Source organism: Meriones unguiculatus, chromosome 1 (assembly GCF_030254825.1).
Source record: "Meriones unguiculatus strain TT.TT164.6M chromosome 1, Bangor_MerUng_6.1, whole genome shotgun sequence".
NCBI classification, from domain to species: domain Eukaryota; kingdom Metazoa; phylum Chordata; class Mammalia; order Rodentia; family Muridae; genus Meriones; species Meriones unguiculatus.
Window position 1 is genome coordinate 90636930 of NC_083349.1, and position 121896 is coordinate 90758825.

The window sequence follows — 121896 nt, forward strand, 5'->3', positions numbered from 1 at the left end:
GGGATATGGAGCCTGAAGAGGCCTCCTGTATCCAGGCAGGACTTCAGAGGGGGGAGGGACAAGGACATCAACCCATCCACAAAACATCCAACCCCAAATTTGTTCCTCCTACAGGATGTGCAAGGACAAAGATAGAGCAAAGATTGAGGAAATGTCCAACCAAAGACTGGCCCTACTTGAGACCCATTCCATGGAAGAGAACTGATTCCTGACACTATTAACATTACTTTGTCATGCTTATAAACAGGAGCCCAACATAAGGGGGAGAAGGGTATGTGGGGAGTACTGGAGGAGAGGAAGGGGGCTGTGATCAGGATGTATAGTGAAGAAATAATTTTTTTAAAAAAAAAGTTCTAATGTGGCTAGCCTCCCTTCTCTGCACCTTTGCCTCCCACCAACTAAAACCCTTCTTTAGAAAGGCGTTACTGTTGACATGAAGTATAAAGGTCACAAAACTTAGAGACACTTAGCAAAGGGGACTTTAAAACACACAGAAATGATGTCACATGGCCCAGCCCCTTCCCAGACCTGAGAAATCTAAATTAGTCCTCAATGAAGGCTGACCACCCAGGAGCAAATTCCCAAGAGGCTTTAACCACAACATTCTGATTGGAACCTTAGTTATCAGAATTTTATGACCATCTGTGTGTGTAAGACAGAGACAGAGAGAGAGAGAGAGAATGTATGTGTTTGTGCGTGTGCTTACAAGGCAATAATATTTTAATGACCAAGACTTGCATTTTTGAAGTGTCTTTCTCCTTTAGATCTCAAGAAATGTTTCATATGGGCCTTTAAATTTTGTAATTATATATTTTAACAACTTTATAGTGAACAATAAACAGAATCATCAAAGAGGGGGAAAATGTCCCATGCCATAAAACCTGAACTGGTGTCAGGACACCACAGCCTCTCCTGTCTTTTATGTTGTACAGATATAAATTTTTCATAACTGCTATTAATATCCCCATATTACCTTAAAGTTTTATTTTACTTGACATTATGTAATCTACATGTGCTTGATAGCCTAGCTCATTTACATATTTTAAAGTGAGCAGATATTCAAATTGTTAACATAGCCAATTATGCAACAAAGTTGTCTCGGGATTTGGATATTCGCATTGCCTGTCACAGGAGAATCACAGCTACCTTCTAACGTTGTGTTGGTTGGCTTGCTTGCTTTTGAGACAGAGTGTCACTGTTTAATTCTGGCTGGCCTATAGTTCACTCTACAAAGCAGGGGGACTTGAAGTCAGAGCACCCTCCCTCTCTGTCTCCAAAGTGCTGGAATTAAAGGTATGCACCACCATACAAGGCACCTGGTTGATTTATTTATTCACTCATTCTCTCAAGATGGGTCAGAAGGATGGCAGCATTCTGAGTACTTGGCAGAACACCACTGTTATCACATTGACTGACCTTAAACTGCCTGCCTCCTGGACGCTGTTTACGCAAGCCACAACAGTCAAAGTCCTGCTTCTTACAGCCAAAGACCACCTTGGCCACCACACCCTTGAACCCTCTTGAATCCTTGAGTGAGTAGCATCCCTGTTGACTGCACCAGGCCCCCTAACGCAGGCTGGATTCCGCTCCCTCTCCTGGCTCCTTTTAGGCCAGATTAGTAAATTGTGTCTCTCTTATCTGCATCCTCACTCTCTCCCTCTGTGACTTTTCCCCTGTCTATGACATTCTTAAATGTGCTTCCTCAGGGAAGCAGACAGGCTAGTTTCTCAGGGGGCACTGAATTCTGCCAGGACTTCATTTGCCTTGAGGGCTCATGCCAGCCTCTTGAGCTCTTTTTAGACTGTGCTGTGGGCTAGGAAGTTTTCCACCCACCGTTCCTTCTCTCTGTCCTTATTCTCTGCTCAGTCTGAAGCCACCATTTCTGGCTCCCTTTCCATTTTTCCCTAATGGAAGCCTATATATTCGATGTCATCTTGGCACATGTTCCTTGAAGGACCTGGAGTAATACACAGCTGTAAGTGAAACCGTTTTAAGAATGTTTGTAAAATCATAAGTAGCAGTTACTACAACAGAAATACAACCTGCAAGGCCAGCACAAAGGAATGCTAACAGGCATGGAGCTAATTTGACTAGAAGGTCCAAAAAGTCTTGGGACTTTGCAGACAGTGGGGAAGTGTGGGGATGAATACATCTCTATTAGTTGAAAGCCTGTTTAGATCAAATATTTTCTCTAGAAAGTTCTCTGTTCTGGAATTCCTTGCCTGAAGAACGTATGCCCACTGCTTTTGAAAAGACTTTGATCATTTTACATGCACAAGTGAATTGACTTTGCAATTGTTTCTCGATTCTTGGGTTTCCTTCCCATGGCTTCTTTCCTGGCTAGTTTAGGAATAAAGTCATATAAAAGATTTTCTTTGATTCTCTCCTTTTTTATTCTGAGCGAAGTGAGCTTACCCTTAGGTGTTGCTTACTGCTTCTTGCTGTTCCATAAGGGGGTACTCTATGTCCGTGACCATGTCTCACTCTCCTTGCAGCTCTCTGGCTTCTGTCCTCAGTCTTGTTCCCTCTCCCTGGTTTCTTCCTGCCATGCTGTTGACGTACTTTATAAGGGCAACCTCTTCCCATCCCCAAAAAGTAACCCAAGACATTTCCTAAATGGATGTCAAGTGTACAGGTATAGATCCTCCTCCCACACTGGGGACCCCCATCTCAAGAACTCGTGGAACTTCTCCACAGTGATTGTTAAAGGACTGATGAAGACCATGCATGGAGCCTTAAGTTTGTTGCTTATGAGGACCACAAGGATTCTCAAGTTTCTTTCCCTCGTTACAGTATTTCTTCTGCTCTGACCAGTGTACTTCACATGCCTCCTGGCTCTCTCCCCAGGCAGATGTCATCTTAGCTCTGTATAGCCACAGAGCATCCCTCACCACTTCTGTCCCTCATGGCCACTCAGTACTTCTGCCAAGAAGCTTCCTCTAAATTCAAGCATTCCTCTTGGAGTCAGTCAGCCTTGAGTCTGAAGCACAGTACCATGTGCTCTACCGAACTCATTGAAGCCTCCCCCTTTTGATTAAAGAAGAAGAAGAGGCCTTGCAAACCCCAGGAAACAGGGGCCCTCTTTGTCTACATTGTACAAGATGTCCAGAAAGCAGAACTCAAAGAGATCAATTTTAGCAACACCAGGAAGAGAGATGCTACATCTCTGATAGTGCTGGCATAAAGCAAGCAGCTGCTAAGAAGATGAGAAAAAGAGGGTGAGAGAAAAGGGCTGCCACATCCTGCTCAGTGGCAGGGAGCAACAGCGTTATTTTTTCACTTCCTCTAGATTTTGTTCTGAATACATCTGAGCATGCCTGGTAGGGCATTGATGCCTCCGTGATGAGAAGAAGCTTGTAGTGGAGATGGCTCCCTTTCCCTGGAATTGACTCGGGTCCTCAGAAGGTAAGTCATTCACATGAAAATGTCATTGGCTCTGATTGCTCTCATTCTCAAAAATATATAAAAATGAGCCTGGGAAGGGCAAGCTAAAACATTACATGATTAAATATATATATATATATATATATATATATATATATATATATATATATATATATATATATATATGTGCTGACCTTACCGAGAGTAAGGAAAAGGAAGGGCCCAGAGGAACTTCCTCTCAGCATCACCTGCATGCTATACATACTGAGGCAGCCATCTTCCAGACCAGGATAATGGTTCCTTGACGTAAAATCAAGGTGTTAAGAAGATCTGAATAAATCCTTTTATTTAAAAAAAAAAATTCCCACAGTAAAGAAACTTATTTAACTTGTTAAACTAAAATTTCCCAAATTTCTTGAGTTTTGATATTCAAAAAAAAAAAAATCCCACAGTAAAGAAACTTAAATAACTTGCTAAACTAAAATTTCCCAAATTTCTTGAGTTTTGATACCTTTTTCCCCTAAATACTATAAACTATCAAGAAGAAAAATGTATCCTGGGCTCCACACTTTAATTCTACATAATTTTTTTTAATCAAATTCTCCTTCCCTGTTGAATTTTATCGACATTTAAGAGTTTTTTTCTTTTCTTGTTGAGTTTATCTAATATTTTGGCTTTAAACCTAACTTCTAAATCAAGGTTGCAGTTCTGTTAGAAACCCTTATCTGAAATCAAAAGAATGTTTGGTGAGTTGTTTTAAAAACGTAGCTTCCCTAGCACAGGGTAACATCGTCCTTGGCACTACATTTCTGTTCAGTTATTCATTCACCCATCCATGTGCTCACCCGCTCCACTTCCCAGAGCACAAGGAGAAGCACTTCTAACACAATGTGGGAAAGTTCACTGGGGATGGAGAACTGCGAAATGCCATTTCCCTTCCATCTTGTGGAAGGCAGGCTAAGCCCACAGCAAGGCTCACAGGGAAGGTACGGATCTGGAGTTACAGGTGACAAGAATTCAACTCCAGCTACCTTAAGCAAAACAGTAAATGCTATAGTTTATTACCTGGGAAGTCCAAGGATGAAGATGGTGTGGTATGACCAGATTCATGGAATCTGCCCACCCCATCTGTTTCTTCTTGCTGTTGTTCTCTATAGAATTTAACCATTTCTATGGCAGACACGAAGCAAGGCAGGAACAGCACCCAACCCATTCACATCCCTGCAACATGACCAAAAGCAAGGTTCCATTTCCATCCTTCTCTCCATCAATTTCAGAGAAGTCTCCTCATGTCCCAGATCAGCCTTTACAGCCTAGCCTTCAACCCATCCAAAGAGCAGGGCCCAGGTTCCTGTGGCCTGCAGCTACAGGCTTCTCTCCTGCTCACAAGGACCTCAGACTGGTTGTGCATGTGACACAACTGGTCACATCTGGTGTCGCAGAGTGACATCAGGTGAAATTTACATCTTTAGGAGTCATCTTTCCACACTGCCTGGTTTGGTTGGCTTTTGCTCCAGGTGCAAGGTGAGCGGCTCGGGGGTGAAACTTCGGTTTCCTCCTCATGCTTACCCTTTCTCCCCCTCTGCGCTATACTTTCTTTTTCTTCTGAGGGAAGAGAAAAGCTACTGTTTGGAAGAAACACCAGTCTCCGTGTTAACAGAATGTGTACTCAAGAATCAGAACATCTTGCCTGTGCTCAGTTCTGTTTCTTTAAATTACTGTCACTTTGCAACTGCCTCTAGCCCCAAAGTCGATCAACAAATGCTATTGTTTTGATTGAGGTATATATAAAAAGAAATAAAGATTCTGTGATAAGAAGCAACCCCATCAATGCAACATACTACATAATTTTAAACATTTAAACACACATACATACATTGCTGTCTGACTGTGTTCATTATACTTACTGGTTTTCTTTGACAACGTATCCAAGTCCTTAAGCTTCGTTCACAGTTCTTTTTTTTTTCTTTGTTTTTTTCTTTTTTTATTATTAATTACACTTTATTCATTTTGTATCCCCCCATAAGCCCCTCCCTCTTCCCCTCCCGATCTCACCCTTCCTCCCCTTTCTGCATGCATGCTCCTCCCCAAGTCCACTGATAGGGGAGGTCCTCCTCTCCTTCCTTCTGATCTTAGTCTATCAGATCACACCAGGAATGGCTGCATTGTCTTCTTCTGTGGCCTGATAAGGCTGCTCCCCCCTCAGGGGGAGGTGATCAAAGAGCAGACCAATCAGTTTATGTCAGAGGCAGTCCCTCTTCCCATCACTATGTAACCCACTTGGATGCTAAACTGCCATGGGCTACATCTGTGCAGGGGAGAATTATTTGGTTGGGTTTGCTTTGTTTTATTATATACCAGGCTAACCTGAAACTCTCGGCAATCCTCCTGCCTTAGCTTCCCAGGTACTGAATTACAGACAGACAACAACCGTCGTAGCCAGCTGTTAATAAGGATCCTTGAGCTGCCCTTGGCAAATTCGGTTCTGGATCTTTGGTTTTGGTGTTTCTCAAATTTTGTTCTGGGAAGCCCCAACGTATGCATCAAGTTGCGTGAGGCTCGTGTGAAAATGCAGGCTTCTAGACCTTGTTTGGAGTCTACTGAGTTGGAGTCTCTTGGGGGGAAGTCTTGGGAATCTTTGGTTTTTAATCTTTGTAAATGAGAGTTCTGCAACCTAAAATATGAGAAATTTCTGCTCAGAAATTTTGAAGAGTTTTGCTGTGATTTTTTTTTCTTCCATATTATTTTTGTCAGTAAAATTAACTAGCCATCCTATGGGTCATGCTATTTTGAAGTTTTATGACAAAAGTATCTACACGCCTAGTTATGGAAGGCAGAGCCCCTCAGCACTAAGATTAGCCACTTGAAGGAGGTCACGTATTAATAAAGAGGAAAGGTAAATTTCACTGTAGCAAATGTTTGTGATTGGAACAAACAATTCAATGGGATTGGATTATCGTGGATTCATAGCAAGAATTGACTGTAATAAGATCTAACTAAAATTAATCATAGACAATGATTAATTTTTGTGAAACTCTCTTCCATGTAAATAACTTCACCTTTTTGTAAACAGGGTTTAATTCCCCAGATAAACTACTCGGTTGTATATACTGCAGCACCATGGGAGCCCCCAGCAAAGTTCATGCATTTTAGAAAAAGACCTTTATGGACTATGAATACCAACCCTTTCTCCTACAGAGGACAAGACTGAAGACCAAGTCACAATGCTGACAACAGAACAGAAGAACTCGCAACTGTTTCCCTTCCCTAGGACTGCAGCTACTGGAGTGCACAGTGACATGGCTCTTCCTGAAAAGCCCACTGTCCTCAAAGATTCAGTGGTGATTGCAAACAACATACATGGGGAGCAGGGAGTTGATATGTGCTCTGGGAACACTTACACACACACACACACACACACACACACACACATGCCTAGATATGTACAAGAGATAGATAATAGGTTGGTATGGTGTGGGATGGGATGGGATGGTGTGGTGTGGTGTGGCGTGGCATGGCATGGTATGAAAATTAAGGCCACACATAAAACATGAGTCTTGAAACAAACATCATTCAGTCACTTTTAGTTCCTCACTTATTCTCTCCTGCCATCAAGGCGACATGGTAGAGATGTTTTGAAAACCCAGTGCTACTTCACCAGCACTACCAAAATCTGACAAAACTAAAAGTGGAGATGCAGCACAATCCCAAAGTACAGATGTGTAATTACTAAGCACTTATGGAGCTAGATCTAGTGTGGCTGAGAATAAATCAAACAATTCTGAGAAGCTCTTCTCTGGTGTCTACTACAGCCCAGAGTCTGGGTGTCACTATTCATTTTAGCGCTCAGCAGAGCTCTGTGGAGCACCAACTGCAGACCAGGAGCTACGACTTGGCTCTCAGTACTGAGATCAATTGACAGGGGAAAACAAAATCAAATCTTTCATTGTAGTTTTAAGGTACAAGCTTTAGAATTGGTGATAACAAGCTATGCTTGGTCATAGAAGGCTCACATGAAAGGGGCAGCAGTCTGCATTGGAATAAACCACGAGTTTACCTACCAGAAAAGGAGGAAGGGATCCTTTAAGCCTTGGGAAGCGTGCACAAAGACATAAAAATCTAAGTCAGAGAAGAACACACCCAGTACAGTGTGGGCAAAGCTGGGTAATTCAAAAACAAGAGCGATAAAAACAGTAATCATCTACCATCCGTGGTTGGGCAGAAGGCTATAAACCGGTGACTGAGGAAGCTGTCCCTGTGAGGGACTTCAAAAAGAGAGCTCTGTGTCCTATCTTGAAAGCTTTAGATGCCTTCTCATCTAAGCTCTCAAAGTCTACCCCATTCTTGAAAACTCCAATATTTCTAGAGTCCAAAATCAATCCTTGAAAGAATTAGGGTCTAATATCACAGGAGAGGGGAAAAAAAGAAAAGATTCATTTTCAGGGTTGCCAAAAGATCGGGTTTTCTCTCCAAGGGGTTTAGAATCACAGATTGTATAGCAGGGTTTTACATTGGTATGAGACAGTTGGGTGATAGACAGGAGTTCCTGCTTTAAGTGCCCTTCGAGTCTTGGATATGATGTGAGGCAAGACATCTATCACAAAGTCTTAGAGTATATTGGACACCCATTGTGGTCAGATGCTTACATAATATAGTCATTTCACCCATTCACATCACAAACCTTTATTAACTAAAGAAAGAATAGGAAGTAAACCCAGACTGGATGTTGCTCTCAAGAGCCTCGCAGTACATTGGGGAGATAAGAGACAGACCCAAAAGCTGAGGAGAACCAAGAAAAGCAGAGAGATATCACTGCGGAAGCGGAGAGGGGGAGATTACTTGGACTGAAAGTGTGAAGGAGCACAGCCTGGGGCTGAGACACAGCAGGTCTGGCACCTTCGCACTTCTGTTATTGAGAGCGACCTTTCATAGAACCAAGACAGGTCTCCTTGAGGCTCAAGGCAGGGCAGAGTTCCCAACTCCTGCTCCTCACTGGAAGCGCTTGCCACACATCAGCCTGCGTTCTAACCCTCAGTTCATGTGCAGGCTTAGGGTAGAGGACCGGTCCAGTCATAGGGAAACAGCAGTGGGGTAGCTGGCCACCGTCCTAGGTCAAGGAGAGCAGGGACTGGCCAGGGGCGCGCGGTGAGAGGGGAGGGCTGGAGCAGGCGGGGACGCAGGGTGGGAAGGCAGGACGAGGGGCGGGCTAGGGGGCGGGCGGCCCCCGGGCGTTTCAGCATACTGGCCCGGCCACGCGAGCTCACACTCAGGCTGGCAGGCCATGGGGCGGAGGACCCCAGCACTCAGACTGCTGCTGGCGCTGGCTATGCTGGTGCTGAAGCCATCACCGCTGCAGTCCGGACAGCTGTCAGGGTCGCGCTGCCCCGAGCCCTGTGACTGCACGCCTGATGGGGCCCTGCGCTGCCCTGGCCCTCGAGCTGGCCTTGCCCGACTGTGAGTACACCGCCCCTGGTCCCTGCCTTTTGCTACTCAATGTTGGGCTCCTTTGCTGGACAGCAGGACATAACTTTTCCCCCTAGCAAACTCCTCACGCTTCCCAGTGATGAAGACCCAGAGCTTGAGACTGTCTTTACTCCTCCTTCACAGTCCAGACCTGCACTTTCCCCATGGGGGAGACTGAGGCAGGTGACTTAAAACTGCCCCAAAGTCACAGGAGGCTTCTCTCTGCCGCTGCCTGAAGCTCTGGTGGACCGGGAACCCCTTCACCAGCATTCTCTGCCTGAGCAGTCTGAATGGGTCTGAGCCTTGGCCAGCGGGGTCTAGGAAGGTTGCTGTGGGCTCCTTGCCTGTAGTATCTATCAGGGCTTTTCGCTAGGGCCAGGGGTGACCTGATTTGTCAGCAGGGATGGCAGCAGTCTGGCTTCCGGCCACCAGGTGAGCTCTTCAGTGCCCGCAGCAGTGTGTTTGCACAGTGTGGCTAGCTAAGCAGTGAAAGAAGCACACTGGCTTCTGCTGTGCCACTCGTGGACATGGAAAAGGCGCTGCAGCATCAGCAAGCAGAGAAAGGCGACTGCTTCCTGAAGTTATGGGATGAAGACGGGAGGGGGCTACCAGTGCCAAGATACCAAATGCCCTCCGGTTAGGAAAAGCGTTCCTCATGTTGCATGATCCTGTTTATATGGAAATGGCTAGATGGATGGAAGGCAGGAAGGGAAGGCCATCTCCCAGGGCTGAGGATGGGTGGGCAACGGTGGGTGTCTGGTAACATGGGGAAGGCTGGGGTGATGAGTTTTTTCTAAAACTGGATTGTGGTAATGGTTTCATGTATGCACTCTAAAACCATGGCCCTGTACACTTGAAATGGTTGAATTTTACGTTATACGACTTAAATTTCAGTAAAACCACCAAAGGAAGCAGGGGGCAGCCCATACGCACCAGGTCTGCGGAGGTCTTCCCTGGGCTCTGCGAGAACCAATGACAGTCCCCCTGAGCACTTGGTCTGCCCCCTGTGGACAACTTAATGGCCTTCTAGGAATACTGTGGTTGAGAAAGACAGTTAAGGGTTGAGGGGTTTCTGTTAATTAGCTTCCATTAATTATCTTGTCAGCTCTAATCCCTGAAGGGGATGGCCACGCTGATAGAATTTGTTTCAATCAATCAACAAATGTGTGGAACCATCTCCCAAGTTCTGGCTTGCCCTTCTGTGGCACGCTTCCCGCACTGCGCCTAGGAGGGGCTGTATGACTAACAGCCCTTCACGCACGGAGCTCACCCTTTAGAAGACTCTTGAGATCTAACTAGGTGGAACATCCCTTGCTCCATGTCCCTCAGCTACCATGCTGCAAAGAAAAACTTTATTAATTACCTTTATTAATTGTCTTTCAAAGAAAATTATTTTTTCCTTTAATTAAAAAACTGCTCCCAACTTATTCAACATTGGTACTGGGTGGTAACTGCCTCTCCAGAGGAAGATGGAGAAGGAATAGATGAGCCACATCCTAGCCGCTTTGATGTTGAGCTGCTCACGTGTTGCCTCGGTGAGGACCCTGGCAGGCCCCTTCCCTGAGGAAAGCGGAAATGAAAATGCAACACACTATTTGACTGTCCCGCAGCATGGTTTAACAAGCCTTCAAAACAGATGCTGTGTTCACTCTGGCCAGGTGGGAGGCAGGAACACCAAAATTACAATGAGCAATTCTGGTTCTTAGGAGTTGGCTCTGGGGCTTGGAAGCCCTTTACTATCCACGAGGGATCCTAGAGAATCCTCAGCATTCTCCATGGGGCCTACCTTAGCATCCACTGTGAGATCCTCTCCTAGACATCTGAAGAGCCCCACCCAAGCACGGCAAGGTCACACTTCCTGACCACCAGGTGACTGAGAGGTGACCTTGTTCTTCAGCTGTGAGCTCTGTGGAGGTAGAGCCACTGTAGGAACAGCACTGAGAACCCAACCTCCCAATTAAAATACCGAGGCACGTGGAAAGACAGGAAGGCTGCCAGTTCCGAACAATGTTTCTCCAAGTGTGAACGTGGGCCCGCAACACTCGCTCCTCCAGGCTAGGCTGGGATCCCAGGCTCTGCCCACCATACTGAATCAGAAACTCTGTGAAATCACCAGAGAACACTGAAGTTAAGAACCAAAGTGTTGCTCTTGATAATGGCATAAACTTCCTCCTGCTATATGTGTCCCTTCTCTATCACCTCCTCCATGCATATGCCTATTTATTGGAAGAAGAAGAATGCATAAAATTAAAAAGCCCAAACTCAGAGACAGATGGGAGCCAATCAGGACAATGGAAGGTTTTGTTTTGTTTTTCCTCATAGAGAATGACAGGCAGAGAACACTAGGGCTGAGGGAGGACATATTTGTTAGTGTGAACTCTCAAGTAGAGTAGATAGAGAAGCCCCAGTCTAAAACCTCAAGGAAACTAACTCAAGGAAAGAGTTAGTCTTAGGAAACCGGCAGGCTGTGTCCTAGAAAGAAAGTGAGTGATCAAGGTGTAAGGCAATATTGAAACAAAAGATAGGAAATAAAAGTGGAGGGCCACAGGCTGTCACCCCTCATGAATTTATCATTTGTGATGCGAAGTGAATAAAGGAAAAAAATCACAATACAGAAAGTGCTCTGGATAATAAATTATTGGAAGTTAATAAATAGAAGAGAGCTGAGGTTTTGAAGTCAGGCTGCCAGAAGGGAGCTGCGGTCTGGCATGAACAAGTATTCTGGGTTAGGCTTTGCAGAAGGGAGGGGCACCCAGGCTGTGGAGGTTCAAGAAAGGGAGTACTGCAAAGAGCCTCAGAATTCATCAGTCTCCTTCAGTAGATACAATTCTGCTTCAGTCATTTCAGTCATGCTGAAAACTCAACCTTCTAAGCCCTTTGTCTGAAGTTCACTATTTTGTTTAAAAAGAACAAAAAGTGCATGAGTGATAATTGCTTATCACTGACAACCCGCTGCTGGCAATTTTTCAAAATGACATTGTTCAAATTATTCATATTTTTTCCTCCCTTCCATTTCTCATTAAAGACATAAGTGTTTAAAACCTAAACTATGACACAAGAAACAGCCTCCTACATTTTCATTTGTCTTAATGGGGGGTGCTAAATGGAAAAAAATAATTTAAAATTTTCCCTTTCCTTTTTTCATATTAGCTCTATGCAACTGGTTGGGGGAGGGGAGAAATCACCTTGCACATAATTATATAAAGATCTTTGTCTCTATGACAACAGGAAGGTTGATCTGCTTGATATGGAAACAGTTTCTGAAAACCTGTAAGTAACTAGATGCTAATAATAATCATAGCAATTTATTTTTTGCATGTTGAGCCTACTGAACAGAGATTAAGCTTCTAGATGCTCGCTTATGGCACAATCCAGACTCTGCAAGGAGAACACCTGAGAACCCACTGGTTCAACATGCCTGGAAGATGAGCATCCGGCACTTTCCCGATTCTCTCTCTCTCTCTCTCTCTCTCTCTCTCTCTCAGCCCCCCTCCAGGGGGGCCAGCGCTAGTACAGCACTCAGTGCGGTGATGGTTGGCACACGTGGGGACAGTGGCTCTGTTCTGAGAAGCTGATCAAGGGAGAAACTCACAGGAGACGAGTGTGGGAGGAGAGAGAGGGAATAAGGCTCTAAGAATCCTAAGGGACCGAGTTCTCCAGAGAAAGGCTTTGTGGGTCAAGGGTGAGGAAGCTGAACCTTGACATAAAAAAAGAAGAAAACATACAAGAACTACATGTCCCACTAGAGGGGCCTGGCCAGAAAGAAAAGAACAAAACTGTGTGAGTCCTTCCTTCTCTCAGACCTGCTGGAGAAAAAAAAAAAAGAATTTTAAAGGAAGATGAAAAGTCATCAGAAATCTTTGACTAATTACCCAGAGATCTGTACAAAATGTTGTACAGTTGACTAATTCAAGTCACTGTTTGGTGCTTGCATGCAAAGAGAAAAGAACAAACCATGGCTAGGAATCCCTTTCCCTTAAAGCCTTCACCATGCTTGCTATACACAGTACACACATGAGTGCACACACACACTCTCACACACACATATACACACACTGCCCCAGGCTCTCTGCATACTTGCCTTGACAGCCTGCAGTCACGTCTTCCATATTTTATCCTTTGTTCAAGTGGGCCTCCTCTGGTAAGCTAGGCATTTGAACCTCAGTACCTTGGCATTTGGGGACAGTGATGGTTTGCTGTGGAGGACTGTTGGCCATCATCCCTGACCCCTGACTAGATGCCAGTAGTCACTGTTCTAGCAAAATATGACAAGCCAAAATAGAAAGGCTTTCTGAAAGCAAAACTTCCCTTGGCTTTTGATTTCCAACCAAAATGCTGGAGTGAGAACCATTTGAAGAAGTCTGACTCAGCTCAAGAGTCCCAGCATTTCATAGGCATTATGGTAATTAAAGTGTTTATCAAGCTGTTCCATGATTGAATTGAGTAGACAGGCTGGGTGGGGCAATGCAAGTCTATAATCCCAGCACTCAGGAATCTAAGGCAGAAGGATTGTCCTATGTCTAGCAATTCAGGGTCAGCCTTGTTTTCACAGTGCGTGCAAAGCCAACCCTGGGAACTTGATGAGGTAGATTAAGAGAACAATAAACCTATGCAAAAGGGAGAATATATGCTAACTCATGCCACAGCCAAACATCACTTTCTAAATCTCCATCTACTCAAGGTCAGTACCAGTGACGGGTCTATGGATAGTCAGGGGAGTTCTTTGTACCTTTGTGTTGTGTTAGCATCCAGACCCTACAGTCTGCTGGCTCTCTGCCTGTCTTTTAACCATAAACAGCACCTGTATCTCCAGAAAAGCAAGGCCTGGCTGGGAGTGTAAGTCAGTGACAGAGCTTGCGTGGCAGGCGTGAGAACCTGAGCTGCAATCTGCAGTCTGTCAATCAACCAATCAATAGAACAAGAGGTATTTTAGCTACAACTTATTCATATGACTATACTCATCAAAATTGCTTTAATCATTGGTCACTATCCCAGGAGCCATTAAAAAGAAAATTAATAACATCAAGGCAAGTGCATTGGGACATATAGGGTCCCAGAGCAGGGAACACCAGCTATCAGATCACAGGAAAGTGTCTGGAGAACAGAAGAGTGAGTCTTCCAAGCCCCTGCAAGAACTTAGACTCCTGCAAAAGTTTGATCTTTTGACAGCCAGTCCTGCCATGCTTTGAAGGCAATCCTTACATTTGGATGAGCTGATAAATAGTCTCCTTGTACCAAGCTCTTCAAGGACCAGGCTTTGTTTTTAAAATCATCCTTTTAAAGACAGTAAATGATGCCCCCTAGCAGAATACTCCAACACAAACAGCTACTGAAACCTCAAGGAAAAGCTGAGTCAATAAGAAGCTGTTTGGCTTTGGGGGTAGATCCTTGCTTAGAAAACAGTAATTCCTTGGGCTATCTGGGGTTTTGGTTGTTTAACTCCAAAATCTGTGAATCCAGAGCTCATTTCTGCTTGCTAACCTACTACTATCTGCCTCTCAAGCCCATTAGTTGGCTTTCAATTACTTTTTTATTTTTATATTATTTATTTGGGGCTGAAGAGATGACCCCACAGATAGCAGCACATACTGCTCTTGGGGAGAACCCAAATTTGGTTCCCAGCACCCATATCAGGTAGCTTACAACTGTCTGTAACTCCAGTTCCAGAGGTTCTGTCACCCTCTGGCTTCTTTGAGCACTTGCATGTACACAGTGCACATAAACTCATGCACACACACAGAGAGAGAGAGGGAGGGAGGGAGAGAGAGAGAGAGAAATTATATATATATATATAATTTTAAAAATATTTATTTATATATATGAGTGTTTGCCTACATGTATGTATATACACCACATAGGTGTCTGGTGCCCAGTGAAGCCAGAAGAAAGTATTAGATTCCTGGAATTGGAATAACAGGTTATGATCCATCACAGGGGTGTAGGAATCAAACTCAAGGTCCTCTGCAAGCGCAGCATGTGGTCTTAACCACTGTTCCATCTCTCCAGCCCCAGACTTCATTTCTTAAAGTAAGGCAACAAAACCTTCTTTCCAAAATGCCATCTCCCAAGTACAGGCTCGAGGTCCCTTAACCATGAGTAACTCTGGTTGTTCATGAGGTTTTTAATCAGGAACAAAAACAGAAGCCTTGTTCACTTAAAATGGAAGTGCCCTGGCTCTTTGGAACCAATGTTCTCTGTACCTGAATTTTCTCTCGCTTTCAGAAAAAAAAAATGCAGATTTTAATGAAGATTAGCTAATTTCCCACCAGATCTATTCATGATTTTAGAAGAGAATTAAGAGAACACCTCTCACCAGGCTCTGGCTTGTAGGCAGTTCTTAGTGGCTTCTCCCCTGGGTCTCCATCTTTTCAGTGTCCACACTGTTGGGAGATGACACCCCTCCTACGCAGCCAGCTGCTCACAGCTCCTTGAACATGGCCTTGAATGATAGCCCTTTAAGGCCACCTGAGCCAAATACAAAGACGCCTATTTCACAAAAACAACTTAGAGAAGGAAGGCCCCTTGCTGTCCTTGACTCTGATGCTGTGAGGTTACTCCTGGGCCCCTGACTTCTCATGACCATCAGCAGTAGCATCTTGAACACTGGGGAAGGGATGCTCTGGTGTGAAAAGGCAGAGTCTGACACAACCCCAAGATGGTCTGCTTGATCAGGATGACAATCCTGGGCAGTCTTGATTCTAGTACAGGCCCTCTTCCCTAATTTTCATTGCATATTTGGCCTAGCAGTAAAACCCCATGCCTTGTATGCAGAGAATGTAATGGACCCTGCCTCTGTGTGGGACTCTGTGTGAAGAGGATAAGCATGGCAACAGAGCCAAGAGTACTAAAAAAATCAAGGTTTCACACAATGACAAAGTATTGTTATAACAAACTGATGACACAGGAAGACTGAAAAACCCACAGCTCAGATATAACTGCACAGCAAATACCTACCACCCAAGGGCCACACCCAACAGAAGAGTGTGCCTGAAAGGTGTTCATTAGAAAAATATCACCCAGTGGTTCCACTCAATCTGGGAGGGAAATGCATTAAAAAATCTCAAAATAACACAGCTCATTATTGCCTGGAGTTTAATGATCTGACGACACAGTCCAAGCTGCCTCTGAAATATCCCTCCCCTGGTCTAAGCTGATTTCAGATTCAGCTTCCCCATAGGATAGCCACGCCCCTTTTACATACTTTTCTTTCCTCATTTCCCATCCCAGAGCCTCAGGCTAAACACACACACACACACACACACACACACACACACACACACACACACACACAATGTTCAGCTCAGACTTACTGATCCTCAGGATCTATACACTGAACTATGGCATCCAAAGACTCCCACACCCTGCCGTCCGGGAACTCACAGTCTTCCTGTCAGTCGTATGAGAGAGAAGAACAATGCTCAGATGCCTGATGGGAATGCAGGTGCTTACAACCTGAGAATCATAAACATGGTAGAGTTCAGAGGTAGGAACCGTCTTTTTTCTAGCTAAAGAAGCCTGGGCGAAGGGCATTGACCAAGTTGAGTTTTCTAATTTGAGGAACTTAACTCCATCCTCATATTAATTAATAGTATTGGGTATAACAGCTGCAGCTGGTTTGTACACATTCAGTTCCAAAGGAAAATCGAGGGAAAGATGTTTTAAGTATCAGGAAGGAGAAGCTTGTAATGAATGACCGAGCTTCCTGAAGCATTTCCACCGGGTCGCTGCCCTGACAACATAATATTCTCTACCTCTGAGAAATATTTTTGAGAAATCATTACAGATGACACAGACATTCCCTGGGGAGAATTCAACATGTAGTTTCATTTGCCAGAGTTATTCTTGCCATGTTATATTATTGCTGGAAGAATTCTAGTTTAGAGGGCACATTGAGTTATTTTCCTATGTGTCTTTAGGAAACTTTAAATGGATTTTGAGCAAGGGTTTAGATGTGTTTACCATTTTTCTCTGAGGCTTTATATTTTTAATTTAGTCGGTGCACAAATGACTTGGAAAAGCCATTATCCACAGAGTCTTCTTAACATCTTCATTCACAGGGTCTTTCATAAACTCCTTGTGGAAGCTTCCTGGGTGCTCTAGAAACGGCCATCTTAGATGCAAGGCACTCAGACCACACTTCCTACTGGGGAAGCGCCAACTGGCTGGAAGTTTAAATCAGTGAGCAAATGCAAACTCTCAAAGTGGCTCCCTAGCGTCAAAACATTTCACGGAAAGTTGTTCTCTGTCATCTCCCTAAAAGGCTGTCAAGCGAGCCTTATATGAGCAGAAAATATAAGAGAAAATTACCAAGCAGGGATGCTCACATCTCCTCTCAGTTCCCCTATCCCTAAACAGTGGAGAGACAAAGTGAAAAACAAGTCACATGCCCTTTAGAGATTTAAGAGTGACCCGGGACAAATAGAAGACTCACCTCCAAATCAGTGCACTCATCCATTCTAGGCCCTGCCAAGGAAGGAAAGTTGCCTTGAAGTATAGTCCAGATAGCTTCAGTCTGTCACAGTGAGAAGCTATGAATAAAAGCACATGGTGAGTTCCTGTCTTGTGTTGGATTAGTATTATATAAGGTTTTAAAATATAATATTTTGTTAAGCCTTTGAGAATTGCAGTGTGTTTTGATAATACTCACTCCTAGCCCTCCCCCTAATGCCTCTCAGATCCACCTCCCCATACTTCTTGCCAGTTTCACAACCTTATTTTAAAAAATAGCCTACCAAGTTTAATTTGAACTGCCCACATACTCATCCACTGGAGACCTACCAGGGACCCACTCTTAAAGGGAGCCAACTCTCTCTCCTTCGGAAGCCATTAATTGACAATAGCACCTTAGGAGGAGTTGGGGCTAATGACCCTCTGTCCTCCGTTTTAGAATGTTGACTGGCTAGACCTTGTGCAGACCACCCAGCTGGTATGAGCTCATGACTATAGCAAGCTTTCCATGTCCAGAAAGCACTGTTTCACTCTGGTCCATTCCAGCTTCTGGTACTTACAGTCTTTCTGCCCCGTCCTATGCAGTGGTTCCTTAACCCTAATAGTAGGAGGAAAGGCACATACAGATGTCCCATTTCTTTTTTAGCACACCGTGACACTTACTCCCTGACCTTTGGTCAGTCATGAGTTTCTGAACTAACTACCATCCATTAGACAAAAAAAAAAAAAAAAAAACTTCACTGGTAAGGTCTGAGAGCAGCACCAATCTAAGGGCATAGAGATAGGAATCCAGAGGGCATTTTGATGCTATGTCCATTTAGAAAAATAATAGTACTTTACAGGCCTAAGGGGTCTGTAAGCGCCCCAACCATGCATTCTCAAAAAGTCATAGCACTAGACATGTATTTCTTCCTGTGTAATGGGCCTTAAATACAACCAGAACGCAGTTGGTTACCCTAACATTCATGCCACTATTGCATCCATGTAGGATCTTGCCACACTGGTCATTTCTGTAATTGATAAAGTTTACAGCTAAATAAAACTGTTGATGACTTTTTTACCATCAGCCGCACATAGCACCTTCCAGTAGTATGAAAGCTAGCTAGCAGGGAAGAAACCAACTTGGTTAGTACTAACCTGATTTCTCCATGTTCTGCAACCAAAGCAATATGGTTTTATCCTTGAGTTCTTGTGGGCAACTAAGAGCAGTAACAATAGCCTGTATTATTTTGGGGTCTTCATGTTACCCTGACCAACAACTTGAGAGGAGTATCCCACACACAGCATTGGACTTTTTCCTTAACAAACTATAGCTTTTGGGAAAGAAGGACCTAGAAGTAAGGGCAGAATTTGGCCCACAGCTCAGGGTGAAGATTGCCAGGTGTAGAAACGGTGTGAATGAGTCAGGGACATGTGAGGCAAGTCCAAGAAGCACAAGCAATCAGATTTGCCTAGGGAGACACTATCCAGAGGGACAATATGAGCCATGGGCACAATTTAAAAGTTTCTGGTAGCCATATGTAAGAAGCTTTTTAAAGCTGAAATGAATTTTAGCAAACTATTTAACACAGTGTATGTAAAATATGATCACCTCAATTAGCAAGCAATTCAAAACTTATTGAGATATTTCACTTTTTTCTTATCAAGTCTTCAACAATTAGTGTTTTTGAAACTTGCAAGTCACCACAATTCCGACACATTCTCAGCGGATTGTGGCCTGACCACATGTGGGCTAGTGGCTGTCATACTGGACAATACATGTCTAGTGTATGAAAAAGGCAGAAAGTACAAAGGTTAAGACATGGGTACACTCAGTCTAAGACTTTTGTTGATGGTTTACTAGGCCAAGAGACATCACAGAAGATACTTAAGCACTAGAATGGCTGCTGTGGTAAATAAAAGAATGAGTACTGGGCTATATGATGTTTTTTATTGGCCCAAAGGTTATCACGGAGGTATTATTTAACCTGCTATCACAAATAATAAGACATAGATACCTGTTACATTTTATAATTACCTTATTTACCTTGGGCCAGGCCTATACTTCACCTATGCTGGCTCAATAACTTCACCACCCATCTCCCAGCCCCCATCCAATGCCATCTGCCTTGATCCTCCTCATCTGGTCGACCTTTCATCCATAATCCCAAAGTATTTGCTTGTATTCTTCATCTTGGCCTTTTCAGGACATTATTGAAGTCCGTCCTCCCAGCACACGTGCTTTGGTTTTCTTGTTTGGTTTTATTTTGTTTTTGTTTTTCACACAAACCCATCATAGCATCCTCCTTCCTCTTATTCTCTCCTGTCCCGGAAGTCCAGGGACCTTAGCCGGGCCTACCCCACTCTGCCCTGTCCAGGTATAGGCCGTTTAACCAATAATCAGGTATAGTAACTTATGCAGGTTTACAGAACAAGGATAGGTTTGCATGTGAATGTGCTCTTCTGAACAGGGACAAGATCCTGGGGACCAGTAATTAGCATTAAAATACATAGCACCAGGCCAACCCCCAACAAGTGGCAGAATGAGAGTTGTCAGGAAGAGGAATAGAAAAGGAATGAAGAAATCCAAAGGAAATTGAAAAAGAGCCATTTAGGAGACCCAGAATGGTGTGGAGTGGAGATTGGTGGAGAACAAAGAGGCTGGAAGAACAGGCTGGGTAGAAGCAGAAGCCAGCAGAAACCACGTGCTCAACGTCAGAAGAGTTTGTATAAACACCTGGAAAATTCCCAAACAACATGCAGTGTTAAAAGCAGTGACGGTACTTGGCCAAGAATTGGACAAAGAGAGAAAACCCACTCCGGAGGGCTTCAAGGCTGCATCTTCAAGCTCAAGTCTGATGGTGCACCCTCAAAAACATCAAGGGCTATTTAGAAAGTAAGATTTTTCACAGGAAAAGCAAAAGACTGTATGGTTGGCTGACTTGATTCTTGGCAAATACTACACTAGACCAAAGATATGGAGGCCAGTATCAAGACCCGTCCTTGAATTATCATACGCCTCCATACACTGCCCTTTTCCTAGCTGAGTCTGCCTCTGTGTAGTGGGGAACTGAGACAAACAGCCTGTGAGGAGCCCCTTGCCCTGGTTCACAGATCTAGTGCAGTGTTTCTAGCAGTCATCCGATCACGTGGTGATCACGTTGTTTGAATCGTGTGAAAGAGAGTTACACGGAGGGTTCAAAAATCACGCCATGCGACCCGTTACACGTGGGTGGTTTATTAGGGGAAGGGCTCACAGAGATCTTCTCTGGACAAGGCAGGAGAGAAAGAGAGAGAGGAGGAGCTCCGAGTTCTCTTATACGGCGACCAGAGCATGCGCAGGTAGTTTCCGGTTGTCAGCGGGTGGTCTGGTGGCCTCACAGATGCCAGATAACCAGTTGTCAGGTCCCTTGGGGTTGGAGATGCCTGCTTACAGATCCCAACATTCCTCCCTTTTTGTTTTATTAAAAAGTGAGGAACTAGGAAGGGGGTCATGGTGGAGAGGGCACGGGGTGACCTTTGCTTTTCAAACTACTTCCTGCTGATTAGGGGTGTTGTCATTCTCAGGGTAGAGCTGGTCCCCACCATCGGGGTCATTGTCATCTGGTTCTGTGGGCAGAGGTTGATAATCCTGTAGGAGTAACTGATTAATGGTTTAGTTGGAGAATTTTTGATTTGTTGTTGGAGGAATGTAAACAGGGTGCAAAAAGCAAAAGCAGAAAGACAAGCAGGAAAGGTGTGAGGAAGGGCAGAATCCATTTCCATATGGGGCTCTCAAAGGCCCAGGAGCTAAAGGTCTCAAGCTGTTCCCTTCGTTTTTGTAAATTTGTCTGTAGTTTTTGGATTTTGTCTTTTACTATACCCGACTGGTTGATGTAAAAACAGCATTCCTCCTGGAAGAAGATGCAAAGGCCACCTTCGTTAGCTGTGAGGAGATCCAATCAGTGTCGGTTTTGAAGTACTACTGCTGCCAGCGAGTTAATCTGTCCTTGGAGGGTTAGTATTGTCTGAGCCACTTGCTGAAGGTCCTGGATGAACTGGGAAGAAAGCTGATAGCACAAAGTTAGGGGGAAATGGCAAGTCCTGCTGTCCCAGTCCCGACAGCTGCCATGATTCCTGCAATAGCCAAGAGGGGCAGGATTTGAATTGCCCTTTTATCCTTCTGGGCAAATATTGAGTCCACGACTGGCATTGGTAGGGGCTCCTTTTCCTTTATCACCCCCAGCTCAGGGAAGAGGAGTACCAGCGTGCAAATTCCTGACCAACCGGCAGGCACATAATGATAGACCTGAGTGTCACAAAGAATCGAGGTATTATTAGCAGTAGGGCATTGGGGTTGAGATGAGGTATCAAGGATTATAGTTTTATTACATTCTAAGAACTTAGCATTCCTACAGAGTGTGTCCTGGATGCCTTGAAACAGCTTGCCACGCCAAAGAGGGTGATATGAAAAAGGTAGGGGGTTGTGGCAACATCAGAGTCAGGGCAGTTAGTAAATGGTGAAGTGAGGTTACTTGACAGAGCCACCGCAGAAACTGTTAGGGGTACTTCTGAGTTGGTCCCAGGTGGTACACACAGCCAGAAAGCTTTAAAATGGCCAGGATGGGTCACACTAAGGAGCTTGTAGGCCAAGGTCAGGGTCTGAAGTAGGAGATGAAATGACAGGTTTGTATTATTTAGGAGAGGGGATGTCAGAGAGTAAATGACCTTAGAAGAGTGTTTAATTACCTTCTCTACTTTTCCCATCCCCAGATTTGGGTAATTGGGACATATTTTCTCTGGATATGGATCGTACTTATCAGTAAATAGGGTGTGTATCAGTGGTAGAGTTTTCCAGCAACGCCTGCTTCCTATCTGGGATCCCATGGGTCTTGGATGTATAAGTAGAGAGTCTTTTTGTACAGGTGAAGGAGCTTCTTCTGTGCTGGTGCATGGATTTAGCAAGACCAGTATAGGCAGCCTCCATACCTGTCCAGCCATTTTTTGCAATGATCCTTTGTTTGATCAAAGAGGAAGCAAACAAAAATTCTATCAAATAAGAGAGGAGAAATAGATGTGGGGGTGATGGCTATTCCAATCGGCTCCTGGCAGCCTTCCATAGAGCAATTTCCCGACCCTATTTGGAGAGACTGCTTATTATCAATGATGGTTTCTTGAACCTCTAATCTCCATATGCAGGGATTACCTTGGACAGAAATAGGCAAGAGGGAGAGGAGGAAAGATACATATCCAATCCAGTAGGGTTGAACAGAGCTCCTGTAGTGAGGTCTCATTTCTCTGGAACTGGAGACAAGGTGGTTGATCCTGGTGTTTTCTGGAGCTTGAGGAAACAGGGTTCTGTTGGAGTTGATATGTAGGAGGGGGCATTATCTTGAGGAAAGGGGGTGAAAGGCTTGAGGTGGTATATATGAATTCACTGAGGGAAGCCCTCAAGTTTAGCAGCTGTGGAGGTTACAAGAATCACTTTAAAGGGACCCTGCCTTTGGGGGCCTTTGGTTTGGAGGAGAGAGAAGGACCTGGTCCCCAATGTTAACAGGAGATGGACAGGGGTTAGTGTATGGCCGTGGTAAACAGTGGTCAGTAAAGACCCATAGAAGAAAACAGTGATGACAGAGTCTGGGAGTAAGCAGGTGGTCAGAGAGAGGCAAGGATTTACTTGAAAGACCAGGAGTTAGGACTGGTCTCCCATACATGAGCTCAAAAGGTGAGATAGATAGAGGTTTTTGGGGGAAAGCTCGTAGCCTGAAAAGGGCCAGGGGGAGGAGTTTTACCCAACTGAGGTGAAGCTCTTGTGATAGTTTAACAAGAGTGTTTTTTAAGGATCAGTTAGTTCGTTTTATCTTTCCTGAAGACTGGGAATAGTATGGGATATGAAAATACCAAGGAATGTCAAGAGCTTTAGTTAAGGTCTGGGAAACCTGAAAAGTGAACTCAGGACCATTGTGTGACTGGAGGAAGGTAGGAATTCCAATATGTGTGATAATCTCATAGAGGAGATCAGAAACTGTCTGAGCTCTTTTGTTAGTAGTGGGGAAAGCCTCCACCCATCCCGAGAATGGCCTCCACCAAGACCAGGAGGTACCAGACACGTTTGACTGCTGGCATGTGGGTAAAATCAAGTTGCCAATCAGTCCCAGGGAGAGAGCCTCTAGCCAGGTGGGTAGGGAAAGGCAGGCTACAATATCCTGAGTTAAGAGCTGAGGTCTGGCAAATCTTACAAGAGGCAGTAATGGATTTTAGGAAACACAAGTCCTCAGGGGTAGGCTGCAGGTGAGCCCTGACAAAGTTAGGCAAGGCTTGACTGTTAGGATGAAAGAGCTGGTGTAGATAGGACAGAATCTGACAAGTGTGAGGAGAGGGCAGGGGAGATGTGGGGTGTGGTGTAGGGATGTTTTGTGGTGAGTGGGATGAGCCTAGGCCTTTAAGGGCCGCAGTCTTAGCTGCCTCGTCAGCCCAGTTATTTCCTTTGGAAACTATGGAATTGTCTGTCCAGTGGGACCGGCAGTGTACTATTCCAATGGCTGTGGGAAGGTGGGAGGCTTCTAGCATGGCCATAATTTGGCCTGCATTGGTTACAGAGCCTCCCTTTTCTGTAAGTAACCCACTCTCTCTCCAGATGCCAACATGAGAGAGAAGAATATGAAAGGCATATGCAGAGTCTGTGTAGATATTAAGGGATTGTCCCTGGGCCAATTGGAAGGCACGGATAAGAGCTATTAGTTCAGCCTGTTGATTAGTGATGTGGGCAGGGAGGGCTTGTGCCTCAACCACCTCAGTATCCGACACTATAGCATAGCCCACTTTTTGAACTCCATCATGTACAAAGGAGCTGTCATCTGTATACCAGGTATAGGTAGCCTGAGGTAATGTGCCCTACTGTATGTGTGAGAGGTGGGGCAATAGTTCCTCTAAAGTTTCAGTGCAAGAGTGAAATGGGGAATAGTCAGAATTAGGTCAAGGAAGAAGGCTTGAAATATTAAGAGGTGGGCATGGTTGGAAAGTAAGGATTGAATCTTCTATTAGCGCCACCTGGAGGGAAAGGACCCTGGAAGGAGGTTAAGTTTATAAGCCTTTATATGTTAAAAGGTGAGACAGATTGTGAGAAGAGAAGACAGTAATAGGTGACCCAAAAGTTAGTTTTTTTGACTCTCAAATAAGGAGCTCCGCAGCCACTAGGGCATGAATACAGGGGGCCCATCCTTGGATTGTCAGGTCTAATTTTTTTGATAGGTATGCTACAGGTGCAAAGGAGGGTCCCAGTTGGTGACCAAGGGCTCCAAGGGCATATCCCTCTTTTTCTGTTACATAGAGGGAGAAGGGACGGGTTAGGTCTGGAAGATGTAGGGCTGGGGCCTCAAGAAGAGCCTGGTGGAACCTCCAAAAGGGCTTAGTAACGGGCTTAAGAAGGAGTTCATGCAGAGGGCCTAAGGCTGCCTCATATAAGGGATGGCTGAGAAGGGAAAAGGAGGGGACCCAGGACCATAAGAAACCAGCCATTCCCAGAAACGATAAAATTTCTTCTTTATTAGAGGGAACTGCCTGAACCGTATTAGGTCTTTTCTATTTAGGGTGATGTCCTTGTGGGTTGGGGTTATTGTTAGTTCCAGGTAAGTGACCTCAGAGGTAGATAATCAGACCTTGGAGGGTGAGACCTGATAGCCCCTGCTGGATAGGAAATTTAGAAGAGAAGAAGTGTTAGTTTGGCTAACTTGTAGGGATGGCTTGCAGAGAAGAAGGTCATCTACATACTGTATAAGTTTAGATTTAAGGAGAGATAAGGAGAGTAGATCAGAAGCTAGGGCTTGGACAAAAAGGTGTGGGCTGTCCCGAAATTCCTGGGGTAGAGCAGTCCAGGTAAGCTGAGTAGAAACAAGAGTGTCAGGGTCAGTCCAGGTAAAGGCAAAAATATTTTGTGAGTGGTCAGGTCAAGGGAACATGTCATCCATGTTCAGGCCTCCATAACCAGTCATCCATAACCAGGCCTAGGATATCGGCCGGAGGGCGATCTGGGAGTGATGCCCCCATATCATGGGAGAAACGGTGGCAGTCAACACCCCAATGTTCCTCTTAGTGGCATTTTGGACATGGCCCCAGTGGCTTGCGGGGGGTAGGACAAGCCTGGACCCACTGATTCTTTTGACCACATTTGAGACAAGGACCGGTGGTCCTCATGCCTTAGAAGGCAAGGGACCCTGGGTAGTGGCTGAGGCCAGTCAAATGGCCTCCGGCCAGCATTTGGTATTTTTGCTTGTGGGTTTTTTCATCTCTCCCATGGTACACCTTAAAGGCCAGCACTAAGACTTCTGCCTGTGGAGTCAGAGGTCCCCTCTCCAAGGATTTAAGCTTAGCCCTGATGTCAGGGTAACTTTGGGAGAAAAAAATAGGTCATTAAGAGTTGTCTGCCCTCTGTACTTTCAGGGTCTAGATTAGTGTGTTGTAAAAGGGCCTTTATAAGGTACTCTAGGAATTGAGACAGGTTTTCCTTTCTGTCCTGAATGACCTCCTGGAGCTCTTCATAATTAACTGGTTTAAGGGCCACCTTTCGGAGACCAGCCAAGAGGTAGGTCGTGAACTGATCTCTGGCTAAAATGCCTTCCAGAGTATTATAATCCCACTGTGGATCCTGCTCGGGTACCGCTTCAACCCCAACCAGATGTGAAGCATTTGTTTGGTGAACCTCATCTGCATGCATTCTAGCCTGTTTCCAAACTCACCTGTGTTCCTCAGGTAATAGGTTATTGGTAAGAATCACATATATGTCATGGAAGGTGAGACTATAAGATTGAGTGAGATATTGAAATTTTTTAATGAAAGTAGAAGGATAAGAGGTCTAGGATCCTAATCTCTTTTCTACTTGAGAAAGTTCAGTTAATGAGAAGGGAACATGCACCCTAATTAAGCCGTCTACACTAGCTACCTCCCGAAAGGGAAGAATTGAGGCTGGCTTCTGCTGAGTAGAGAAAGCAGGCTTTGTGATAGAGCAAGAACGGGTAGCAGGGGTGCTAATAGTTGTCAGTGGTGAAAGTGGGTGCCAGAGTAAGACGATTGGGATAGCCTATTGCTGGGGTGGTAGGGGTGAGGATTTTGGAGAAGCCTAAGGGGAAGAGGAGGAAGTAGAAGAGGTTGTGAGGATTTTGGAGAAGCTGAAGAGGAAGAAGCTGGGGTTGAAATCGGTGAGGTGAGGTTCATCTGCAGGGTCAAAGGTAGAGAACTCTTGAGATTGAGACTTTATAGCTAGAAGAAGTTGAGTAGGAGGACAGGAAGACCAGCGAAAAGGTTTAGAGTGGAGAAGAAAGGTTGAACATAGGGTATATCCTTCCAGATCACTGAGAGTAATTAAGAAGATCAGTAAAATATACTGGGATTTAATGTGGCCGTTAATTGGCCAATTTGAACCCTTATCTAAAGAATATGTAGACCAAGTTTTATTACAGATGTGTATGAGCTTAGAGGCCTTTAACTCAGGCTCCATGTGTGATGTTTTAAAATTCTCCAGAAGACATCCCAGTGGGGACGCTGTGGGAACGGATGTCTGGGCGTTCCCCATTGGGAGACAGAGAAGTCAGTGACCTTCCAGAGGCATCCCAAAGACAAGGTGTGACTCAGTCTAGATGGTCCTACCAGATCCAACAGCTAATCAGCTTTTGGCCAGAAATCAGGGGCACAGTTACCCAAGAGAGCACAGTCCACATAGCACTAGGATTTTCCTGTGCGAGTGAGAGGGGAGGGAGAAGAGAATGTGTGTGGGAGGCTCTCCCAAGGGAAAAGGGGCCCTAAGTTGAGGTCCAGCAAAAAGGGTCAACTGTAGCCAGTGAAGATGGTGGTTGGGGGTTCCCCCAACTCAAAGGGTACTGGGAAGTTGTCGGACTCTCAACAGTCAATCTTCCCTTACCCAGAGAAACATTTATGCCAACCAATGGGGGGAACTCATCAATTTAGCCAGTGTTGGATGTTGTGGTAGCGATCTGGTTGCCGGAAAGTGGGGGTCACGGGCAGATTTGGAACAAGATAGGTCTCCAGCCCCGGTGGGGTGCCGGCACCCACCCCACACACATGGTGTGCCCACTGGAGGAACCTATTCCCGGCCAACACACCAATGCTAGATTCGTGCGGAAGAGAATTACACATGGTGTTCACAAATCACGCCACACAACCGGTTCCATGTGGGAGGTTTATTAGGGGAAGGGATCGCAGAGACCATCTCTGGATGAGGCAAGAGAGAAGGGGGGAGCTCCGAGTTCTCTTACATGGAAACGGCGACCCAGAGCATGTGCAAGTAGTTTCTGGTGGTCAGCGGTGGTCTGGTGGCCTCACAGTTGACAGATAACCAGTTTTTCAGGTCCCTTGGGGCTGGCTGTAGAGATGCCTGCTTACGGATTCCAACACACATGGCCACTCCAAGATTTCCGGATGTAAAGCTTCACTAACAGGTGCCCACTTATTCCAACCTCATGTTGAGTTAGCATGGAAGCCTCAGCAACCTCCAGGTCAAATCTACCACCTAGAGGCCAGAGAGAAGCTACCCCTAGTGATAAAGTCACCTTAGTAGCGCCATCCATTGGAACACTCGACATGTAAGTCACTTAAACAGAGGAAAACCATTTCTATTCCATTTTAAATGAAAGCAAGCTTTGTTGTAATTGCTGAAAGGGTCTGAAAAGAGAAGGAAAATCTTGTTAAATGTAAAACAAACCTTATTTACTAAACATAAAAGTATTAGCATTCTTTGAATTTAAATACACATGCCCACTTTGCAACAAGTTTATGCACAAAGAGTTTTTTTTAAAAAAAAAAAAAAAGCTTTGACCTCTGAGTTTTCTCGTTTTCTCCATTCTAAAATTCAGGGTGTAGCTTTAGCACTAAGGTAATGGTCTGTAGAAAATACATATGTGTTTACAGCATTCTCGAATGGATAATGTGAGTGGTGTTATTAAAGAGTTAAGAGGTGGTTAATAAAACTATTTCACTTCTGCCCCACACTGGGCCGAAGGAATGAATGGTAAGAGCTCCCACAAGGTGATCAAAGAATCTACCCAGGCTTTGCAGACTTCAGTTGAATGCTGGATTTCTCCTCATGCCTTCCTCTCCTTCTCAGCCTTGTCTAGGAGTCCCAGAAGGTGGGGCTGCCCAGGGAAGCAGGCTGCACCTCAGGGAGGTGAGAACACTGAGTTATCATTTGCTTTCTACAACCAGAACCTGCCTTTTTTTTTTTAAGTGTCAATTGAAGTCTATTTTTTTTTTCATTCACCTAGAGAGTTTGCTATTTAAAGGAACCCTGCAGTGAATCCTTCTGTAGAACAAAGACCTTTTGATAATTCAAATGTATCTCAATTGATAGGTTTTCTTGACTAAGGATTTCTAAATCTATCTGCTTCCTTAAACACAGGGCACTGGAGCCCTCCTGAACAGTAAACTAACCTGACTTTGAGAGCTGGTTAACAAGCCAGTGAACTGGACAAACTGGCTCCTCCCAAGGCTGTCTCTGCTATTAAACTCAAAAGAAAAAAAGCAGAACTAATCCCCATCTCTGAGGACCCAAGAGACACTAAAAATGACTACAGAAGGTATAGTAAACTGACCTTGTTTTCTTCAAGGAAATTGGATTTATCTGAATAACATGAATTGTCAGTTGCTTAATTCTGTCACAAGGTTCACTAGGGGGTCGGCAATTGGGGCTAGGTAAAAACAGGGTACAGTTACAGCCTGAGTGTTTTTTAAAGTGCTTAGCATGAGCTCCCGAGATAGGATGGTCCTTCTGGGATGCCCCCCATGAGAAAGGTGGTGCTTGCCTCTGGGGCTCATGAAAGAAGAATGACGTAGCAATCTTAGGATGAGGGTATATGCCCTAGAGCACCATTCCATGGAGGTGGCAGATAAAGAATGAGCCTATGTCTCAAAGGATAATTTTGGTAGCCCAACAGAGCACCTACTGAAAGAAATAACTGGGCAGAATGCAGCCCAGTACGGGGGCCTCATCTGTGCCCAGAGGCCCAGTTTGACAACCAGTCCTCAGCAGCATGAGCTACTGAGTTAATCCTATGCAGATAGGTAAGAACTGGGCTGGGGCAGCAGTGTTCCCTCGGGAATGGGGATCTGGTGTTTGGGATAACAGCAAGGAAGGAGTAGATGGGGTCTGAGGTTTACAAGCAGACTACAGGATAAGGCAGTTGGGTAAAACAAGCATAAAAATGGCATGGAAGGGGCATAGGGGGCATCCATGCTCTCCAGAGATGGTTGTGTCCCCCTTAAACATGCCCATGGCTTAAAAGAGTAGCAGTGTTCTACCTTCATTCTGACAGAAAGCAACTTGAGGGGGAAAAGTATTATTTCAGCTTATGCTTTCAGGTAACAGTCCCTCACTGAAGGAAGTAAGAGCGGGAACTTGGAGCAGAAAGCATGAAAGGACACTACTTACTGGCTCCCCCTCTGGCTCCCTCACACAGCACAGGGCTGCCTTCCTAGAGTTGTGCAGCGCACAGCAGGCTAGGCCCTCCCACAGCAGGCATTCATCAAGACAGCCTCTCACAGACAAGGTCATTATTTGCCTGAGGCTCCCGGATGACTCAAACTGGCAGTAAAACTAGCCAGGACATGCAGCCATTTACAGGACCCTTGGATTACGAGTAGCTTCATTCCAACCCTGCAGATTTGAGACTGCTTCTTCTGTTTGAGCTGCATGTGGTTTGGGACCCACAAACTGGATTACTAAATAGAAAAGCTCCCAGAGCTGACAAAGCTGAGGCAGCCCTTGCCATCCCAGCTAAATTACCTGTCGTAATCTGTACTGCACAGCAAGTGGGGTTCCATCATGATCCAGGTGTCATCATAGCAACAGCGCATGGTGCCTAGGCTGTTCTCACTCAGAGAACACCCATGCTGCAAGTTGGACTCTGTGGGCCCAATATTCCTGTGTCGCAAGTAAGAAGATAGATACGTGTAGTTAGAATACTTTATTATGCTGAGCGTCGTTACACAAGGCTCACACTCTGTATAAGGAATTAACTATTCTGTATAGATTAGTTAAATGCAAAACATTAACACAGCAGCAGTCTTCTTTAACCAGCTAGTTTTATGATTGACACAGAGAGACTATGACTTATTATTAAGCTGTAGGCACTACACTGAACAGATTTTGAGCTATTACTATTAAAACCTACATCACTTGCCAATCTGATGAATCCTGGGTGGTTTCTGCTCCATCAGAAGTATGTCCTCATGGCATACTTCCCTTGACCTTGTGCTCTAATTCCATCCTGTCCAGCCATGGAGCTCCTTCCTCCTTCTCTTCTCTCTCCTGCTACTTCCTCTGCTCCACATGGTCTCCTGACCCCAAGCCAGGGAACCTAAGCCGCATCTACCTCTTTTCTGCCCAGTCATAGGCTTCAGCATCTTTATTAACTAATTGGTGATAACTGGGGAACATTCCTTACATCACATGGACAGAAGAGATAGTTTAACATTCATAGCAACGCCCATGACAGGGTGGTAACCAGGTCTCTGAGCACTGAAATCAGCATCTGAAAACAGTGCACAAGACCCTCCTCCACAACACTCTAAATCCCTAACTGTGGTCCTAAGCCCACCTCCCCAAGCTCACCTGTAAGACATTTCCTTGCTGAAAGTCAGGTCCAGTCAATAGCAGAACTCTCTTATTTCAGGATCAGGATCCTGGGGAAAATTCCCCAGCTGCAGGACAAATCAAGGTGCCATCTCTCCAGATGTGCTAAGCAGAGCATTGCTCTTGATCTCTGCTTATATACTGTGCAGTGCTCATCATGGGGCTTTAGGGATATGTCTGGTTATCTTGAGTGAGTGATGTCATTGGGTTCTGGTTATCAGGTGCATCCTTGGGTGTAATAGGGATCCTGACTAAAGTATTTTTACCTATCTAAAAGACCTTTTTTTTTACTATGCTTATTACTCTCTGGGTTCTTCCCACTCATCCTAGACACTTTGCTTCTTAATCATGGCAGCTAATGATAAATGAGGAATAAAGCCCCTTCTGTTGCTGCTTTTCCTTATTCTCAATCACCAGGTCCCCACCCCTGCATCCCTCTTCCTTAGGAATAGATGTATAGTTAGGAGTGCCATCCATTTTCTTTAGACAGAACAGGAAAGGGTCTTCTTTTGTCTTCTCTGCTATATGCCTGGCATCCATTCTTTTCTAGATGCTGGCCTTGAGAGCTGCTGTCCTATCCTGACTCTAGACTCATTTCCCCCTTTCTTCTTGACTTCTGCTCTATTTTAACTTTCTACAGGGATTTCTGACAGTCACAAATTTTGGAGAATGAATGTATGTCTAACTTTAAAAAAAAAAAAACATGTGAATGGAAAGAAAAAGAAGCAGTCAATCAAAATACAAATTTTTCTTCTTTTACTTCTCAGGTACACGGATTTAATTAAGCATATTTCTTCATTGAGTTAACATGATCATTGACCACTGGAGTCTCTGATTTTAGTTAATTCTTGAGTTCCCTTCTCTGGTTTCTGCGCTCTCTTTTTTTTTCCAACATCAGTAACAATCTTAAGGTGTGTTCATGTGTTTTATTTTTAAGTGTTTAGCATTCATGGAAATAGGATTGTAGGCTTATTTAGATAATTGTTCCTATTGCTAAAAGTTCCTGGCACCATGGAAAGAATAATTTAGGCATCCATCAGGAAAAGGGATAGTCAAATGGCTTTTAACAAATCACAGCCAGGTGGAAGGAATAACTCCAACAGGGGTATCCATCAAGAAGGCAGCACCCTCAAAGGGAGGACATCCAAATGGGTACTAACAAATCACAGCAAGGAAGGAAGAAGAGCTCTGCTCTCCTCCAGCACAGTAGGTTAACTATGGCAACAATTAATTGACTGCTTCAAAATGGCAAGCAGAGATGATTTTGAATGTTTCCCAATTTCCACCACACACACACACAGAAACACAAATGATGCGTGTCTGAGGTGGTGGATGTACCAATTACTCTATCTAACCCATTATGCACTGTATACCTATGTGAAAATGTCATGATGCCCCTCATAACTATGGGTCAATATTTGAAAAGAAATGTGGGTCACGTCATGAATGGGTGCTTTCAGAGATGAAAAGCAGACACTTGACTGCACAGAAAATGCTGTCAATTGAAGACCAGTCAGAAATGAAAACATGACATCTTGGAATAAAAATATGTGCCAGTGGGAAACCATTTTGAATATGGATCCATGGGACCATGTTGCCTGAGCTGCTTCACGGGAATGCTTCTGCTGTGAAGGTGCTAGGCAGCTCTTCATTCCCTTCTTTCCTCCTCCTCTGGCCCCACCTCTTTTGGCCCCAGGCCTCTCTCTTCACCTAGCCACATCCACAAAGCCACCTGCTGTCCACTCGTGTCCTTTTGATGGTGGGTACTCTTTATTCTCATCTCAGCTGCCTCTCTTCTGCAAAATCGACATCAACTGGAAATTTTCATCTTGCACTGGGGACAGCCAGTGCATGATCTACAGCTACTCTCACTTCGGTCCAACCTTTGCTCCTCATCCCTCAGGCCTACATCAATCAAGAGCTCAGGCAACCTCCCTGGTCAAATCTAAACCAAACTGCTCCTGCGGGAACCACAGCATACTCCCATTTGGAAGAGGAGGCTGTGTGCCCAGAGGCTTCAGCTGTGAGCTCCATTTGCATGAATAAACAGCTCTGAAGGGTTCAGCTGAAGCTTTTGTGTAAACACTCTCCAAAATATGTTCTGTGCTGCATTATCTGCCGCAATAAAGACTCTGGAATCGGAATTTGGCTGTCAGTTTTATTGATGCTGCATGGGGTACAGTAGAATACAGCTTTCTTTTTTGGAAATTTATTGGCATGGCAGTGCAGAGAGCAATAAAACTGTGTTTTTAATCAGTAAGCCAAGCGGACATGATTCCAGGAGAAATATAGGAAGCAAACATGCCATAGCAAGGAGGCTTCTCCCTCCACTGCCCCTGCTCTCCTGAGAGCTCTGGTTAAATAATGATGGGAGAGCTGCTTGGTGGGACTGCCCTCAAGAACAGAACTAGAGAAGCTTGTTTGCATGACTTTTCTCTGTGGCCTCTAAGAAATGGCTGAGAGCATTTTTTCAGAAATAAGTTTTCTGAAATTCCTCTGCATTATCTCCAAGGAAGGAACTACTGGGAGGTGGCTTTGTGAGAGGAATAGAGAGGGCAGAACATTCTGCCAAGAGAAGAAAGCTATGCTGCCTCTTTCCCAGGAGAGAAGGGGTTAGGGTTCAAAAGGGGTTAGGGTCCCTTCAGTGCACTATTGCCAGAAGAAAGGGCATTCTGAGGCAGCCTGCTTGGTTGATGGCCTGGTGGATTTACTCAGTCAACCTCTTTGCAACTCAACGTCTTCTGTTGCCAAAAGGAAGTTCTCATTTCCCTCCACTGTCCCACTGTCATGTGGAATAAATAAAGCCATAAGTGGTGTGCATAACTCACACACCCACTTACAAAGGCAGCAGGTCCCCTCTGTCACCTGCTGATTGAAGCCTGCTATCAGAGGTGTGCTTTCCTGATGGCTAAGGCAATCACTGTACAGCTGTGTGAGCAGCCAGGCTAGTCTCATGTGCGCTTTTGCTGGAAATGTCCTGATCCACTTCCTTCATAGCCTTGAGCCATTGCAAGTACTCAACGAATGGCTGACTATTCATCCTTGCCTTAAAGAAGTACTCAACAAATGGCTGACTATTCATCCTTGCCTGATGTAAGTTATCTCACATCAGGTTTTTTGGGGGCTTGTGTGCCACTAGGCACTGGCTTTGCTATGACTGACTATCACTTGTTTATCAATACTTAAGTCCTGTACACCTTCCCAAACAACTGTGAGAATGCTTAGGTAGTCGCTGTGGCTGTGAGTGCCTGAAGAAAAACCTCTCATAGATACTCCCTCAAATGACATGAAATGCCCATGAATTAAGCATAGGAGGAAAGGGACCAGGTTCAGAAACTGGCATCAGCTGCCTGGGGAAGGTAATGGCAGTAGAGACAGGAAGATATGGCCAATGAGATAGAATCATATTTTCAGCAGAGCTTTCTTCTTCTGACTGTCATTCCCCCACTTGTTTACTCACAGCTCCAAATAGCTTCTTGTCCATCTTCAAAGCCAAGCAGAGAACATTTCAGAACTGTTGATAGTTGTCTACTTGATGCCATGCCTTGTCTAGAACTCTCCCAACAGTTCTATAAGATGGGAATTGTTACTCCTATTGTATTGATGAAGAAACTAAAGCAGAGTGCTTGCATGAATGCTTGGGTTATGTAACCAGGACATGGGACTGTGGAGATTATATACTAACAGTTGTCATTTTAAGCACCAAATCACACATTTTGATAAGGACCAAGAATGACCCCTGGCATAATCTTCTACTGACATAGCTTAGACCTACTACACAGGAAGTGCAAGTACATGTGTGCATGTGTGCGCACACACATGCACACGCACACACACAGACACTACACACACACTATATACACATACTATACACATATAGACACTACACACACACACCATACACATATTGCATACACACTACACATATACCCGTCACACACACATACACACTTCACACACACACACATTACACACACATACTACATACTACACATACTCACATGCGTGCACACACACACACACACACACACACATCACATACTATTCATGGACTTGAAAAACAGCTATTCCTAACCCTTAAGCTTTGACCTTTTTTCTTTTCTTTCCCAGATCACTCACCTATCTCCCTGTCAAAGTAATCCCATCACAAGCTTTCAGGGGACTTAATGAGGTCGTGAAAATGTAAGTAAGATACTGCATATCAAAGACATTTATAATTGAAATAATGAATTTTTTTTTCTAAGAGAAAACACAGTTGCAAGGGGATAATTTTTTTAGGAAAGAAACTGTGTTTAGGAGACCCAACTATTTTTATCTTTATAATACAAATAATATCTATGAGCCTTTGAAGAAATGGTATGATTTTCAAGAGTCATTAAAATCCAGATAATTAACCTTGCTTCAAAGAATTGAATGCATTTTGATAAGTGATGATATTCTTTTTAAGTAGAAAAGAGATAGATTCCAATCATAAAAGTTCCCTTTCTGCTACAGCAGCTATTCCCCGATGTCACTTTTTTTATAACTCCCACATTGATGAAAATGTTAGAAATTTATTGTGTATCATAAGAAAATCATTGTGTCTAAAATAAAGTAAGTGCTTAACAAAAGCACAGTATTTATAGCTGTGCTAATGAAAGGCATGAACTATGTGTGAAGCAGTCCGGTGATGCTGTATGATCTCCTGTTCCTCAGGGGGAACTTCAGTCTCTTGTTCTGGGGTTTCCACTTCTCGAGAGGCGTAGACCTCAAACACAGAAAACTCCCTAGGAAAAAGAATATTGCATCATCCTCATTAACATAGCCTGAGCCAAGGTAGCCTAGCAGCCTTTTCATCCCCATAGGTCACCACTAAATAATCCCAGTCACTGCCAAGTAGATTTGCATACCCAAAGAAGACTAAACTGACTGTCTTAGCTCCTTAGGAAACCTCTGCTGTTCCTTAAGGTATCAGTAATGATAACATTTAAAGGTATTATCATTATCAAGAGTACTTCCTGCTCTTGGAAAGGACTGGAGTTCAGTTCTCAGAATCCATGTTGTGTGAATGGTAACTGCCTGTAATTCCAGCTCCAGGGCCATCCAGTGCCATCTTCTGGCCTCTGAGGGTACCACTACACCCATTTATATACACAGAAGGAAATACACACAACACCTAAAACAAATCTTAAAAACTGTAAGTCCTCAATAACAGTGTGTGTTACAGGAAACTCACTTCCATCTGCCAGTGTGGGCTTCTGTGCCTGACCTGCTCTTCTGCTCTGAAGTTTATGTGTTGAGTTTTCACAACTTTTGGTGCATTGAGACCTCCTACTAAAAGCAGGCACAGTGGAGGAAGCAAACCATCAGACAGAGAAAAGAAGAAACAGCCCAGGAGCCATCCATTACAGAGTCATTGCCTTAGGCTCTGCCTTTCTGTGAGTTGAGGGTCTTGTGGCATCTGAAGTCTTCAGTGAGCACTAACCTTAGAAATGCACAAACCCACACTTGAGGACTGGAAACTTTGTTCTCAGCTGGCAGCAAATGACAGCTTCTGTGAGGATTGTGACATTACCACCATGCTTGCATTTGGTCTATGACAAAACTGATTCATTTACATTTGTACCTTTCTAAAGAAATAAATTTAATCAGTAGTCTACTTGCACCCTTATTCATTCAATCTGTAGCTATGTACCAGGCAATTTGAAGCCACAAGGGACTCAGGATAGAATAGAAAGTATTCCTTGTCTTCAGTTTGCTCACAGAATGAAACATTTGAGGAAAAGGATGATTAGAATCCAGGATGTGATCTGATAGAAGCTAACTATATTGAAAGAGCATCAGAAAAGAATTTTGAGAAAACAAGAGTTAACAGTTACAAAACAACTACTTCAATCCAAATTAAAACCTTGCTGAAGTGATGAAACCAGTACCTCAGAGATCTCAACCATAGCCTTGAAACCTCATGTAAATTCCATTAGAGTGTTGCTTTCCAGAGCTGTCAAGCAAGGAAACCTGACCACAGATTTTTTTTTAAGGGCCTATGAGCTTCCAACAATGTATGATTCAGAGTATGGTATGATAACAGACTTTTGTATAAATGGGGGAACTGAACTTATAATTCATTTGCACTGGAGTTATAGACACCCATTGGTGCTTCTAAGGGAAATGTTAGCCCTTAATGGTGTAGGGACAACTTCTACATTCCCGTCCCTTTTCAGAGGACACAGAGGTGTATCTAGGGACTGGGTCACTCGTGCACGAGCACACACACACCCACACACACACACACACACACACACACACACACAGAGATTATTATCACAAGAATATGTTCATTTCTGTCATATTTATTTTTATTTTTCCTCTCTCCTAGTGAAATCTCTCAGAGTGATTCCCTGGAAAGGATAGAAGCTAATGCCTTTGACAACCTCCTCAATTTGTCTGAAATGTAAGCATAAGCTAACAGTTTATGGCTGTGCGTGACGGCCCTGGCTGGTAGGAACCCGCTTGGTACTTGTGCTCAAGCATCCAACGCTAGGGAACCAAGAGGGAAAGACTGCAACAATTGCTAGGTCTGGGCGGGCACTAATCTCGCACTGCAGTGGCCTGGGGGTTGCCATGGTGACAACTGCTTCTCCCTAGGAACTGCATAAACTCTGAAACATCACAACACAGTGCTGGAAATTAAGACTGACATTGTGAAGTCCTGCCAAGTCGCTCTTGCCTCATGGGGGTTTGCTGGTGTGGGTAGATATTGAACACTTGGAGTAGGTGAGAAGTTGGGAAGGAGCTCAGAGATCATGAGTTGGTTCATCAGGGGCTGCTGAGGCATAGCCATTCCCTCAAGTAAGTGTGTCTGTGGCAAGCCTAGTGTTAAGCCTGTCAATGTTGTCTCATTAGGCTTTATTGGTGGTTGTATTGTCAGATTTATTCTTGAAAGTACGTGTTTCCAAACGACCATATATAGACATGCCCAACTCAAAAGGAGATGGGAGAAGAAAGGCTGGATTTACTTCCAAGTGATGGAAGTATGGCCCCAAAACTTTAATGCACTTGGTTGATATCATGCAGCAGGTTAGCACCAGAGCTGGACTGGACACTAGGTCACATGACTTAGAAACCAGACTTCTTATACCACCTTAGGGGGCTCCCACCGGAACTTCTTGCAGCACCATTGAATTTCCCATGGGCAAGTCAAAAGGAAGCGACTGGTGTAAGCAAGCACCCGTGAGCTCTTGTACTTGGCATTCCCTCTAGGTTGTATCACTACCCTCATGGCTACCCAGCATGGTTAGATGATTATCCTTTGTCCAGAGAAAGGAATGGAAGCTAGGAGAGTGTGTGCATCCTTTAGACTCTGGCTGGGCTAGGACTGAACTCTAACCCCACCTTTCTCCAAAGCTTTTGTATTTTTCATTATACCAAAAGGCCTCCATCAGTGGTCCAGGGAATAGCTATCTAAGTGATGACTAACTGATGACTACATGCGTGCCTGCTGTCTGTTTGTCTTGAACTAGGAGCTGCTGAAACACAGAGGAGCTGAATACAAATCTTCACAGAACATGACAGGATAGCCAGAAAATTGAGAGTAATTCACCAAATGATTACATAAAAAGCCAAACAATAGCTATTTAAATTCCAAAGAAACAGTGCATTGTGCATAGGGCTCATTATTTTGTAGGTGACTATGTAATCCCAGACCTGAAATTCTGCAGCATTGACCAGCTTCCTAGCTAATGCTGAAGCACCATCAGGACGGCAAGTGATAAAGCAAGGAAGCCATCAACTGAAAGGAAAAGAAAACACTCTACAGGGGATGTCTGTGCATTCTTCCTGAGGCTTGCACGCAACTTCATGCCGTCTCTGTGCTTTGTCCACAGTGGCATCTTGCAAAGCTAGGGCAGTGCTAGACATGCACAGACACTCAGTACATGCTGACAGAATGCAGCCTGTGTGAGTAAATGCTCTATGGTTAGACCTTAGAGGATCTTAATGAGGTGACAGTTCCTGCCTTTCACATGTCTGGCTGATGATCGCTTGATTCAGTTATTAAAAGAATAGCTACCACAGAATAACTCACATCCAAAGAATCCACACCTTATGCCCATGTTCCAAGAGTCAACAGTCACTATAGTATGGCAGAGTGACCATTACATTTGGAATCAGAAAAGCTAGATCCCATTCAGGTCCTGTTACTCTTCAACTAAATGAAGAGATAAATCTTTCAAATTTCACCATCAACACTGGCAGAGAATTTAGTGTAAACCAGTCACATTTACTTTACAGAACCCACCCTAAGGATGGATTACATGTAAAAGGAAAGCAGAAGGGGCACTAGCTGGGGAGAGAAAATAAACCAGTGGGGGTAAGAGTAATGGGGGAGGATATCATTATTATTATTATTATTATTATTATTATTTATAAATGGACACACTAGCTTGGGGAAGCTAGGAAGACAGGAATCCTACATAGCAAATTATCTGTAGGATGGGCACCACATAGATTCCAGAAATCTGAATCCCAAGGCTTCTGTCCTGTGCAATTCTGTATGCATGCCCATCTGGATAACTTCTTAGTGTGCTTACTAACTCAATATGAACACAACTGGTTTGCCTGCAAGGCACCATGTTTGTTTGTTTGTTCTCCCGAAGGTAGAGCCCCCTATCATTCCCAGTGTGCAGGCTCTATAGCAGGCAAGGTCTACTTGGCCAGGAGCCCTGGACCTTGGTGTTATCTAGTAAAGAGGGGCAAATGTGGCGATAGCACAGATAAACTCTCAGCCAAGACGCTACACCTGCCACTTTGGGGAGGATGGGCAAAGCTTCTCGGAATTAGTTGGCAGGACTCTAAGACACTCCAGAGTTCCAGAGCTTGTGTTAGGGTTAACAGTAGTTGATTCCATTGGAGGGATTTTAGTCAAAAATGCCTGGTGACCAGTAAGATGCAGTCCAACAGCTATTAAACCAATTTCCCCTTTTCTCTTTACAGACTGATCCAGAACACTAAAAACCTGGTATACATTGAACCTGGTGCTTTCACAAACCTCCCTCGGTTAAAATACCTGTGAGAAAATTTTCCTTTGTAAACATTTGTGGAGGGGAAGATGGGCATCTGATGAAACTGGAAGTAATCAAAATGTTGGAGAAAGATTTTGTTTTGTTTTTAAAAGTTTGGTTCAATATTTTAATTATGTGTATTTATGTGGGTCTGAGTGCGGGTTTGCACATGAGTGGGGTGCCTACAGAGACCAGAAAAGGGCATCAGATCTCCTGGAGCTTGAGTTCTGTGTCTGTGAGTTGCCTGACATGGCTGCTGGGAACTGAACTCTGGTCCTTTAAAAGAGCAACAAGCAACCTTCACAACATAACCACTGAGCCTTCTCTGTGGCCTCCTGAAGAAGGATATTTTGGTTTTGGTTTTGGTTTTTTTAGCCTATAGTCAACATTGTGTTTGCATGTCCCTCATTGCTAACCTTCTGGTTTAAATTTAGTCAGTATTTCTTGTTACTATGCGGGGAGTTTTCACACATGCATAGGTAGCTCCCAACATTCCCTCTGCCCCACACACCTGACGGGAGCATTGCCCTTTGGCAGTAGTTTTCAAAGCTGGAAATGGGAATGGGGGCTCACAACACTTTGTAAGAGACAAATGAGACCTTGTAAGGTGAGTGATAGGAAACAAAATGGGGAGGATTTGACTTCTTCCATTGCACATGAGAATTTCCTCTTTGATCTCATTTGCTCATCTATTCATCAAGGGAGAACTTTCTAAGTATTGCCAGAGGTAGGCACTGTACCACATAGACTTAGTCATTGTTTTCCATGTCCCATTAAATCCTCCCTGCTGATGAGCCTGACAAATTGAGTCCAACCATAGCCCAACAGTAATGGGCCCTACCAGCAATGCAAAATCCCGAAAATGTCCTACAGACTGTAGCTGTGTAGCTTCCTTGATCTACAACCTCCTAACAGAGACACCCTTCTCTCTACTTTTTGACAAACTAAATTTCATGATTTCCCAGGGAACTACCAGTCCCATCACCACTGCCACCCAAATGAAAAGAAAACAGAGATTGAGGGAAGGGACCTCTCTGTGATGACCTACACAGTCAGTCTTGTTTCCAGGTGCCATGCTTGAATGTAATTTCTTTATCCTCTGTGGATAAATGTAAGCCCACGTGCTGTGTGCTTCCCAGTCTCCTAGCTTGGCCACATAAGCATCCACCTCTTTAGAAGGCATTAAGGATAACCAAGACACAAATTTAACCAGCACAGCCTATTAGCCCAACACGTGGAATTCTCCAACCCAAGTCCACATTCTAGTCGGAGCCTCCTGCCAACCTCAGTGCAGACAAGGCACAAACTCCCTGCGAGCACTTTTATCCCTTTAACACATTCATTCAAACAAATTCTCAGGAATATGGAGCTAAAAGAGCATGGAGAGAAATCCATGTGTGTCATTGTCATCAGAGAGCCAGGCAGCTCCTGCCAGTCATCCAGAGCCCGTGTGTATTGAGTTTAACACTCCACTGGGGGAAGTCCAGGTGACAGCCTGCCTCTGAAGGGATCCCATTCTTATAATAAAGTATTCTTCAACTTCATCTGTCTCATAAACCCCTCTCTTCTTCAGAGGTTAAATAAAAGGCTAGAGCTTTGAGTGCCTCCAAATACAAAAAGAACATTCAGTGGTTTCAATGAGGTACGGGGAGGAACTTACTGAACCACAAAGTAACTAAAGTTTCTAATAATTGAGGGGGTAGGTTTCTCAAAAGAATAATCTTCCTGCCATGTTGGAGTTAAAATCTACTCCAAGAGAAAAAGGTTCCTTTCTAGATCTACCAATAGTATGGACTAAAGTAGTTATCAGAAGGAAATGGAATGCAATCCAACATGAAAATGCAAAGGCTTAGAAGGAAAGATGGGCTGAAAATAAAAAGCAAAAGACCCAGAAGCTTGGTCTCAGGCCTTAAACCTCAAAACAGGAGCCATGATGGGAACTTCTAGCAACGGAGCCTTTCAATTCTGACAGCCTCCATCAGCTAAAAGTGTAATTCATCAAGCCAAACTCAAAATTTTAAAATTTAATGTGAAAATGGTGTCTTCAGATTGTTTTCCTCCTTGCTTTTTTATGTATGACTTAATGACAATCACTTGTATTCTCTGCCCACATCACCACCCTGCCCCAAATCGCAGGAGCATCTGCAACACAGGCATCCGAACCCTTCCAGATGTTACAAAGATCTCCTCCTCCGAATTTAATTTTATTCTGTAAGTATCAGGATGATTGCTATGCATAACTGCTTCCTATTTGCAGCTAAAATTTGGAAAGTAAATATTTCTCATTTCTTTTCCCAAGGGAAATCTGTGATAACTTACACATAACCACCATACCAGGGAATGCTTTCCAAGGGATGACTAATGAATCCATCATGCTGTGAGTAGACCCCCGGATTCTTGCTCTGCCACACAGCCTGCTGCAACTCTCACTTTTAGTTTGAGGATAACATTCTGCTGTGTTTCGCCACATTCCTCACTCTCTGGTGACAAGGTTCTTCTTAATTAGACTGCCAACAGTGGGAGGCATTGTATAGGGTCATATGCTACAATGTCATATGTTCACATGACAACTACACCAAGACTTCTATTTAGCTTTGATCAGCTGGGTCGTAGGATTGGCAGTATTGACTTCCAGTTGGTGAAGTTCTTTCTTCCCGCACAAGGGCAATTCTTTGAGGCTGGGCCTTTATTCAAAGATCAAAATATAAAACTTCCAGCAATTTAAACCTAAACTTAGTCAGGAACCAAGAGTTACTCCTCATGGGAATATTTATATGATGAGAACAGAGCCAAACAAGAGTGAAAGGGTGGTGGCCTTCAGGATGTGTTGGGACAATCCATGGGGAACCGTGAGCTCCCAGAGAGCCTTTTCCCTAGAGCATACGTCTGCATATATGCAAAGGAGCTGCATAGTATTGGTTTCGCAGAGCTATTAACTTATGCTGGTTGTGATTTTAAGAGCAACAGTGCACACCAGTAGCGTGTAATTGCCCGTTTTCTGAGGTTAATGGGGACTTCGGGATCCACTCCTCCCAGTGCGCGTGTGGGCCATTGTGCTCCATCTTCCTCCCTGTTCTTGGTCCTTCATCTCAGGGGTGTGATTAGCCATTTGCTTGGCACTTGTTCTCAGCTGAATGGGCCCTTGTATAACTGAAGGGTCCTGTGGAGCACCCTGCTGGATAAAGGGTATTACACTTGCTGAGGAAAGCCTTATTTTTCCCAGCTATAAAGTTCAACTCCTTAATTAGAAAATAATGAAAGCAAGCCTTCTCTTTTCATCATTAGCTGGATTTGTGATTTTGCTCTTGGTGGAACCAGGCTGGCCCTCCCCCACCCAAATCTTTACCAACTGTGAGCTCATTTAATGAAAACAAAACACTTCACATGGCGCAGGCAAAGCTCCGAGGGGCTAAGGCTAAAACTGTGCATTATGCGTGTGTGCCCTTCACAGCCACTGTGGCTTTTCATTAAGAGGCCACCCTGATGCCTCCCACTCACCCCCCACCCCGGGAGCAGCACTTAGCTTTGCAAATTTTAAAATAGTCTGAATGACGACGGGTTCAGCCAATCTCACAAAACAGCCTTGGTTTTTCATTTGAACCCCACAAGTTACAGAAAGGTCATGGCAATTACTTTCCCTAAGATCCTTCACAGTAGATGCATCCTGTAAAATGTGACAGAATTTTTGACTGCACCTGCGACAAGCCAATGACAAAGGCACTGGGTGTGGTGCCTCAGTGTTTGTCCCAGCTCCATGTATAGCCAACCAAGAAATTTCTATCAGGTGGGGCCTGCCTTTGCAGGCCCTTTACTCAGTGGGACTATTAATGTCTCCTTGTGCAGATCCAATCACTCTGTGTCAACTACACAGTTACCACAGTCACCACAATTAACCACAGTGAGCAGCTAAAACTAACAACCCAGAGCGAGTCAGTTGTTAGAGACCATCTCCAATAGCTCACCGTGTTTTAAGTGTTAGGGTTTTGTTAATGCTGTTCTAGCTTGATTTTCTATTGCTGTGAAAAAACACTCTGGCCAAAAGCAATTTGGGAGAGGAAGGGAGCATTCTTTTTTTTTTTTTACACTTCCAGGTCTCAGTCTATTATTAAGGGAAGTCAGAGCAGGAACTCAAAGCAGGAACCTGGACTAGAAACCATGGAGGAATGTTGCTTGATGGCTTCTTCTCAGGCTCTTTCCAGGCCTCTGCTCCATTAGCTTTCTTGCACAGTCCAGGCCTAGCAATGGAGCTGCCAAAGGGATCTTTGCCCCCCTGCGTCAATCATCCATCAAGACAATGCCCCATAAGCATGCCCATAGACCAACCTGACCTAGAATTCCTCAGCTGGGCTTTCCCTTCCTGGGTACTCTGCTTCACTTACCTTGCTGCAAAACACCGTGACTAAAGGTAACTTGAGAAAGAGGACGTTAGTTGACTTACACATCCCAATGACAGTCAGTCTGTAAGGGAAGTTGGAGCAGGAACCATAAAGGAACAGATTTTTTCTTTAATGCGTAGGATCTAGTTTGTGCACTCACCTTGCATGCCTCCCTGCGAGGTCCCTGTGCTTCCTTCTGTTCTGTTAGGATCTGCATCCTTCGCAGAGCCCAGAGCAGGTGTATAAATTTTTCTGACTGCATTGCTGTGACGAGATTCAGCCCAAACACTGCCACAGGAGCACTGCAAAGGCCGTGCGTGTTGTACCTCTCTTGCTGAATCAAACCAAGAAGTACATCTTGTCACACGGTCTTACACTTGGCCACTTGTGTGATCTATAACAAATATGTTCCCTTTGTTCTTTCCAAATCAACTGTGTTGCCACTGGCCAAACCTTTTATCACCTGATGTTTCTTTAGAATTACAAAGAGAATTACACAATTATTATTTGTAATTCCATTATTTTTCTATATTTATTACCCAACATTTTTATTTATAAAGGCTTCTTTTGCTATTACTGTTTCTCCTGCATGTTCTTTCTTATTTTATTCATTTTTAAGTGTTACTTGGAATGTGAATTTCTCAAAACTGTACCCGCCACATTAGAATCCATTACTGCCATCCTTCTTTATGAAATATGCCACCTTCTTTGATTCGGCATATGGCGAAGTCATGTAAGTTGACATGCACTTGACTGAGATAGCGGGGAACATGAAAACAGCTCAGTGCTGCCGAAAGACAGGCAGCTCAGCCAGCTCAGACTGGGAGGCCCGCAGAAATGGAGAACCCTGCATATTCAAACTAGGTTCACAGCAGCACACATGAGTCAGAAAGCAGCAGCTATCCACACAGCCCCTGCCAGGACATCACTGGGAAAGGGCTTTGTCCACAGTGACTCATTCAGACAAAAATAACTCCAGTCACATTGGAGACAGGAGGCGAGTTTGAGGTCTCTCTTCTTTAGGATACTTTTCCTATGGCCATTCGGTTTACTAGAAAGAAAGACAGCAGGAAGGGAGACAGAAGAAAATGAAAAGGTTGCTCACACACATCACCAGCAGGCAAAGTGCTAAATTGCCATGCATTGTCTTTCCACAATAGGGACACTTTCTGAGGTCCTAGAGATTTGCAAACATAATCTTTCTTCTGTGAAATCAACCAAAAGCTAGGTGGTCATGTGATCCAAGAGAATGTCTAAAACGGTTAATATCGCCCCAGAAGAAAGACAGTGCCGCACCCCAGGATTATTCAAAGGAGGAGGCAGCATTCAGAAGTGTGGTATCGTCTGGGATTAATTTCTAACTCCCAAATCTTATTTGGAATTAAAAGACACCCTTCTCTCTGTTTGATTCACAATTACTGAACAAAGAATCTAGACAATGCCTGCCAGTGTGCAGCAGCTCCTGTGACAGAGCAGCAGAGGGACCTTCTTCTCATCTCTGTGCCAAGGAAGCCCTGCTCCTTTCATTCTGACACCATGAGGTTTGGGGGAAACAGTATCTGAAGAGACTTTCCAAATGTTTTCAAAGGCGTTGACAGCGTTGTGCAGGCCTGACAATGTGAGGCCTCCCACTCATGTCCACAAATTCTCCAAGCCAAGGAAGCTGTTCTTTTAATCAAGGCAAGACAGCATCCTCTATCCTGTACTGCTGCTGAGAACAGAGAGGACTTGCCGCTGCAAGGGAAGCGGAAAGCCACAGTCCAGAAAATTCCAACAAGTGTGACCCAGACTATTCAAAAATAAAAACAAGACATGAAAAAAATAATCCATGACAGTAGCCCAGAGGGGAGATTGAGGCCAACAGCCCAGCCACTGACCTAGGCCTCTCTACAGAAGCAGAAAGGCTCTCCTCCAGTGAATGGAAGTAACAATTCATTTAAACATGGGCCTATAGCTCAAAAAAATCCTGTCCAAATCTTGTAAAGGAAGCCCTTTCTCTCAGCTCCAGTCAGCAGGCTAGAGACAACTGCATTGGTTGAGTCCCAGAACCTACTTCTAAGTGATTAACATGTGTTTACTCACAGCAGTTTCATAAGGTTAATACTGTTATTATCATCCCAGTTTCTGGATGAAGAAATTGAGTCAGGAGACATTAAGTGACTTACCCAAAATAACTCAGCCTGTAAGAAGCAGAGTGGGACTGAAGCCCAGAGAGTTGGGTGCGGTGCCTACAGGCTTAGCCACAAAGTTGGGTGTCCATGCTGCCTTCATAAGGCCAGCAAGAACTGACAGGATCCTGACATTTATCAGCATTGGAATCGTAGGCTGCAGAGCTGCTCAGCAGTTAAGGCTGCTCTTCCAGAAGACACAGGTTCAGTTCCCAGCATTCACATGACAGTCCAGTCCCAGGGAATCTGGTTCCCTCTTCTGAACTCTGTGGGCACACAACGTGGTGCACAGACATACATGCAGGCAAAACCACCATATATATAAAATAATAGGCGTGGTGCAGGCAAAACTACCATAAACATAAAATAAAATAATAGTAAAATACACACACACACACACACACACACACATACACACACACACATATATATATATATAATTTTTTTAAAGCAGTCAGGATAGCAAACCAGAGCAAAGGGGAAGGGGTTTCCAGGCAACTAAAAGCAACACTTATTTGCTAAAGGAATGCTTTGTCTTCACCCTCCAGAGAGGTAACTCTATCACTTTGAGTGGAGGAAATCACAGAAGGACTAGACTGGGGACTCAGTTCTGAGCAAAAGCCCACCATGTGACTGGCACCTTGGAAAAGACCCATCACACCGTGATATAGCCTTGAGAAGGGGTTTCCAGCCTGGTGCAATGGGGCTGGGCTGCACATGCGGAGGGACTGAGTCTCCACCTCTGAGAATCAAGCTCATGTGATTCTGCCTAGAGGCATGGTGGTGCACGCTTCAGCAAATACTGGCCTAGACTCTGAAGACTTAGATTTCAGCACTACTAGAGGAAACAGAGTTGTGACTCTTTCGTTGAACAGAGATATCTAAAGAAAAACCCCTGCCATGACAGTAGCTTGACAAAGGATAATATTCTAACTCTTAACACTTTTTAAAAGCTCCCATGGGATTCAGCTGCCAACAAGGTGAGAAAGCTGTCTATGATGACCCAAAATAACAAGTCTGGAAAGGACCTATCCCCTTCTATTTTATACTAGAAAAATGGTAGAGAATACTATTGGAAAATAGCATCTAACAATCTAATATGGGTCACAGGCGCTCCTGCATGCATCTGTATAAAGAGAAAGAATGCCTAAGCTTACAGCACCTGCTAGACCCCCAGAGTATTCAAGGCTCCATGTTTGGCAGGGGTTAAGAAGGGAGTAACTACTGTAGTTTTAAAGGTTATGGAACGTAAAGCAATATTTCAATAATATATACAATATATATCAATGAGACCAGAGCAATTAGCGTTTCCATTTCTTCGTTGTTTCTGTGTCTGGAGCCTTTGTGTTCCTTCTTCCCAGCTCTTCATAAAATGTGTGACAGGGTTGACTTCAGTGCTCCTCTGGTCTCTCTGAACTCCATCTAATGAGAAGGCCATGGGACTGTGTGTCATTTCTTAGATTTCCTGAGCTTCATAGTTGGAGCATTATACTTCACATGAGTGCTGCCTCCGTTTATTTGATGCTCTGTCGAAGGTTTGCTGTGTGTGGTTGGTGGGAAGAAATGACGCAGCTACATGCTACGCTCATGCCCACCCAGCAGGAGGTGGACATCTGCATTGGCCTGAACTAATAGAAACTAGAGAAACTTAGGGACATTGGTGTCTCAGGGCAGGTGTCTGAGCGATTTTTCAAGTCATCACTCATACATCCACCAATGCTACAAAAGAAGCCACAGCCTGGCAGACAGGGTCACTCCACCATGTCACACCATGGCCCTTCTTATGCAAGGTCTTATTTCGTAGCTCACAAAGAGCTTACCCAGATATCAACAAGGACGATGGTGGCTCTCAAATATGTTTGGTTATGACTCATAGCAAGACAGCATCCATAGACACATTTGAATGTTCGTGAAATTCATTTGACACATTTATTGTAATGCTCTGAATGCCAAGCATTGCTCAGGGTACAAGAGAGTCTACAATGAATGTCATGGTTTGAAATCCTTGTTGTCATGACATTATGCTCTGCTGAGAGAGACAGGCAAGGCATGAGTAAAGGTTTTCATGTTACATGGTGACAAAAGTGAGAAATATATATATATATGATCAATAGGGAGGGTTGGGGATGAGAGATTGAAGTCTTAAACAGGAAGGCCATATTAAGGCATATGTGGCACTGACCCCAGCCCATTAGAGGACGGTGAGTACATCTTGAGGTCATGGGACCTGGAGAAAAAAACAGTCAGCAAATCTGATGTACTGGAAGTAGCCTCCAACAGAGTGTGCCATGGTGCCATCTCCACTCACCAGTCTGAACCCATCTCCTTTGTAAGATGAAGAGGTTCACTTTGGAAATCAATCTTGTGCTTTCTCAGAAAATTAGGACTAGTACTACCTCAAGATCAAGCTATACCACTCCTAGGCATATATCCAAAATATGCTCAAGTATACAACAAGGACATTTGCTCACCCATGTTCGTAGCAGCTTTATTTGCAATAGCCAGAATCTGGAAACAACCTAGATGTCCCTCAACTGAGGACTGGATACAGAAATTGTGGTACATTTACACAATGGACTACTCAGCAATTAAAAACAAGGAAATCATGAAATTTGCAGGCTAAATGGTGGGAACTAGAAAAGATCATCCTGAGTGAGATAACCCAGAAGCAGAAAGACACACATGGTATATACTCACTTATAAGTGGATATTAGACATGTAATATAGGATAAACATACTAAAATCTGTACACCTAAAGAAGCTAAGCAAGAAGGAGGACCCTGGGTAAGATGATCAATCCTCGCTCAGAAAAGCAAATTGGACCAGAGAGGAAGACAATGCAGACAGTCCTGATGAGACCTGATATGCTAGGGTCAGAGGGAAGGGAAGGAGAACCTCCCTTATCAGTGGACTTGGGGAGGGATATGGGAAGAGAAAAGGGAGGGAAGGCATGCTTGGGAGGGGAAAAGAGAGGGGGCTACAGTTGGGATACAAAGTGAATAAACTGTAATAATTTTTTAAAGCCAAAAAAAAAAAAAAAAAAAGGAAAGAAAAGAAAGGGTATCGGGGAAAATGTAAATGCTGAGCTGTGGTCTAATAAGAAACTATTTGCACAGAAGGTTGTTGGATTCCAGCTATATGAGAGTTCTCAAACAGTTGCATTAAAACTGCATTTTTATTTAAAAAGAAAAAAAAAGATGAGGAGGTTCTTTCTGGCTCTGGCACTTCTCAGCATGGCTGGAGGCTGGAGCTTCGTGTGTGTGTGTGTGTGTGTGTGTGTGTGTGTGTGTGTGTGGCCATGTATGGCTGGCCATGTGTGGCTGGCCATGTGTGTGTGCTATGTATGTGTCTGTGTGTGTGTGTGTGGCCATGTGTGGGTGGCCATGTGTGTGTGCTATGTATGTGTCTGTGTGTGTGTGTATATGAGTGTGTGTGTCTGGGTGTGTGTGTATATGAGTGTGTGTGTCTGGGTGTGTATTTCCGTGTGTGTATGTGTATGTATGTGTGTCGGAATCTGTGTCTGTGTGTGTCTGTCCACATGTGTGTGTCTGTTTATGCATCTGTGTGTGTACATGTCTGTGTGTATGGAGGGTTGTTTTATAGACACCGTATAAAATTGTGGAACAAATCAAATAACACCCATACCCTGACTGCTGGTAATTCACTCCAACACTCTCTCCCTGCTCTGCTTCACTTCCCTTTTTAAAATGCTGGCTGCACTCAGCTAGATTGATTTCAGTACCTGCTAATGGGGATTCAAGAACTGTTTGCAGACATTTAGATCTTTTGGGCTATGGAGCCAGTTTGGCATCAACAAAACCATGAGCACACATACAGAAATAGTGGGTGGCTCAGAACTGAAGCTTTTCTAGGCAGCCCACCAAGCCCGCAGCACCCAGGGATCCACAGACGGACTGTGAGCCAGCCTGGCAGCTTAGCCTTGAACCCCACTCTGCCCCTGTTCCCAGTAATCATAACTCCAACAGCAGCAGAGCTTGCCTTTCTTATCTTCCAGCAGAAGCAACAGCCATGAGAAGTAAATCAGAAGATGGGCATGCCAGGGCCAGGCAATTACTCAGCACTATTAAATGCTTTAGAAAGTGGTGGTGGTGGTGGAGGAGGTAGAAGAAACCAGAGCAGAAGGAGCAACTTCAGTCCAGAATGCTGGAGAGACAGCTAGCTGTTGGGAATGTCAGTGGTTATCTTAGCAGTAAATGTCATAGAAGGGGGAGCAGCTGCTTCCAAAGTGTGCTCTGTCAGCTCCTTCCCATCCCTAAACCCTCTCTCCTCCCTCCCCCAGCAAACTGTATGGAAATGGATTTGAGGAAGTACAAAGCCATGCATTCAATGGGACTACGCTAATCTCGCTGTAAGTATATGCTTATTTCTCTGGCTCATGAATAAAGATGAAGTATTACTCTGGCTACCAGATCACATTCAATCTTCAGCAACTAACTCAGGGCAAAAATAAACTTTCAAGTGGCTAGTCCTCAGAGTTGCATGTGTGTTACCAAGCAACCGGCTGGCTGGAAACCCCAGAGCACCCTGATTTCAAAGAAGGAAAGCAGCCTCCATGCATTGAAGTTGACAGTTTGCTGAAATATTCAACATCCTACTTTGTGCCTCCGCCATCTCGCAGCTCCCCTTGCTAGCCACCTCGCACTGGTTGATGGTATGTTAGAGGCAGAATATTTCAGAGAGACTCTTCCCCAGACCCCACTGCAGGGAACGGGGTGACACTAGCCTAATGAGCCAGACAGCTTCATTTGTTCGCCTGCCCCCTGCTGGCGGGGAAGCAGCAGCTCTCCACAGAACAGGGAGGGCCGGCTCTTCCCTACTGCAGTCCAGACTCAGAGTAACAGCCATTACCTCAGGGAACTGATCCTAAAGATGGCTCCCTTCATTGCTTTCAACCTCCCCCTCCCCAAGGGCATCCTCAGGAATAGTGGTAGGTTCACATGTTTATGGGGACATGTGGCTTGTCAGAGACTAGAATGAGGTTCTGACCGCTCATGTCATGAATAGCAATACGTAAGAGCACCTGAAAAGCCAAACTAAAGATAGAGTTAGTGAAAACAAACAAAGGGGGCTTTTAAAATAAGTTAGTAGCCAGTGGGGTGGCTCAGAATTTAAAGAAGCTTGCCTGACAACCTGATGGAAGGAGAGAACTGATTTCCAACGATTGTCCTCTGATTTACACACACACACACAATGGCATGGGTAGACAGACATAGATAGATAATAGATAGATAGATAGATAGATAGATAGATAGATAGATAGATAGATAGATAGATAGATAGATAATGTAACAAAAACTTTTAATAGAACTGTGTAGAGCATGATCCGCACCTATGGTTCTCAAGTGTCACACATGTGAGCATTACTTCTGTTTGCTAATACAGATTCCTAAGGAGCCAACTATACTGGCTTTGCCTTGTTGGATCCCAAAGGGGATGAGAATTTGCACTTTTAACAAGTTCCCAGAAGCCCTTGCTATGTCAAGCTCTAAAGCTAAGGAGCTCGGGGCTGTATGACATACTAGGATTTTAACTATGGATCTTACGTAGGAGCCTACTATGCTGACCCCATGTGGTAGGACGTAGTAGCTGAGAGGCAAGGCCTAAGGGTCACTAGCTGGGTCTGAACTCCAGCCTACTCTTTATCAACTTGTATCACCCTGAACAAGTTAACCTGCCCTAGCCACAGTGTCCTGATCCAGAAAGCAAGGCTACCAATAGAAGATTATTTGTTTTGAGCACTGGACCAACAAAAATGAAAGGTCCTCTTTTCATAAGGTCCCTTGGTACTTTGTGTGGTGCCTCAGTAAGTGCCCACTGATTGAGTTTATTCTGTGACTCTTGTGAATGAGCGGATAAAGCTCTGTATGCACTCAGCTCCAGGTCTAGATCCTACCAAGTACTGAAGAAATGGGAACTATCTAAACAATATCCCCATGGAGGGGCTTTGTACATTGTCTTGTTGACTTGACAGTCATGTAAAGAGTTCATTAATTCATTAACAAGAACTCCAAGATTAGATCTGAAGCATCACAGCCTCCCAGGTGTCTCATTCCATTCACTCAACAATCCATGGTTCTACTGAAGGGGACATGCTATATTCCATAGGAGATGAAAATGAATAAGCTGTAAGCCATAGGGTTTACCCACAGGGATTCGCAGCATAAGAAAAGGCAGCTCCAAATGGTGCGTGACATGTACCTGAAGGGTAATTCAAATAGAAGGTGGTGTGGTGTGCTTGCCCTGAGTGGAAGGAAATCCTCCAGGATTTCAGAGGCAGGGGAAGGGGTTACAGAACATGGAGAGTGAGGGTGCAGGCTTTGATCCAGGCTAATGTGGGTGGAAAAGCAGAAGGCAAACGTCTCCCAGACAGAAGCCAGAAAGATGAGTGGTCCACAGAGGAGATGTGTTCAGACTGGCAAACAGAGCTTTTCGGAACTTCGAGGGTCAAAGCAAGAAGGCTTAGATAACACAGGAAGAAACGTGGGGAGTGTCCCTCTGTTGGCAGAAAGGACAGAGGCTGCAGCAGGAGAAGGATCCTGAGGTCTTCCCAACAGAGGGGGCCTGGGGTCCTCTGTAACTTCAGCCCTACACACAGGCTGTGTCCACTCCCTGCACACACCCACTGAGAACTCGCATCTCAAAGGAATCACATTATATTATGAGAAGAACCGCTTGGAACAAGCTTTACTCTTCGGTTTGTGGCTTCTGACAAATTCTGAGCCTTCCAAGGTCTCAGCAACTCAGAGAATGATAAGGAGCACGCTGCACTTTAACCCAGTAGCCTTGGACATCAAGAAGCATTTTAATCCTCCCCCAGCTGCCTGGTAGCGAGGTATTACAAATCCAACAGGAGAGGCTGAATCCATTAAACCACTGACTAAACAAAGGGTTCCACCGAGTGAGGGGGAAGGGCAGACAACAGGTGAAAGCAAATACACACCAGCAACTTCCCAGCTTCACCCAGGACTTCCATCCTTCCAGTATGTCCAGACCTCCCCTTTTCCCTCTGCCCCACCGTGCACACAGGTTGATGTGAGCTGCAGACATGACTAAAGAAACTGTCTTTCCACACAGGGAGTTAAAGGAAAACAGCCGCCTGGAGAAGATGCACAGTGGAGCCTTCCAGGGTGCCACGGGGCCCAGCATCCTGTGAGTACAGTGGTCAGCCTCCCTCCCTGCACCGTGCACCCCGAAAGCCCTGCTGAGGAGCCAGGCCTTCAGGCTGCGCAGGCTGTCAGCATCTACGGCTGAACAGGACCTCGTGTGTCAGGGCTGCCACACTGAAAGGAAGCAGTGCCTTTGACAAAGCCCCACATTGCCAGGGGCTGCAGGTCCCCAATGGAGGGGGCAGCAGGCTTGGTGCCTCTAAAGAAAGATGGTGCTCAGCCTTTCTCTTACGGGCTAAGGGTCCCTCTCTCAGTGTGCAGTTAACTCCAGTCTCCATGTGTTGCTGCTATTGTTGGGTGTGTGTCTATCTTCTCCATTAATTCACCTTCCCCTAGTTTTATTAGGACACAGGCAGAGTGGATTACAGCCTACCATGATGGCCTCATTTGATCTCAGTAAAGAGCCAGTGTCCAAATAAGATATGCTGAGCTTCTGCAAATAAGACTTCAACATGTGAATTCAACCAGTAATACCAAACAGGGGGTGTGGCCTCAGGGGCTAGTGGAAGGTAGCTCCCCACTTGGAACCCACTCAGAGGATCCACTCTGACCGGATCCAGCCCTAGAACTTGGCCAGCCATGGCTGAGATGAGATGAGGTGGGTTCTTCCTACATCAGTGTGAGGAGCGAGCCTTGGACCCCCATGAACTGGGCTTCACCACAGGGCTTGTACAGAGAAAAGCTTCTCTGACCAAGGCTGGGAGAATACCACAACTATGGGTAAAAGCAGAAACATTTGAAAGGCAGTTTAAAAAAAGTGACCATTTAGCAGAATCATAACATCAGGTTCTAATATAGGGCTGATGGCTTCCCCCTCCATATGAGGCACTAATTTTAAATACACCCACTCGAAACAAAGCAAAACAAAACAAAAGGTAAAAAACAAAAACAAAAAACAAACAACAACAACAAAAAAACCCTTAACCCCCACATCTGGGAAAAGTCTGGAGCCTGGTCACTAGCAATCCATGTGAGGACTCTACAGCAGGACGGAGCATGGTTTCCTAAATCAGCAAGTGCATAGAAACAGGAGGGAAGCCAGGAGCCCTCGGGCACAGTCTCCTGCCTGCCCTGTTCCTCCAGAGACCTGTACCCTGCACCCTTCGCACTCAAGTCATTTCCCCACCATCACTATGATCCCGCTTGCGCTGGGCTCTGAGCTCCGCGGTGGGAGACTGTCCAGGATGTGCTGCTGGGAAAGGCTTAGGCATTAACTATTTAGAAACAGGAAGGATTTTAAAACCAAAACCACAACCAACGCCCTCTTCCTGAAATTTTGCACATTTGCCTTTCCTTAGACTTCGCCTTTAGTCTAGGAAAACCACGGAGATTTTTTTAAAGGCCAGAGCCATCTGCACAGTTGTGAGCCCTCGGCATGGTGCTTACTTGCTGTGGATGGACACATCCGACTGGTTACGAGAGCACACATGCTCTGCTTCCTAGGTGTATGATGGCGAATGCCCCATGAAGTTGTTAACAGGGTGGTCTGTGTGCACGTTATGAAAACCTCCCCTGCAGAGATTGATCAATCAGAAACTGAAGCGTCAAAGCCCTGAATATTTGCCCCTGGAGCAGAACACAAAAGCTGATGTCACCTATGTGCCCACCATGTTATAAAGCAAGAAGCTGGTTTCTGTAGACTAGGGAGAAGGCAGGAGAGAGGTGGGGGTGTAAGGTGGACATAGAGAGGAAGAGGTGGAGGGAGTCAGAGTCAAGAGGAATCAGTATCAGAGAGATTCTAGTAGCCACATGGAAGGTATAAGGACACACAGACAACCTTGAAAAAAAATAGTGGATACTCACAAGATGAAAATCCCAGAACACTTCTTTGGAATTCAGATCATCATGAGAGTAACTGAAATGAAGAATTAAAGGAAAAACAAAACAAAGGAAAGGTTTCTCAGTCCCTAGGGGAGGAGTGTTGAGTAAAATGTGTAAAATCAGTAAATAAAATGCCTTTCTCCCCTTTTCGGTTCAGAGATATTTCTTCCACAAAACTGCGGGCCCTGCCGAGCCACGGGCTGGAGTCCATTCAAACCCTCATCGCCACATCCTCCTACTCACTGAAAACACTGCCCTCCAGAGAAAAATTCACCAGCCTCCTGGTTGCCACGCTGACTTACCCCAGCCACTGCTGCGCTTTTAGGAATTTGCCAAAGAAAGAGTAAGTAAAAAGCAAAGGGGACCGTGGCCGCTTGGATCTAGATCTGGTTCTGTGGTCCAGTGCTGGTTCCTTTACCGGAAGGTTTCCAAGCAAACTCTGCAGCAGAGCTGCTTTCAGATAGGCAAAAAGGAAATGAGCTGTGCCTCATTCCAATCTCTCCCTGAGCTTCACAAACCTTCCAAACGGTTGAAGTACCTCTGCAGAAACCGGTGTCAAAAAGAACCAACTGGTTCTAACTCTTAGCAGAAAACATCATTTTAGCCAATTAATCTTGAATTTAAAATGTCAGAGTACTACATGGTTTGTTGTTTTGTTTTAAAGCACGAATACACCTAGAGGAAATTCAGTTCTATTTTTTTAAGACTTATCTATACATTTTTCTGCCTGCCAGAAAATTTATAATTTATACATTTTCTCCTGCCTACGTGCCAGGAGAGGCATCAGATCTCATTACCAATGGTTGTGAGCCACCACGTGGTTGTTGGGAATTGAACTCTGGACCTTTGGAAGAGCAGCCAGTGCTCTTAACCTCTGAGCCATCTCTCCAGCCCCTTGGTTTTGGTTTTTAACTATTGTCTCCCACGGAAAGCAAGCTCATTGAGGAACAGAAACCTGGCTCCTACAGATTGGTTAGTGTGCAGTCCAGAAGGGCGGGAGTGCCTAGCTTCTACGTGTCTATCAGAGGATATCCGAGCGCTCCACTGGCATGCTAGGCTGCCAGTGGGGTGGAGGTGAGAGTGGGACGAGTTGAGGGGCAGTATTTCATTTCATACAGCATTGTTTTTCAGAGGTTTCTGCTGAGCGGCACCATTCTGCATGTGACCCCCATCCATGTCACAGTCACAAATAAATGAAAGGGAAAAGGACTAGCTGACTTTTCAAATTTGCAGTGTCGTCACGTGACACTTCCTGCTCTCTCAGTCTTCTGTCTCGTGCTTGTTTGTTTTCACCTCAAGCCTTGACGTGCTCTATTGTTTTCATAACCCGTTACTGGGTCACAACTCCCAGTGGGAAAAAGCAGTTCTCTGCAGAGTCATTACTGAAGCCTGCAGAGATGTGCTCAATCAATTAATTAGATAAAGCACTGTGCATCACAGCAGGCTGCTACTGCCTTGGTTTGGAACTGACCTATTTATAGCCGATCAGCCAGCCTGTATTTTTTTGCACCATGAGTAAGTAGACTCAGTTCTACCTAAAGATTTGGGGCAGCTGAGCATAAAATAACCCTTGCTGTGTTTACAGCCCTGTACCATTTTGTTGAGGAGGGTGAGACAGGATCTCACTATGTAGTGCAGGCTGTCCTGAAACTATGTAGACCAGGTTGGGCTCAAACTCACAGATATCCACTTGCCTCTTCCTCCACATCCTGGGATTAAAGGCCAGGACACCATCACACCCAGCTCAAGTTCTACATCACTAAAAGAGCTTCGAAGGACTTGAATTGAGCACGGGCCATGTCCCCAATGCACCAGGTTTAAAGACAGAAAAGAAGGGAAGTCATGCCAGCCTTCAAAGAATGGACAAGTGGTGGTGTCAGTGAATGTTGTAACAACAGAGAACATGGTCAATGCTCTAGGGCTGAAGAGAAGTGTTTAGGGTTCATGGAAGTCACCTTCCTGGCAAAGGTGACTTTTGCTGAGCCTTGAAGAGAAGGCTGGGGAAAAGCACGCCAGGATGGAATGGCTCACGTGAAGGCACAGAGGAAGAGACACTAGATGAATGTTATTTCAAAAGCAAGCATGGGAAGACTGTAAGCACAGGAGGGAAGATGAGTCAGGAAAAGCAGCCCAAGGAACTGATGGGAACTGATGGGCCCAGGTAGGCTCTGAGCTAGGAGAGAGGAGCTGCAAAGGTTACAAAGTGAGATTATGCAAATTTGCTTTTACAAAATCTCAGTAGGGCAGCAGAATGAAGGGTGGGCCAAAGGTCACAAAGCTGGTAAGAGACAGATAGACAGACTGACTGACTGACTGACTGAAAGATATGCTGGTTTAGGGGAAGGCTGGTTCTGGTCACCTTACACATCTGTGGTGAAGAGTTCATATTCCTGAAATTACTGACATGCCAATGTTTAGCTCAAGACCTTTTCTTCCAGAAAACAAAAGAGACAGCTCTAGGTAGAAAGGGTTATATGATTACTACATCTGAGCTTGGAAACCTCCAATGATTCACAGGTGCTTCTGTGACTATAAAGCCCCACAAAGCTTTAGCGGCCAGTGAAGCTAAAGTCGGGTCTGTGGGATCTGGTGAAAACTGAAGCACCCTGTGGATAATGCACAAGGCTGCCTGGGCAAAGCTTTCTAAGACATTCTTGGTAACTGTGAGGATAGAATGGGTATCATCAGTGTTATCATTTGAAGACCAAGTTTTTGTTAACTGTGGACTTGTCTCCAAACAGCATCTCTGTCAAATACTGAGCCAGAACCACACCCCACCATTACACATTCACACAGGGTTGGGTGAAGACTGAGGGGGGACAAGAACTTGGTTCACGTTTATAAACATAACAGTACCCCTACAGTACCAAAATGATTAGTCTTTGAAAGGCCATTTGGCCAAATCATTCTGATATCACTCCCCATCTTTCCACATTTGCACAAAATCATTACTGCAAGGACTTGTTTCACTGATGCTGGATAATAACAGCACAGTGAAATGCCCACTCTAGACTGCCTCGTCCCTCCATCCTCTCAGTGAAGGGTGGGGCACTGGCAGCGGCTCCCATGCCCTCATCCTTATTTCTGAGCCTCCCTTAGGTTTTGTTCCTATACATCAGACTTCTCCTACCTCCTTGCCACGTCTCCTTTTTCTTAAGGCAAACTTCCCAGAGGGAAAGAGAGAAGAGAAGGAAACATCAACATAAGGTTTTGCACAAAAGCTGAAGGCCTAAAACGCAGCACACCCAGCCCCACGGAATCCTGACAGGACGGCTTCCAGTTACAACTCAAAGCCACGAATGCCAAGCAGTTCATCAAGGCCAATGGGAGGGAGAAGAGTTGGTGAGGAGCAAACCTGAATACACCACAAAAGGGAGCTTTTAATAAGAATTGAAAAAAAAAACAAACCAATAATTCAATACAACAAATTTATGTGGGTTCCCCCCCCCTCTCTGGAACCCACACAAAACACTTAGCATTCAGAGGCATTTTCTCTAGGCTGGAAACACTGAGGACAATGCAGGAGGGCGCACACTCTCCTTGGGAAGCATTTCAGTCAGGACAATGCAGACTGCACCGAGGATAGGAGACACAGAGAGTGTGGATGAGCAAGGCATAAATAGACATGATCAGGTTAAAGGATCCAAAGCTCAATGGCTTGTTTTTCTTTTTCTACCTCTTCTCTTTCAGACAGAATTTTTCATTTTCCATTTTTGAAAACTTTTCCAAACAGTGTGAAAGCACAGTAAGAAAACCAAATAATGAAACGCTGTAAGTATTCACATGCCGACGTGCAGGGAGCCACATCTTGTCCTGTGGGCACCTTATTGTTATTTGCTGTGATGATTTTCTTTTGATAAAAGTCTTGGTGAGAGGATGTTTGCAAGGTGTTTTTCTATAGTTTAAAATGGGAATGTTTTTTCTTTGCAAGTAGCAGCTAGTTGTACATGTTATCTTAGCTGTTTTAAAAAAAGAAAAAGGAAATGAAAAAAAGTCTCTTTTAAGAATATAAGGAAGTCTTACTGTATACATTACTGTGTATAAGAGTGCACTTTTATTTTCAGGCATTTGGGTGTCACTATGGGCCACTCTAAATGATGGCTTCATCTGAAGTAACTGTCATTAGTCATATGCCAGAAAGACAAACTGATTGCGGACATAACTTCTAAAGGACAAATTGACCACTATGCTCAAGAGTGTGATCTTATTCTCATGTTCCTAAATGTGCAGACCGAGGCCAGAGGTCACCTTGGGTGTCATTTATCAGGAGCCGTCCACTTTTGTGTTTTTGAGACAGGGTCCCCCCCTGAGACCTGAAGCTCACTAATTAGGTTAAGCTGACTGGCCAGGGGGCTTCTGCTTCTTCTCCTCTCCCCTTTCCCAGTTTTTAGCTAGGGTCTAGGGATCAAATCCAGGCACCAATAGCACCATCTCCCCAGCCCCTTAATATTAATCTTAATGTCATCATTACCATACACTAGATGGCAGCTATATGTCTACTCTACTGACGGGCTTCTAACACTTTTCCTGTTTTAAATGCTGACTGCCCTGGCATTTCACTTACCTTCAACTGTAAAAGAGCATGCCTCAGAAGACAACTCCTGTGTCCCTAAGCCGCGCTTGTTATTATTCCTCCCATGTGCCCTGAATGACTACAAAACCAGATGGCCTTCTCAGATACTCTGCAAACCTCTTCTGCTCTCTCTCCTATCAATCTCAGAGTGCTATGGAGGCGATGTGGGTGTGAAGGGACTGTGGACCTGGGGGCATCTCAACGTTAGACGTTACCCCTGGCAGTCATGTTCTTGCAGCACAGAACTTGATGTGGACCTTTTGAGAATAGTTCTGGACAGTTCCTGTGCTTTCTCGGACATCGTCCTTCTCAATGGGGAGCAGTGGAAATGAGCCTTGATTTTCAGAAACAGAATGAAGGGCTTCACCACAGCAACACTCAGGATGGGTGCCAGCCTGTCTCCTTCTCCCTTGCTTTCCCTTAAGTTGCTACTTCCTACCCTGTGATAGTCCTTTCCTCGTGCATCCCTCTGTGTCTCTCAGCCTCCTTCCATGTGATTCTTTTGCATCCACGTGGCATCATAGTTATAAACAGGGATCCATTTCTAAGTATAGTCAGCTGTGCTGCCAATGGGTGATTATGGGGGGACACTCTAACCCACCCTCAGCAACTGGCATCAGCCCTGCTCCAGCCTTTCCATGTGTATATCACCTTTCAGTTCACTCTGCTAAGAAGCTCCAAAATCTAGCTCACACACCTCAGACTACCAAAAATTAACCAACTAACCCAACTAAGAAACATTGCTTCCAGTGGAAAGTTTTTTTATATATATAATATAGGAACTTGTATAGCCTCAGTTGGCCTCAAACTCACCATGGAGTCAAAAATTACTTTGAATCTCTGATGCCCCTGCTTCCAGTCCTGTATTCTGGGAGTGCAGGCATGCACTCTCATGTCCAGTTTGTTTTGTGCTGGGTGCTGAATCCAGGACCCTGTGCAATACTAGGTGGGCCCTCCACCAACTGAACTATGTCACCAGCTCCTGAAAGCACATTTTTGATAAGTGCAAAGCTCCACCAGATAGTCATTCTACAGCCGTTCCCTGAGCCTCACCTGTTCTTCCCAAGAAAACTTAGCATTCTCACCACCATGCCTGGCCCCACTATCCTCCTAGAACCCCCACATTTCCTCTTTCTCTCTCAGCTGTCACTGGAGCAACTGCTGCTGCCTCCTAGGCCGGCATTCCTAAGTCCCTGAGTCCGTTTACACTCCCTAACAGAACTACCAGGACCTGCCATTGTCAGGAGCCATGACACTGCCTTGGGAGCCAAACCAAGAGAAAATCTACCAGACATATGCCTGGCAGACAAAAGACTACGCAGGGAGTGGGGAGAAGCACATGGGACCCCTTACTTATAGTTGTGCAGAAATAATGGCAGGATTCTTAGAAGTTTTAAATTAGCACCTCAAACAGCTGAGATGATTTGATAAGGCGAAAAGAGTAAAAGAAATCAAGGCAACGGTGGTTGGAATATTTTTACCCAGTTTTTGCTGCTATTTTGATGCCTTTACACAACCTGCTTTAAGTACAGATTCCTGGGCATCTGGATTTTGATCTGCATTTTTAGCAAGCACCCTGGTGGTTCACACAGACACTGATCCACACACCACACTTTGGAAACCACTGACTGAAAGATCTCTGAGCTGAGGGATCGGAAGGTCAAATCCTAACACTGTCCCCGCAAAGAGCTTGGGCATATCCCTATCTTATTTAATCTTGGTTCCCATTCTAACAGTACAGGGATTCAATCACATGATCTATAAGCACCAATATTAAGAGGGATTCATTTCCTTAATCATTCTTTATAACATCTTCTGGAAAATTAACAGTGTGCAATTATATTGATGTCTGTGATACAAACCCTACTAAGTGTGTTGCTTTAAAGTTATTTAACAATAAACAGACAAGGTTCCTCAGCTGTCCTTTGTGTGGCCACAGCCCTTCCCCAAATCTGAGTCTTGAAATAGTATTTTCATGTCTCTTTAAAAAGAAAAAAAAAATCTACGTTTTTCCCTTTAGTACTGAATACTTCAAATATTTTCTCTCATCAACTCAGTGAATTAGGTACAACTTCTAAGTATAAAACATGAAATACATTTTAATTTATTCTTTGGGAATTTATATCTTTTGATCATATTCACACCCACACCTCCCCCAAATCTTCCTACATCTACCTTCCATCTCTCCACCCCTCCTAAGTGTAGGGCTACCCACTGGAAGCCTGACTGAGCTACTAGGAACCACACTCTTAAATGGCTTATGGGGACTCTCCCTGCCCCATAAGCCACTGACTGTCAGTAGTAGCAGTAGTGAGCCTCTTCCTACTCTACACTGGGATGCTGACTGGCTTGATCTTATGCAGGCAACCAAAGCTGCTGTGAGTTCATGGGTGCAGCCATCCTGCAATAGCCAAAAGATAGTATTCATTCTGGTCGTCCCCAAGTGTGGTTCTTACAATCTTTCCACACCCCTCTACTATGATGTTTCCTGAGTCTTAGGGTAAGAGTGGTTAGGTGAACTTTTTGTGGCTAAGCACTGCATTGACACTTATTCTCTGACCTTTGACCAGTTTTAAGTTTCTGCATTAATGACCATTCACTGCACAAAGCAACTTCTTTGATGAAGACTGAGAGCTGAACATATCTATGGGAATAGAGACTGAGTTTAAAGAGAAGTTTGATATTATGTCCACTTAGAAAAATAAAAACAGTAGGTTCACCCCTGCAGCTCCACAATCCTAAGTTCATAGCCAGATTTACAGTCCTAGGCATGTAGTGTGTACCTTAAATTCACTCGGAAGGTGGTTATCTCTATAACACTTGAACCACTATTACATCTATGGGTGTATCTTTCCACACAGGTCATTATTAGAGTTCACAGGGTTCACAGATGAATAAGATTATTAATGACTTGTTTTCCCCATCAGCCATACATAGCACTCTCCTGTACTATGAAAGCTGGCCAGTAGTTAGGAAACTAGCCTCATTCTTCCAGGCAAGGGAAAGATAATGAGAAAAACTCTAAGGTGAGATGCATAATTACAATTTACAGAAAATTACACCCATTTCTTCAACTCCCAAGTTTATCAGATTATGAACGAAGTCAATACTCACTGAACCCACATCATCATCAAATATACGCTCAGTGTTCCCATGCCCTGTTAATCCTTCCAGAACCAGGGTCTCTGTAGTCGAGATTGATTCACTCCACAAAGATTAGATGAAACCAAAACTCGGCTAGACACCGTGACCTCAGAAATAAGATCTTGGTCTTGCTAAAGTTTTTGTCTTGCAAGCATGACTACCTAAGTTTGATTCCCAGAACCCATATTTTAAACAGAAAGAAAAAAACAGCCATATAGGTCATGAAAGCTAGAGAGTCAGAGACAGGCCAGCCAGCCTAGCCTACCTGGTAAGCTCCCGGCCAATGAAAGACCCCATCTCAAAAAACAAAGGTAAACAGTTGCCTGAGGAAAGGCATCCATAGTTTTCTGTCCTACACACACACACACACACACACACACACCCCAAAATGAACAGTCAGCCAAACATGATGGCTCATACTTATAATCCAACATTTGGGAGATAGGATCAAGAATTTAAAGCCAGCCTTGGCTATTTAGCAAGTTGAAGGTCCACCAGGGCTACATGGAATCCTGTTTCAAAAACTAAGATATTAAACAAGATAAGCACACATCGTTACTTATTGGCAATATGTTTTGATAACTAAGTGCAATTCTAACAAAGAGGAAGGATAATAAAGTCTTTAGCAATAGGACCAAGATTGGCCTCCTCAACGAACTTGTCTTTCAGGATGAGGCAGAATTTACCAGAGAGATCAAAAGAGAAAGAACATTTCCAGAAGTAGGCAGAACCCAGGCTAAGCAAAGCCTTGAGGCTCATCAAAAGGAGTGTAGATTTTATCTCATAGGTTATGGGTACATAAAAAAGGGTTGAGTTAGATAAGTAGAATTCAGAATTCTGATTAATAAAGGCTATTCCAGAGGGATGGAATAAGAGACAAGTAAAATTGGATAATGGCTGTCAAGAAAAAAATCAATAGAAGTGCCTCTAAGAGAGAGTGTGGATGTGAGCCCAGTATTGCAGTGGGTGGGGTGCTCCACAAGAAACAGACTCACACCCTAAGGAGGGCTGGATTTAATCCTCCTTTCTGTTGTCCATGTTCTTCTTCCTCTAATCCTAAATTTCTACTAATCTGCTGTTGTTTCCTAGTTCCCATTTGGTTTTTTTGGTTGTTTGTTTATTGTTTTGTTTTGTTTTGTTTTGAAAACAGGGTTTCTCTGTGTAGCCTCGGTTGTCCTGAATTCAATTTGTAGACTAGGCTGGCTGTGGACTCACAGCGATCTGCTTGCCTCTGCCTCCCTGACTGCTGGGACTACAAGGTGTGTGTCACTGGGCCAGGCCCAGTTCCCATTTGGAACACAGTGTTATCCAGGTCCTTCACTGCAAACAAGTCCCACTAACTGATGATTCTTAATGCCGCAAACCATCCAATCCCACTGTGTGCTGCTACAAACAGCTTGGTAGCAATTTGGTTAGCAACTAAATGAGATAAATAGCTAAGAAAATGCCAAGAAAGAATTCTTTTAAATGTAAGTGTATATATTATGTCTCTAAACTTGATTTCCAAAGAAAATCATCCCTTGTAATCAGCTTCATCAAGTCTTTGCATCAGTGTGTTAAATGGATATATATTATAGCGTTTAGATAACTTTTCATTTTCTTTTGAAAGAATTCCACCAAATGAGATAACTTAACAAATAAATATAAGGCTAAGGCTTCAGTGGCTTTGTTTTCTTTTGTTTCTCATGCTTTAAACCTCCACTAAGAATGATTCTTGTATTTCTCTTAATTCTCAGAATCATAGGAACCTCTTGTGTTTCCCTTAAGCCAATGTTTGTCTTGCAGTTATTCCGCCATATTTGAGGAGAGTGAACTCAGTGTCTGGGATTACGATTATGGCTTCTGCTCACCCAAGGTACTCCAATGTGCTCCTGAACCAGATGCTTTCAATCCCTGTGAAGATATTATGGGCTACGCCTTCCTTAGAGTCCTGATTTGGCTGATTAACATCCTAGCCATCCTTGGCAACTTGACAGTCCTCTTGGTTCTCCTGACAAGTCGTTATAAACTGACAGTGCCCCGTTTCCTCATGTGCAATCTCTCCTTTGCAGACTTTTGTATGGGGCTCTATCTGCTACTCATTGCCTCAGTGGATTCCCAAACAAAAGGCCAGTACTATAACCATGCCATAGACTGGCAGACAGGGAGTGGCTGCAGTGCGGCTGGCTTCTTCACTGTGTTCGCAAGTGAACTTTCCGTCTACACCCTTACGGTCATCACCCTAGAAAGGTGGCACACCATCACCTATGCTGTCCAGCTGGACCAAAAGCTTCGACTGAGACATGCCATCCCAATCATGCTTGGAGGATGGCTCTTTTCTACTCTGATTGCCATGCTGCCCCTCATGGGTGTCAGCAATTACATGAAGGTCAGCATCTGCCTCCCCATGGATGTGGAATCCACTCTCTCCCAAGTATACATATTATCCATCTTGATCCTCAATGTGATAGCATTCGTCATCATCTGTGCTTGCTACATTAGGATTTACTTTGCAGTCCAAAACCCAGACCTGATGGCTACTAACAAGGATACAAAAATTGCTAAAAAGATGGCCGTCCTCATCTTCACGGACTTCATGTGCATGGCACCTATTTCCTTTTTTGCCATCTCAGCCGCCTTCAAAGTGCCCCTTATCACTGTCACCAACTCTAAAGTTTTACTAGTCCTTTTTTATCCTGTCAATTCTTGTGCCAATCCATTTCTATATGCAATTTTCACAAAGGCATTTCAAAGAGATTTCTTTCTGTTGCTGAGCAAATTTGGCTGCTGTAAACAGCGGGCTGAGCTGTACAGAAGGAAGGAATTTTCTGTGTACACCTCCAACTGCAAAAATGGCTTCCCAGGGTCCAGTCAGCCTCTCCAGGCAGCCCTGAAGCCGTCCACAGTGCACTGCCACCATCCCACTGCTCTGGAGAAGACTTACCACCAAGAGTGTTAATTTTCAGAAACTGCAATATCAAATTGTACTTAAACATGTAAAAGAAGAAAGTCTACCTGAGTGAGGCACTTTAATATAATGTGTTTAAAAAAATATATTTGTTGTTAGGCACTGTAGGAGAATTGTACCTGGTTCAGGCGGTGGTCAGTGACACGGTGGTCATGGCAACTGGGCAGTGGGAACTGCCTCTGAAACTTGATGACATAGATTTCAGGGGGATTTAGAAATGTTTATAATAATTTAGACAGAGTAATTTTTTGTTTGTTGAATGTAATATTAAGAAAATCTAAGTTGTCATTTTCCATGTCTCTGATCTTTTTCAGCTCAATCTTATTTTCATTGTAATCTCCAAACATATTAGTTCATAGCAGATTGAAAATTTAAAGTGGTCTTTGTCCTCACACAGTTTGATAAATACATTCAAGAGAGGCACTGTGCAGTGTGGTAGCCATTAGCCTTGAATGGTGGGTGGAAGCTTCTTAGCCATATTCCAAGGGCTTCACGTATTTGATTAGTAAGGGGCAGCACAAATGCAATCTGTTTTCATCAGTGCAGGAAAGTCTATTAGATGGCTCTGTTCTAGAGGCGTCTATTTCCCACTATTTATCTAACTTCCCATGTGAAGGCACATTTCTGCATACTTGTTTGGCTTGCAGAACATGAATACCTCCTAAGTAGGAACCCATCTCCGCCCATTTTGTTTCCTCAAATCTTATCTCAGGATCTTGGAAATGATACACAACAAACATGCCCAGTTGAACTCACTTAATCTACATGGAAAAATATTTTTAGGACCTTCACTATTTTAAACACAACAAAATATTTAAATGTTAAAAATGGTTAACATACATTATTTCCATCCTTTGAAGTTTATTGGAAATATACATAACACTTATCAGAATAATTTTTTACTTGTTACAATTGACTCATGGAGGACAACCAAACTGTGGGTCTAATTGCACTGCTTCTGTTTTCTCCTTTGACTTTTTAATTGAACGTTCATTATACATCCAACATCTTGGTAAATGAATTATGTAATCTCACCAACCAAATCTGCATGAAGTTCTGCAGTGCAGATGCCATTAATCTTATATGACAGAAAAACCTATTTTTAAATCATTTTTGAAAGTACAGAAAACTAGTAAAGAGTCAAGTAAGAAGATTCTATCTCAAAGCTCTCCCTCAAAACTCAGCCTCGTAATGATTCCCATATTGGTAAATCATGGTTTTTCAAAAATTACTTTCAGTTGAAATATACACACACACAAATATTCATTGATGGAAGAGCAGACAAATAATAATTGGATAGGTAAGTTTTGTTATCTAAAAGTTTATATACATTTAAAGTTCTTTAAATTTTACCAATATTTTATTATGAACATTTTCAAATGTGTAGAAATGTTGATGGAACTATGCAGTCAATCATATATATATATCACCCATATATCATCACCATTTATTGCCAGCAATATTTTACTATATTGACTTTTCATACATTACTATGCAATTATCTGTTATCTATCCATCAATGTCTTATATTTTGATATTTTAAAATAATTTGCAGATATCACTCTTAAACAAGAGTATATATAGTACATTCCCACATATATAAACTTCAGTACTCAGTGTTTAGTAATTCCTGTTCCACACATCATGTATGTGCAGCTATATAATACATATGCTTTCTCACAAGGCTTCTGGGACCCAATGTAATGTTCTTACTCTCTGTACACTTTATTGCTTGAATCCATTCATACCTTTTAGTTGCTGATTAATATGCTACCATATTGATGTTAAAATGCTCTTCTCCTACTGATATCTTGGCTATTTCCAATTTCAACTCCCTGTGAGCATTTTAATAAATAAATGCCTAGCCATAACTAGACTCTACATATTTAGTTTGTTTTCAGGTCTTAAGTAAATATGTTAAATACATCAAAAAAGATCGTAAGATTTATATTTTAAAATCTCTTCTGTGCTCTAACCAAGGACCATTCATGGAGATAACCTAGAACCCCTGCACAGATGTAGCTCATGGCAATTCAGTGTCCAAGTGGGTTCCATAGTAATGGGAACAGGGACTGTCTCTGACATGAACTCAGTGGCTGGCTCTTTGATCACCTCCCCCTGAGGGGGGAGCAGCCTTACCAGCACACAGAGGAAGACAATGCAGCCACTCCTGATGAGACCTGATAGAGTAGGATCAGAAGGAAGGTGAGAAAGATCTCCCTTATCAGTGGACTTGGGGAGAGGCATGGGTGGAGAAGGGGGAGGGAGGGTGGGATTGGGAGAGGAGGAGGGAGGGAGCTACAGGGGAGATACAAAGTGAATAAATTGTAATTAATAAAAATCAAAATTAAAAAAAAATCTCTTCTGTGTTTACATATATGACCTTTCTGCTCCATTACAAATGACTAGGCATAAATCCCAGGAACAAAGCAACTTAGTAAGAAAAAAGTAAATTAAGGAGAAGATTTAAACCCCACCTTGTAAATAAGCTCTTAAGCTAACACACACTCTAAAGAACTCACAGTACACTCGGAATGTAATTCATGACCTCTTACACAAATAATTGAGCTTTATTTTCTACATTAAAATTTAAGGATTGATAAATGAAATCATAGTTTGCTGTCCCCCTCATTCTCATATCTTCCTGCCCATAAGTGCTATGTTTGAATTATCCTCCAACCCAGTTCTTTACTTTGTATCCCTAGTGCCAAGCATATACCTCAGGACATTCCCCCCTTACTCCTGGACTATGCCATAGCTGTCTAATTTATATTTGTCCCCAATCTTTTACAAGCCTTGAGCATCATACACACCCAACCTTCTCAAAATCCTATTTAATTTCACTATGTGCCTGCATATAATTCCCAAGCAATTCATCAGCACCTGGAAAATGCACATGCCTACTCCTAGGCTAGCACTTGGAGAACTATATGATCTGTCCTCAGATCTGCTCATCCTTTCTTCTGCTATTTTCTTTATAAAACAAACTGACCCAGGCTCTCTTCCCTAAGCCATTCCCTTCCACCTCCATGCTGGAGCCCATGCCATTATTACCTGTAGGCCTAGTTTTTTCACCAAACCTACTTTATTTAGGGTTCTAAAACACCTTTACCTCCCTCCCACCACTACCCCGACCTTAGATAGGAGATTAGTAGGGAAGAGGGCTGTAGATCTTTTTTTATCTACTTCCTGCTGAGTAAGGTTGATGGGTCTTTAGAGGATTACCAAACTCAGTCATCAGGACACCAGCAGTCCAGTCCAAAGGCCAACACCAAGGAGCAACACGAATCAGCTCAACAAGTCAGCAAAAGCTGTTAAGATTCAGTCAGATTGCCCTGAGAAGTTCTCTGGAATGTTTCTCTCTGTGAAGTCAAGTGTCAAAGCACGAAGATCAGGGCAACGATGTCAATCTAAAAAGCGTAGCCTCACTGTGTGTGGGCCTCTATATATCTCCCCTCCTCAAAGTCCACCCACGGAACTTCTCAGCTGGCCAAAGTCACGCCCCTCACATGAGAGAGCTCACAGCAAAGCATCACATGCCCAGCTTGTAGCAAAACATCATATGACACAACTGAGTCTTCAAAGAAACCAGAAAGTTCCACTTCCCATCACAAGTTTACCTGCTTCATCAACTCTTCTTGGATCTGTCCCTTCCCTAATGCATTATAGTTATAACAACTCCTGTGTGAAATAACAGAATGAATACGTGACTCATGATAGTCCCTTCTCTACAGCCTTCTTCAGCCTGCATGCATGTCTGTGTGCCACAAGTGTATTTAATGCATGCCTGGTGCCCACAGAGACCAGAAGGGGGTGTCATAGCCCCTGGAGCTGGTGCTACAGATAGTTGTGTGGGTGCTACCATTCTTAACCACTGAATTACCATTCCTCCTTCCACAGGCTTCTTGAGCATTCTTCTGTATCACTTCTTTTCTTTTCCCCTATACTGAGTATTAATTATCTATACAAGTCCATCCTTATTTCACCTATGTTAGGAAGATAAACTACTTTCTAGTAACATCTCCATTTTTCAGATTGGTTCTTTTTCATAACTAAAACATAAAACTGCCTTTGTTAAGAAGTATTTCATAAATAAAATGTCTAGAATGTATGTTACTATTCTGTATAACCCTTCATGGCTAACTCATAAACAGAAAGACACTCTTTCTTATATGTTTTCCACCATCGGTACTATTACAAGTAGACTGTAAAAATGGCTTTAAAAGACTGATCAACCTGGAATAAATCATCTAAACTTATAACTTTTAAAAACATTGGTATTTTGTTCTCTGCTTACTACATTTGTTACAAAAGGCTTGGTTTTACTTTTCTTATCATACTCAGTCTAAATATAAATTAAGAACCTTTTTCATGAAGTGTTTCAATAACTAGGTTTCATATAGGAAATAATCTTTTCTGGATTGGAGTGATGCTCAGTTGAGAAAGTGCTTGCCACACAAGCATGAGGTCCTGAGTTCAGAACTCTAGCACCCACATAACAAGGATCAGCATCTGTAATCCCAGCATTGATTGGGAGATGTGGACAGAGACAGAATTCTGGCACTCACTGCTCAGCCAGCCTAGCAGAATCGGTGAGCTCCAAGATCAATGAGAGACCTTGTCTCAAAAGTGAAGGTGAGCGTGACCAAGGAAGATACCCAACACTGACATCTGGCTTCCTTATTCAGGCACTTGCACATCTGTACATGCAAACATGCACACAGACAGACACACACACACATATACACACATTCATACACTACATAAACACAAAATATTTTTCCTTCAAAATGGGTGAAAAATTACCTACAGTCAACCAGCCTGAAAACATCAAATAAAAAAACCACTAGAAATAAGCAATTGACACATTTTTGATTGACCACTTTCTATGTGGAACAATGAAATCCCATACCAACACACTCAGTCATGTGAGGACTGGATCATGAGTTGGTGCAGCATATCTATCCTAAACTGTCATTTAACAGTCATTTTGGTTATCAGTTTCTCTGTCACAATATCACATTCAAATAATCTTTGTTTTACTTAATGGCAGGACAAAGCACAACAGTGGCAATGCAAAGACAGCTCTAATACAGAACAAATTAACTCTTCTGCTATGTAGCAAAAACATACAGAGAAAAGCCTGCTCTACGCAGTGTTAGGCATTGTCCAAGGTTTCAAACATGCCCTGGGATCTTGAGATGCACTGTCCATGAATAAGGAGAGATTACTGCATTTTCAATCACTGTTTTTTCCCTATAAGTTATACTAAAGGCTTCCTTCCTGCAGTTTAGGTTTCTAGTTATAAATTACAGTGTTCCCAGTTGACCGACAGAACATTTATGTGGTAAACAGTATAGCATTAGCCTGTTAGAGCATGAGTTAAAATAAAGTCTTCTGTTAAATAAATTCCCTGCCTACTACTATAACCAGCTGCTGCTATTCACCCCAAACTTAATAGTTCCCATACAGAACTTAGGTGGCAAACACTGAGATGTCAGCTAAGATAAGAAACTCAGTGCTCTATGAAGTCTGTGCTGGAAGGGGCTGTTCACACATCTTCCAGCACTGACTGGAGTGCTCTGTACATTGAATAAAACAAGCAAAAGAGGAGGACCAGCCAAGGTCAGTTACTCAGTCCTTCAGAGACTAATTCTGTGCAATTTCAACAAAATCTTGGCTTGCAGGGAAAGTACATTTAATAGCACTATCAGAAGTGAGCAGGAGAAAAGCTTTGCGAAGTTCTCAAACTATACTGGCACCGAATTAGGACATATGATATTCTCACAGACATCCGACACAGCAAACTCTAGCCTCACAAGAGAAACTTTCTCAATCTATAAAACAGCATATGACAACAGCCATTATGGTATTGTCTCCAGGCTTAAAATCTTACACTACAGCACTCTGCTACAAAATGCAGTAAGAAATATTTACCTTGGGTATATGGTATAAAGATTTAAAGGAAAATAACAGAACAGGGAAGATCAGAGTTGGAGATGGATGGCATTAAAGGAAGGAATACCACAAGAAGGGATAAATATCAGTAACCACCTTTTGAAAGGTCACCTGGAAACTTACTGCTATAAAAGCTTCCTAAATTATATACTTATATAAAAAGAGTCGAAATGGAGTTACCCTATGATGGGGTAACCATCGCCCCTACTAGATACCACACACTAGCAAAAAAGCAAGTGTCAGGAATGGATTTCCTCTCTCAGAGTCATTGGCCAGGAAGAGCCTACAAGCCCCAAAGCAGTACACACTATTGTCAAAAATGTTTGTTCCTCTCCAGGACATGCACTTGAGACAGAACAATTCCATCAGGCTGATCCTGGCCTGGAAGCTTCCACTACTGGCTAGCCTTCAGAGTGATGGAAGGTGTTATTCTCACTGCTAGAAGATAACAGTGACCATCAATCTTATCCAGATGGGAAGCCTGGGAACTACAACACCATGCAACCTGGCAAAACATGCCCCATGGCACTACAGTGGCACAAATGTAATGGGCATAACAAACTACTTTCTGGTTGGATTTAAGGCCTACTCCACAAGCTGAAACCTATAACTTGTACCATTACTAGGTCCAAGAACCTGTAGGTAGACAGGTAATAGGTCTTGGAGAGCACCTATTACTACTATTTTGCTAAGTGGACATAGTATTATACCAACTTACCATTATGCGTATAGGTTAGCCAATCTCTCAGCCCTCATCAGAGACACTTCTATTTACAGTAGGTAGCTAGTAGCACAGCGACCTACAATGAGTCAAGGTGCGGAGAATACAAGACTACAGGGTGCTCAGCCACAAATGGGACATCCATATGGCACCCCATGCTCCGAAGCCTTGGGGATCATTGTGGATGAGGGGGCAGAGAGACTCAGAGCCAGGAGGTAGGTGGCTGTAAGGAAACAATACTTTCCTGGCATAGCAGAGCAATTACACGTGTGAGCTCCACACATGACCTGTGTAAACCAGCAAATTCCAGCAAAGAGAGGCAAAGCAAGCATCAAGTCTCACCCTAGTCAAGGAACCATGGGCAACCGACAGCTTCTGAGACATGGGCAGTCAGTTTTCTCAGAGTTTGACCTCTAGTTAGGCTGACCATGCTCCAGTTGGAAGGCCACATATCCAAGAATTTATAAACTGGACAGTGGGCTGAAAAATAAGTGGAGGACACAAAGCTGAGAGGGTACGGAAGGGAGGTAGATTTGGAAGGAGATGAGGGAGGGCAGTGAACATCATCTAAACATACTCAAAGAACTGAAAATAAGCGGCAAGAGCAAACAGTAAGATAGCCCAATCAAGTCCTAAGGGAACACAGCTTAATGAAGAGCTATTTTTGAAAATTGATTTGACTCATGATATCTTAAACATAGTCATTGAAGATATTTCTCATACATAGAAAAGTTTTCAAAACAGAAGAATTTCACTTTTTGATGATGTTTATTTGCAACTTCCTTACAGTGAAGTTTATTTTTCATTTTTAGAATTTTGTATGGTATTTTTTTATCATGTTCTTTGTCCCCTAATACTTCCCAGATCCTACTCACCCAACTTCAGGTTCTCTCTCTTACTCTGTGTGTGTATGTGTGTGTGTGTGTCTGTCTGTCTTTCTCTCTTTCTCGCTCCCTCTCTCAAAAGATGAGAAAAGGAAAAGTCACTAAAGACATGGGCATCCATTTTTGTATTAGCCAACTACTCATGAGCATGGGGCTTGCCCTGGAATACAGTTGCCATACCTAATGTCTCCACATTGAAGAAAACTGATTTCCCTCTCCTGGGATGTATCAACTACAAATAGCCTCCTGGTTAGGGGTTGGGCTTTGTGCCCTCCTCTTCTCAGGGCTGGAAATTTTTCTATTTTGAGCTTGTGTAGATCTTGCATGTGCTGTCACAGTGTCTGTGAGTCTGTATGCTATCAGTCCTGTTGTCTAGAAGACACTGCTTCCTTGGAGTCGTTTACTACCTGTAACTTTTCCTTTCTTTCTTTTTTTTTTTTTTTTAAATCCACTTTGAAGACCAGGTTGGTCTCAGGAGGTCTCACAGACCTCCACCTGCCTCTGTGGCCCAAGTGCTGGGATTAAAGACATGCACCACGATGACAGGCTTCCACCTCTTTCTACCTCCCCAACCCCATTCCTGAACCTTGAGAGGAGGGGTGTGATGAAGATGTCCCATTCATAGCTGAGTAAAGTCTCTCATTTCTCTGTTCATTTTCCAGTGCGGGTCATTATGTTAATTACCTTCGGCAAGGAGGAATTTCTCTGATGAGAGTTGAGTGGTGAACTGATCTATGGGTGTAGTTATGTGTCCTTAGGAGTGGTTTTACTGCTCAGTTCATTTAGCAAAATAATAGTATGAGGTTTTCCCCTTGGCCCATACCCTATCTAGCCTGCAGTTCTTGGCCTCACTAATAGTACCGAGTGTACCGAGTGTGGGTTCCATCTAAAGGAGTGCGCCTTAAATCCAGTTTTTAAAGTGGTTTGTTGTTCCCCATTCAGCAGGGACCAGGGTAGCTCTTCTTCATTCCTGGGACTGGGACCATCAGGGCATCTGGATAGTCCCCAGAAAGTGGCTATCATCTGATGTTCCCCAGAGGCATTGTTGTCCATCGTGACACAGGGGCTGCCTGGTTCTGCTGGGCAACAATGGAAGCCCAGGCTTCCAGTTGGGAATGAGATCAAAGGGTCACAAGTCTCTCAGAACTGGGTGGAGTGATTTAAGGCCTGTGCACTAGGCTGGGTGTGGAAAGAGTTTTTCATGGAGTGTTAGTTAATTAGCCCTTTCAGAATGAGGTTGTCGGTATCAGAGGCAGTGGAAATTCAGGAGTTCCAGAAGCCTGTGATGATACTGAAGTGTTACAGCCCTTTGGTTAAACTGCTGTGTTAATGGCAAAGATTCAGGTGAAAGCCCATGTCTGATCAGCTTGCAGCTGAAACGCAGGCCTGGTGAGGTCCAGGCCCAGCAAGCAGGGAGGTAGGTCAGCAACTCGATGGCTGCATAGGCAGTTCCACAGGCCAGTGAATAGCAGAAGCTCACTGCAGCCAGAAGTAGGTGGCCGACTGACCAGCAGGCAAGCCCCAGGTGGTCCAGAAGCTGGGTAGGCTCTAGCCAGCTTAGCTGGCAGCCAAGCCACAGGGTTTCAGTGGTACAGCATACAGCATCTTTATTTCATGTGAAATCAAGGATTTATAAACCTTGGACAGTGGGAGGGATTTTTAGGTGTTCAGTCTGCTGGGGCTAGAGGTTCTAGGGATACTTGATTTACAGGTAGTGGTACAGTGCCCCATTTACATGTAATAGCACTGTCCTATCACAAGAAGGAGAACACAGCACTTAGTTATCCTATGGGTGGGGAAAAGTCTCCATGTACAGTTGAAGGTCATTGTTGGAAAGTCAAGACATCTTATTAGCATTGATTGGGTGGATATATCTAGAAATCCCCAGGAACTTGCTAAACAGGTTTTCTTATCAGGAAAGGGTCTGGCCTATATCTTCTCTGAGGGTTATGTGACTCTCCTTATAAGAGCTGGGGTTGCCATATCAGGTGGAGAGAACCCAGCTTAGAAAAGAAAGTCCACCATCATATACCAGGCATGGAGACTATCTGGAAATGTCAGACTTCAGCCTTATCCAGCAGAGTTCCAGTTTGTTACCACCATAACATTTGTGCCACTATTGCACTGTAGACAGGTCTTATAGGCAAGTCATTATTACAGCTAACAAGTTTTGTAGCTGGGTGATATTGATGATTACTTTTTTCCCACAAGATCTAACTTTACCAGTCTTGGGAACATACCTAAAGGACTCTACATCTTATAATAAAAGATACTTGCTCATCTGTGTTCACTGTTGTTCTATTCATAATAGCCAGAAACTGGAAATAATGCAGATGTATATCAACTGATGAATTAATAATGAAAATGTGGTACTTTTAGTCAGAATATTATTCAGCTTTTAAGAAAAATGAAATACATATATTGTATAAATCCTTTTTAATTTAATATCCACAGATAAGAGAAAACATGCAATGTTTGTCCTTCTAAGTCTTGATTACCTCACTCAGGACAATTGCTTCCGGTTCCATTTCTTTACTAGCAAATTTCATAATTTCAACCTTATATTAAAGCAAGAATTTATAAATGTAATAATTTATTAAAAAGAAAGTTGATTTGAATATAGAATAGTGATAACTGAAGATTGGGAAAGGCAGTGGGGAGTGGAAGGAGGAAGGCTATATTTGATTGATGCATGCTATAAATGTGTATAAAAATATCCTACCAAACCATGATAACATTATTAATGAATAGAATGTTAATCAAAAAATAATACAGAAAAGAAAATCATGAATAAACTTGCTGAAAACTGGATCCTATAAATAAAACATCACATCCACATTAAATCAAACAATAAAGCCATGAACATCAGTGTGACAACTAGTTTTTATGTGAACTTGATATACAATAAGAGTCATCTGAGAAGGCAACCTCAACTGAGAAAATACATCCATAAAGATCAAGCTGTAGGTAGACAAGCTGTAGGTAGATACTTTTTTAATTAGTGATTGATGGGGGAGGGCCCAACCCACTGTGGGTGGGGATACCCCTGGTCTGGTGGTCCTGGGTTCTATAAGACAGACTGTGCCAGCCATGAGGAGCAAGCCAGTAGGCAGCAGTCACCCCTCCATGGCCTTTCCATCAGCTCCTGCCTCCAGTTTCCTGCCATGACTGCACTCAGTGATGAACTGTCCTGTGGGAGTGTATTTGATCATGGTATTTTACCACAGCAGTGGAAATGCTAACTAAGATGGTCAACATGTCAAAAGAAAAAAGTTAACCCAAACTGGATAACTCAGCAGATAAACATGCTGCCTGCTCTTCTAAAGGGAGCAAAATAGATTCCCAGCACTCACGTGGCTGCTACCCACTGCACATAGGTCCAGATTCAGGAATCTGATGCTGTCTTCTAGCCTTTGTGGGCACTGATGGAATGTTATGCAGATATGTAATATTCAGGTAAAATATCAATACACATAAAATTAAAAATAAATAAATCTTATTTTTAGAAAAGTGTAAACTGTCACAAAGTGAAATCAACTTTGTGAGCCAAAATTATCTAAATGTTTTAATTAAAAAGCACAGATAAGGGAGGTCCTCCTCCCCTGCCATCTGACCCTAGTCTATCAGGTCTCATCAGGACTGGCTGCATTGTCCTCCTCCATGGCTTGGCAAGGCTGCTCCCCGCTCAGGGGGAGGTGATCACAAAGCCAGTCACTGAGTTCATATCAGAAATAGTCCCTGTTCCCCTTACTAGAGAACCCACTTGGAGACCGAGGTGCCATGGGCTACATCTGTGCAGGGGTTCGACGTTATCTCCATGCATGGTCCTTGGAGTATCAGTCTCAGAAAAGACCCCTGTGCCATAAAGAGTGGATAAAATGTAATTAATATAAAAAACTAAAAATCTAACTAAAAAAAAAAAAAAAAACGCAGAAAAAAAAGCCCAGAGTCAAACAGTGCAGAAGGCCACCATGCTGAAGGCAAGTGTGACTTCTGAAACTATGATGCACTTCCGTTATGTGTGTCCGTGTGCATTCAAATGGATAATTCACTTCCAACGGGTATTCCAATGTGGATTCCAACATGCAGTGTGGGTTCCAGCCAAAAACCTTGACTCGGGACTCAGATAACTCCACAAAAGCTGGGGTTTTAAAACAGCATCATTTGAGACATGGGAGTGAGTACCTGATCCAAAATAACCTGGAGAACTCTTACTTCTTTCTGTGCTCCCCAAACCTACCAACAGTTAGATCAGTACCCAAAAAGAATGAATATCGCACACACTCTATCTTGCAGCTTAATTTTACACTGATTTTGTTTACATTTTTAAAAGATAAGGGGTTGAGGGCGTTCAGGTGGGACCTTGGTGACTTGTCTAATCATTATGTGTGACACCTTCCAGTACTGTCAAAACCAGTGCAATTATGCTTTGTAATAATAGAGGTAACAAAGAAAAGCAAAGTAAATGTAAGGTTCTATATTTGTAATTGCATTTGAACTATAATTTTATTTAATTCCATGAACAAAAAAGTCAATCCACTCTATGTTGGGCTACATATAAAATAAATGTGGGTTACACATACAACATGCTAGTCCCACATAGGTTCACAGAGCTGACGTGCCGAGCTCCTGCTGCTTACCACTCAGCCTCACCAATAGCTTTTGCAAACACATAGTCTTTCCCTCCAAAGCACATGACACCATCTTTTAAGAAGAATTTCCATTTGTTCTTGCTGCGGTGAATCTGGAGAGAGAAAGATACTCTAAGTCCATACGCTAGAGGATTATATATATTCTTTAAAGTGGCAAATTAGATTATGCTGACCCTAAATGGAAGAACCTCTCAAGAGAGGTTATTTTCTCTTTAAGAAACATTTGAGTTCCCTTAAGTCAAATACTAGTTCCAGTGCTGGAGCTACACCAGTCATCCAGACACAATGGGAACCATCTCTCTATTCCACAGTATCTCTAGCCATACAGACCCAAGGCTGTGACTGCTCAAGTCCCTTATAGAGATGGCTTTATGTGTTTCATACCTATGCACTTCCTCCTGGGAGATTTACATAATTTCTAGGCTATTTATAACAGATAACGCAATACAAATGCTTTTAAGTAACAGTAATACTTAATTGTTAAGGAAATAGTGACCAAAAATAAGTCTGCACATGTTCATGAAACATGTAATTCTTTTCAAATGTCTTTAATCCACGTGGTTGAATCCATAGAGGAAATTGGGACTGACTGTAGACTTTAATGTATTATGAATGTAAAAAATTCCTGCCTTTGAAGAGCTTATATTTTAATGGAGAGGGAGACAAAAACCTGATGATTGCCATTTTCTATCTATATAAAATGTTTTAAGGACTAAGTTGAGTTTGTTGAAGAGTTTATTTTTATAACAACTAAAACATTATCCTCTGTTTTCTTTATGTATATCAAATTATGATTTAAAAACAGCAAAGATGTTAATATCTACCTCATACACACTAGGATATCAAGAATCTAATCATCAGTAGTAGCAAGGATGTGGGGGTCCCACGTGCTGGTGAGAATGTCCCCTGTACATACAGCACCCCTTTATTTCTGCTCTGTATCAGGTATCAGGCTGTACGCTCCATCTGCCTCTACCCCCATGGTACAAATCATCAACCCTGTTTCAAAGGCCCCCGCTGCCCATGAGGAGCACGTGAAGAATCCAAGAGCAAATGATTTATTGTGTTTCCTTGACACTTTTAGGCCTCGCCGTGTGCCATGTGTCTTTCGGTTTGATTCATGTGACACCAGCACTTGCTTGTACTGTCCCAGCGTTTGCCCTGCTCTACTCACACCTGACTTGCCCGCCGTCTTAGCATGTGCAATTTCTTTTTCTATGAGAAAAACTGTGTTTCAATAAGACTGTCTCCTCAAGACAAGAGTATCATTTAGGGGCTGGGGGTGTGGCTTGGTGAGAGGAGCTCAGGGCAAAGCCTACTGGGGGCTGGGCGAGGCTAGCAGCTTAGAGCACTTATAGAGCATGTGCTACATCCTAGGTTCAGTCCCCAGAACCACGCTGAGGGGGAGGAGTGGTCACTTTCAAGTGTCCCTATTCCACACAGTACACAGTGGGAGACCCAATACACCCCCTCAAAACAGAACTGGGCTGTAGGAATGCTCAGTGGTTAACGAGGTTGCTATACACACATAAGGACCTGTTTTTGAGACCCAGATCCACAGTAAAAGAAGCTGGGCACAGTGATGCAGACTTGTCACCCCAGTGCCAGGGAAACAAGCACAGGCAGATCACTGGGACTTGGTGGCCAGCCAGCCCATTTGGTTAGCTTCAAGCCAACGAAAAGCCCTTCGCTAAAGCAAGGTAAACAGCACCTCAGGAACTACATCAGTGACTATCCTCTGTCCATGCACACCCACACATATGTGCATACACACATGCACCCATACACACATGTACCCACACACATACACAGGTGCACACACATGCACGCACACACATGCACATAGTACACACCCACACGTATGTGCACCCCACACACATGTGCACCCACACCCACAAGTACCCACACACATGCTCGCCCACACACACATGCTCACCCCACACACACATGTGCACACAATGCACACAGACACACAGAAATATTTCACAAAATTAAACAGCTGCTCCAAGAGTCACTTGACTGTGAACTGGAACTCACCATCATATTTTGCACTGTTTTATGTACCTTCCAGTCTAAGTTCAATTAATAAACCCAAAGTCCAAGAAGTGAACTCGGTACCTTATCATATTGACAGACAATTACATTATCTGTGTCAAACAGGTCTGGCACATCCTGCTCACTGACATCATCTCCAGAATTTAGAGGATCCTAAAGATGAAAGATGATCACATTAAGGGATTTCATGATGCTTCAAATTTTTTTTTAAGGATAGAAAGACATAGATGAAAAAGGGACCTGAAGAGACAGAATAGTACTTCTGCTTTCAGTCAAGTAATCTAGCTTTGCATTCCAGACTGACCACGTCATAATTACATGCTTGACCTCAGGCAAATTACCCAAACTCCCTGTATCTCAGTTTTCTCATCTATGAAATGACAAGTTCAATGAGACCCACAGGATACTGGGACTGTTAAAGATGGTAACTCAGATGAGACATTGCCATAAGCAGAGAGATGAAGGCAGCCACAGTGAGTGGCCACAGCCCTCACAAACTTACCACATTTACTCAGACTTCATCACATTTATTAGAAAAAGGACAGACTCTTGTCTCCCAAGCCCCCTACTATATCTGCTTAAAAGCAACAAACATAAATCTAGTTCCTAACCACTTAATACCAGTTTAAATTACAGTTTAAATCTGAAGTGTTATGGTCCTGCATACAAATAACTCTGATTTTAAAAGACTAAAGACACAGTTAATCTGAAGTAGAATTATAGTTTGTTGTGTAGTACATGGAAGCAAAAATCCTGTTAGATAATAAGCCAAGACTCAGCAGCTCAGGAGGGTACCTCACCTCCTCTATGGTGTCTATTTGATGGTCTTCATTGTCACTGCTATTTGCAGTTGAATCTTCATTTGATACGCTGTCTGCTTCTTCCTCAAGCACCTTGAGGTCGCCTGCTTCAATGATCCCCGGGAATTCATTCTCATCCACATCTCTTACACTTCCCACTTCTTCAGTAGAAGAGTTATCGCCAGTTCCATCTATTTGAATTATTTCATTAATATCATCATCAGTTACCTGAATATTCAGGTCTATCTCAGAAGTAGAATTCTGCAAAATGAAGAGGCACAATCAAGTTCATCAAGTCAAATGAGGCATTAAAACATTGAGTCTCAATCATAAATGACTGGCAAATACCACACAAGTGACCATTTAAACTTATCTCTGCCTTCTAAGATCAGCCTCTCAATCTGGAACTCTGGGATATCTTTAGCATTTCTAACAAGTAAATATATAAACAAACTACCACACACCGGCACCAAATGATCTCACTGCTTTCACAAAATATTTGCTAGCTTTTATACACACACACACACACACACACACACACACACACATATATATATATATATATATGTATATATATATATATATATATATAACTTGGATATAACTGAGCCTGAGCCTTAACTATTACACTTGATTACAATGGCAACTGAATGACATAGATAAGACAATTACATGCTCAAGAAATGGATGCAAATTCCAAAGGACTACATGGGTCAAAGGAGCCAATACAGAACAGCTATATTATTTCACTTAACCTGAGATGCCTATTGTAGAAATGTTCATAGAGACAAAAGTAAAACAAATACTACCAAGGCATGGGAGGAGGAGATGGATGAAGGAAGGGGGTATTGTCTTAGTTATGGTTTTTATTGTTATGAAGAGACACCTTAACTATGGCAACTCTGATAAAAGAAAATGGTGCAGGATATTTAATCCCATTGTGAACCCCGAGACTGTAAACTATAAACACCTGTTTCTAATTGTGGTATGGCTCAGCCTTTGATTCTAGAGTTTCCTGTTTACTGTAAACAAGTACTTGTGGTGTGGTTCAGCCCTAGCACACACCTTTAATCCAAGAGCTAAATAAAGTCAACCATAGGTCAAGAGGTGGAGCAAGGAACCAGCTGACAGAGATTGAACATTAAGTAAACAGAAAAGAGGGCCACTGAGGAGGAGGGTATTTAAGACGGCGTGGAGAAGGAGAAAGGGTTTGTTTCTTCTTGGACCTGAGCTGAGTAGGAAGGGATTTTTTCCTTCTGGGACGTTGGCTAGGTAGAATGGTCAGCTATGTGCTTTCTCTGCCTCTCTGAGCTAGCATCTAGATCCCAAATATTTATTGGTAAAATCATTCATGTGAGATTTTGTTTTGAAACAACAGGAAAACATTTCATTGGAACCAGATTAGAGTTCAGCAGAGTTCCATTTTCATCATGGTGAGAAGCATGGTGGAGGCACACAAGCAGACATGGTGCTAGAGAGCTAGCAAAGAGATCTACATCCAGAGCAGCAGTCACCAAAAATGAATTGAGTCACCAGGCATGGCTTGAACATCTGAGACTTCAAAGCCACTCCCAGTGACACAATTCCTCCAACAAGGCCACACCTACTGCAGCAAGGCCATACACCTCCTAATAGTGCTACTCCCTAGTGGCTTGTGGGGCCATTTTCATTCAAACCACTACACATATCATTTAATGTTTAAATAAGGCACCAGACTTCATTTAAAATTTAAAAAAAAGAAAAAAAACTTCTAGAAATAGATAGTGATAATGGAAGTAAATTTTGTTATTAGCTGAATAGATAACTATAACTTTTATCATTTTCTCTCTCAAATAGAGCTTACAAAAATATGATAAATATTTTATGTTTTCTAATTTAAATCTAATTGCAACATACTGAGATAAAACGCTATGGCTTACAAGATCACAAAGGCAGCAAAGAGTGAGACAGAATTAAAGTCCAAGTTTGATTATAAAAGGGTCACCTCAAGCACAAAATATTCCTTCCCATTAGTCTGACACAGTAGACTAGAGCTCCTCCAAAAGCCCAAGTGTGTCATAGGCAGGGAGGAGTTCCCCAAACCTTCAAGCTTTATAACAAGAAGAGGTACTTTATGTAACCAAAACTACCACAGACTTTACAGTAGAATTCTCATCTTTTTGCAAAATGAGCCCGTAATCAAACTAATCAAAGTGTATACATTTAAAAAGGGAATATGCATTATGGGCATGGTTGAAAAGGTATTTTTAAACCTGGATTAGTATTAGGGAAACTAAACTACAGATTAATGTATTCAGCCACAATCTTCAGATGTATACCATGTTCATAAGAGACTTAGGCCGAACATGAGCAGAGTTGCAAATGATAAGTGATTTTTAAAACTCCTCTCTTTTGTGGAGATGATTAACATAAATGCTGGTTTTTTTCTCATTAAAATTATTTTATGTGGATTTAATAACTTATTTTAATGAGTGAAAATAATTTTTAAATTAATAGAAGTCCAGATCTGGTGCTGGATGCCTCCAGCCTCAGCACTTTGGGGGCTAAGCACAGAACGTCTTGGGAGCTCAAAGCCACAGTCTCAAAAGTGAAAACTTGGGAGGCTGGAGAGATGGCTCAGCAGTCAAGAGCTCTGTCTGCTCTTCCAGAGGTCCTGAGTTCAATCCCCAGCAACCACATGGTGGATCACAACCATCTATAATAAGATCTGGTGCCCTCTGGCATCTGCATGTTCATGCAGATAGAGCATTCATATACATAAAATAAAAATAAATAAAATTTAATAAATAAATTTAATAAATAAATAAAATTAAAGTTTAAAAAAATGAAAACTTGGGAATGAGCTGCAGGTAGCATAAGGCAGCACTTGGACATGCTGGCTGTTTAGGAATCTGGTGGACAGGTAGAAAAAGATGATCTAACCAGGGCTACTTCAGCTATCAGATTAAATGCACAAGTACAGATCAAGGCACAGAAAAGATGGTTATCAGACCTCAAAGAGACTTCACACCTCAGCCTGGGAAACTGTTGGAATCTTTAAGGTCTCTGAACCTAGGAAGCCTTTCAAAGAGGCCCAAGAAGCTTTATTATGGTTTGAACAAATACAGTTTCTCCATACTCCTGTGTTTGTAATGTACAAGCAATACAACTATACACTTTAATGCATCAATTTAAGATACTACTTTAACATAGGAAATAGCTTATTTTTTAGTGGATGACTGTGCTTCTGAGATACATATAAATATTCTTTACAATGAATCCTCACAAAGTACAATTTAAAAATAATCTTACATAGAAGATTTAATATTAGTAAACACACACATAATTAGTTCACATACAATTAACTTTTACAACATTGGAAACAAACTTCCTTCACACACATATTGAAGGTTCCTCATTTATGCAGAAGTAAATGGTCATGGTGTGACTGAACTATAAATAAGTCTAAATTATAGAAACAAGATAAGAAAACAAGATGTACTCATATACAAGAGAAATACCACTGTCACTTATGCTATAAATACTAAAAAGAATGTCTCTGCCACACTATCAAAGAGAAGAAACTAAACTACGACATCACAGCTTTGCTTGATACCATTAAAGAAATTTATCCTGGAGTCCAGGACACTAAAGGATAAACAGTCTTTGGATGCATGGAAAACACAAATACATCTCTCTGTGAGAAGAATGTAGATACTGTGTTCCCAACAAGATCTCTAACCATCAATAAAAAAAAATAAAAAAAAGCAAAAGCAAGAGAAGACAACTATATAAGCAGGAAGCCAAGCAGGAGAATCATACTATGATTTATGTTAAGCAAGCTGGTGAAAAACGTGGGCAACATGAACATGGTTGTACATGGAAATTCCCTCACATATGGAAGATACAAGGCAAATAGAAATTCTAAAACTAAAAAAACATCAGAGGAAAACTTCCCTCTGAAGGAGCCATCAGTACATGCAATATAGACAAAGGAAGAATCAAAAGCATGCAGAAAAGAAAAAACACAGAAACAACCAACAAATAGTTTAATAACTATCCCAGATATAAAACACACCCATACAAAGCTGTACCAAGTTAGCAAGACCCAATAGCATCCTGTCTATAAGAAACTACTTTAAATATAACCAAATCAGTTAAAAGTATCGATGGCTGGTGAGATGGCTAGTGGTAGGTAAAAGGGCCTGCTGCCCAGCGTTGTAGAGAAATTTTAATCCAGTAACATGGCTGCTCTGACAAGGGATCATGTCTAAAGACCTTCTAGGTCTAAGTGGTCTGGCTTAAAATGTAGATACAGCCTCGATTACAGTATGTGACTGTAATACCGATAAACCCTTAGTACACACCTTTAATCCCAAACAATGAAAGTAAGGTTAGTTTATAAGAAGGAAGCAGCCATGTTTGTGTGAAAGTGATATCTAACTGAGGCCAGACAAAGTGACTTGATGTTCAGAGTAAGATTTGACAGAATGAGTCAGAGATAAGATACACCCACCTCTCACGAGAACAGCACAGGAAACAGCAGCTACTTAAGAGTAACATGGCGAGTTTAGAGTAGTAGGAGTAGCATGTGGCAGTTTTACTGGACAGTTTTACAGAGACAGGATACAGAGAGAATGACCCAGAAAAATGAGAAGGAGCCATAAGATTAAAATGTATTGCCAGAGTTAGTTTTAGGACGAACAGAACAATTGAGTCAGAAGCTGAAAGAGAAGCTAAGTTGAATCAGTCAGCTTGGAGAGATGTTTTGGCCAGAACATCTGAGTTGAACCAGCCAGCGAGAGTTCAAAAAGAGCTAGCAAGGGTGAGTTTATTCAACACCAAGTCTCAGAGGCTAAAACATTCTAGGTCTGGGTTAGTAGATGAAGGCTGAAAGCCTTTAACGTCCAGGTTAGCAAAAGATTAGGTTGTACATAGCCTAGGCCTAGGGATAGTAAGAACAGAGGAACAAATGCTCTGGACTCAGCCCGAGCCATGTACTTATACAGCTTGGGTACAGCTCTCATCTCATCCCGTCATCTGAGGAAATGAAAATGTTCACAAAGCCTGACAAACTGAGATTGATTGTGGGACCCACATGGGAGAAGGAGGAAACCTACCCCTGGCAAGCTGTCCTCTGACCCCACACATACACTGTGACATGTACCCACTAACGTCACAGACAGACATCTAAATAAGGAGAGACAACATGTACCATGCAAACACTGTCAAACTAAAACTAAAATGAGGACATGCGTCTGGGAACATGGAATACTATGATGACACATAAGAATACTATCCAATAATAAAAGAGTCCATTCGAGAAGAGAACAACAATCCTAAGGTTTCATGCATCTATCGATACTATTAATATTGCTTCAAAATTATGTAAATCGAAAACAGGGCTGGAAATATAGCTCAACAGTAGCATCTACATTTATTATGCACTAAGGCCCTGGGCTCGATCCCTACAAAGGAAAAACAAAAATAACTAAAAGAAGTAAATGAAACAGATAACTTCACAATTGTAATTCGTCTCAGGAAACAACAGAAACATTTACAGTAAGTACTCAGTAACAATACAGAAGACCTGCCCAGTGTACATGTTCTTTGTGACCTAGTGGACATGTATGGGTGGTCTATCCACAAACAGCCAAACAGCTTTTTATCAAGTCACATGAGGCTGGAGACGTGGCTCAGCACTGCTTTCCAGCCTGTCTCAGGTGATGGCTACCTGTGACGGCACCCCAGAGGGATCTCACACCCCTGGCCTCTGTGGCACCTGCACACACATGCACACCCACACACACACAAACGTGACTATAAGTAATAAAACAGACCCTCTTTTTTAAAAGTGCCCATGAAATGTACATAAAGATAGCCTACATTCTGGCTCAAAATAACCCTTTTCAAATATAGAATGTAAAATATATTCTCTGACAATAGAAAACTGAAACTAGACATTATAATGGAAAAAGTTCTAGATACTTAAAAATTAATTAAGATAATTAAGAATCTCCATAAGTAAAACAATAAACTGCAAAAATTATAAAACAATAATGAATGCAAATGAAAAAAATCAAAACTTACCTACCTGAAACAGTGCCTAGAAGAAAACATATAGCATTCAATAATTCAAAAAGCATTAAATCAGTGGCCCCATAATTCCACTTAAGAAACGAAAGCAAAAAGCCAAATTAAGCCCAAAGCAAAATGAAGAAAACAATTAAAAAAGTGAAGCAAAATTGATAACATAAAAAATAAAAATAAAATCAAGAACACTATCCACGCATCTGAAGAAAAATGGTAAAATTGAAAATATTGAGAAAAATGAAAGAATACAAAACTTTGGATTGCTAAAAGGATAAAAATGATGTCATCATTGGTCCTAAAAACATTTAAAGGATTAAAAAAAATACTATCAGCATCTTCACAATAAAATTTACAAGTAGATAATGTGGATGAGTTTCTATAACAACAACAAATAAAACTATCAAAGTTTCCAAAAGAAACACCAAATGACCTAAGAGAGAGATTAAAGAAAAGTAACCTATAGTTTAATCTGCCCCACAAAGGAAAAGTCTGGAACCAGGATGTAACATTCTTTTTTCAGAAAACAAATAATGTACAGATATTTTATACTTTATATTATAAAACTACTACTACCTTAAAAATCCATTGCAAGGAAGAAAAAAAAAACTGAGAGACACCAACATTCTTCACAAAAACAAGGCCACATGCCTCAGCGAAATTTAGCAAACAGAATTCAGGATTTTAAAAAGACCAGGGTAAAGTCTAGGGAGTCCACTGGAAAAGAGGTGGGAAAGATAAATAGACCTAGAGGTGACAAGAGCTCCACAAGAAGATCATCAGAGCCAATCAACCATGGTCCAGAGGGGCCTATGGAGTCTGAAGCACCAACCAAGGACAATGCATGGTCTGGACCTAGGTCCTCTACTTATAAGTAGCTGATGGGCATCTTAGGCTTCATGTGGGCCACTAGTTAGGGGAGTGGAGGATGCCTCTGACACGGACTGTCTTACTTGCTTTTTGATCACTTCCCCCTGATGGGATTGCCCTACCAGGTGGCAGGGGAGGAAGCCAAACTCAGACCTCATATGAATAAATGAGTTAGGGTATCTAGATAGGAGGGGCTCCCTTATTCTGATGATTAGAAAAAAGGGGATGGGGGGGAGGGTGGGACAGGGAGGAAAGGAGGGGCCTATGACCAAGATATAAATTGAATTAATTAATTTTAAAAAAGAAAAAAGGAAGGAAGGAAGGAAGGAAGGAAGGAAGGAAGGAAGGAAGGGAGAAGAAAGATCATACAATGTAGCTGAAGAAGGTTCATCCAGTAGATGGCTTTGAAAAGGAACACTGGAAAGTGAATCAATACACTTCAGCAAAGCAGATGAGGAAAGAAGGAAGGAGGGAGAGAGAGTGAAAGAAGGAGGGAGGGAGGGAGGGAGGGAGGGAGGGAAAGAAGGATGGAGAGAGAGGGAGGGAAAGGAGGAGGGAGGGAGGGAGGGAAAGAAGGATGGAGAGAGGGAAAGAAGAAGGGAGGAGGGAGGGAGGGAAGGAGGACATTTGATGTCAGTGTATGGGGGAAAGCATTATAAAGGTTCAACAATACAAAAGCATCTCCTAAAATCTCTTGATAACCTGGCTTCTGAAGCCAGACCCTCACTAGGAAGCACCAGGTTGGCCTCAAAGTCAAAGACTGCCAGGGCCTCTCAAATGCCAGGGTTAAAGGCTTTCATACCTCCCCCTTTCCTTCCCTCTTCCCCTTCCTCCACCTCACCCCAGTAGAAATCTCAGCAGACTTTCACTGAAGGGAACTCTGTCCACCTGTAAAGGGCGTCCACAAGAAGCCCACAGCCAGCACAGCACTTGCTAACAAGGCTGGAGGTTTTTCCCTTAGGATAAAGAACAAACTGCTGGCTCTCTCTACTCTAATTTTGTACGAGAAGTCTTAGTAAAATAAGAAAAATAACAAAGAAAAAGACATTGACAAAGAATCAATTAAGCTGTCTCTTTTCACAATGGTTTTAACTGTATAAAACAATTCCAAGGACTATACAAAAGTTCCTGGTTTTAACAGATGACAGAATATAAGATCACTTTACAAAAATCAATTGTATGTCTATACAATAGCAATAAATAATCAGAAACTGAGATTGTAAACCAGTACCATTTAAAGTAGTTAGAAAAGCAGCTTTCCACATTCAATAACACATTTGCCATGTTTCTAGCACAGCAACGAAAGGCAGAGCCCAGTGGGATGATGTATTTAAAGAGCTTAAAATAGAGAAGGCTCTGACTCCAATCTCTGTCCCAACAAAAAACACTGTTGTAGTGATTTATATAGCTGCTGCCAAGTCTCCCTCTTCTCCTTGCATAAAGTTTACCTGCCATCTTAGAAAACAGGGCAAAAGTAAAACTTTCCCAGATAAAAGGCAAAGGAATTCATCACCATGGGTTCTTCTAGGAGCCCTTTGGGTTAAAATCAAAGGACACTAGGGAGTAACTGAGAAACAAAAGTCAGACACTTTCCAGGAAAGGGAAGTTGACAACAGCAAATTAGAAGCCTACATTATCATAATTTTAGTTCAACTTCTTTTTATTCTTCTCTAGAGCTTAAGAGACAGAAGTATAAATCTATGTTAATGTGTCTATGTAAATACAACCTGTGACAATAAGGAACAGTAGAGAATGGTAGAACTATGAAGAAGCACACTTTTGTATGTGGCTGAGTTTGTTGCTGTCAGACTCAAAGGGCTTGACATCATGTGAAGACAGTAATGTGAAGACGTGCAATCTCCATAATAACCAAAAGAAAAACAGCTATAGAATATCACACAGTGGGAACAGTAAGGAAATCAAAATTCGTTAATACAAGAATGCCAATTACATAGAAAAGAAGACATCAAAGAAGGAACCAAAGGGGGGAAATGTAAGACACAAAGAAAACAAGTAACAGAGTAAATTGCCATTTATTTCCCATCCAGAATTACCTAAAACATAAATTGATTAAATTATCTCTGTCAACCCAGTTTGTGTTGTTCTAACAGAATACTTAAGCCTGAGAAAGCTATAAAGAAAAGGGTTTGTTTATTTATTTCATGATTATGGGGACTTCAGAAGGAGCCAGCACCTGCTTGGCTCTGGTAAGGATGTCACAGGTACAGGAACCACAATGAAGGCACCTTATGGAGAAGAGATAGAACACTAGGGCCTAGGGAGGAATCAAGTTCAGTTTTTTTTTCATAACAGAATAGCATGGAGACACTCTCAGAACCATTCATTCTAGCAGCTCAGCAAGAATGGATCCTGGTGGTGGACTCCAGGCCCTGACAGACGGCATCTTTCCTTTTCAAAAGCTGCTAAGACCTCATCTCTGCCTTTGTGGAGACTAAACCAGTGGGCGACAAACTCTGCCCAAATCATAGCATTTTCCAGACAAATGATACAGAGTGCAGAATGGATTGGAAAGGGCACAATCCAACCATCTGCTACCCATGCATAGGCTGAAAACTAAAGGACAGAAACAATTGCAAAAAAGAGCTGTAGGGCTATGTCACTTCCCCCTCCCCCCCAAAAAGACAGGCTTTAAGTTAAAAACTGTTACAAAAAGAAAGGAGGAAGGAGGGATAGAATAAAGAGAAAGAAAAGTACAGAATCCTAAAAAGATCATCTCATTAACAAGATTGTAATATAAACATGTTACCAAAAGTCAGAGCTTCCAAATGATATGAAACAAACATAGAAAGACTGGAAGGCAGAGACAGTATTAGGACAGGAAGAGACTTTAATAACTCACTTTGAGTGGTATATAAATAGAGAATCAATGACAAAATAATGAACTTAACAATATAATCAATAGGAGTTAAGAGACTCTTCTTCTAGTTCATTTTCTGTTAGTGTTATCAACTCCATGACCAAAAGCAGCTGGGAGAAGGGAAAGGTTGATTTGACTTATACCTCCAAGTCTCTGTCTGTCACTGAGGGAATTCAGGACAGGAGCACTGAGAGAAAACATAAAGTGTTGCTTACTAGCTCACTTCCCTTGGCTTGCTCAGCTGTTTTCCTTATACAGCCCAGACCTACATGCCTAGGGATGGCACCTTCCACAGTGAGGTAGGCCCAACCACATAACTAGCAACAAGAAACTGCCCCAGACACATGGGTCAATGGAGACAACTCCTCAATTGCAGCTCCCTCTTCCAAAATAACTCTAGTTTGTGTCAAGTAAACAATAACCACCCAGCACAGAGACACAAAGGAATTCTCCATCCAACAAAAGCAGAACACATTTTTCTCAGTCATAATAACAATCTCTAAAATTAACTATTTTAGGATGCAGAACAAACTTAGAACAAAAAAAAAATCATACTAAGCATCGTATGATCATGATACTAGAAAAACTGTGAATAAAGCTATGAAAAATAATGTAGAATAAATAATAGAAATTTATAACTAGAAAATCTATAAACATGTGTCAATTAAACATATTTTCAAATTCATTGAGTTAAAAAAGAAATTATATGATCCTAAGATAAATGAAAGAACAGGTAAGTATGAAGCCTAGCACTTGGGAGACTGAGGCAGGAGGACTGTCAGGTCAGGGCCAGCCTGAGCTCTCAATAAATAATAAAATTTGAAAAAGAAGGAAGGACACATAATACATATTCCAAAATTTACAGGACCTAGAGGGGACTTTACAGCTTTTAAATGCTTACATTTAAAGGACTAACCTCAAATCAACAACCTAATCTAATACGTTATAGAACCCAGGTCAGGGGGTGGGGGAAATCCAGGGTTATCAGAAGTAAGTAATAATGAACAGAAATAAAACAGAGAATAGGAAAATAGTAAAAAAAAAAAAAAAAAAAAAAAATCAATAAACTTAAAAGTTGGTTTTTCATTGTCACCGAATAAACCAGTATACAAACTACTAAGATAATTTTCAACTACATTGTTTCAGTCACCAAGTTCTCTAGTTTTCTATCCTATAGATTAAGCAAAAACCTATTTCTTCCCATCCTTCAGTTTCTCCACTACGGCTGAATGTAAAATGTCACCCAGAGGTTCAAGTGTTTGAACACTTAGTTTGTAACTAGCATTAGTGATTGGGGAAGTCAAACAACCTTTGGAAATGGTACATAACTAACAAAAAAAAAAAGGATACTTAGGGGTGAACCTTTGAAGATAATACCCTCTTCAAATAATCTCTCTTGACAATGAGCTTTCTGCCTCATGGGCATCGACCACAATATAATCAGCATGAACTGAGCCAGCCCAGCCACTATATCTTCTGTGTCATGTCCTCTGGGCAAAACAAATCCTTCCTCCTTCAAATTGCAATCTACTTTAGAAGAAATGAATTGTTAGTATAGATAATTGTTTGTTGATGCTATTCCCTGTGTTTATAAGTAAAATAATACAACATGCAAAAAAAAGTTGGTTCCTCAAAAAGACTGATGAAATAGGTAACTTTTTATCTAGACTAAAATCATAAGTAAAACAAGGGACATCACCACTGACCTTACAGACACAGAAGCTTTTAGAGAATGCTATCAACACTCATCCACCAACAAGTGAAAAAGCCAAGGAGAGCTAGAGGGGAAGCTGAAAGCATGTGGTCTTCTTCTCGGTGCCCATCACCCATGCTGGGCAGCTCAGAGACACCTGTAACTCCAACTCCAAGGACTGGACACCCCCTTCTGGCCTCCACGGGCACCCGTAGTCGTGTGCACAGACACATACATATGCACTCGCAATATTAAAGATAAATCTTTGAAGGAAATGGAAAAGTAGATAAAATAGACAAGTCCCTGAAAACCTAGACCCTACCAAGACTGAATCATGAAAGAAACAGACACTCTGAACAGGCTATGGTTGTCAGTTCTCTCCTTGTATATCTATAAAGTCAACACAACCCAAAAGAAATCCCAGAATCTGGGTTTCAGTTTTTTTGTTCTGGTTGTTTGTTTGCGTTAAAAAGCTCATTATCACATTTATATGGAAATACAGAGTAATTAGAATAGCTAAAATTATTCTGAAAAGGAACAAATTTGAAAGACTTATTCTCTAATATACAGCTTACTTTAAAACCACTACAATAAAGATAATGCAGTACTGGTGAAAAGCAAATAGGCATGGATTGAGCAGTCGAGAAAATGCCCAGAAATAAACCAATATAAGACAATTATCACTGAAGATGAACAGTCCCAGAGAGCCAACCTGCTTTTCACAGGGCTTCTTAGATATTTCCATTTATGGCCCCAATACTTGCTCTACAAATTCCAAAACTAGGAAAGAACCCAAGTGCTCGTGATGAACTAGGCTTCATCTATACAGTGGCTACACGGCTGCATGTGGTGGCACAGGGTAACCTGAAGCATACCGCTAAAGCTGCGCACTGACATCCTGGAAAAGGAAACTCCATGCTGAAAGAAAACAAAACCCAGTGGTGGAGTGCAGGAGCTGGGGGCAGAGGAAAAGCACCAATGCATAAAGGGAGTTCTAAGATTAATACAGATGTTCTCTACCATTCTCCTTGTTTTGTACAAGTGCCTGTGCTTGTCAACGTTTACACTGTACAAAGTTGAATTTTATTATATTTAGATTATACTTCAATAAGTCTGACTTTTAAAATGGAATTTACTAAAGTCAGTCCTAGTCCTGAATCACACGCCAAATATGGTTTTTCATTTTAACAGCAACAAGACAACCTGAAGTTACAAATATCTTCTATATAAAATGAATCAAAGCCTCTACAGAACTTTGTCAAATGAATGTAAGCTTATTAAGTGATACGACAAATTTCAGCATTATCCACACTACCCTCTCCCCCTCCATGTCCCCTCCCACCCCACCTCTCAACTCTCTCCCCCTCTCCTCTCTTTCTCTTCCTCGCTGTCCCTCTCTCCAGGACTCTTCCAATTGAATTAAAATAAAATCCTATTTTTGTTATACTAGGAAAATTCATTTTACTCCAAGAGAGAAGAAATATTACAAACTCAAATTCTTTACCAATAACCTCAACTGTTGAAGGGATGTTTTTGTCCATTGTGTAAAGATTGTCCTTGTATTATCCAAATGTGGGTTTCTGTTCCAGCAGAGATATGATTACAGCCTGCACTTCTCCCTCACCTTCTGATTGGTTTACTAAAGAGCTGAGGTAAGAGAGGGAGACAGAGCTTCTGGCATAGTGAGGGTCTCTGGGAAGGAAATCACCAGGAGATGGAGGAAGTAGAGAAAACTGGGACTGGAGACTAAGATGGACAGATAAAGGACCATGTGGCAGGACATAGGCCAGGCCAGTAAAGTCGGGTTAAAATAGCTAAGAATCTGCCATAAGCTTATCGTAAATATAAAAGGTCTCTGTGTCATTATTCCATCAACTGGCAAGCTCAAAGAAAGTCCTGTTTTATTCAACAGTCTTTTTCTTTTTCTTTTTCTTTTCCCATTTCTACCTTCTGTCTTTAGAAGAGAACGTTCGAAAGTTCACATGGCTGCTGGCTCTGATGTCCTGCTAGCTAGACAATCAAAATAGTCAATAATGTTCAACAGCTTACATAATGAACGCTTCAGGACCATGCATAGGGATATTCAAGAGCACCCACGAAAACTCCTCCAGATTGAAATGTTATGAAGGGGCTTTCCTTCCCTCCCGAAAGGAGCAGACATCTCCCCGGAGATTAAACAGGGCTTCAGCACTGTTCTTTAGAAAGCTGGAAAAATCCTGCAGAAAGGAGAATTTAACACTTTGCCCAAATTTTTGATACATGTGTTGGAAAAAAAAAATTCAAAACCTTGGCTCAAAAGTTTTTGAGCATTATATCAGCAGACAAGACTTCTTCTGGAATTACTGCCTTTGGGCTAGTAGCAAGGCTGGCCACATGCTGAAATGCACAGCATGGACTCTCTACGGAAAAAGCCTGTCTTGGGCACCTCACACGCAGGCTCTCCCGCGCCACCAAGCATGAGCCCCACATGGTTACAAAAAAGTCAGTTTCTAGCTTGAAAATAAAAAAGACTCACAGCATAGCAATTATTTAATGATGTCAGTGTGTGAATGGAGATTAAAATCAGATGCCAGCTGCCCTCAGAAGCAACTGGTATTTTTAGCCTGTTGAATGTTAAAGGAATGTCAGTGCTGGTTCTTCCACGAATCCTGTGTGAAAGTAGAAAATGTCAGCAGTTCTGCGGCAGACAATGTAATGAAGCTGCTTCAGCCTTTCTTTTCTAGAGCAAACCAGCTGCACAATGACCAAGATCTTCCACTTCACCGGGTGATTAAAGTATGTGTGAGTTTTGCAGCTAAGTAATACAATAAGCAAAAAGCAAAACAACAAAAAACAGGATTCCTTAAGATAAAGCTTCACCAAATCCAGCTTCCAGCCATTACAATTTAAGAAATAGCTACATTATCCCAGTGGCTAGTAAGACAGAACTTCAGACTACAAGGTAATAAATATAAACCATAAGAAACCTAAACTACAATTCAATACCCATCCCCTAATCTGCAAGCTAAATTACGTACAATCTAGTTGCTCACAGCAGCAGGACAAAACTTCTCTTATTCTTAACTGAAATTTAACCTAGATCTATCACAATATGGCAACACTGGCTACACATTAGCGGGCTATGACAATAATGCCCTGAGCCACACTACTCCCATCTGCCACATGTGCTACTCAGACTTCTCATCACTGTGACAAATACCAGAGAGAAACAATTTAACAAGCAGAGATTTATTTCACTGCATGGCTTCAGAGCTTTGAGTTCACTGGGTTGGACATCAGGTGAACAAGACCATCATGGCAATAGGAGTATGCTGTGGATGAGGCTGCTCGCTTCAGCAGCCAGGAAGCTGAGAAAGTGTGCTCATGTTACTATTTGGCTTACCTTCTTCACCTTTTAGTCTGCCTTGACCCTGAACTATAGATATTTTCAGCCATGTGTTCTGCAAACACTCTCATAGACACAGAAATTTACAGTCTCCTACAGTCTCTCAGCCCAACCAAGTTGACCATCAAAACCAACATAATTACATCAAAACTAACTATTTACAACATGGAATACTTTAGTATATTTGATGAGTATGAAAAAATGATCAGTTTTCTTTACTTACTAGGCAGGGCTTATAGAGAGATTTAGAAACTGTTCAGGGTTGGTGAGATGGCTTAGCAGATAAAAGACCCTGCTGTTGTGAACCAAATGGTCTAAATTAGAATCCTGAGATCCATATAAAAAGCCAGATGCAATGCTGTGCATTTGCAATCCTGGTACTCTTGCAGCAACATGAAAGGTAGAGACAGGATTATCTGCTAGAAGCTGGTGAGCCAGCTTACCTTGGTATACACAGCCTTGCCACAGAAACAAGAAAGAACCTGCCTCAACCAGCTGAAAGCACTGGCTCATTAAAGTTGTCCTCTGACCTGTACTCATATGCCATGGTTTGCACAATTGCAAACACATACACACATACACACACACACACACACACATACACACACATACGAGGTGGGAGTAAATAAATGTAATATTAAAAAAAACTATCAAATTAAAATAATCACTCATCTTTGGTGTCCCCAATAAAATATTAGGCATAAAAGAAAAAACAAATAAGAAACTGGGAGAAGAGCAACGGTCTATGTACACACAGGAAGGCACCAGAGCTTATCTATCAAGGTGATGTGTTGGACAATGGAAGGACAGGGTTTCACTTTACACAGGTCTCTGGAAGCCAGGAGGTAAGGTAGCAACAGCTAATGTACAGTGCACTCACCATGCTCCAGACAGCATGTTGCTGAGCACTTCCAGTTCTTTTGACTAACTGCACCACCACCTCAACACTACAGAATACAGTCCAAGCATGAAGCATATCATTAGTCTATGTGGGACTCTGCTAGATAAAGTTAAAGTCTGACATTTTCTGATAGCCTCTGTGCTAAGTCTGTAATGGTGGACTCCCTTTTCTCACTGGAGTTCTCTCTACATCTGATCTGGTAACCCCAGCTCTTGTAAGGAGAGTCACATAGCCCTCAAGGAAGATTACAGGACTGATCCCTTTCTTGATTAGAAACTGCTCAGTAAGCACCTGGGGATTCCTGGAATGCCCCACCCTCTGTTACAAAGATCTTAGTTTTCAGCAATGACCTTCAATTGTACTTGGAGATTTTCCCCTACCATAGGATAATTAAGTAGATTCTCCTTCTTGTGATAGGACCGTGCTACTGCATGTGAATGAGGTACCATACCACTACATGTAAATCAAGTATCCCTGGAACCTCTAGCCCAGCAAATCAAACACATTCACCCTTTAAAGCCCTCCCACTGCCCAAAGTTTGTAAATCCCTGATTTCACATTAAATAAAGGTGCTGCATGCTGCATGATACCATCAGCCTTCCACCATCATTTATTCTGGAAAAGGGATGGCCTCCCTCCTCCCTAGAAATTCATGGCTGAAATCTCAGGGCCTGGGAATTCCACAAGCTTGAGGAGGGCCAACAAAGCACCCACTTGGCCTGGACCCGCCTTCAAGACCACTGGGTCTGTGCCTCACTGGACCTGCTTTCTGGCCTTCTGGCCTGGTGGTCCTGGGCCTTACCAGACCTGTGTTTCAGCTGCAAGCCTACCAGGCATAGGCTTTTGCCCACATCCCTGCCATTAATACAGCGACTTAGCCAAAAGGCTGTAACACTTTGGTATTGTCATAGGCTTTGGGGTGCCTGAACTTCCATTGCCACTAGCAATCTCATTTAAAAGAGCTACCTGTAATACCTAGGTGGAAATGAGATTTCCACCTGGTGAGATAGGGAGCCTTGCCTAGCACACAGGCCTGGCAGTAAAGCACTCTAGCTGCTGCTGCTGCTTCTCCTTCTCCTTCTTCTTCTTTTGTTTAGTTTTTCGAGACAGGGTTTCTCTGTGCAGCCTTGACTGTCCCAGACTCACTTGTAGACCAGGCTGGCCTTGAACTCACAGGGATCCACCTCTGCCTCCTTGAGTGCTGGGATTAATGGCATGCAACACCATGCCCAGCCAAACTATTTTTTTTTAATGGAAGGAGTTGGGCAAAACAGAAAGACGAGGAACATAAAGAGGGAAAGAATGCCTTATTCCAGAGTCTAGCTGAAGCCTTTTGCAAACTTTCTAGAAGGCCTGGAACAAGTGTCATGAAACATCTGAAATATTCACAAACAGAACAAGTTGTTTCTCACGGTCATCAGTTGTTTAAACTCTCAAAATAGTTTATACCACACTTGAATACAGTCCATCACTGCACCCCATCCCCCTCCTAGGTCAGAAGTATCAGAGATGAGGATGCAGCTCAGCGCTTGCCTGGCATCTACCTGACCCAGGTGTGATCTGAGCAACAAAAAAGACAGAGAAGAGAGAAAAGGGGGGAGGGGCAAGGAACGAAGGAGAGGTGGAGAAAAGAGGAAAGAGAGGAAGGAGAGAGGAAAAGGAGGGAAAGTAGGAGGACAAGAAGAGAAAGCAGGGGGAGGAAAGAAGAACGAAAATTTAGATATTCTGAAGACAAAATGCTCAGGTGGTACTTACCTACCTTGAACTGTGCTAACGCGTGACTAATCTACTAGGTGAGCCCGATGCTTAAGCTGGACAAGTGGATTTGGTGGTAAGAGTTTTTGTTTGTAAACAGGTGATACAATATTGTCTTTAAATTTAATATATTATTTTTATAATTCTTTAAGAATTAAAGAAATATGATGTTTTTATTATACTCACTTCGCACTTCCCCTAACTCAAATTGACATTTGAAACTAGCCATGACACTACAAAAAAAGAAACAATTTTCTTTGAGAAAAAAAAAGCACATATAATTGTGATTAATCTTACACCTCAAAAGGAAAACCTACAAACTGTAAGCAAAGGCCACTGTCTACTTCCTGATTCCAGAGCAAATAGCTGTACCTTCTGTGAGGCGGAGAGGCTGCTGGGCTCCTCTGCCTTTCTCAGTTGCTGTATGGAGTCACATCCATACATCCTGTCTTTGAGGCCGTGAAGCTGCGCGTCAAGCATGTGGTGGTGGAGAGTGGCCTGCAGGCCCTGAGCGAAAGGACCAGTGTGCAGACTCTGCGTCAGGTTTGCGGAGACGCCCAGCACCGGCTCCAGGCTGGGCTCCGTCAGAGCGACCTGAGGAGGAAAGCCCACCCCTGGGAGGCCGAGGTACGAAGAGCTTTCCTGCGGCCTCAGTAAGGCCTCTGGCATGGTCTTAGGCTCACTTCCGGGCAGAACAAGCCTCTCGCTGGCGGCATCTTCCAGGTGCTTCCTGTCCACGGGGGCGGAGTGCAGAATGGTAGGCGGCTGCAGCACAGCCTCCATGCCGTGTGCTTTCTCAGCAGCTGCTTGAAGAGAACACGGGTGCAACGGGGGAACCGTGGTCTGGATCACCGACGGCTGCCCAAGCTGCTGGAGAACTTGCTGAAACGGGTGCTGGACAATCTCTGTCCTTCCAGAAGTCTGTGTCACCATGACTGGCACGTTGACTTTGTAGAGGTGACCTGAAAGAGGAAAAAGCAAAATGGTGAGGACAGTACAGTTCTCTGTCTCTCTCTCATTCTGCGTGTGTGTGTGTGTGTGTGTGTGTGGTATGTGTGGTGTGTGGTGTGTGGGTAGTATGTGTGGTGTGTGTGTGTATGTGTATGTATGTGTATGTGTTGTGTGTATATGTGTGTGTGTAGTATGTGTATGTATGTGTATGTGGTGTGTGTGTTTGTGTGTGTGGTATGTTGTGGGGGGTGTCTGTGTACAGGTGTGCACACAGAAGGACACTGGTGTGTCTGCTCTTGCTCTCTGCCTTGTTTCCTTGAGGCAAGAGTGAGCCTGGAAACAAGAAAGTCCAGTGATCCTCCTGTCTTTGCCCCACACAGCACTGGCTTTGTTCATGAGTGATGGAGATTTGAACTCAGGTCCTTAGGCTTTCTGTACAGCCATTCTTACCCACTGTCATTTCCCCAGCCCAGTATGAGAATTCTCATTTCAAAAAACAAAACAAAACACCCAAAAACCTAACCTGCAATAAAATATCTATTTTAAGATATTTTATATTTTCTCTAATACATATCCATTACTTTTTAAAAATATATGTGGTTTTGTTTTAACTGTAGCCTTTCCTCCCTATTTTTAACTGCCATATTTTGGTCATACAGGCCACCAATATTTAATCCATGAGCCTCTTCTGTTTAAAAAATTAGTGTTAGTGGTACACAATGGAATTTTAACAGTCATGGAAAGTGTATTTCATGTACTTAAGATTTGCATCATACAAAGTTGTCCAAAAAGAGGAGCTTGATCTTTTAAACCTCGTCTGTCGTTCCTTTGAAATAACACTCAAAAGGAAGCTATTTTCAGCATTGTATTGGACACTTAAACTTCCCAGGAACCCAAGTGAGCCTGCACATTTTTCAGACCTGGAGAAGATCCCGCAAGCCATGTCCTTTCCCCTAAGCCACGGAAGAACGGTCAGCCTTGATTAGCACTGCAGAGGTGGAGATCCTTGCGAACACTGAGGTGAAGGGGCGCTCTCTCAGCTCCGGGACTCGCAGGGCGGAAGGAGAGGACCAGGCCACAAGCCACCTTCCGCCTCCACGTGCACCTGTGCCACATGCACATCGCACCCCGCAAACACAGTGAAACCTGAGTTAAACATACTGTGAATTTCTCGTTAACTTCCTAAGACTTATAAGTGTATGAGTGTTTGCCTACGTGCTGTATGTGCACCGTGGGAATGCAGCACTCACGGAAGTCAGGGGAGGGCGTCAGATCCCCTGGAGTAATGGATGGCTGTGAGCTCTCAGGTAAGTGCTGGGAATTAGACCCCGGTCCTCCGGGAAAACAAGTGCTCTCAACCACTGAGTCTCTTCAGCCCCTAATTTAATGTTTTTATTAAAAACAGTAAAATTAAGCTAGCTAATCTAAATTGCAGATAAATCTGCTAAGTCTCTAGGACTAGGGAAGAGAGCTGGGAATGAAGCACCAGCCGGGCCTAGCTTGGTGCCGTCTGCGGTGCACTGCTTTCCTGACGATTGCAACTGCTATTTATTTTTATTTTAAAAGTTTTATTAGAAGTTCCTATCACCTCTAGTGTACAGTTTATTAAAAATCATGAAACCTTTCAGGAAGTAGGAGTTGATACATTAAAAAACATCAAGTATGTCTATGAACTTCTCAAAGAACAAATATATTTTTTTAAGTCATGCAACTTAATGTCCATGCTAAAACCAAATACTCTTAGAATAGCTCTTACCAGATGCCGTCTGCAGGGCCATGCCTGCTGGGACATGGATCGGATATCCAGGAAATGCGAAGTTTGCACCACAGCTGGCGGCATTCTAGGCATAAGAAGTGTATATTAGAAAGTTCTAAAAGGACCAGAATTCTGTCACAGAGAGTCAAAAATATGATTCTCTAGAAGAGCACAGCTTGACTACACATAAAGTGCAGGCTGGGTTCTCTGACGAAAGAGCATGTCAGCATTGGCTCCTTCCGTCAGGAGGGGTTTCACTGCAGCGGTTAGCTGTGAGACTGGTAAATCGTAACGACTAGAGCGAATACTGTGGTAACACTGGCACAACGCACAGCTACGCTCAAGGGGTCGAACGCAAGAGCCAAAACTGCTTATAAGAATCTCCCAACATTCTTCTATATGGGTGAAAGGCTCCACCAAGCAGCAGATAGAAACAGATGCTGACATACCCAAACATTAGGCGGAGCACCAGGGAGCCTTGTGAAAGAGCTGGGGGGGCGGATAGAAGAACCCGGAAGGAATAAGAACTCCACAGGAACAACTGAGTCAACTAACCTGGGCCCAGGGGCCTTACAGAGATTTAAGCACCAACCAAGGACCGTGCATGGACTGGACCGAGGCTCCCTGCTCATATGTAGCCAATGGGCAGCTTACTCTTCATGTGGGTATCCTAGTAAGGGGAGCAGAGGCTGTCTCTGACATGGACTCTGTGGCCCACTTTTTGATCATTACTCCCTGGGGGGGGCTGCCTTGCCTAGCCTCAGTGGAAGAGGATTTGCTCAGTCCTGATGAGACTTGATGTGCTGGGGTAGATTGGTGTGGGGCTCCTTTTCTGAGGAGTAGGGGAGGGGGTAGAGGGGAGAGGGAGGGAGGGTGGGACTAGGAGGAGACAAGGGAGGTAGCTATGATTGGGATGTAAAGTGAATGTTTTAAAATGCCCTAAAAAATATCTTTCAGACTTTAAATTGATCTTTAGCTTTTTTTTAAAGTAGATATAATAGTGCATCTATAATGTATAATTTTATATAATTAAACCTAGAGTTTTAAAAACTATTATATCATGGCATTTATCATTTTTATATATCACATCTGCAAAAGCGTAAGAGAGAAGTGTGAACTAAGTTCCTGCAAAAGCCAGGTTACTGTCAAGGAATCGGCAAACTGATTGTCTGGTTAGAACTTCATCATTGTGGACAACTGGAATGCTGCAGATTGAAAACCAACATTATCTTGGACTTTCTCTAGTCCCCATAATAACCATGTATCATCACCTAACTGATTCTAACATCTTCTGACTGACAGGTTGAACCTTTGAAATCTATATGAGGCCACTAACTTCCCCCAACTCAGAAGCTAAAAATGTCTTCAAATAGCACCTAAAATCTGCAACAGAGATGTCACTTTTTTTGGTGGAACCTGCCTGCCTGATGTCCTTGTCAGGTATTTCCTACATACACTGACTTGTGTCTTTTGCTCTGTGACTATCAAAGGTCACATAAACATTTCTATGGTGAACATGTCATTCATGACAGCTTGAACCCATGCTCTTAGACTATTTGACTCAAAATAAACTCTCCCCCCTTTGAAGCAAGAGATATATTCTACTTTGTTATAAGTAACATGAAGTGTTGATGAGGGTATGATAAAAATTGCTTTTCTCTGGCTGCTATCTGTATAGACTGCACGCTCTTGTACAACTCTTTGGAAGGACAATTTTGCAAATGCAGTAATTAAAAGCATGCTTGAAAACTGCCCCAGAAATTCAGCCTCTAAGAATTTACCTGATTATCTCACAAAAAACAGACACATGCAAATATAACCAGTAAAATTCTATATTAGAAAATGGTAATAAATTAAATGTCCATCAATAAAATATTGCTTAGCTAAACTGTGTCAGATCTTCATTTATTAGCAAAAAGTGTTCTTCTATACTAGTAAAGTAGGGGACCATTGAAACCAGGGAGGAAAAAAACAAGGAAGGAAGAAAGAAGTGAAGGAAGTGAAGGAGGGAGGGAGAGAAGGAATAAAAATCACAGAAACTGTAAAGAAAGCAATTCTACTGTGTACCTTGAAAGGCAAGGCAACATTTAAGAAATAAGTTAGTGGATACATTTCAATTACAATGGCTATCTTTGAGGAACAGCCCTTTTCAGTTTGCTTTCTGAATTTGTTTTTACTTTTTTACAACATAGTCTTTCTGTAATCAAGGAAAATGATGCTTCCATAAATCTCAAAGACAGAGGTGTCCCATTGGTCTCTTGTCAAAGCAGAGCCATTGTCAAGCAAACCCTCACAGGAGTGAGATCTTAATGAAGAAAAGCAAATGGCTGGCCCACTGAGATTCACACCCTGAAAAGGCAGTCCATGGGCGAAAGCACAGTGTAAAATAGTTCATGTATTATGACCATCAGTACCACAGAAAAGAAAGAAATGTGAAAAAGTGTTGTTCCTTTCTATCTGAAAGCTACTCAATTTTCTATAAACACATAAAGTTTTATTACCTGCTTCCAAGTCCTAGAGAGAAAAAAATAATTCTACTTCACCAAAGTAAAAATAAAAACAACAACAAAAAAGCAAAATATTCCACTTAAATAAAATAAAAACTATTACTCTATTCTTGAAAAAAAATTAGGGAAAAAATACATCAAAATTATCTACTTAAGAGGCACCGAGTATGTAGTATTACACAGCACATTAAACCCTGCATACGGTAGTTTCGGGAATGTCCTAACTTTGATGCATAACTTAACCAAGGCTGAGAGCCAGGAGACGTGGGAGAAGGGAGACTCATTCCCGTGAAGCTCCTCAGGCATAGTAACCATTGCTGAGCCCCCTGCTTTTCCACGTCTCCTCCCATGAAAGCTAAGCACCACGGACTATATGCACAGCCTTCTGCCACTGCTTGATGAAAGGCTACATACCAGGTCTTCTGGCATAAAGCTTGGGAGAGTTCTACCAGCCGGGATTAGCAACGAGGCTGCACAGAGAACAAGGGGGACACAGCCATTAGAACTTACCTCTTTACATCGCCACATGTAGACTATTTTATTTTTAATATATATTATTGAAATTAATTTTTCATACAATATATTCTTATCATAGGCAATTGTAAATTTTTAAAGCATATTTTCAATGAGTCATGTAGACCAAGCTAAATTCTAAACTTACTTGCTCAATCTAAAGAGAAAAATATTGAACTATATTTTTCCTGGCAATTTAAAAGACTTCACAACTAAATTATTTTAAGTAATGTAGTATCAAAGCCAAATCTCTAATTAAAATGAAACAGACTGTACTTCAGAAATCCATAGTGAACCATATAAATTGTCTTTGGTAAATCAAAGGAAGCTCTAACTCTGCATGCCAACTTCTCCCCCAGGAGAGAATAATGTTACAACATATTTGAAATAATAAGACTGGTAAAAGTACATGAGCCACGACAAACACCAACAATGAATGAATAAAGAATACATGGTAAGTGGGTGAAGAAATAGCTCAACAGCTAAGAGCACGAACCGCACTTCAATAAGACCTGAGTTCTATTCCCATATATGGTGGCTCACCTGTAACTCCAGCTCCAAGAGGAAGTGATATTTCTGGCCTCTGCACCTACCTGCACTCCTATGCACAAACATACACACAGACATAGACACATAAATTAAAACAACATTTAAAAAGAAAACGTGTACATGTACAAAATGGAATTTTGAAAGAAAAATGGAATCATGACATTTGCCAAAAAATACTTAGAACTGAAAGTCCTTTCATGATATACAAAGCCACTCAAAGTAACAGATAGCTCGGGATTTCTCTCACGGGAAACCTGGATTTCAAATCTGTGTGTGCACACACCCATGGCTGTGAGATGTATGTGATGGCACTAGAAAAGGGGACTATGGGTGAGAAAGACCTTCAGGGGAAAGGGGACAGAGAGGATAACAGACTGTGTGACATGAAAGCAGAAGAGAGGGCTATGGTGAGGGAACCAGCTGGAGAATGAGCAGTGCAAGGGAGGTCAGAGGGGAAGAGTGAATTATACCAAAGGATAATGACATGTATGTATGAAAATGCCATAATAAATTTAAATTAATTTCTAAAACAATGCTATATTGCCTTTAATAAAAACAGGAGATTTTTAGCATGCTTATGCAGCCATGTATGTATTGAGTGTGATATTAATTATGGCTCCTTTTCACATATTGCAATAAGGAAAATTGCCCCAAGGTCTGTTTTTAACGCTAGAATGGCTCCATCACACACAACAAATAGCTCTTTTTTTTTTTTCAAAGCTAACCATCCTCCCTACATTAAATAGAAGTGAGGCTATGGACTGATGGTTAATGAAGCACACAATTATTTTTATCCTCCACTCATCTATGGCTTTGCTTATTAGCAGGCATTCTATTAGAAAAAGCAAATGAGAAAGTACTGGAGTGGCAGGAACTCAACAGTATTAGTCATAATTAGCTGGAGTGAGCAACGCTGACGCTGCTCCACTTAAGCCCCAGCCTGTGAGGAAACAGAACGCTGTTCTTTGGCATTTCAATCCTGAGGAAAGCCAACAATGAACCATCTCTTCTAAGCCATACATATATATATATATATATATATATATATATATATAAAATCCTAAAGGACAATTCTCCACGTTTAAGGGAATCAAACAAAGGTATAAGATAGCTGCTAACACTTCTTCATAGACATCAGAATAAAAGCCAGAACTGACAGAACAGGAAAGTTTTATGCAGCCCCCACTTAATTTTAATATGAGGTTCACAAGCTATCGTTAAACTTGCCTGAAATTTTAAAATATTCAACCTCGTTTCATAACCAAGTAACTTTTCATTAAATATGTATTTTGACTCAAATGAAGTAATATGATTTCATATTGCATAGATGTATTCTAGGAACATTAAACTCAAAACAATAAATTTTATAATAGCAAGAATTCAATTCTACAAGCATAATGCAAAATTTTTCAACATGATAATCTGGTTTAACGATATTAAAATTTGTAAGCACCTTTTTCTAAACCACAACCAAAAATTCTGATAACATTGTAACAGCTGCTTTACAATTCCTGATCTCATTTTGAGACTATACAGACATTAATATGTGAGCCACACGTCCTGGTTAGGGTTACTGTTGCTATGATGAACACCGTGACTAAAGCAATTTGAGGAGGAAACTGTGTACTCAGCTTTACACTTACATATCATAGGCCGTCACTGAACAAAGTTAGAACAGGGACTCAGAGAGGGCAGGAACTTGGAGGCAGGAGCTGATACAGAGGCCATAGAAGGGTGTTGTGACTGGATTGCTCAGAGTGCTTTCTTAGAGAACCCAGGACTTCTAGCCCATTGATGACAACACCCACAATGGTCCGGGCCCTCCGACGTCAATCAGTAATTAAGAGGATGTTCTACAGGCTTGCCTGAAGTCTGATTTTTATAGAGGCATTTTCTCAACTGAAGCTCCTCCTCTCCAGTGACTCTATCAAAGTGACATAAACTACTCATCATACCAAATAATTTAAAAATTCAATATCTGGCCAATTTCTTCCTTGGAACTAATCATTAGCACGTGGGTGTTTCCTGATGATATAACTGAAACAGACCCCAAAGTCACCAAAAGGGCCAGTCCAGGCATTCCCTCCAGATTTAAGTTCATAGACAGTGTTTGTATTTGGATCTGCTAGAGTTTAGGAGTTTGAATGCTACAAGACCTCACTACTTACACAGTGCTCTATACATACTTGATACGGGTATCATGCATGTACAAGGGGAATGTGTGATGCTTCAACCATTACATGTTAATCAAGATTTTAAAAATGTAATAAATTAAGATACACACACCCATACAAAACAAGGAAAAATCAACAGTCAGGTGGCTTCGTGGTTACATTCAAATAAGTGTTAATATGAAGTCTCCTTAAGCTTTTTCAAAATAGAGAACCACTTCCAAACACTTTTTACAAGGTCAGTATTACCTTGAAACCAAAGCAAAACAAAAATATTCAAGATCAGGTCAATGCCTCTGAGAAACTAAAATCCCAGTAAACCAAATGCAACAACATGCAAAAAAGAGAACACCACAACCAAGGGGCATCTACGCTTGACATGGAAGGACAACTTAGCATCTACAAGTCAATGTGATGTGTAATATTAACAAATGGAAGAAAAACACACATCATATCAATTCACATAGAAAGCATGCTTGACAAAGCCCTCTTGTTAACATTTAGTGCGTGTGTGTGTGTGTGTGTGTGTATGTCTGTGTGTGCCTCCAAATACATGCAGAGGTTAGAAGGCAACTTGGGGAAATCTGTCCTCTCCTTCCCACATGGATTCCGGAGATTGGACTCAGGTCATAGAATTTAGTGGGAAACACACCTTGGCCTGCTGGGCCATCTGGTCAACCCACTATAATCCTTTCTTGATTAAAACAAGCAAAAAGAAGCCAGCCAGATGGCTCAGCAGGAACAGTACTTGCCTCACAACTCTGACTACATAAGCTTGATCTGCAGAACCCATAAACATAAAAAGCCAGATGTGGTAGCGTGAATCTGTAATCTTAGCACTCTTATAACAAGATAGGAGGTAGAGATAAAAAAAAAAATTCATCCAGAAGCTCAGAGACAAGCTAGCCTTAATTACATAGCATGTCAGAAATAAGAAGGTCTGTGCCTCAACAAGATGGAAGAAGAAAACCAACCTGAAACTTGTCTTCTGACCTACACACACACATCATACACATTGTACACACATGGATACATTAATAAGTAAGTTTTTAAAACTCAACAGTTTACAAAGAAAGGATATTTTCTTAAAAAAATAATGTCTATGGTGGCTTGAGAAATGGTTTAACACTAAGAGTGCTTGCTGCTCCTTGAGGTCAGTTCCCGGCATGCACATTAGGTGGCTCAGTACTGCCTGTTATTCAGCTCCAGAGGAGGTGCCTCATTCTGGCCTCTTCAGGCACCTGCATTCACATGCATATATCTACCCAAAGACATGCAAACACACACAATGAAAAATAAACAGTAAATTGTTTAAGGACTATGAAAACTTAAAGCTGACATCATAATAGGATCTAAGAGCTTTCCTTCCAAGATCTTCCACAGGGTAAGGGTCTAATGTCACCATGTCTGTTTAATACTGAACCAAGATCATATAAGAAAAAGAAATAAAAACTGTACAAACCAGAAATGAGAAAGCAAAATTGTTTCTATTTGCAAATGCTATGAATCTACATACAGAAAATAAGAGTTCACAAATAAAAAGAATAAGTGATTCCTGTATGTTTTAGATTCAAATCAATCTTTAAAAGTTAGTTGTATTTCTGAAAAAAAAAAATAGCTGAAAAAGGAATCAAAACATGACAGCATCTAAAAAAATAAGATACTTATGAATAAATTCAGTCAAGAAGGTAAATGATCTATACCTCTAATCAAGAAAAGTTTCTTTTTTAATAAAATGGAAAAAGGTACATAGCACATGCCTAAAATCTCTGTACTCAGAAGGCTGAGGCAGGAGGATCACAAGTTTGAGGCCAATCTAGTACACACAGTATGTAATTTTAAAGAGAATGGCCCCATAAACTCATACATTTGAATACTTGGTCCCCAGGTTGTGGCCTGTCTGGGAAGATTAGGAGGTGTGGCCTTGTTGGTGTGACATTGGGGGTGGGCTTTGACTCCATCCCAGTGGATCTCTTTCTCTGCCTTGTGGTTCTAGATGAAGATGTGAGCTCTCAGCTGTTCCTGGACTCTAACCTCTGAAACCGTACACCAACTTAAATGCTTCCTCTTTTCCCTTGGCTACGATGTTTTATCCCAGGAATAGAAAAGTAACTAAGACACATAGTGAGAGCCTATGAAAGAAAAAAGAAAGGAAAGAAGGAAAAGGTGGAAGGTAGAAGGAAAGGAGGGAGGGAGAGGGACTGATTGATTGAAGCCAGTGGTTCTCAACCTTCCTAATGTTTCAAACCCCTTAACACAGTTCCCCATGTTGTGATGAACCCCAACCTTAAAATTATTTTCATTGCTACCTCATAATTACAATTTGGTTAATATTATCAATAATAATATAAATATCTGACATGCAGGATATCTGATATGTGACCCCTATGAAAGGGTCATTAATCAAACCCCAAAGAAGTCAAGACCCACAGGTTGAGAACCACTAATTAAACAGACACAAACAAAAGATACTCCTATTCATGGATTTATTGGAGTAGTTGATATTGTTAAAATCTCCACAGTATCCAAAACGACATGCAAATGCTTCGCAATATCTATCAAAATTCCAATAGTACCCCTATAGAAATAGGAAAAAAAAAAAAACACATCAGTTTCAGTTTCAGTTCAGCAGGTAAAGAGTCTGCTGTGCAAGAATGAGGACTTGGGTTTGAACCTCAGAATAGACCAGAAAGCCAGACAATGCAAACATGCACAGGTAACAGCAGGCAAAGGCAGGAGAACCACCTGACAGTCTAGAGCCAGCTAGCCTGACATACACAGGGGAAATGAATCCTCTATCAAACCAGGCTGAAGGAAAAGACCAACACCTAAAGTTGTCCTCTGACCTCCATGCCTGCCTGAAGACCCAAATGTTTATGCACGTGGGTATAGAGAGACATGTACAATAAATTCAAACATGTATGACCAACTAGTTTCCAACAAGGCACTAAAAGGAACAATCGGAAAGCACTGTCTCCTTAAAAATGGTTGGATTTTTCAAAATCTTGATTTGCTACATAAATTTTAAAACAGAATTTCTTCTTGTGCCCTGATTATTACACATCACATGCTGCTTTTCTGAAATGCATTCCTCTTCCCACACTGAACTCGGCATTAGAGAACAGTATATGAATATAATTAATTAGAGCAGACACATGTTTTGCAGATGTTAGAGGTCACTAGTTCAGTTTTTGAATGCTGAATATGTCAGTTGCATGTTATAAGAAATATTTGACTTTTATCTAAGTTTCCAAGATGATTTGGTGGTTTATGACATTTCTTTTATTCATTTTTCGTGTCTACCAAATTACAGATCTACAGTGACACCCTCTTACCCTCATCAGTATTCTCTCCCATGATCACACCATACACGATGCAGCAATGAATGGAGATAACAGTTTTTCATATTTCATAAACTTCCCCATTGTTCACTCTGGGATTTAAGACTGATATAAATTACCCCACGACTTCAGGTTAAAGTTTGTGGGAAGATTTCCAACTATAAACTCACCTCCTTCAATAAATGTGAACCAATTCAGAAAAAAAATGGTGCTGGGAAAACTCAGTCTTCATGCGTAAAATAACAACACTGGACCTGTCTTCTCATAACCATACACACACATAAAAATAAAATAAAAAATAAAAATAAAAAAACTCACCACTCAGAATAAATAGACCTGAGCCCTAATACTCTCAGAAGACAACAAAAGAACAAAATACCTTAACATTAGCATTTAGGCTTCCATAACAAAACTTTGGACTATACGATAATAAATGGAACTTCTATTACTCAGATTTTACCAGTAAGACAAATATCCAGGAGACACAAAAGATGAACTGATTTGGTTCACATTTCACCATTGTTTTGAGCCTGAAGTGAGGTTAGTAGTGATAGGGGAAAGGATATGATGGAACAGATGTGCTTACCTCATCACAGCCAGGAAGCAAAGAGTAAGCTACCTCCTCCTTATTCTTTTAGTCTGCCTGGGGCTCTGGCCTCCACCTAGGATGCACACACTCAGGATGGACATTCTCCCATCTAGTAATCGTTTCTGAGAATGCATACACTGACACAGCCAGATGTGGGCTCCATTCTCCCTCCCTGCTGAGAAGCTGTCATGTGAGATTAACCACGACAGGGCTATGTCAGATGGAAGGGCTTCTGCACAGCAAGACACTCAGCCAACAAAAAGGCAACAGGGAGGTGAGAGAATACCTCCATGTGTCTGATAAAGGGCTAAAATCTAAAATATGTGAAGAGCTCACCCAATTCAGTACTAGAAAACCAATTCAGTTTTAAAATGAGCAAGATATCTGAACAGATGTTTTCCTGGGAGACCCCAAAATGGTCAATGGACACTTGAAAAGGTCCATGGCCCCAAAAGAGCAGTGGTAGAATGTAGGTCAGTGGTAGTGGCTTGCCTCCAACACACAAAGCAGGTCTTTTCTCACCAGCACAGAACTCTTAAAAGATACATCTGCGGGGTGTATGTCCTGCTAAGATTACACTTTGACACCACACCTAGTCCGCAGGCTTCCCAAGAAGCACAAACACTCTTTACATCTCTACGGACACTGCTCAGATCCTGACGGGGAAGCTCTGTACATCACTGCCACACAGATGGACTTGGAAGACTTGATACTAAATGAAACATACCAGACACAAGGAAAAAAGAAAAGCTTTGTGTTCTCGCTCATATTTAGAATCTAAACAGAAAAGGAGCCAGTGAGATGGCTCAGCCAGTGAATTGTCCCCAAGACAGACAAGTGAGTTTGATCCTGTAAAAGCATGGTGGACGGAAAGAACTGACTCCTAAAACTTGTCCTTTGACCTCACATAGGTACCATGGTATCTGTGTGCCTGCATACATACACACACAGTCAAAGATGTTTTGTTTTGTTATTTTTTATTTTGAAAGAAAAACATGCCAAGATAAGGCATAAAATAGGGGGTTACCAGATGCAGGGGAGGCAAGAACTGAGACGTGGTCAGAGTATCTGAAGTCTAAAGGTGAAATGAGCAACATGAAAACCTTTGTTTGTTGCCATGGAGTTTTCTATGTAGCCCTGGCTGTCCTAGAACTTGCTCTGTAGACCAGACTGGCCTCCAACTCGCTCTGTAGACCAGTCTGGCCTTGAACTCACAGAGATCCAGTCTCACCCATGCATAGCAGGCACTTATCCACTGAGCCACCTCTCAGCTCAAAATCTTTATTCTTAAAAGCTCTTTGGGGTCCTCGGTTATTAAGAGCATAAATAAACCCTAAGACTTAAAAAAAAAAAGTTGAAAACTGGTAACAGGATATTCCTAAGAAGTGAATAATACAGCATATATATATGTGTGTGTGTGTGTGTGTGTGTGTATGTATATATATACACACACACAAAGCAAATAAGCTTTAAAAACAGAGCTGACAGTCGTAAATGACTTACTCAATTGTGGATTTTGTTTGAGCTCATTAGCAAAGGAAATAAAAAGATTGTAGGAGTTTAAGTTATTTTAATCAGGCTTTTTAAAGCATACCACGAGAAGATACAAGTAAGAAGTACTTCAATTTTATGAGGCTATTTATTTTGAGACTCTTATTGAAGGGTTCCCAGAAATGAAGACCAGGAAGAATGGGATCTGTAATGCACCCTTCTTCTTAAGCCTCTTCGTTGTAAATTTCAAGGAAGAGAATAAGAAAAACTGTCTCATTTTAAGGGTAATTATTTCTATTATTCTAGCTTCTAAGACAGAATAAAAAATAAGGTGCTGAGTGAAAACCAGCTAGATCCAGACTTTGTCAGGCTGCTTTGTGATTTAAATCACTGGTAACGTTACCATCTTCCGGGCAAACTTGAGTATTGCAGTCTTGAATGGCAAGAAAAATGAGAAGTTTTTAACTGTGCGTTTGATAAAAGACATTCAGATGCTTCCCTTCCCCTCAGGCATCACACCCTGTCACCAACTTCAAGGGGAAAAAAGCTTCAGGGTTATTTAACTGGGAAATAGAGGCTACTTAGCCCTGCACAGGGGCTCACAGCTGTAATGCCATCCCTTAAAAGCTGAGGTAGAGAATAACCCAGTTCAAGACCAGCCTGGGCCAAGACAGTGAGCTCTGGGATAAGCTCCTGCCTCCAAAATAAAAAAGAAAGAAAGAAAGAAAGAAAGAAAGAAAGAAAGAAAGAAAGAAAGAAAGAAAGAAAGAAAGAAAGAAAGAAAGAAAGCATTATTGAGGTCTGCGAAAGCGCTGACTGGTGTGATGAAATAGTCGTGTCTGAAATGAAAGCCCATCTAAAGGAACAGCTGCTGATTTTGAAAAGTGATGTCAGTTCCACAGCGAAAACTCCCATGACTCTGTGTGTGTGTTATGTGTGCGGTATATTCATGTGTGTATAGGATATATATATATTATGACTGTGTGTGCAATGAATGCACATATGTGGTGTGTGCATGGGTGTGGTGGGCGTGTGGTTGTGTGCACGTGTGTGTGGTGTGTGATATACACTCATGTGGTACACGCACATGCTTGTACGTGTGCTGTATATGCATGCATGTACTTGACAGGCTACAGGAGAACACCCGTGTCCCACTCTATCTCTCTGCCTTGTACCTTTGGGGAGACAGTCTCTCGTGGAACCTTCTGCTAGTCCCAGCAAGCCTCCTCTCCCCACCCCTCACCGCCCTAGGGTTTAGAAGGCGTTTGCAGGGTCGCACACAGCTCTTCACAGGGGTACTAGGATGGAACCTGGGGTCCTCATGCCCGTACCCACTTTCCCGCTCTCCCGTCCTCCCGTGACTGACTGACCCTTATAGAGCAAGGTGCTTTTACGCTTAGTAAAAACACTTGTGCTTGGTAATCCAATAGTCATTTGCTAATTTCTTTAATTTTCATAATTGCTGTCATACTTCTTTTTCTTTTTGTTATTTTTGTTTTGGTTTGGTTTGGTTGGTTTCTCTGTGCAGCCTTGGCTGTCCTGGACTCACTCTGTAGACCAGGCTGGCCTCGAACTCACAGCAATCCGATCTGCTTGCCTCTGCCTTTCCTGAGTGCTGGGATTAAAGGTGTGCACCCCACCGCTCTCAGCTCAACTACGTTTTTTAATGGAAGGGGTTGGGCAAGATAGGAGGACTAGGAACATAAAAGGGAATGATTGCCTCATTCCAGAGTCTAGCTTGAAGCCTCTTGCCAGCTGAGAATCAGGAACCCAGCACAGCCACTGGAAAGATGGCTTAGGGCCCAAAAGGACTGGATGTACTTCCAGAGAACCCGGGTTCAGTCCTAGGCCCTACGTGGTGGCTCACAGCCATCTGGAATCTGTTGCTCTCTTCTGGCCTCCACTGGCATCATACATAAAATACACATAGTGCACAAACAAGCAAAACACCCACGCACATTAAATAAAATAATAATTTTCAAAAATTTCAGAACAAACAGTGCTTTCTGTGTAGGTTGCCAGCACAGGATAATAGTTCTTTTCTAAAGAGATATTTTTGTTAAAGTAGCAACAAGCCAGGCCCAAGGCCTGGATATATATGATCTCAGGTGGGACCTTAGTCCTTTTCCAAGACATTTTCTGGGAACCTCAAACAAGACTATTGTCTATTTACAGAGCGATCTCCCGCCTTCCTGCACCCCTGATCTGGAGAGTTACCTTATCAACTGGAATCAACTGGAATCCTGTTGGGGGAGGCCCCTCAGGAACTACTTTATGACCTCATCTGGGTCCTTAGCAATGATTCCAAGATAAAAACTTTGAACCCACCAAAAGCTTGTGTCTGACTATTACAGAGAAAACAAAGTGCAGCTTTTGGGAGAAGCCCATCCCTATCCCCTCGGGGTGTATTCCACCTCTACTCTCAACCTTCCTAGTAACATCTCTGTTAAAAAATGCTGTGGCTCGGGATCAGGGTCTGAGGAATGACAGTGGGTACCATGGCCAATACAGTGGCCAGAAGCCCCTGAAATAACCCAACAAGTAGGCCAAGGAGATGGGTGGGGAAGATATTTTCAGGAGGCAAAATTTTTTTTTTTTACAAAACAGAGGAAAAGAGAAACCAGCAGTGAAGGGCCTCTGGCCAAGGAGGAATTAAGAAGTCTAGCCAACCGTAAGCTGTGCCTTGAGGCCCTGCTAGCACATCTGTTGCTGTGTATCACTGTCTTGGAGCCTGCTCAACATAGTAATATATTTTGGTAAAAATAAATAAATGAATAAAAATAAATATCATAAAGTAAATTCCGTCTCAGATCCTGCCAGCACCTACTGTTTCATCTTTGTTCTGAATTCTGTGTCACCTTGAATTATACATATATATGTGTGTACATATATGTGTATATATGTATGTGTGTGTATATCTGTATATACACACACAGGGTTTTAATAAACCACAGCTCTGCTTTGTACTACCTCACTCTGACATTCCTTTCTGCATTGGAGCCAAGGATCCCGTTTTCCCTGAGCTGAGGTTCCTTACAGAGGTCTTCAGCCTGTGGTCGTGGCACAGAGCTATGTTTCTGTCCCTGTTGCCACTGACAGACTTTTCTTTTCACTGTGGCTGACATGATTTTCTAAGAATTTTCCCAAATGTGCAAAGAATAATCCACTTACTACTGACAATGTGATCCAAACACTACCTGTCCTCCTTACAAATACTATTCTACCAAACTTCAGCTAAGACTCACAAAATGTGTCTGTGTGTACACACCCAGACATATGCATTCAAGCAACCTAGGGCTTATAGGAATCTGAAAGGAATGGAATAAGCAAAGGCCAGATAGATAAGCATCCCTTTCATCTCTTATTAGTCTTAACTAGTTTAAATTGACACACATAAATCTGGGCACATTTTTCCCTTAAAAGCAAAGCTCTGAACTTAGTAAAACCAATAATAATAATAATAATAATAATAATAATAATAATAACAAAATGCATATAGTTAATCCCTTGCTACTACTTTATATGGCCCAAACTATAAGGTAGCCTGAATTATCTCCATATTCTTTTCGCTCTATTTTGCTTCCAATACAATACTAGATTTTTAATGTACACAGAGAAAGAGAAGGGGGGAGGGGAGGGGAAGGAAGGGGAGGGGAGAAGAGAAAAGCAAACAGACAGACATTGGAGCAACTACCTTTCCCACTGTTACTTAGCACCCAACCAATGTCTCAGAAATAACGGTGAAGGTTCTCAACTTACGAACTCCAGCTAGTTCATTTCTTTAGAGTTGTCAGTTTTACCAAATTATATTTTAAAGACTGGTTTTAATAACCTGTCTTTTTAAATCAACATGTACCCTGCACTCCTCTGATTAAATCATCAAAAGGTGAGGCCCTCTCTACCTTAAGAATATCCATTATCCTGACTAAAAACCAGTGTCGAGTGTGAGTCTGTTCCGAGAACAGTCAGACCAGCTCTCCCACCTGTGGATGGCAGTGTTGGTGGCAGGCCATGAGGGAGCTGAAAGGTGAGCAGGGACGACTGGACGCTGCTTCTGAAGAAGTCCTCTGTTGCCTTAGACTGTAAAACTTTGGTTTCCCAGAGCTGCAAGGAAAAAAATACGTTTGTATATTTGCTTGTTTTAAAAAAAATCACTAGCAATATTTACTATTTTTAAGTGTTTATGCTTTCAGTGCACAGTTCAAGGAACACAGTAACACAACTGAAGGACAAGAAGTGTAACTTCTCAGGTTGTGAAGATGAAACAGGGGAGAGATGTGAGCACAAACCTTTTTCAAGTCTTTTAACACCTGCTCCTCTATGCCTTCTTCCGCAAACAGGTCCCGCACACCCTCAATTACGTCCTCAATTACAGATCGATAGAGTTTGGGCTGCATGAAAGCAATTATTAGAGGTTTTAATTCTCAGATTAGAATGTGCTTGCCTTAAAAGACATGCAGATACAGGCTCTAATCCTCAGTTTACGGGGAAAAAACACAAGGTTATTAAGTACATCCCAGTACAGTCTTAGCTCCTTATAAATTGTATCAGCAGCCTGTAATCCCTTTGAGGCCCCTGTCCACAGGGCATTTTGAGACAGGGTTTCTCTGGGCAGCCTTGGCTGTCCTGGACTGGCCTTGAACTCATAGCAATTGGCCTGCTCCTGCATCACTGGGTGCTGGGATTATAGGCATGTGCCACCATTCAGAGCTAAGCTCCTACTTTCAATCTACCATTTTCTCAAAGTGGCCACTGTTAGTCAACTACCATGGATGTAAATAAGCTTCAGGCCTTAAAGGTGAGCAAATCAAAGCCTGCCCTGCTTCCAGAGCAGACCTGGAGAGAGGGCAGTTGCAAACATGGTCAAGCAAAAGCTCAACCACATTCCTGCGTCCAGGTGTTTCCTGTAATAGTAATTAATAAGTGCATGAACAAACCCAAGATGTTAAAACCAAGCCAGGAAATAAAGTCAGGCAGAATCTACCCAGAGCCATACAGTATACCAACACACAAAAAGCATGTGAAACATATCAGCCCTTCCAGGGTGTATGTTTCTGAGCGTGTGTGTGTACTCCAGTGCTCACACTGAGATCCAGGTGAAGGCCACAGATAACGTAGAGTAAACAAGAGTTCCATTTGCTCTTACTCTGAATTGCTTAATCCAACCCAGATGAAAACTGAGGCTTTCTTGGACTGCTTTTTTCATGCTTCCCACAAAAAAAAAAAAAAATGCTCTCACTCCAGGAACAAGACTTTAAACTAATCCTTCTAAAGAGCCAGGGTAAGTCTATGAATGGGCCAATCAGTACCATTTAAATGTTATTCACAGGCATAAGCATTAAGAGTAAGTGCCCCCAGATGAGCTGCTGCTTCTAAACCAGCCAACCCTGATAAAGGCTTCTAAGCTGGGACCTCTGTCTTAACCTCAGCTTGATGAGCATACTTAAGAGCTGGAGGGGAGAATTCCTAGGGCGAAAAACATCTTTTAAGACCTGCCCTTGAAGTGTAACAGCAGCAGTCCAAAAGAAGCCAATAAAGTGCAGGTTTTCAAAAGCAAAATAAGTACTGAACATTGTCTCTCTTGTAGGACTACTGCTACACTCACATTTCTTTCTCTGTTATCTTTCTCAAAAGTACATAGTCTGAACCTCCATCTTGCCTGTGTCCCTAAAACATTCTCATTGGCAGTATCAGTCAGGCAAACTGGTATGCTTGGAAAGCTTATATTCCGGTATATGTACTTTACACTTCTTAAAACATAAAATGAACACACATGAGTATGTCTCTAAAAATGGAACCTTTTATGCTACATAGATACACAAGGACTTTTACAGACACAGACCTATCTTGGCTGCTCATGGTCTTTCTGGAAATGTGCATCTGTTGATAATGGTTTTGCCTTTAACCTGGAATTTTTAATTTGATGGAGGATATAACAAGTACCATTTAGCCTGTAAATTCTAACCGTGAGGTTTAGCTACCCTTATGGCAGTGTTTGTGGGTTTCACATTTAAGTGGTAAGATGTTACAGGACAAAAAAGGTAAGATCGTTGGGCAACAATCCAAATCGCATCACCTATAATTCCGGGTTAGGGAGTAATATATCGTGAGCCATCTACGTCCTAATAAAGAACTAGAATTAGGGCTGGAGGTGTGGTAAAAGGCTGGGGCGAAGGAAGTGGAGAAGGAGGAGGTAGAGGCAGAGGAGGAGATGAAGACGAAGAAGATGAAGAAGAAGGAGTAGTAAATGTAGGGATTTCCTAAACACAGAGGGAGGAAATCGTCGTGATTGAGGGTACCCTCACTCTAGGTGCCCTCAGTTGGAGTGGGAAGCACACTGTTTTCAGCTGTCTTCAGCTTCCTCTAACCCTTGGTGAGAAGGGGGGGAGGGCCATCAAAGTCTGCGACTTGTCATGGAGGGCTAAAGGGTGTCGGCAAAGCCTACCCGCCTCCTTACCACCAGATTGACGAAGGCCATGCCGACCTCTCTGCGCCTGACCGTTTGTGCCTGTGTGGCAGAGCCGCCAGGCTCGCTTTTGAACCGTGGCTCTCGTTGCTGCGCAACCGCGAGGACGCTAGGGGCGGGGCCGAGTAGAGCGGGAATTGAAAGAGGATTAGTGATTAGAGGGATGAAGTTTGGCACCGGTGAAGTAAGGTGTCCGACAGCTTTAGCCTGCAAAGGTGGGGCTGCGCAGTGACAGACAGATGGGACACGTTCCTCTTTGAGGACTGTAGGGAGAAGAAAGAAGGCAGGTGAGTTATTCCTGCTTTTAGCGGTTTGCCATGTCTCTGAACACCACTCACAGCCGCACTCCATGCTGCTGTGTACAAGTGTGGCAAGAGCCAAACTCTTTATAATTAGCTGTTGAAGTGTGGGCAAAAGCAGCAGCAACTTCACCTGGCAATACAAGTGAGAGTCATGAGGACGCTCGCTGCCAAACCTGACCCCCTCGCTCTGAACGCTTGTCTGTGATCTCCGAAGTGCGCAATCCGTGCCTCGATGCATGTAAAGGAGATTAATACAAACGACGAAGCATTCGTAAACACAAACACCTCTACTGAATCAGAGACTGACAATTAGGGGCCCCGCATACAGCGACTTCAAAAATGTTCTCCAGATAGTTCAGATGGGCGTTAAAATGAGTCCTAAAACGCACTCAACATTGGGTCCACATTAAAATTACCTGAAGGGCTATTTCTTTTTAAAGGTTTGATGCCTGAATCTTCCCCAAAACATATGATTTAAAATGCAGCAAAGATGAAAAACCACCATTTAAAGCAAGTTGGCTTCCTAGAGCTATCCTGCCTCCTTTGCTCCTCAGGCAAAAGTCGTCATCTTTGTCCTGTAATGTCTCTGTCTCTCTCTCTCCCTAGCATGGAGGCACTTAACTCGCATTCCCCACTCGTTCAAAAAGGAAGTGCCACCTACTTCCACCGCTCTGCCTTCAAACCGCCTTTCTAATCTGAAGACAGATCTCGACCTAACAGATGGTTGTGTGATGATTTAAAATGCTGTCAGGGTTTGGAGTTGACTGTTTTCTCATCTGTGGTGTAAGTGCAGTAGAGCTGTGTGTGATTGCCCACTCCAAATAGGCTTGCCTGGACCAGGTGTAAGTTTCTAGCAGCTGATTCATTCCGTGTCATTTAAAAGACTTTTCCTAAATTGAAAACTACTGGGAATTTCTTTAACAAAAAGCCATTAAGTATGTGTGGTGATTTTTAATGGCTACATCTCTCTACGTGGCAATTTACTACTGGGAATGTTCAAAGTGACTTATCTTTCACCCAAAATGGAAAAGCTAAAAGCAAGCATTGATTCCTTCTGATATTATAAAATCCAATTAGATTATTCAAGCTGGGAAATAAGAAAGCTGAAAGGTCTCTTGTTTTCCATCTTTCTCCTTACAAGTTTTTAAAATTTTAATCCTGAATGCATAGAATGGGTAACAGTCTAACATTCTGTGACAGCATACTGCTTCATTGTACTACACTATCCCTTTCTCAAAGTAGGCCATGCGTATTTTTTTAATTTAAATTTGAACGTTCGTTTTCATAACAAGTGTGACTAACAACTGAATTGTTACTGCCTAATACATTCAGGACACCTTTTATGGAAAGCTATACAACATCGGCTAAGTTATCTCGGTGACTTTCTGGCTGCCCTCTTGTGTACCTGAATGGTCACTGGTACACTCTGCCTCGGGTTCTTCCCAATAGTCGCAATGACTATTAAAAGACGCCTGCCTGAGTCCAAGATCTAGGTTGTTACACCTGCAATATGAAAGGTCTCCAGAGTCCGGGTCTTAAAGCCTGGTACCCGTGCAGCGGTGTGCACAGGCTTCTAGGAGCTGATTATATTTCTGTCATCATTCAGACCTAACCATATGACAGAAACAACTGAAGTTGTTTTGTTTTTTTGTTTTTTTTTTTTTTATACATAACCGGTACTTCATTACTATTTTTTTAATTTTATTTTTTTCTTATCAGTTACATTTTATTAACTCTGTATCCCAGCCGTGTCCCGATCCCTCATTCCCTCCCAGTCCCTCCCTCCCTCCCTCATCTCCACCGTGCCCCTTTCCAAGTCCACTGATAGGGGGGACCTCCTCCCCATTCATCTGATCCTGTTTTATCAGGTATCTTCAGGACTTGCTGCAAAGTCCTCCTCTGTGGCCTAACAGGACTGCTCCTCCCTTGGGGGTGGGGAGGCCAAAGAGCCAGTCATTGAGTTCCTGTTAGAAATAGTCCTTGTTCCCCTCACTTTGGGAAACCAATTGGTTACTGAGCTACCACAGGCTACATCTGAGCGGAGGTTGTAGGTTATATCCATACATGGTCCTTGGTTGAATGTCAGTCTCAGAAAAGATCCTGTGCCCAGATATATTTGGTCCTTGTGGAGCTCCTATCCTTTCCCCATCAGACTAACTCCCCTTCTTTCTTATGATTCCCTGTACTCTGCCAAAAGTTTGGTTATGAGTCTTTGCTTTGAAAACACTGCTAGTTAGAGTCTTTCAGATGTGCTCAGTAGACTCCTGTCATACATTCAATGAACATCCCATTTGTCTTTCTAAACGAGGATTGATCATCTTACCTCATGTCTGCTCTCTTGATTATCTTTTTTAGGTGTATAGATTTCATTATGTTTATCATATCTTATAGGTCTATATAAGCGAGTATATACCATGTTTGTCTTTCTCCTTCTGGGATATTTCACTCAGAATGATCTTTTCTAGATCCCACCATTTGCCTGCAAATTTCATG

At 42.6% G+C, this 121896-nt stretch overlaps 2 protein-coding genes and 1 long non-coding RNA gene across 4 annotated transcripts; 1 reads left to right on the top strand and 2 right to left on the bottom strand.

Moving 5' to 3' along the window:
* The first annotated feature begins 8665 nt into the window (after positions 1 to 8665).
* Positions 8666 to 66137, top strand: Lhcgr (luteinizing hormone/choriogonadotropin receptor). Its single transcript, XM_021644503.1, has 11 exons — positions 8666 to 8838; positions 35003 to 35074; positions 37248 to 37322; positions 39863 to 39937; positions 42067 to 42141; positions 42230 to 42307; positions 50775 to 50843; positions 53570 to 53644; positions 55640 to 55825; positions 59173 to 59253; positions 64985 to 66137. The coding sequence occupies exons 1-11, from the start codon at positions 8666 to 8668 to the stop codon at positions 66135 to 66137; spliced, it is 2112 nt and encodes a 703-aa protein (XP_021500178.1).
* On the bottom strand, positions 30050 to 55999 carry LOC132657104 (uncharacterized). Of its 2 annotated transcripts, XR_009594931.1 has the most exons (7): positions 55785 to 55999; positions 55465 to 55516; positions 46472 to 46740; positions 44467 to 45357; positions 34353 to 35658; positions 30872 to 30960; positions 30050 to 30181 (listed from the first exon to the last, which is right to left on the bottom strand). It is a non-coding gene; the product is annotated as an uncharacterized LOC132657104 (long non-coding RNA). The 2 variants fall into 2 exon arrangements; XR_009594930.1 differs by lacking the exons at positions 30050 to 30181; positions 30872 to 30960 and having other exon boundaries at positions 32938 to 35658.
* Positions 66138 to 78300: 12163 nt separating the features above from the next.
* Gtf2a1l (general transcription factor IIA subunit 1 like) lies at positions 78301 to 119113 on the bottom strand. The gene is made up of 9 exons (XM_021644501.2): positions 119093 to 119113; positions 116925 to 117026; positions 116619 to 116739; positions 104396 to 104451; positions 101475 to 101559; positions 99140 to 99729; positions 81217 to 81477; positions 80480 to 80569; positions 78301 to 78453 (listed from the first exon to the last, which is right to left on the bottom strand). Exons 1-9 carry the CDS (start codon positions 119111 to 119113, stop codon positions 78346 to 78348), a joined length of 1434 nt encoding a protein of 477 aa, XP_021500176.1. The 3' UTR covers positions 78301 to 78345.
* Positions 119114 to 121896: the final 2783 nt, after the last annotated feature.

Coding starts and splice junctions, on each gene's coding strand:
- Lhcgr (XM_021644503.1), top strand. CDS start 8,666: ATGGGGCGGAGGACCCCAGCACTCAGACTGCTGCTGGCGCTGGCTATG. Junction 42,308..50,774: donor ACTAATGAATCCATCATGCT/GTGAGTAGACCC, acceptor TCCCTCCCCCAG/CAAACTGTATGGAAATGGAT. Junction 50,844..53,569: donor GGGACTACGCTAATCTCGCT/GTAAGTATATGC, acceptor CTTTCCACACAG/GGAGTTAAAGGAAAACAGCC.
- Gtf2a1l (XM_021644501.2), bottom strand. CDS start 119,113: ATGGCCTTCGTCAATCTGGTG. Junction 101,560..104,395: donor GCTTTATGCCAGAAGACCTG/GTATGTAGCCTT, acceptor TCTTATGCCTAG/AATGCCGCCAGCTGTGGTGC. Junction 80,570..81,216: donor AAATAGACACCATAGAGGAG/GTGAGGTACCCT, acceptor TTTCATCTTTAG/GATCCTCTAAATTCTGGAGA.